The sequence below is a fragment of the Lissotriton helveticus genome, chromosome 2_1 (genome assembly GCF_964261635.1).
Source record: "Lissotriton helveticus chromosome 2_1, aLisHel1.1, whole genome shotgun sequence".
NCBI lineage: Eukaryota > Metazoa > Chordata > Amphibia > Caudata > Salamandridae > Lissotriton > Lissotriton helveticus.
In genome coordinates, this window is record NC_136059.1 from 259,049,489 (window position 1) to 259,193,667 (window position 144,179).

A 144,179-nucleotide genomic window follows, 5' to 3' on the forward strand; every position below is an offset into this window, starting at 1 on the left:
CTGGGATCTAAAGACCGATTTATATGATCTTATTTCAATATCATCTAAAAGTTTCGCATCTTTGCCCCGAAAAATAACTGAACCATAGTCCAATGAAGGAATTAACTTCACTTTCATGGCCTTCATCAAATGGTCATGATTTGGGCATAGTAACTTATCCCTCAATTTTCTAAAGGCAAATGTAAGAGATGAGCCTTTAGCTTCTAGGTTGTTAAAATGTTTCCTGAAAGATAAATTATGATCAAATGTAATATCCAAATATTTATAGGTTTTTACACAGTCAACAACCATACCGTTAATATTCCATTCTTTAACACCTAGTTTACCTTTTCCCATGGTCATTATTTTTGTTTTTTTTATATTTATTTTTAGACCATTCCTTTTAACATAAACGTTAAAAGAGTCTATTAATCTTTTAAGGCCAATAACTGTCTGACTTAATAAAATATTGTCGTCAGCGTATTGTAAATATTTAATTTCTTGGCCCATCACAAAAGGGGAATGAACATTAATATCTTTAAAATGGACAGGGAGATCAGACATAAAAAGATTAAAAAGGCAAGGGGCCAAAACACAACCTTGTTTCAAGCCGATGTTTGTTTCCAGGTGTCGGGTTGTATGTCTATCGTCGCCTACTTTAATCTGGACCCAAGTATCCGAATATAGCAGTTTAATCATTTTTAAAAGTGCGTCAGATATTCCCCAATCATTTCATTTTGACCATAATATGTCACGGGGCACAGAGTCCAAGGCTGCTTTTAAATCAATAAAACATATATACAGATTTTGTTTCCTAATTTTAGCTCTTTCGCCTAATAGTGTTAATAAAACTAAATTTGAGTAGGTTGATTCTCCCTTTCTGAAGCCAGTTTGTAAGTTTGGTATCAGTTTTTCTTTTGAGGCCCATAATTCCAATTCCTCTAACAGGCAGGTTGCGAATATTTTAGCATCAACATCAGTTAGGGCTATTAATCTATAGTTTGCTGGGTTATCTTGAGGGCCGCTTTTGTAAATTGGTTGAACGATACTACCCTGCCAAGAATCTGGAATTTTACTGGTTCTAAGTGCATCATTAAACAGGAGGGTAAGAACCTCTGGCCAATCCTTCAAGGTAGCTTTAAATATGGCATTTGGCATTCCGTTGGGCCCAGGCGCACCATTTGATCGAATCCTATGTACCACTTTTTTTACTTTGTCAACTGTCAATGGCTCAATAGCCGAGGTATTTGTCGGAACTTGCCCAGATATTTCGGTTATCTCTGGACATTTATTACGCATAAGAATAGTTTTGTCGTGGACAAACTGAGGGCCTAATTGAACCATTTTAGAATTATTTAGAAAAGACACCCAAGTTGATTCATCAATATTTGCACTGTTGCTTCTATTGTTGCCATTTTCTAAATTATTAATTAAACTCCAGAAGAGCCGAGGGTCTTTCGATTTGCAAGCATGATGTAATTTGGACCAAATTGTTTCATAATGAGCTTGTTTGGACTTCCAAATTTCATTCCTGTAAATCTTTTTTAATTGTCTAATTTGTTGAGCGACCACAGCACAAGTGGACCCATTCGCTTTCCTATATAGCGCTCTTATGGTTTTATTGAGTTTTCTTTTAAGATATTTTACGCGAGGGGAAAACCATCCTGGGTTCCTTTGAGTTAACGTCTTACCACCTGTAGAGTTTAAATGAGAAAAATTTGACAAAAGCGCAGTACATAAACAAGGCCAAAGATCTACCGGATTACATCAGAACTGATACCGTGCCGATTATTTAAAAACGGAGAAGAGAACATTATTCATTTGCCTTGTATATGCCCAAAATTGGAGGAAGAAGAACAATACTTAAGTGGGATTTTAAGACCCGCTGGATATGGCCTTGTAGACAAGCACTAATAAGATGTCTAAAATCAAATGACCTAGTTTTGAACTCTGCAATTGTGAAATTCATACTAATGATAAGAAAGAAATTAGACCCTGATGATTTTGATCAGAGAGAACATATAGGACTTATTTAACAGTTAATCTGTACAATAAGATTTGCACTATTCAGAGTTGCTACATTGTAAAACATGGATGACTTTGATTAATATAATAATGTATATTTTATCCTAAAGTATTATTTACTCTAAATATATTTGTTACAATATGAATTATTGCTTTTACATATTGTAAGATAAATAATCAAACAATAAAAATTATATATATATTATAAGTAATAGGTCTGCTTAACGGCTGCATTGACAAACCGCAGACCTACATAATAAACCCCTCATGTCTAATGCCACAGTGAACACCTGCCATTCACATTCTATCTTACATAAAGCACGCTACGCATGTATGACTAATGCTTATCTCTCCAATCAACTGAATCCAAAGTGAAATTGTGGGCAAAAGAGAGATGAAAGTAGTGGATAGGTTGAGAAGGACAAGGGCGGCTGAGCTGCTAGGTCCAGCATCATCATGACATTTCATGAGCGAATTTCCATGTGAAGAATGCACCCCTACTTGCAAACAATCTAGGATTTTGTTCTTGTCCAGATGGACCACTAATTCCTTGTTTACTGCTTTTTCAATAACTTTGCAACTGGAGCAGTGATACTAGTTGATAGTACTAACTATTGTCTGATCAGCATTAGGCTTCTTAGTCACAGATCATAAGCTTGATGGTTCCCTGGAGAGGAATGATCCTTCACAGCTTCATTGGTAGGGAGACACCGTGGCCCTTTTTTGTTGATATATCACTGTGACCATAAAGAGAAACCATATGACATGTTTGGCCCACCAACCTTCTATATGGGTGAGGCCACTATTGTAACACAACCTTAATTGGTCGCTGATGGCCCACCAGTTGTTAGGGACCCATGGCAACCCATTACGGAGCGTGCCTAAAAAAAAGGGTGTGACGGGTAGTTTAATTCAGGTACGCCACTTGCCCGCCAGCAACCCTCAGTGCTGATCTCCTGATTTAGGGAGTGATTCTGTTAATTATAGCTAGAGTCATATAAGTTTGGCTGATGGGATACAAGTCAGGGGACAGCTGGGGCTAAGGGTTGCACCATTTAAATAGGTGTTGACGTGTCAGCACTTGGGCTGTTTTCCCCAATGTCTTTTAGAAGCCATGGGAGCCACAGCTTTTGGAATGCGTGTTATAATTACCATACATGTCAGCGTGATGTTTAAAAAATATACAGAATATATAACAAAAGTAATCAATCTACATTTGAAGCAATACCATATGGTTAACTATGTATGACTAATTAAATGAACTTCCTGAACGAGGGAAGAAAGGAAAATTGAGCTGGAAAACTATTTTTCATAATGCTAACTATAAAGTTCCAGAAAATCGCCACAAATATGTTTTACATTTGGTAAAATCTCTCCCACAGTTATAAAAAAATACATGGTTGTTTAATGAACCACGCCATGTATCAAACATTGAATAATAAATACTGACCCGACTTTCCAAATGTGTAAAATGAGTCTTTTACCCTCCATCAATACCCTTGTGATCCATATTTTCTTGACGGGCTGTACAACATTAACCCATTACAGAAATTCATACATAAATTATTCCGAAAGTTACAGTTACAAACCAGGTTAATTCTGACAATAATGCCATCCTATCAAGATTGACCTACTCTTCTTGTCTGATGTTGGGTAACTTTTAAAAAACACACATAGCATTACCCAAAGGCTACATGGTGCTAGGGAGAAAACATCCTTACAGTTCCTATCATAAATGACTACAGATACTTCTAAAACAGAAGATGAAAAATAGTATGTGAAAGTAGCCCCTTAAGCTCAAGAGAAAGAGAGCATTTCCTATGGATCTGAGTGACCTGCATGGGATGTACTGTTTAGTTGTAGTATCAATACACATGAGAATCTTGCCGCAGGTATCTCTATGGGTGATGGTTGGTTTTTTAAATTCAACTCAGGCTTGAATTGGTAGCCAGTGTAATGTCTTAAGAAGAGGCTTTACATGAGCAAAGCCAGTAGAATGCAGAATCCTGCAGGCAGCAAGATCCAGCATCACCTGCAGCTTATGAGTAAAATACAGTGGTAAGCCTAGATAGTATGAATAGCCACATTTAGGCATAAGCATAATAAAGCAGAGTCTACATTTAATTTGTGATCCAGAGTCAAGAATGGCAGAAATCTTCTTAACTTTCAAAGTTGAAAGATGCAAGCCAAAACAAGCGATGGCATTTGAACATCAAGACCTAAATTAGCATTAGCATGCCGGCCCCTGCTTTTCACTTTGGGACAGAAGTGAATGAAGAACATGTTTTGTCAGACCCAAAAGGATTAATAATCTCAGAATAAGTGGAATCACTGAGGTACAATTTAAGTTAACTGCTGGTTCCCCAATAGCTAACTGACTCCTATAGACACAATGTAACAGTCCTTGTTGCAAAATTAAATGTAATTTAAGGTCTGGTCCAATTAATTATACATTTGAACCATACATGCACCTTGAGTTTGCCAGAAGATCTTCACTAATCTCTTGACTTCAATCATTATTATTTTTTTTTTTTTTACTATTTTAACCTCGGGTCTGGATTATTCAACAACAAGAAGCCTTTACATGATAGCCATTTTCAAACAGCCATATTTTGTAAGTTTTGTTCCAGACATTTACACTTGTCAGTGTCTGAATATCGTACGCCATTATCAATGGGAATATACATTCTGCCAAGTTATGCAAAATCCGATGCAAAATAACATACAGGGATTTCAGCCAAGTTTCAGATTTCAGCAAAAATACTCATGGCCCAATTCACAAACGTAAAGTTAGACCAGTGTGGAAACTAGCTGAAAAGGCTGTTAGCATCAGCTGAAGCCATTTTGTTTTTTGGCAGTCATTTTAGTTAGCCATGTGCTCGCCATGTGCTTTCTCCCTCTTCACTATTGCCTGCCCTTGTATTCTGCTTAAGTCATCAGTTGGAGTTAACTCCTTCGGTACTGAGCCAGAGCACTGCACATGCTCAGAAAGGCCTAGCTGGTAGAATGCACCTGCTCTTATTGTATAACTGTCAGGCTATTTTAACTGATGTTAGCAACTCTGTTACTCCTCCTACTTTGTTGACTAAGTATTTTCTGTTAGTCCTTATATGTGTAATAGTTATTTGTGTGCACACTTGTACTGCCTCTTTTTGAGTCTTCATGCTAACTCAGCAATAAACTGGCCATAAAAGGCCCTTGGTTTCAGTACTCCTTAGACTGTCTCATACAGTGGCATGAGGATACCGTATTGACGCAGTCTCCCTCATGTGAGGTTAATAAATGCATTCTTTTGATATTACAGCTTCCGTGCCAATCTCTTCTTTGTTGGTTTAAGGACCAAGTGCATCAGTGAACCCCTAAAGAGGTTTTTCCTTTCTACAAAAGGGTCTAACTTTAGACCAAAGGTCTAACTTTACGAATTTTCAGTATTCAGAAAGGGTCTTACGAGTAGTATATTTATGACAGTGGAGTTTCCGCACTTGGGTGGAGCTTCTGCACTTGGGGCAGAATCTCCGCACTCGGGAGGAAGTTCCAACCTCTGGGCGGAAACTCCAGACTCGGGCGGAGAAACTGTAATTTCATACACCTGCAGGCAATTACCAACACCTGCAACCCCTGCACTACAAAATACATGAAAGCAGCACATATTCAAAGCTCTGGTATTTCCACAACTGCAGTTCACCTGCCTGCTCTGTGCCTTGTCTTGCCATACGCATGCTACATACGAGGAGGACGAAGAACTCCACTGAGAAGGAGGTGAATATGATTGTAACATTGGTAGTGAGGAACTACAAAAACTGCATGGTCTACCTACACACCCCAGCAGTGCAAAACAGAAGGAAGGCCTATGGCAGGAGTTGGCAACTGCCATCAGTGCATTAAGGGAAGATGTCCATACCGTCAAAGATGTCAAAAAGAAGTGGCAGGATGAGAAGAGGCGGGTGAAGGAGAAGTTCACCAGGATAGAGGTGGCCAGAGCACTCCCTGGTAGACAAACAGGAGCCCTTCTACGTGTCAGCCCAATTGAGAAGGACGTCCTCTACACCATGCATACCCATCTGCTGCATGGTCTGCCTGTGAATGATTACTTTAATGTGGTGCTAGGTAATATGTGTTGATTTAAGTAATGACTTACAATGATGCATGTGTACAATACACCGTAAAAGTGACTATGGAAGCTACTTCAAGATTGTGCTAATATTCATGGTTAGAGTTAGCCTCTCAAGTGTCTCGTTTTGTCTATTGCACTACAAGTCTCAGAATCCATGGTGATGGAAATGATAACTTCCAATTTCTCATTCACAAACAGTGGCCCATCACTGCTAGTAATTTCATTTTACACTGGTATATGACACTAGAAAATGTGCCTGATTTAGTAACCATCACAGTCTTGTAAATGCAATTGAGTAAACATGTGAAAAGTTGCACATAATCATCATTTGTTGGTTTTGTCTGTTGACTTCTTCTTTTTATTGCCACGTACAGCCAGAGTAGATTCATCCACTGGAGCAGAGGTTCCTTCACTTGCAGCGAGGCAACCTCATGGAGCACATCAACCCACACCACCAGCACAAACTGGTGTTTAAATATACCCAAATGAGAGACCTATTTACTACATTGTGATCAGACAAGATAGATAATAGATAGATAATTTACATTGAATCCATCAATAGTCTCAAAAATGTGAACTGAACTAGGATATGTTATTCATTACATGTGTCAACTAGATTGTAAACTAAATACACTCATATCGTTTTAGGCTCAGTGACGCTGGCCAGAAAAACACAGACTACAGCAATCTCTGCTCCACATACAGGTATGACATACGGTCAGGCACCACACACTGCACAGATGGCATACCCTGGTAAGTACACTTATTAATTACTTAATAAAAGGCTTATAGTCTTATATATTGGATGATATGTCAGTAGCATGTGGTGTGTGTCTAATATCTCTGTTATCACTTATCTTCATATGCTCAGATATGGCTCATAAGAGTATACTACTTAATTTTCCTAATACGGGAACACAATGTGGAACTGCTATTTTAAAACCTGTTATTTAAATGCAATTCGCACATGTTTTTAGTTATTCATTTTTAACGGTTTTGCGCTCGCACTTTGAGACACTTGAAGACGCCATTTAGGTCAGCGCTCCAGTGTCTCAGAGCTATAAAGGAGACACGCTGTGCGGATGCACGGTTAGCGTTGCACAGTAGTATTGTGATTGTGCTTATACATTTTGCCTAATACGCGAACGAAAGGGGGAACTGCTATTTTAAAACCTGTGATTTAAATTGAATTTGCACATGTTTTTAGTTATTCATTTTTAACGGTTTTGCCCTCACATTTTAAGATGCCGGAAGATGCAATTTTGGTCAGCACTCTAGTGTCTCAGGCTATTGCTATAGATGAGACCCACTGTGCAGACGCATGCGCCAAAGGCGTTTCTAAGGCAAATCCGTCTGCACTTGTCCATGTCTAGCCAGGGCCAGGGACTCTGGCGCTCTCCAAGTAAGTATCCCCAGGTACTCTTCAGCATAACTTTTACCATGATGAGGGTGAAACCATGTGTAAACATTGTCTGTTCTCCCTCTCCTAGAATACTGATCCCAAGCCACTTATCAACTCGCAAACTAATTGTAAAATGTTTCTGATCAATTACAGATCACTATCAAAACATAACAAACATAAGCTAGAACTTTTCACTCATTTAGAAGAGGAAAAACTGTATGGCATATTTCTGACAGACACGTGGTTACTTGTAGAATCAGACATAGAAATTGTTCAAGCTCTTCCTCCTGGCTATAACATACAACATATGGATCATGCAATTAAGAGGGATGGTGGCTCACAAATATTCTGAAAGATGGTTTTAGCTGTCATATTGAGCTCACACAAGTTTTAGATTGAGAAACTATGACTTTTGCGATCTCTTTCACCCCTCCCAGCACATTTACTGGTATATTAGTTTATAGACGACCTGGATCAAGTAGCAAATGTCTTCAGTCCTTTCCTGAAATTGACTCAAATTTGAATAGTATGAAAGCTAATTTTACTATATTAGGAAATGTTCCCCTTCACCTGGACGAATCTGGAAATACTCAAGCCTCCAGTCTCCTCATAGGACCCACTCACGAAAAAGGACACTTACTCAACCCTGTTTTCTCTAATGACACAAGGCTAAAACTGCTAGGTTCAATTCCGTTAATTTGGTCAGATCATTTTATGGTCCCAGTAATTCTGCAAATGCCTCTGCCCCACATGAATTTCACGCCAACTAGTTATAAAGATCGAGCTTGGTCGACACTGTCTGTGGAACATTGGATACAAACTCTTACAGAATCTCAACTTAATTTAGACTCTGACTCAACTACAACTTGTGTTCAGTTCTCAGAGTGGATTCAATCCACTCTTAATCAGGTTATCCCATTAAAAACCTTCACTAGGCGAGCCAAAGGGAAATCCTCACCTGGGCACACAACCAATCTTCATAAACTAAAGCAAATATGTAAAAGGGTGGAAAGGTTCCAGAAGAAAGATTATGGGGTGACAAGCAAACAGAACTACAGAGAATATATAAAAATGTATCAAGTTGAAATTAAAAGAGCTCATGCAGCTTACTTCAAAGAAAAAATTGCTTATGCCACCAACTCTCCACAAGAAATTTTCGGCATTGCAAAATCTCTCCTTGAGCCTAGGGGCCTCATTACGATGTCAGTCTGCAAGCTTCCGACCGACAGTCGGATTCCCTTGGCTGTGTCGTAACCCATCTGCCCAACTCGGTCAGAAACAATTCTGATGCATGCGGTTGGAAGGGGAACCATTTGGTCATTCCAAATCGGTCCAAACCTTAAATCAGAGAGTCCGAGTAGGTCGTAGGCAATCCGTACAGCTCTACGGACAGCGTTCCCGACCGATTACGATGTCGAATTCTGACAGTCTTTGCAACTAAGTCCGTCTGACATGAAAAGGTTGTCAGAAACTGACTTTGGGGGTCACTAGCAGGCCCCTCCATCCTGAGACCTTGGGTTGGGGGCCATGGGGGTACCCTCTGTAAGACCATGCACTGTGTCCCAGGTACCATGAGGTGCTTGCCCCAGGGTGTAAGGTTTTCCTCAGACACCCCTTTTTCCCATAGGAGCCTGTGTTGTTGGTCGTAACACAGGCTCTCATAGAAGTCAACAGAAGTCCTTACAAACAGTGTTCGGAAGCATCATAATCGGTCCGGAGGAACCACCGACTCTAGGTCGGCGGTTCCTCCGGACCGATTATGATGCTTGGTCGGAACCAATTCCTATATTGTAATGAGGTCCTCAGTCTCCTCTCCCGTGATCATTACGGTGTCACAACTTAGCAAGGTTTTTTCACAACAAAATCCAAAATATCTATGAAAAGTTTAATCGCTTTTCCCCCACTTTTATTTCTACTCTTGATCACAATCAGGCACCTTATACTGAAAACAGACTCTCAGAACTCCCCAACCTTGCCCCTGACAAGCTCTCAGAGAGACAAGCTTACCACCCCGAAGAACCCTGCATTCTTCTGATGCCTATTTAACCAAAGTCCCCCAAGTTAGAAGGTAAAGATGTGGAGGGTGCTTCTTTTCATAAAAGTTTGCCAGGCTATGGAACATCCTCCCTCTCTCTCTGCATTCAGAAAAGCAGCTACTCCCTTTCCGAAAAATGCTTAATACTTGGCTTTTCTAGAACATCTTCTTTTAATAATGTATAATTCGAATTTCTTGGTGCTCCTGTGCTGCACAAGTAGCACTGGGATGCCTACGGATAGCTATGTGGTCTGTAAGTGCTTAATAATATTAATGATAAATATTAACATGTGGGCTAATGAAAGGATGACTCTACATTCATGTTAAATTAATACAGTAAGTACTAAATTGCTTATATAGTCTCATCTAAAGAGGAGTAGCCACAACTGGGTTGAAAGTCTATACCTATGACATATACATGTGAAATGATTCCCATCATCCTTTGTATTGAAATATGGATGTGTATGGCACATTACAGCTGTGGCAGGACATCCTCAGTGCTCCAAAGTACACTATACAGGGATTTGGGAGACACTCTGGCTTCAGAAGTCAGACCACTACCATCCGTCCGTCAGGTAAGAGTGTCATGTAGTGTTGTACACTATTGATTCCCAAATACTGTACAATAACTAAATCCTCTGGAAAGGATATTAGCAGATATTGCCACTTTATGTAGCATCTGAAGTTGGTGTGTGATATGTTCCAACATCATCAGTGATGTCTGTGTTATTTTTGAATGTTCACATATTATTCATGCTGAACATTAATTACAGTGTCACTTCCTTCTGAAGCCACTAGATCTAGGATCACATCTTTCGCCACACAGTCAAGGAGCCAAGTTCTGCAGCTGACATCAAGGGAGATCTCAATACCACACAGAGCTGGGGCTGGAGCTGGTGAGTTTGAATTTGCATTGCTCATCTGGCATGAACATCTCAATGCTACAGTGTGAGCAGTCACATGTCGTTTTAAACAAACCAGGTCCCATGTGGAACATCAGATACCTGCAAAGATTATTAGACCAAACATTTGTGTTGTTGCACTAGATATACTATGGCAAATACTTATTCTGTTGCAACTTCTGTCTTTCAGGTGCTGAACACGAGTCACTTGATGAAACTGAATCATCCACTAGTGGAGGATGGTGGACAATCCAAGGAGATAATTCAATCCTCCTCCAAGTAGCTATGTCAGCGGCCACCAAGAGGAGGTGAGAAGAAGATGAGGGTGAAGAGGATGATTAGGTGCTGATTGTGGAGGAGTACCTGGCAAGGAGCTAAAATTACATCATAATAATCTACAGGGAAAAGAGTGCAAGACACCATGCCCTGGCCATGAAGATGATGAAGTGCATGTTGAAACTCTTTTAAAGTCTTCCTTCACTGTCAACACATGGAAGGGACCTAACACATCTGTTTACACCCCACCCTACCCAGCCACTAGTACCACAACCTGCACAAGCAACCCACCCCACATACACAGGCACCACACCACCTGCACATGCCCCCCACACAGTCACGTACCTCCCCCCTTTGCCCAGTCGCATCCCCCACTTGTACAGGCACCATAATCTCCTATAGATATCTATTGAGAACAGGGTTTTTAGAGTGGGGGAAATACTGGGCGCACTGCCCTTATAAAAGCGCAAAAGTGTTATGTGCTGATGTTTGAAAACGAAGGTGCAGACAGGCAAGGGGAAGAGCCCTATGACCCCTCTTGAAGTGTGTGGTTGAGACCACCCGCTAAATCAAAGCAAACAAATGCCTATTGCACAACTCCAAGGAAAAAAGTACAGTGTTTTTGTGTCACAGTGGACACTTCAAAGTTCAGGTTGCCGCTGTCAGAGAGAACACCAAAGTTTGTACAGTTCAGTTCTTCTTTTATTGTATCTTGTTAGCCAGCCAACACGTGTTTCGTCGCGTCACAGAACAGTGATCCCGCGACTCATCAGGGCTGCAATTAAACAGTGGTGCACCGTTGGTCGCTTGGCCGGTGATAATTCCAACCCGGCCCCGCTCGAGACCAGGAGAGAAGAAATGGGTCCAAATCGCCGTCAGTGCAATTCTTGAACTATACAAATTGTCAGGTTGTATTATCGTGTGGTGATTGGACTCCCAACCATATGTGCCACGTGCGTTCTCTCCCAACTGTGTAGATGTCTTGAATCGGTGTAAGTTATCGGCGTCCACTTAAGAAATAAAGGGAGTATGTAGGCTCCCGGTAATTCAGATGCCCCGGTATGGGAAGAAGCCGGCAGGTCAAGTCTTCCTACGGCGTGGTTCCGGGTACGGACCATAATCTCCTATATAGGCACCCCTCCCCACACTCTCCCTCTGTTATAACACAAAAATGAGCGGCAAACAAAGTTCCAAAGTAATAACAGTCAAATCCTTTGCTAAGATGGGAGGAGAGAAACAAGAGGAGTTGGTGTTTGCTTGAATTTTTCTTTTTTATTCTTTCTTCTTCAAGCAGACACACTAGCACAGCCAACACATTTTGCCCAAACATGGTCTACTTCAGGGCTGCAAACATGCCAAAAATACATATAAGTAATTCATCTAAAACATACATGGTACCTATAAAAAAACACATGACATTAGAAAGTGCCACACCCAATACCGTGCATCCATATGAATGAGGAAAAAGGCCTAGAGATTGCAAACAAAATTATTAAATCCACACTATGAATTTGTCACATTGAAAAAACATATAATAAGAGAACAATGGGAAAACACATAAAACCAGAATAATTGTAACAGCATAACATACACAAAACCACTCAAACCAAAAAACAGTTCAGTCCCGACCAAACACAGAAAACATCACTGGACATTTTAGATTTCCCCATATGACCTTTCATGCCATATTTATACTGCATGAGGGATATTCAGCAAGAAACAGGGAAAGACAACATAAACAGGCCAGAAACATTGAGACCAACAGAAGGGAAGGTGAAAAGAGGGGAAACAAAAAAGGAATAAGAGGAAGGAAAAAGGAAATGATACACATACCCTAAATCACGTATAAATAGGGTGCACAGAGAAAGTTGCCTTAAAAGGGTGTCTAAATGATGCATGTGAACTGCTGACTTACTGGACCAAACCTTCTCAATCACACCTAAAATAAACAAATACCTACCAGTGCTCATACATTGAATTTGGTCACGTATTGAGTAAATAACCGCGTCACAATGAGACTGTGAACATCTGTTCCATGCTAATGGATAAAAGCATAAACATATTAAATATCAATTTGTCCATCCTTTAGCTCTGCTATTGATTGAGATGTGTAAAGGTAATTCATAACCACTGTATGTGATCCATGTCCCAAGCCAGCAATTATTTCACTTAGTGCACCTCTAGTGTCTATCGTCCCCATTGTTTGATGTACCACAAAACACATGCATTAAAAAGAGCAGCTCACACATCATTGGGTTGTCCCTAACCCCGTGTTCAAGAGGTTGGAGTCACCACATGTGAAGAGCAGCCTACCTAATGCTTGACTATAAAGGAGAGGTCCATAGACAACTCGATAATCTGACATGTTATAAGAAGTTACAACAAAACCCATGTATTCTTGCTAAACCACGATTAAATGAGAAATTGCCACACTGGAGAGAGGTTGACCTTTTACCAGATTCAGAGTTTGGATTTTTGAAATTTGACAATCCTAGGTTTCCCTGCTTATATTTTCTCCCCAAGGTCCATAGAAGGGATGATTCCCTCTAGGGAGCCACATCATCTCTGTAATTGGGTCTCTTATAGAATATTTATCTCAATTTGTTGACTCCTTCTTGAAACCCCTAGTGGTGAATTTACCATCATTTGTGAGGGACACTACAGACACTACAGGGATCTTGAATACGTTTGAAGACTTGGTATTGGATGCCTCCATGTGGCTTGTGAATGTAGATGTAGAGTCTCTATAAACTAGTATAAAGAGAGTGTTTGGATGCATAGCTGTTGATTTCTTCCTTTGAGCACAAAAAGAAAGTTACTTGGAAACTAACAGGATGCTACTTGAGATGGTTGAGTTAATTCTCACTAATAACTATTTTTTGTATGACTAAGACTGGTATCAACGGATTTAGGCAACGGCCATGGGTACGAAATTTGCACCGTCGTATGCAAACCTGTTCATGGGTTGGGTTGTGCACACTCATGCGTGGTCCCCAGAAGCAGCAGAAAGGGCAAGAAACATTCTCTATTGAGGATGCTACATAGATGATGTGATCATCATCTGGACCGAAACTGAAAACCAAATGAGAGCTTACTTTGAATTCCTCAATGATAATGCTTTCAATGTCCTCTTTACACTTAATATGTCACAAATACAAATCCAATTCCTAGATGTTGATTATATATCTAACAACACACTACAAAGTACACTATTTCGTAAAGTAACAGCTGTGAACAGCATTTTCACCACAAGAGAGCACATCCCCCTGCACCAAACAGGCTAGTCCATTTGGTGAGGTGATTAGAATGAGTAGGAATTGCAACAAAGAGGAACACCTAGAGCACAATGTCAGGCAAACAATCACTAGACTTGAAAGGAAGGGTTTCAAAAACTGTTATCTCCAACGTGCTGTGGCTAAAGTCAGGAACATCGGTTGTAGGACACTAAATACTAAACAAAGCATGGATTCGGAAGAGTGCTTGTCATTTATAACTACACACTCTAGGCTTAACCATAAGGTATTTAAAATTCTCAACAAACATTGGACTTTGCTAAATGGGGTTTCCAGAGTCAGTAATTTGATCTTGAACAAACCCTCCATTACCTATAAACGGATTAAGGCAGTAAGGGAGGTACTATGCCCTAGTTACAACTTACATTAAATGCAGGAACCAAATATTTGGCTTAAAAGACCAAGATGCTTTAAAAGACAAAGGTCCTTAGCTTATCAGAATCAAATTTACAGATGAAATATAGGCCATATTAGGGAGCTATATTTTTCCACTGTCCAGCCGGACAGGGTATTTATTTGAACAATTTGCACAAACGTTACATAGATAATCGCTGGCACAGTCCTGTACCACATTCGTGAGCAACAAACAACATATAAGGAAAAGAATTTCACAGGCAAAAAAAGAGCAAAACTGGCCACTTGGAATCGAATTTAAATTGAAGTGTTTGCCAGGGAACACTAAACACGACTAAAATACTACACATTGGTTAGGTCGTGAGTGTGCTAAAAAGTCGACGTTTCGATCCCCTTAAGCTCTAATTGAATGGGATCATCATCAGGACAGAAAAATTGAAAACATTTGCCTGCCTGTAAAGCAACCGCCTGTTAAGGACGAAAAAATGAGAGAAAAAAAGGGGGGAAAAAGTGAGAGAATATTATCAGTCACTGACTGAGTAAAAGCGATACTCCTACAACACAAAACATTCTAAATAAAATGTAAATTTTTCAATTTACTCGGAATCGACTTAGCGTGTTCTATTCAGTGTTTGGAACAGGGTGACATTTCAAAAAAGGGACTTTCAACGCCGAGTGCATGAGTGAAGGGTGATGGGACTTCCTTTGACCTTGAATGCTAAAGACGAGATGTCTATCAAGAAACCTTTTGGCGGCATAGAGTTTCTCGCGTCCACCGGTCATGCATTCATGTGCATTCATACGGTGAATGATTGGGGTAAACGAGGTGAGAGGTACCCAGATTTCCACGGGGGCTCGGGAAATCAGCTTACCCAAGTTTTGGCTCCCTCAGTCTGGGGCGTACGGCGTATCCTACTCAGGGGATGTGAGGAAGTCCCGCTATGGGGTTTTTCCTTAGTCTGGAGAGATAAGAGGTGCCATTTAGGTGGTGGTTTCTAGATCGTTTGTGTGCTCTGGGAGTGGGCACATAAGGTAATGTTACCTAAGTTTTAGGTCTTGGAGTCCACGCGGTTGGCAGTGAAATGTGACGACCCAATGTTCGTCAGCTGCGTATTCTGAAAACCGGGAGTAGAGGATTAGGTGTTGGGATTAACCGGAGCATTAATAAATCAATAAACAGAGGGCCGTTTACCTGGTGACCAATCCTTCGTCTGGATTGGATGGGCTGCCGATTCAAGATCGAGGCTAGCACAGTTTCTAGTAAAGGAGAGAGAGCGAGTGGCTCACTCCAGGGTAAAAATCTGACTCTTTGAAATTAATATTAATATTGAGGGAAGATAGCCCAGCGAGTCCGCAGGCTTGGGGGCGGTATGGCTCTTACCTTTGCGAGTACAATGACTCTGCTGTAGTTGGTGTTCTGGGAGCGGGGGAACGATGTCCTGTCCGTCACTGCTATGATGGCAGTTTGGCGTTCAGGTATCAACATTCTGCTTAAGGCGGCATGGGTGTCGAGGTAGAGAGAGGCCAATCGTTCGCGGCCATCTTGGAATGGTGTAGGTTTTGGCTGGGTTTAAAACTAGCGGCCATTGTGGAGTGGCTGACCGTGGCGGCCATCTTGGAAGAGGTAATAACCTCTTATTTGGGCTAGAAACGCTGGCAGCCATTATGGAGTGGCCTTATGGGCCCGAAAGGGTGTAATGAGTAACCCTTGAAAAGGTAACAACCTCTCAGTTGGGCTTGGGTCGCTGGCATCCATTAAGGGGTGGCCTAATGGGTCAATAAGGTTGTAATATAGGCACAAGGAGTGAACCTTATGAACATAATATTTACAGTGCAGGTGAGGGTGCAATTGTGCAGACGGCGGGAGTGCTTGTTGTATAAAAGTGCACTATTATGCAGAAAAGTGCACGGTGGTATGTGAAGGTGCATCATGTGACATACAGTTGATTTCAGGATTATATACAACTGGGAGTTATAAGTAGAAGCGGACTAGCATTGATATACACATAGAGTCTTTTGTCTGCCTGTTTCCAATCCTGGAAGAGCAGTGTGTAAGTTATAATAGAGCAGTCCAATCTTCTGCTCGGTTTAGACCATTCCTTATCGTGTTGAATAGAATCATTGTCTTTAACTCCTCTCTGTTGAGCATTTGGGCAATATCTCCACCTCGTGCTGGTAGTTTGACCACTTTCAAAATTGTCCATTTTATGTCATCTTCATTGTGTCCAGCATTGATGAAGTGGTCCACCAAAGGAGCGTTGGCTGTTTCACACCTTACACGGCTACTGTGTTGACAAATGCGTGTCTTGGCTTTTTGTGTGGTCTGGCCAATGTACAGTTTCTTGCAGGGACATTGTATGGCATAAATTACATTTGAAGAATTGCAATTTGACAAGGAGTTTCTTTCATACGTGGTGTCATTGTGAGTGAATTTTTTATTCTCCACCGTGTATTCACAGACATTGCAACAACCACATTTTACATGGCCTAGGAGTGGGGGTAAGCCCCAGGCTGCATCGAGTGTGGCTCCCTGTGTTGTTATAGGTAATGCTGCTCTGACAGGTGGTCTTTTAGATTTTTGCTCTTACGGAAGGCGAAGAGGGGTCTTTCAATGTTTATCGAGCCAGCATTTATTGTTGGCCAATGTTTCATTATAGACTTTCTAATTTTATTGGAAACAGGCGAGAATGTTGTCACGCAAGCAATTCTTTCTTTCAGATCTTTGTCTTTTGGTGTCAAGAGAACCTCGCGCGGACAATACCATGCGCGTTTCAGGGCCTGCTTGACTATTCTCCTCGGGTAGCCCCGATCCTTTAATTTATTAGAGAGAACTGCAGCTTCTCTAAAATAGTCAGTTTTGCAGGAACAGTTTCGTCTTATCCTGAGGAACTGTGAGTATGGTAGAGAGTCTCTCAATGCTCTGGGGTGGTTACTTTTATAGTACAGAAGCGTATTGCGCTCCGTGGGTTTCCTGAAAAGTCTCGTAAGGAGTTCACCTTCTGCATGGTAGATGGTGAGGTCCAAGAAAGGTATAGAGGACTTATCGTAATTCAGGGTGAATGTCAGTCCACAACAATTGTTATTAAGCCAATGTAGAAAATTGGTTAACGTTTCGTTGGTCTGGTTCCAAATGAGGAAAATGTCATCTATATACCGCCTCCAGATTTTAATACCTGAGAAGAAGGGATTAGATGAAGTCAGGATGGAGCCCATTTCCAGTTGGTCCATAAACAGTATAGCCAGGTTGGGGGCAAAAATAGCCCCCATGGATGTCCCCTTGATCTGCTGGAAGAAAGTGTTGTCAAAGAAAAAGAAATTTCTTGTCAAACAGAGTTCCAGTAATTGGAGAATAAAAATTGTTGGGACTCTGTGTGGACGTGGGCGAGTATCCAAGAGTTTTTGAATGACTAATAGTGCAGCCGTTTGTGGAATATTTGTGCACAGTGATTCCACGTCTAACGTGCACAGTGTCTCACGGAGGGGGTCAAATTCCAGATGTTCTACCAGGTTAATCATTGACATACTATCTCTCACATAGCATGCCGTGGTGGGGACAAACTCCTTGATGAAGAAGTCCACGTAGGCTCCTAGGGGTTCCAAGACTGAGCCACAGGCAGAAACGATAGGTCGCCCCGGTGGAGTTGTGAGGTTCTTGTGAATTTTTGGAAGAGTATATATAACCGGAAGTCTGGGGGATTTTACATTAAGAAAGTTGTATTCTTTCTTACTCAGAAAACCTTCAGAGCAAGCTTGAGATGTAAGTTTGACAATTATTTCTTGAATTTGTTTGGTAGGGTTACCGGGGAGTTTTTGGTAATGGTCAGTGTTATTTAGTTGGCGCATAATTTCCGCCTTATATGTTTCTGTTTCTTGAATAACAATCCCCCCGCCCTTGTCTGCACTTTTAATGACCACGTTCTTGTTATTTTTGAGTGTTTCAATGGCTTGCTTCTCTTGCAATGAGATGTTGTAAGGGATGAACAGTTTGCTATTCTGAATTGTTTCCAGGTCTCCAAGAACAAGTTTCTCGAATGTTATGATATCAGGTGGTACCATTGTAGAGGAGGGAGAGAAAGTGGATGGGGGTCGGAAGGGGGTGTTAGGTTCAGAAACAGTACTAGGATGTAGTTGAAAAAACGCTTTTAGACGTATTGTTCTGAAAAATCTTAACAGCTCAGTGTGCAGTTCCATAAAGTTGGGACGGATGGTTGGCACAAAAGATAACCCTTTCTTTAATATTTCAATTTCTGTTTCTAACAGTACATGCTGCGAGAGATTAAAAATGGGTATCGTTTCTGCTGGTTTATCAGCTACCATTGGTAAAAGTTGTTCCTGGTTTTTCTCTCTTGGGGGATTTTGCCATCTTTGAGGTTTCTTTACACGCCCTCGTTGGGGGGTGTTGGGTTGGCCTCTGGCTAAAAAATTACTATGGCCACCACCGCGCCTTGCGTTCGCGCTGGACCCCTCACCTGGGTCTGAACTGTCTGAAGACTCAGCCGAAGTGTCGGAAAAGCCTACCAGGTTTTGGCGACGGTTGTACCGTCCCCAGGGTTTATTAGTCTGTGAGTAGGAGTATGTTCTATTAATATAGAAATCTTTATGGAGGTACGGGTAAGTATTCTCCACGTTATAGTTCTTTATGTCCTTTTTTATTTTATTAGATTTTTTGTTTTGCACAGTTCCCAGAGTCAGTAATTTGATCTTGAACAAACCCTCCATTACCTATAAATGGATTAAGGCAGTAAGGGAGGTACTATGCCCTAGTTACAACTTACATTAAATGCAGGAACCAAATATTTGGCTTAAAAGACCAAGAGGCACCTATATACGTGTGGGGATTGCAATATATGCCACATGGTTGTGTATAAAATAAAAGAGGTGTGATATAATACGGAGATGGGACACAATATCCACCATTTCATCAGTTGCCAGTCTTGCTTCGTGGTTTATGTCATCATTTGTGTTCATAACAGAATATATATTGGCAGTACAACACTCCAGAATTCGTATACTAGAACAGAGCAGGGATTGTATAAACCAAGACATTGCTTACTCTTTGGTCTCACATGATTGTATTACTGGGGCAAACAGGGCTAACTTTAAGTTTCATGATATTGACCTAGCCCTACCAAATAGAATGGGTGGAGACAGGAAACAATATCTCAGACAACTGGAGGCTAAGTGGATATGTACTTTAAGATCTGTCAAGATGGGACTCAATTTAGATAATGAGTTACAATTTCTCCGTCATATCTTTAATTTTACTTTTACTATACTTCTCTAGGAACCTTTGGCACATCTACAGTGTGATATACCTGGAATTACATGATCTTTTTGCTTTCCTGCACTGCTTGTTTCTTCAATGGGGACCTTGCTAAGTACATTCATTCATCTATTTTGGAGAAACATGTAGACCAGTTTCCCATGACATAGGGAGGACACACACAAATCTGCTGTCATGTGCCGCAAGGATTTTGACCATCACAGGCGCCTTTTGTTGACTAACAACCACATATTGAGCATGCTTGAAGAATTTCAGAAGTGGCCTTGCCAATACATTTGAGTTATGATAAATCGATCTGATATGGCTAGGAAGGGCTGTGTTATAGAATTGTCTGTTTTACAATCTTTGGGATCATGAGACATTTCTGTTTGGTGAATTGGAAATATAACACTTATGCTTATTAAGAAACAGATGGGGCAACCACTATCTACCTGCACCCCGTCAGTGTGATTTGACCAGCTGATGATTTGTGAAGACTGTTTTGGAAGATGTGTTAACATCTTTACATACTGGCATTAGATGCTATTTATAGTGTTTACTTGTGTTCTTTGCCTTCCTCTCTTTGCTTAGTAAACCAAAATAAACATTACCAAAGGATTTCTGAGAGACTTGTGATTTTTGGACGCTCTTCAGTCTCTGACATTCTTTGCTCCAGGGTTTTACAATACAGAGACGCGTTAGGTATTTGATTTCGCTGCTCTTTACGTGTGGTGGCACCAAGCACTTGAACAATTGGTTAGGGTCAACCCAATGGGGTGGGACGTGCTCTTTCTAATGCATGTTTTTTGTGGTACATCGAACAATGGGGACGATGGACACTAGAGGTGCACTAGGTGAAATCATTTGTGGGTGAGACATGGATCACCATCGGTGGTTTTGAATTTCCTTTAGGCTCTCAATCGATAGGAGAGCTAAAGGATGGACACATTGATGTTTAATATATTTATGCTGTAATCCATTAGCATGGAGCAGATGTTTACAATCTCAGTGTGACAGTTATTTACTCAATATGTGACCAAATTAAATTTATAAGCACTGGTAAGAACTTGTTCATTTTAGGTGGGATTGCAAAATTTTGGTACAGTACGTCAGTAGTTCACATGCATCTTTTGGACACCCTTTCAGGCCAACTCTTTCCATTTACCCTATTCATGCATGATTCGGGGTATGTGTATAATTTCCTTTTTTCTTCCTATTTTTTTCGTTTCTGCTTCCCCTCTTTTTCCCATCACTTCTGTTGGCAGGCTCGATTTTTCAGGCCTGTTTTATTTTGTCTCTTCTAGGTTGTTGCTGAATCTTCCTCATGCAGTTTAAATATGGGGTGAAAGGCCAAATGGGGAAATCTAAAACATACAATGATGTTTTCTGTGTTTAGTCAGGATTCAAATGTTTTTTGGTTTAAGATGTTTTGTGCATGTTATCTTGCTACAGTTATTGTGGTGGTATGTGTTTTCCCATTGTTCTCTTATTCTATGTTTTTTCAATGTGAAAAATTGTGTAGATTCATTAATTTTGTTTACAATCTCTAGGTCTTTTTCCTTATTCATAAGAACGTCTGCTATTGGGTGTGGCACTTTCTGATGTCATTTTTTTTTTATTAGTACCATGTACGTTTCAGTCAGATTATTCATATGTATTTTTGGCATGTTTGCAGCCTTGAAGAAGCCTATGTTTAGGTGAAATACGTTGGCTCTGCCTGTTTATCTGTTTGAAGGAGAAAAGAATACAAAAAATCAATAAAAATACAACTTGTCTTGTTTCTCCCTACACATCTCAGTAAAGGATTTGGCTGTTATTACTTTGGAACTTTGGCTGCCCTTCATTTTTGTGTTATAATATGTCTAATGTGTGACCAATTGGTAGCTGGTCACTTGAGGTGGGCAACATTCGTTATGTGTAAATTTTGTGATTACTTTAGGTGGTGCAGTGACGAGGTTCCCTAGCTGGCAATATTTGTTCAGAACATGATCCCCTATACAGGCACCTCCCCTACCTGCACAGGCACCCTCGCCCACTGTACAGGTACCTTCCCCACCTGTACAGGCATCTTCCCCACCTCTGCAGGCACCCTCACCCCTGTATAGGCACCCTCAACCCCAGTACAGTCCCACTGTTGTAATAAAAAGATTTCCCTCTGGTAAGTAGGAGTCAGATAGCCAGTTTATGTAGAATAACAGATGTAGGTTTATTGAAGAGGTTAAATGTTCAAGTAAAGAACCCTACCAGGAGCAGCATCCTCTCTGCTCAGGCCACTCTATCTAACTGCTAACCAACCTCAAGTCGCACACCAACAATCCATGATATCATACACTGGCTGAGCAGAGCAGGGAACAATGGAGGTGTCACAGAATGCATCACAAGCATAGCAGATTATAACACATCTCCTTCCCTTAGAAATAATGAAATGCATACAGAAAACCTAAGAGACTCTAGCTTCGAAAAATCTTATAAATTATTGACACAGTGGTCGCATCAGATCTCATCAATACAAAACCAGAAGCTCACCTATATAGAGGTCCCACAGAACTGTACTACTCAACCAGGCCCAAACAATCAAGAATGGGCATCTTTAAATTCTCACTCAACCCAGAACAGGGCATCTTGTGCGTAACACAATGAGTGTCTTTCAAACAGCGCTCATCCCAAAACAGGATACCACATGAATTTTAGCAACGGGTCTCTTTCAATTCACACTCATCCCAAAACAACAGGGAATCTTGTAAATTTAGCAACAGGACTAGCACTACACGTTCACCCTCTACTGCATACTCTTGCAAGCTTAGGGATGTTCACCCTCTACTGCATACTCTTGCCGGCTTAGGGACTCACACCACAAGTTCACTACACTCACCCTCCAATTCATGTTTTTTATTTCCTGTTTGCCATTTCCTGTATGAAATCTTTGGGTTCTGGCACGACTGCGGAGTCTTCGCGACTAGAGCGGAGTTTACGCCCTCAAAGCAGGGACTCCGCACCCTGGGTGGAGAGTCCTCACCTGGGGTGGAGAGTACACCATTGAGCCGGAACCCATAGATTTCATTCAGAAAATGACAAACAGGAACTGAAAAGTAGGACGTTCAATACAGGAAGGTAAAGGCAGTCTTTTTATGGTCATTCAGAGCCATTCTCACCTCCAAGCAGGATTCTCTGCCATCCTGCTGCGCTGTTTAACTAACACACCACCAAGATGACTGAGAGACTTGAGGACAAAGATCCCCCTTTCAGTGAAACTACATTGAACATACTAACTGATGTGCCGTAAGTGCTGGGAGGATGTGTCAGTACATTAACAGCTCAGACAGTACCAGCCACTCGCTGACAAATATCTCACATGGTACATGAAAGTTTTCATGAGACAGTGACATATGATAATAGGCGGACATTAGGCCTTCATGTGTGATGCATTCTGCATTACACACAATTGAATTGGTCACGTGCATGGAGGTTCTTTGTGGATCAATTCCAAGATATTTTCAATACATCTACATTCATATGTCTCATGTTATGAATTCTACACACAACTCCACACAGATGCTTACCATTGTGCATTCAGTAATATTAGAGTACTTCACATATGCAATGTGGAGAATGAAGGAGTGTGTAGTAATGTTACTATGATATCTTGCTAGCCACATTATACAACATGGATGAACAATAGATCATGGGCAAGAAAGTGCTCTAAATTCCTGGCATCACTATGTCAGCATCACAACTACTGTGTCTCAGAGATCAATCGTAAATTCCTATTGTAATACTATCCAGGGAGGTCTCACACATACAGTGACATTTAATCCCCTAAGGCAATGAAGGCCTTTGAGATGTTGTCCACCCTATTCACTGACATGCGCATAAAATGTGTTGCACAGCCAATCTTTTGACTCTTGACAACAGCTATTGTTTACATACATACATATATAGCTTACAGAGTAGTCTCAGGATGAAATCTATGGATAGAGTATTAAATGTCCACCAATCATCATTGACAACATACTGTGAAACCACATAAAGTTAGTAACACAAGTGATTGCTCAACATAAAAAAAGTGTCAACCCTGCTCTCTGTTTTGTATAATAGTCTGGTTCCCTGGATTCAGACCTAGGTGAATGTTGAGAGGCATGAGTAAGCCATGATTTACTGCAATATTGTGCAAGACACAATATTGTGCAAGACACAACAGGCTACTATTATCTTGCACACAGCTTCAGGGGAGTACGGCAGCACCTCCTGTATGGTCAATACATCTGAAAAGCAACTTTAGGAGGCCAAAAGTGCACTCTTTGATGACTCACGTTAATTAGTGTGCCCTATTCTATCTACGCTGAGGTACAGTGGTTGCACGTCTGCATGGTGTGAGGAGATGAGGGGAGATGCATATACAGCATCACCTGAGGAAGAAAATATGGAAGTGTTTTTACATGTCCCTCTTGCATCAGTAAAGTTCATAATGTATGAAATGGTTCATGCAATATCTGTTGGGGTCATGTATGTGTCATAAGGATTTGTGACTTATAATGGTTATGTATATTAAAACAACAATTATTCATATCAGACTTGCCTGGGGCTTGAGTACTTACCCAGAAGCCACATGTTGGCAAATGCTCCCGCTGCCAGCTGCCGGGCAAGATGTCACCTACCAAATATGTAGTTGTCATGTGTACTTCCTGGGAACACTGCATGTACATCTGAGCAGTGTTTATGTCATTCAGCTTGTTGACTTATACTTAAACTTATTGCTTACTTTCACAAAGACAAACTCCACGTCAGTCTGTTTATACTCAGGGCCCGATTTAGAACTTGGTGGTCTTACTGCCGTCTCGATGAGGTCCCAAGTACTCTGCCAAGTCGAGGGTCTATCACCGCCGTATGTAGATGCATGAAGGCTGCCTCGGATGTCCATTGGCCAAATGAAAACAACTGCATACCACACTATAAATTACACTCCATTTCAGACCATGATCTCTTGCCATTCCACTGCACTACGACACTTGCCAGCAGAGCTTTTCCCTTTTAAGTTAGGTTTTGATGTTAATTTTAACTGTTACTTGTCCCTTCATCTTTTTTCATTTTTCACGTAGTGGTAATTTGTTTTTTATTCGATATTTGTTTGCATAATGCCAGGCCACAAAAATCCCTGTTTTACTGAGGTCGGGTTGTCGGTCATGGTGGATGAAATCATAAGAGTAGTGCCCCAATTCTTTGGAGCCCAAGCCCAGAATACAACCCTATCAGAGGAAAGGAAAATGTTGGCCAGAATAGTCTACAGAGTGAATGCTTTAGCTAACAACCTGAAAACACAAGAGGAAATTAGGAAGAGCTGCGGGGGAGAGTGCGTAACCTTGCCTTCAAGCTCCACATGAAGGCCATCAGGACTGGTGGTGGTTCTCCCAGGCCCCCCGTACAACTCATGCCCGGGGAGGTAAAGGTCTTGCAGATCCTACATCCTGACAGCTTGACAGGAATAAATAGTTGAGTGGAGTCTGGCAAGTTACACTTTGCAAACTCTCACTAAACCTCAATGTCCTGTTTGTTTTGAAGTTAGCTGTTCCTAATGTGTTCTGCACATATTTTAAAACATAGAAATCTCAAACTATCAGTTACAGATAATTTAGATTTATTAATTTAGATTGTTTGTGCTAATGTATTGTGTTGCATTTAAGATTATAGGTGTCAATCTCCATTACATGTCACATGATGGTATGGTGCCTGTAAGTGTTACAACACAAAATAACCCATTACCCATATGTGTGTCATTACAATCTATATAAAAAAATGTAAAGCGCTCTGATACCTGATTCGGTTCGGGTCTAGTTCGCGCTATATAAAACTCTGCAAAAAAAAAAAAAAGGAGCATGTGATTCATCAAAATAATGATAGCGTTTCCAAGCAGTATGCTCATATATCGTCCATTCACTGTGTTTCCAACCAAGAAAAATCCCACGGGAGTCTTGTTTAATTGGAAAGCCAATTTCGATTTTATTATTCAATCCAATTTCTCAACACAAAGATACAATATCCAATCAATCCAGCCAATGTGGTTCGTCCTACGCGGACATCATCAGGGCTGTAAAATGAAAACAAACCAGTCAATAATTATTTTTTTACATATATGTTCACACTTTACCACAATAAAAGTTTAAATCAATAACCTATAAATATAATTGTTTAGATTCCCTACCTATGTCCAATCTAAAGATCAATAGACGTGCTCAATTATGAGCTCAAAGCAATACAGTTATTGCTTCCAAAAGATAAAACTGAATGTCCCCAATTTGACATCATCATTGCTTCATCGATTCTACATTATATGCATAAAATGTATTTAGGCCTTCAAGATTACTACTTTTCTTCAATTCTGCACCATACAATGAATGATATTATATTACCTTCTAGTATCATGATAATCATATGACTTTCTATTTCATGTTGTGCACCCATCCTTCTTCTAATATCAATCTTTATTTATTGAAAACATCTAGAATATGAGAGAAAACACCAAGTTGCTTCAGTGTATGTAATGTTAGTCCAAGTCTACGTTGCAAGACAACCCTGGGGCCCCATTATCACCTATTCCCAAGTCCTTTTGCTGATGTGTCTCAATAACCACCATTCTGTCCACAACTAATACACTCACCATCCACTACCTATTTATAGTCCTCAAAGTCAGTAACACATTATTGAGTAACTTCTTCTTTTTGCACTATCCCTTGTCAATTCGGCATTTTTCGCTATATCCTGGGGGGTCTGCTTTATCATCAGCATTGGAGAGGCACAGCGGGATGGCAACACTCACACCTCCAGCCCTTGATGACCTGTTAAGAGGTGCTTCGAAGGTGACTGAGAGGGAGGGGCTGCAGGTTCAGGAGCAGTGACATCTATTCACATGCAAACAGCCCTGCCTGATGGTGGAATCCGCGACTGCCATTTCCCTCTTGTTACCCCGAGCCAACAATCAATTTGTCTCCAAGTTGATGCTAATTATCAGATAAAAGCACCTTTCAGTGGCTAGCCTGCGCCCCATTGATCCCAGCTCGCACGTGCTTGTTAAGGAGCAGACAGGTTCAGCTATCCAGCCACGGAGAGCCCGAGATGGGCCAGCCGCAGAGGTCACAGGGTCCCAGGAGGGCAGCACGCGCCAGCAGGTGGAAGAGGGGCTGGAGAGAGGTGAGGTTGGAGGGTTGTCTCTCGAGCTCTGGGGCGGCAAGCGCCCTGCGTCTGTGAATTCCTGAGGCAATGTGTCATGTCTCTGCTATTTAGAGGGGGGCTCACACATTCCATTTCTACCCAGGGCCCCAAACATCCGAGACTCGGCCAGATTACACCCCTGATTACACCGCGGCAGCACGTGGTTCTCTTCACAGAGCGTAATTACTGTCACTAAATTGTAAGCAAACCTCGGTTCTTCAAACATGCAGTCTATAATTTAAGAAAATAAAGAAATGGCACAATCGCACCCACACTGATTAACAAAGTATGGAGGACAATCAGTTCAATCAGTTCTCTTAGAGTATCTCCTGTAAGTACTGTACATCACAGTGGGGGATGGCATTTTGGACAGAGTGCCTGTCTTCTCGTTGTCTTGTGCAGGAGGGGGCGAGGAGCCCAAGATGATACTAGAATACTGCATGCCCACCCCTGTGCCTACCCTGGTGGATCCTGTTCCCTCTCCTGTGATGGCTCCTGCCCTCCCCTCAGTGATGGCTCCTGTCCCCCCATGTGGTGGCTCCAGTCCACCCCCCGCCTGTGATGGCTGCTGTCCCCCCATGTTGTGGCTCCAGTCCACCTACACCTGTGATGGCTCTTGTCCCCCCTGTGGTGGATCCTGTCTCCGCCCTGGGTGGCTTCTGTCCCAGTCCTGGAACGGCCCCTGCAGCGAGGGTGAAGTTCTTGATGGGCCTCTTCTCAAAAGGGCTCAGCTCAAAATTAATATGGAAAGGTCGGCGAGTAAATAAGTGAAGGGATGGGTGAATGGCTGGATGAATTATTGAAAGGGTGAATGGATGAATGAAAGATTGAATAAATGGATAATGAGAGAGGATGGATGGATTGATGAGAGGGGAAGATGGAGAGAAAATGTAAATAGCTGGATGTATGGGTGGAAGGGTAGCTGGATGATGGATGAGGGGAAATATGGATGAGGGGAAGGATGATGGATGAGGAGAAGGATGGATGGATGGATGGAGGGGAAGGATGGATGAGGGGAAGGATGGATGGATGGAGGGGAAAGATGGATGGATGAGGAGAAGGATGGATGGATGGATGGATGGATGGGTGAGGGGAAGGATGGATGATGGATGAAAGGAAGGATGGATGAGGGGAAGGATGGATGGATGAGGGGAAGGATGGATGAGAGGAAGGATGGATGGATGAGGGGAAGGAGGGATGAGAGGAAGGATGGATGGATGAGGGGATGGATAGAGGGGAAGGATGGATGATGGATGAAAGGATGGATGGATGGATGAAAGGATGGATGGATGAGGGGAAGGATGGATGAGAGGAGGATGGATGAGAGGAAGGATGGATGAGGGGATGGATAGAGGGGAAGGATGGATGGATGGGTGGGTGAAAGGATGGATGGATGATGAGGGGAAGGATGGATGGATGAGGGGAAGGATGGATGGATGAGGGGAAGGATGGATGAGAGGAAGGATGGATGAGAGGAAGGATGGATGAGGGGATGGATAGAGGGGAAGGATGGATGGATGGGTGGGTGAAAGGATGGATGGATGGATGATGAGGGGAAGGATGGATGATGAGGGGAAGGATGGATGGATGATGAGGGGATGGATGGATGGATGGTTGATGAGGGGGTGGGTGAAAGGATGGATGATGAGGGGAAGGGTGGATGGATGGATGATGAGGGAATGGATGGATGATGAGGGGGTGGGTGAAAGGATGGATGGATGATGAGGGGAAGGATGGATGGATGATGAGAGGAAGGAAGGTAGGATGAAGAGTGGGCGGGTAGATGGATGGATGGATGATGAGGGAAAAGGATGGATGGATGATGAGGGAAAAGGATGGATGGGTGATGAGGGGAAGGATGGATGATGAGGGGAAGGACAGATGGATGGATGGATGGATGGATGGATGGATGATGGGTGGGTGAAAGGATGGATGGAAGGAAGGATGGCTAAGTGAAAGGGTCGATGGTGAGAGAAAGGGAGGATGGATGGATGACTAAAATAGTGGATGGGTGGAAGGATTAGTAAGTGAAAGGATGGCTGGATTGGTGAAAGGGTAAATGGCTGAATGGATGAGTGAATGGATGGATGGGATGAAGAGTGGATGGATAAGTGTACAGATGGATAGGGTGAAAGGGTGGATGGATAATGGAGATGAGTGAAAGGATGGATGAAGGGATGGATGAGTGAAATGATAGATGGAAGGATACATGATAGATAGGGTTGCAAACGGTTGAATATGTTTGGAAATGGCTGGGCTTACTTATATACTATTGCGCGACCTCTGATGTGTCTGTAAAACGTACCTATTGTCCTGAAGTTTTGTCCTGAATTTTGAGCTCCTGTCCTGAATTTGTGTCCTGAATTTTGACCCTTTGTCCTGAATTTTTACACTCACCGTCCTGAATTTGCACCAATGCCAGTTGGTCACCCTATTCGCTGGCTTGGAGACGGAGCGCCGTGCAGAGATGTCTGTCCCTCAAGATAAACAGACAGAACCACTCAGCCGAGAGAGCTGAGGCGCACACGGGACGGGGTATCTGCAGAGGCGCGCTGGACAAGGGATGAAGTCAGAGGGTTGAGCTCACCTATTGCAGACCATTTCCCCCTGGGAGTGAGCCATGGGAAAAATCCTAGAGGCGAGAAATTTAACACGGGCGTCAAGTGGCCCCATGTCATGGGTGTCAACTTCAACCAGTCCCCGCTTTTAAATCGGAGACGATTTGCAGGCTGACATTTTGCAACGAAACTACAAGTACCAACATGCAGTTCGCTACTGTTTAACAAGTGACCACTTGGCGGTTTTGACTGCTCTTTCTCTAGTGTTTAGGTCTGTCGAATGGGCATCCGGTGGGATATCAGGTCGTGTTCAAAATACACTGTACTATTTAACGTGCTTACTAATAAAAAGGGCGATAGGTATAGCCATCATTAGTGCAGCAGGTACAGTGGCACCAAGCTCTAAGGATATTGCAAGACACAAACTGACCTGCAATGGTACGCCTCTTCTGGCGCAAGGCTTTGCAACGTGACGCATCTGGGAGATGCGTCACGTAGTAAATACCCTGCACCATGGTGCATCTTTTGCGCCGCCGCTGCGTCACAAAAATGACGCAACGGCGGCGGAAAAGCAGCGCAAGGGGCTTGTAAATCTGCCCCAAAGTGTCTACATTGTAAAGAAACCAAGTATACATAGCTTCATGTTGTTAAATAACTAAAAAAACTAAGATATCTGTGTTTGTTGTAGGAAAAATGGCCACATAAAATGCAGCAAAATTGCCGCTAAATTTCCATATTTGTGCCGCTAAATTTCCATTTTTGTGCCGCTAAATTTGCTAATCCATGCCGCTATATCCTGGGGTGTATGATTATGTCACTCTGAACTTAACGTAAATCTGTTGTGTCACCTCCTTATCTTCAACCTTCATTCATCCTATTTTAAGACAATACTTCTTGTTCCTCTTATCCTTCCTGTCCTAGCAGAAACAAACCAACATACAGATCTTCACTATTAAACTCAAAATGTATAACAGTCAATGATCAGAGTCATCTTGACCTACCCGCAGTAAAGCACTGTATCCATGGTTACTAGTAATCTTATATTTTAACTTCTATTTTCTTTTTTCAAACCACACTCAGTTTAAAAAATATATTAATTTGATTTAGTTTTAATTTTAACAACAGTTGACACTGTGTACATTGATATGCAGTGGCATCACTTTTGTTACATTACATATACATTAGAAATTACAGAGCTGCAGCTACACGCATAACAGGTGTAGGAACTTTACCTGATATATAACACCAGATCTCTGCATCAATGTATATGAGTCGCATCTGGACTACTGTATGCTGCTTTTACATAGTGAGTAGCCTGTGGTATCCAACACTGCTTAAGTGATAATAACTAACACTGCTGATAGCTTAGAAACAAAAAACGAGAATTATAGGCTATATTGGAGCAACCCACCCACCTCCCTGTTCAGACCTTTCATATTCTGCCTACGCCTGCTGCCTGGGTGTTCGGCCCACTACGGTATTGTATATGTGAGTACGTTACATATGACCGCTGACTAAGTGTCTCAAATTAGTCTGGTGCTACGACGTGTGCACGCATTGTCATTCTACCAGCTTAGTCACTTGAGAGGTAGTCTCTTACTCCTGTGCCTTGCTGCAGGGTCACTAGCATCGCATCCCAGTTTGTGGAGATAGGGGTCTTTCTTAAGCCCATGGTTTCTTCACCCTGGATTGCAATACTTTCCACCTTAGCCCATGCAAGCACAGAGTGGTGCCATGCCTGTATACATAGAGGCTCGGCGCCTTCCATTTCTTAGTGATTAACCTCTTGGCTGCCACTATGTCTAGGTATCTAGAAGTTACCTTGGTATTACAGGTTCTGCGTAATTTATGTAGTAGGTATGTTGGCCAGTCAAAGGGTACCTTGCGCTCAGTGCAGATATAGAGTGCATTTGCTGATTTTTAAATCACCCGTCGGGACTGACCTGCCATCGGACCTACTTCTTGCGGAACCCGCTCCGCGGGTCCCGCATCATTTGGAGTTCTTTTCTGCAGCCGCCTGAAGGGTTTGTGAAGTGAAAGCTGAGGGAAGTGCTTACACGGGGCTGCGAGCGAGTGCGTGGGCTCATCTGGGACTACAATTCCCAGGAGCGCCCGCCAGCCCGGATCAGTAACACCTGGGCCGCTCTCCCCGACCCCTCCTACCCTTCCACCGAGCACTTATAACCATCATCCTCTGAGACAGCGAGTGGGACACTTTGCTGATTTTTAAATCACCTGTCGGGACTGACCTGCCATCGGACCTACTTCTCGCGGAACCCGCTCCGCGGGTCCCGCATCGTTTGGAGTTCTTTTCTGCAGCCGCCTGAAGGGTTTGTGAAGTGAAAGCTGAGGGAAGTGCTTACACGGGGCTGCGAGCGAGTGCGTGTGCTCATCTGGGACTACAATTCCCAGGAGCGCCCGCCAGCCCGGATCAGTAACACCTGGGCCGCTCTCCCCGACCCCTCCTACCCTTCCACCGAGCACTTATAACCATCATCCTCTGAGACAGCGAGTGGGACGCTTTGCTGATTTTTAAATCACCCGTCGGGACTGACCTGCCATCGGACCTACTTCTCGCGGAACCCGCTCTGCGGGTCCCGCATCGTTTGGAGTTCTTTTCAGCAGCCGCCTGAAGGGTTTGTGAAGTGAAAGCTGAGGGAAGTGCTTACACGGGGCTGCGAGCAAGTGCGTGTGCTCATCTGGGACTACAATTCCCAGGAGCGCCCGCCAGCCCGGATCAGTAACACCTGGGCCGCTCTCCCCGACCCCTCCTACCCTTACACCGAGCACTTATAACCATCATCCTCTGAGACAGCGAGTGGGACGCTTTGCTGATTTTTAAATCACCCATCGGGACTGACCTGCCATCGGACCTACTTCTCGCGGAACCCGCTCCGCGGGTCCCGCATCGTTTGGAGTTCTTTTCTGCAGCCGCCTGAAGGGTTTGTGAAGTGAAAGCTGAGGGAAGTGCTTACACGGGGCTGCGAGCGAGTGCGTGTGCTCATCTGGGACTACAATTCCCAGGAGCGCCCGCCAGCCCGGATCAGTAACACCTGGGCCGCTCTCCCCGACCCCTCCTACCCTTCCACCGAGCACTTATAACCATCATCCTCTGAGACAGCGAGTGGGACGCTTTGCTGATTTTTAAATCACCCGTCGGGACTGACCTGCCATCGGACCTACTTCTCGCGGAACCCGCTCCGCGGGTCCCGCATTGTTTGGAGTTCTTTTCTGCAGCCGCCTGAAGGGTTTGTGAAGTGAAAGCTGAGGGAAGTGCTTACACGGGGCTGCGAGCGAGTGCGTGTGCTCATCTGGGACTACAATTCCCAGGAGCGCCCGCCAGCCCGGATCAGTAACACCTGGGCCGCTCTCCCCGACCCCTCCTACCTCTTCCACCTATTGTGTGCATACTCTATATTAGCCACCAGTACTCCCGCAGCGCGGGAGAGCGCGCGGGAGAAGCCCGGGACAAGGGCGGGACCGTCTGTGGCCGTCCGGGGCCGCAGGAGGCCGGGCTGGGCCACGGTATTGTCATTTGTATTTTAATATTGTATGTCATTTTAATTATTTATATTTTATAGTTGCCCACCGCCTTGCCGCTGCTAGTTTTGTACCAAGGTATCAAAAAAGGGGTAGTAATATATTCTTTTTCTACTCTTGTTTATTCCACCGTTCGATATGAGTCATTCAGCCCCCCCTGGTGTGGGTAGCTTTCCACTTGGCCCTCTCGACAAATTTTTTTAAAAAACATCTAAGGATGTAGATAGGGATCTCCTCCTTGCCGAAAGAAGAGCTGTGCGACGACGCTCAATAGAGCAACTGAAGAGAAGCCAATTGCCCTTCCCATCAAACTCAAATCTTACTCAGGCCACGGATGCCCGAGGGCTGAGCTCGATTGAGGATGATGGTACAGATATCAACCAAATTCCTAGCATATTTAGGTTTCCTATTATTTCGCCGCCATGTGCTAGTGCAACCTGTGGTGATCAGCTACTTTGTATTCCTATTGATCACTCGAGTTTTGTGGTGCAAATTTTTTAGATAGCCAACCTAAGGAACAGGGGCCCTGTCCCACGTTCCCCAACCCCTCACTGGTCTGTATTGAATCCAGTGAAAACCCACCACTGAAGTGTGTGGGCGACGCTGCTATTGGGCCTGATGATGCTAAGAGGGTGGTGTGTTCCCCACCGAGAAAAAGAAGGAGAAAGGGTGGGGTAAAAAGGATAGGCCAAAATCACCGAATTGTAATGACACCCCCACCAATTGTTATCCCAGAACAACTAATCCCTCATCATGTAGAGTTACCGACACCAGAAATACAAATCCTACCTATTCCGGACTTAGCTCTTGAGGGACTTAGTGAGGCGTCTTGTGCCATCATAGAGAGGCTCATTAAGTCCTACATGTTACCTTTGCTGGAGCGGGTTAGGGTTGTGAGTGAAAAATTGGATCGCCTATTGGTGTCCCCTGAGCAAACACAGCCTTCCACCTCTGTTAAGGGTAAGGGTGTTCCCATCAACATCCAAACTGCTAAACCCGTGACAGGTGCTTTAAATACTAATACCAGTAAACTCCCTAATAGTGTAACCAATGCAGTCACTAAACCAATTAAAGTGTCGGCTGTGGCTGCTAAACCCCCAAGACCAGCCAGCACGGCCAATGCGAACCCCAGGGCAGTTGTTAGTAAACTCCCGCCACAGGGAACTGTGAAACAGATAAAGAAAGGGGTGGGTACACTGGCTCCCTTTACTGGTAATTCCCACAAACCTCCATTAAAGAGGCATAATGTGGACTTGCCGCCGGACTCTATGAACTTTGTTATTGTAATGACGGGTGTGCCACCTGTCTCGGAAGGGGATCGGGAAAACAATGAAAGTTTAAAAAATAAAGTCATCTTTTGGCTAAAGACAAATAGACCCCTTCCTGCACATCTAAATGGGGACATTGTCACGGTCAGAAGATGTCAATGGGTGGGGGTTCGCCCAAAGGATATAGAGGGTGATATAGTTATTATCAACTTTAGGGACAACAGAGTAGTATCTTACATTTCTGATTGGTTTGTAGGGAAACATGAGGGAGGGGTTCCCACCAGGAACCTTAGTTACTTTTATCCTGAGACCCTGATTAATCCAACTGAACGACCCCATGTTTCAAATACCAAAAGCCTCCTCAAATGGTCCAATTTTACACCTAGCTTTCATGGACCACAAATTAACCCCGAGGAACGGTATCGTTCCTACACCCAATCTACCTACAACTGTCCCCCGCAAACACCGGGTTGGGCTAAAATTAAACTTCAACCCCCCGGCCCACCAGTTATATCAAATAACTCTGTCACAAATAATCCTCTGTACCCTATAGTTCCTTTCAACCATGTCTTTCCGCAGGTCCAACAACCCCCTAACTACTATCCAGTTTATCCAAATCTAACTAGCTTTAACCCAAAAGATCATTGGAACATACCGCTGAGGAACCTTTATGATCCCTTATCAGGGTTATCATCAAATGATTGACCAGTATTGTCGATAAGGGATGATGTATCTCATCCGGTTTACTTGGGAGGGGGGGCGGTTCTCTTTAATTCATCTAATAATCCTGGAAGTTCTGTTGCGCATCCATGTAACTATATGGAGGGGGACATGACTAACCGATTGGAGATGGGTACACTGGATTTGTCATTAACCCCTTTGCCTTCAATGAGTGTTATTATAGTGGGTGCAAACCAACCACCATGTCCTCAAGTTGGGTCTGCTGGGTTGACGATGTTGGGTACAAGCCTGGTTGCCCCTGGGCATGAAGAAATCCCCCCCCTGTCTAATGTTTCCCACGTGTCTGAGAATACCAACCTATGTGAACAAATGTACAACAAGGGTACTGTTATGGGTTGCTGGAATATTGCAGGGTTAGAACCTCGAACATGTATTCCTGATTGGGTAGAGTTTATCTCACTTGGAGATATTTGGTGTTTTCAGGAGACTTGGGCAATTCCTCCAGTGTATCTCCATGGCTTTTTGAATTTTTATAAACCCGCGACTAAAGGCCTAAGAGGTCGGGCTATGGGTGGCCTCACAACTTGGGTACGTCAAGCCGCAGGTGTAACTGTCAATGAAATTTTTATTGATTGTTTAGATTTATTGATAGTTAGCATCCGAACATGCAGTGGCCTGGATATACTGTTGATCAATGTTTATGCTAGGGGAATGACGGGTGGCAGAGTCGCAGACACCCTTGCTTGCTTAGATGAGTTTTTAAGTTCTAATGCAAATTCTGGTCATGTAGTGCTTATGGGTGACCTTAATACCTGCTTTGAACCATTAAGTAATGATGATGGTCTGTTAACAAATGCAGAGGACGAGATCTGGGGAATCCCACAACTTGAATTACCCCCGATAAACAAATGGTCTCAAGCAGCTGTATATATTAAAGGTCTTTGTCTGAACTGGGGGCTCCGAGCACTCAATGGCCGGACTAGCTCGGATAGGATGGGTAACTATACCTTTTTTAATGGTAGACACAGTAGTCGCATTGACTGCATTTTAGTTGACATAACAATGTGGCCGATGGTTTTGGATATGTCTGTTAAACCGCGCCAAGAAAGTGACCATGATCCTTTGGTGGCTGAACTAAAGGATATTAGTTTCCTCGGGTTGGTTGTACGACACCCTAATCCTGTTCAGGAGGCGGTTGTACTTTCAAATGATATGAGGAGGGTACGATGGCCAAAGGTTTTGGTAGACGTGGAAGCACGTAAAAAGATCAGAGCTCTGGTCTCAAACTCCCTGGCAGAAACTGCAAACTGTGGTGTACAGAATTTAGATATTGCAGCTATTCATGCCAGCTTATTTTTGTCCCTAAAATCTTTTTTTGTTAAATATGTTGCAAATAAAGGGAGAGGGAAGGGTAAGAAACCACTAAATTGGTTTAATGAAGCCTGCAAGAAGTCTCACGCAGATCTGTTCAAGGCTCTAAAATCAAAGAACCCCGCCCTAATTAAAGTAAGTAGGAAGGCCTTTAATGAAGCAAAGCGCCATGCTAAAGCTGATTGGGATAATGAGCGTTGGACATTGCTAACTGAGGCCTGTGGGAGTAGGAATTTACAGCAGTTCTGGCACCTCCTTAGGTGGGGTAATTCACAGGACGACCGTCCAAGCCCTGCTTCTGTTGAACCACAAAAATGGGTGTCCCATTTTGTGGAACAATTTAGATGTTGCAATACAGCGTATGTTTCCATTAGATGGCCATTATCTTTTGACACTCTTGTGTTTTCGGCTAAGGAAGTTGAAGCAGTTTTGAGAGCTATCCCTAGGGGCAAAGCGCCTGGTCCTGACTGTATCCCTGCGGATATTTTTTGGGAGGATCATGACCTTTGGGTTCCATATCTGGTGCGTTTGGTTAATGCATTGGCAGCGGACACCAGAGTACCCGATTCCTGGGCTGGTGCTGAAATACTGCCTATCTTTAAGAAGGGCGATCGGTCGGTTCCATCCAACTACCGGCCGATCAGCCTAATAGACGCGGTACAGAAGATTATCACCCGTCTTCTGCTCACTAGGATCCAGGCATGGATTGAGGAGTATGATATCCTCACCCCTCTTCAAGCAGGGTTTCGATCCCATGTGAGCACCTTGGATCAGGCATTCCGTTTTATGCTTCTGCATTGGAAGACAGTTACCTTGGGAAAAGGCAACCTGTACGCGGCCTTCGTGGATCTTAGGTCAGCATTTGACCTGGTCCCGAGGGCAGGTTTATGGAATTCCTTATTGGATATGGGTATGCCCCCTATATTGGTTCGACTCATAGTGAACCTTCACGCCCAGACCTTTGCGTATGTGCGCTGGGGAAAACCGGGAGAGGTGACGGAAAATTTTCCAGTGGATAAGGGCGTCAGGCAGGGCTGTGTTATGGCCCCTACCTTGTTTTCCCTATATATCAACGGGGTTACCAAATACTTTGATAACTTCTCCACGGATGCCCCAAGCCTGGCGGGCTTGCGAATCCCCCTGCTCATGTTCGCCGACGATACTCTCTTGATTTCACGAACCAGACAGGGTCTGCAAAAGGCACTGACAAGGTTCGAGAGTTTCTGCAGCGGACATGTGCTGGAGGTGAACGTGTCCAAAACCAAATTTATGGTTTTGAGGGGGCACAAGCAAATAAACGCCAGGGTTTCCATGGGGGATATCCCCCTGGAGCAAACCAAGCACTTCACCTACCTGGGAGTCACCTTCAGTGACACGTTGAGCTGGACCCATCAGATTGAGCTCATGACTTTGAAACACCAACAGTTGGGCGGGGCACTGATTAAGGAGCACAAAGGGTCATTTACGAGGCCAATGTCCCCGCTTATAAAGATCTATGGTGGGAAGGTACTATCAGCGGTCCTCTATGGTGCGGAATTATGGGGTGGCAGTAATCTGAACCCATTAATACATGCCCAAAATAAATTTTTAAGGATGTCTACAGGCTTGCCACAGTCGACCCCTTTAACCCCTCTTCTCTATGATCTTGGGTGCCATTCGGTGGTGGACCAAGCAAGACTTCGTCCACTAACATTCTGGCGTCGTCTGTGGACAACACCTGAACTCCACTATTATGCTGAAGCATGCCTGGAGGTTAAAAATAGTCCTGGTGCCACGAACATTGGTTGGTTCAGAGACCTTAAGGCTACTCTATTAGCTCTGGGTCTTGGCTCTTTGTGGTCCTCGCCTGAGTCAGCCATTTTTCCCTCTAAAAGGGACCTTAAAAAATGTTACTGGGACTGGGTGACTCTTAATATGTACCTGAAGTCGAGCCCTAGCAGCCTTACCGGTCTGTTTATTGTACATAAGGATGTGCCCAAGCTTGAATGGTATTGGGACACTATAACTAAACCCCTGGACCGCAAATTATTTTTTCAATTTAGATGCGGTTCGCTTCCCATTGGGGAGTTTACTAAAAAGTGGGGAACAGAAAGGACGGGGTTTTGTCCCAAGTGTTATGGCACAGGGGAGAGCCTGAATCACTTTTTGTATGTATGCCCCCTATATTCTGCCCCCAGAGCCAAATGGCTTAGACCGGTCTGCAGACATTTAGGTACCCGAATGGCTGTGGAAGCAACCAGATTGTTAAGAACTAACCTAGATTCCCTTATTGTTGTCGGGGTTGCTAAATTCTTAGGTTGGGCCTGGGTGCTTAGAAGTAGGCATATGAAAGGTACTCAAATGGTGACAGCCTAAGTTTTTGGTAACCGCCTGACTTATGGTTGCAATAGAGCCCTTAAGTAAAATTTAGCATATTTGTTCAAGAAATTGATTAGATTTAAATGATTTAAATACTTGTTTTAAATTGATCTATGGTTGTATTAAAGTCCCTCTATAAAATGTTTGTATACTTGTACAAGAAGCTGATTACTTATAAATGATTTAATACTTGTTTTTAACTGTTTCACATGTATGTATATATTGTTTTTTATGTCTTTTATGATGAACTAATCGAATAAAGACTTCTTGAAATTGAAAAAAAAAATTGAGTGCATTTGCCACCTACCCCCAGTATGTGTGGAGTTTAGCGCACCTCCAGAGCACGTGTATTAGGTTGGAATCAAGGGTGGCGCACCTAGGGCAGGCAGAGTCAGTGTGTTGAAATATCTATTGATGTTGGCAGGTGTGAAATACGCTCTCTGAGTAATATAGTATTGTGTTTGCTGGAATCTCATGTTTCTAGGAATGCGCACTGGACTAGCCAACACCTGCGTCCATTCCGCTTCCGAAAGTTGACGGTCCACATCGTGCTTCCACTTGGGTCGGAGTGGGTCCAGGTTAATCGCTACACGTTGCCTAAGCGAGGCTGCAAACCACAGCGCGAGGAGCCTGCCCTCTCCCATAACATGTATGTATTGCATGGTGAGGTGTGTCTATGGTTCAGTTGTGAGATCGCCCCACTTTGCCGTAAGTGTAGTCACTAGCGAGCGATGAAGGAGGAATGGGTCCTGGAAGAGCCCCTCTTCTTCTACCATTGCCACGTAAGGGATGAGTGACCCATCACTGTATAGGTCTCCATGGGATTGTATGCCTGCCTTGTACCAGTTCCGTAACTCAGCAGCTGTGAGTACTGACTGATCTCTGGGGGCTCCCTCTAAGGGGAGTGCGGGAGTGTAGGGTGTTATGTGTCAGGTTATGTAGAGGCTCCTAAGGAAGCATTTATATGCCATGTGAAGCTGCAGGGGCTCTGGAGGTCGTGTTTTCGCGCAGGGGTGAAAGAGCCTGATCAGCTGTGGTAATGGGTGTGGTGAATGCGTGGTTGCTGTGTTGTCGCGGTGCCGGTCCGCCATCTATCTGGCTATCCACTGCAGTTTGGCAGCCAAGTAATAATGCTCAAAGCACGGATTAGCTAAGCCTCCCTGGTCCGAGGGTAAGTATAGTTTCTTCATTGCCACTCTGTGCCGGCCAATATCCCATATAAAATCTCCGACCATCTTCTCCAGTGCGGTGAAGAAGGGAGTAGGCACATATATTGGCAGGTTGGTAAAATAGTAGAGGAATCTTGGTAGGGCCACCATTTTCATGAGTGCTACTCTGCCTGTCACGGCGAGCAGGAGTGTGCTCCAGAATTGCATCTGGGATCTGGTGGTTGTTAGTGCCCTACCCAGGTTTCCGATTCAAAAAGGGGGGTGGTGATGGACAGAGTATCTGAATTAAGCAGAACACTCCTACCTAGTCAAAAGATCAGGGCTTGATCCATCACCGTTTTTTAGCTCACTGCACCATCCCAGTTCAGAACCTGGCTACATGCAAATTAGTCTGTCCCTGGCCCAGTGCATCATGGGAACAGGGCAGACCAAACTACCAAGCCAATTCTTTACTGGAAAGGAAACAAGCTTCCGGGGACCGGTTTCTGGCATTACAGCCGTCTTTGGCCCGGCTTGCTTGAATCCTGAGTGTTCTGTTTAACTCAGATGCTCTGTCCATCACCACCCCCATTTCTGAATCGTTTTGGCCACTATAGGAGTGGCAGGGTATGCTCAGACATGAGTCCCTTGCTCACTGCACCATCAGGATTCAAGCAAGCCGGGCCGAAGACGGCTGCAATGCCAGAAACCGGTCCCCGGAAGCTTGTTTCCTTTCCAGTAAAGAATTGGCTTGGTAGTTTGGTCTGCCCTGTTCCCATGATGCACTGGCCCAGGGACAGACTAATTTGCATGTAGCCAGGTTCTGAACTGGGATGGTGCAGTGAGCTAAAAAACGGTGATGGATCAAGCCCTGATCTTTTGACTGGGTATGAGTGTTCTGTTTAACTCAGATGCTCTGTCCATCACCACCCCCATTTCTGAATCCTACCCAGGTTTCCATCAAATAGTTCCGAAGGCGGAAGATATATTTTAATGCTCAGGTATTGGAATGTGTTCGCTCTCCACTGCACCCTTCCGCCATTAAGGACAAGGCCCGGATCGAATTTCCCCTCTCCAAAGGCATGTATGCTGGATTTGTCAGCGTTTACCTTCAGGCCCGATTTTGACGCGAAGTTGCGCAGGATCTGGGCTAGCTGTCCAGGCACGTCTGCAATGTCTCTAAGGTAGACTAAGAGGTCGTACACATATAGCGACACCTTGTGTGTGCCATCGCCTTGAGGGATGCCATCATTCAGCTGTGTATGTATCATCTCTGCTAGAGACTCCATCGCCAGCTCAAAGACGAGGGGGGGGCAGTGGGCAGCCCTGCTGCATCCCTCGCCGCAGTGGAACTGCGCCCAATATATACGGACCCAGATTGACTCTGACAACCGGCTAGGTGTTGAGTAGACGGGTCAGCTGTAGAAAGGTGGGGCCTAGATTATATTTCTCGAGTGCTGCAAACATATCGTCCCATTCCAATACGTCAAAGGCCTTCTCAAGGTCTAGTATGAGACAGCCTGCCCTTGGCTAGGCGCCTGTGGAGTCAGACACGACCCAGAAGAAGCAGTGCAGGTTAATTGAAGTGCTGCAGGATGGTACAAAGCAATTCTGATCTGTGTGGCCCTGCATAGGAACCACCTGTTCAAGCCAGCCTGCCAGGACCTTTCCTAATATCTTATAATCAGTGTTGAGTAAGGCGAGAGGCCTATAGGAACCAACATCCATGGGGTCTTTATTGGGTTTTAGTACATCAGGTGCGCCTCTTGCAGGGATGGAGGGAGTTGCCCTCACTCTACAGCCGCTTCGTAGAGGGCCTGAAGGCTTTGTGCAAGTGACACCTGGTACGCCTTATAGTACTTCGCCGGAAGTCCATCCAGCCCTGGGGTCTTCCCTGTGGCCAGGGAAGATAATGCATCCTCGATCTCCTCTAATGAGATTGATTCATTCAGTATCTCGCTATGTGCTGGTGTCACCACAGGCAGTTGTATATGGCCTAAAAATGCTTCAAGGCGTTGCACATCACATTGTCCCTGGGATTGATACAGCTACGTGTAGTGCTGTTTCATGGCTGCATGGATGTCATTTTGCTTATAGAAGAGCCCTGTGTCTGTGCACAGCACACCTATCGACCTACGAGCGCGCTCTTGCCGTATTAGCCAGGCGAGCATCCGACCTGCCTGTTCTCCGGTGGCTTGCGTTCGGCCCGTGTGTGCGGCATAGTTGTGGCAACGGAGGCGTTCTATCAGTTCAGCATGCTCTGTGCGCAATATCTCTAGGCTTCGCATGTCCCTGCCCCGCTCTCCTGGTCTGTTTCATGCCATAGGAGTTGTGTTTCTATTCTGCTAAGGGAGTCGGACAGTTGCCTGCGTATGTTCCAGGTGGCTCCCAGGCAGTGTCCCCTTATTGCTACCATAATTGCTTCCCGTTCCACTGATGTATCCCCTGCTGTGCCTTCATTAAGTATTCGAGGATTGCCATTCCAAGGGTTGAGCGGAACGCTGGGTCTTCCAGCGCGGCGGTTTGGAGCCGGCATTTGGGGACTGAGGGCCAGTCCGCCTCCAAGATGAGTTTCAGCAGTTTGGGATTATGATCGGAGTGTGTCTGACCTAGGTATTCTGCGTGCCAAATTAGGGGAAGCAGAGCATGTGAACCCACTATGTGTTCCAAGCGCACCTGAAGTCCATGTACCGCGGAGTAATATGAATAGATCCATATCCAATACGTCTAGCAGTGCCCAGTGGGCGAGCCAGTCCACCAGGGTCTGCGCATTGGAGGCTGCCATGGTTCTGCTTAGGGGTGGGAATGACCTGTCTAGGTCAACACTAAGCACTGAGTTGAAGTCCCCCCAGGAGCCATGGAATTTCGCTCCACTTGGCCTGTACTCCAGTTAGGCTGTCTAAGAAGGAGGATTGATTTACGCTTGGGGCATAAATGGAGCCCATCAACATCACTTGACCATTCAGCCGCCCTCTCACTATTGTGTACCTGCCCTCAGTATGTATCATGACCTCTTCGCTTATAAATGGGATTCTAACCCTTATCCAAATAAGGATGCCTCGTGCATGAGCAGTACCGTAGACCTGGCCTCTCCATATCCTGCGCAAGCACTCCAGTTCTGTTCAGGACATGTGTGTTTTTTGCACTAGCGCGATGCCAGTGGACCTGCGCTGCAAATAAGCATATATTGAGCATCTGTGTGCTGGCGTGTGCATACCGCGCACTTTCCACGTAACTATGTCAACTTATGTCATGTTCAGCCATTGTGTTGTTCAGGGTGGCTTAAGGCGAGCAAGGCGTTGTGGTTCATGGGGTTCGTGGGTGTACTCCAAAATAATAATGTTAAAAGACAAAGCACAAGTGTAAATGGGAACATGCAGGACTATTAAGGGCGAACCCCAAAGGGATGCTCGTCCAAACTGGGATGCCCAACTACAGCAACAACTATGTCAGTGTGAAGTTTAGCATATGGATGTGTGGTGTGTGGCTAGGTGGGATTGTTGGGTCCCTCGGCTTTGTGATCTATCTATATATCTTCCCAGCCAGTCCATTATTTTAGGGGTTTGCACGAGATTTGCGCGCCGCCAGTCGTGGCACTATGTAGGTATTGGTCATGTCAATATACAGGGTGTCATTCTTTTATTGCAGGCATGTAAACAATCAGTCAGTTGTGTTAGGATAGTTTTCCAGATTGGCAGTTACTTGCGTGTTCAGTTCTCCCCACAGTTCGGCAGGCCTGCATACAGTTATATGATGTCATTTGCCGTCTGTGGCGTGACATCCGGCCGTTGGTAATCTTCAAGGTCGTCAAACCTGGAAGGTGTCAAGTCATTAGTGGCTGATGATCTAGTAGGACTCAAGTTCCGATCTACATGTTGCTTTGCGGTTCCGATTGTTGCAGCCACTTCTATTGCCTTCTGCCTCTCCACTCTCCTCTGCTCAGGATCAGGAGCCGTGGAAGTTGTGGCCGTATCTGTATGGAGTCTACGGCGCCCGCCACATCTTCTCATCCGACCTCAGTTGCCACCAGGGGACCAGGGAAAAATGTCCTCCACCCCAGAGACCGGAGACTCTCTGCAGGCAAGACAAAGGAGTTGCAGAAGTTCGCCCTCCTTGGTCCTAGATACAGCCAAGCGCTGCATAGCACCAGGGAGTGACTGCGTGCATGGAATCGAGCACAAGGACACCATCGCCGGTCTGGAGGGGTGGAGATGAGGACCAGGAACTATAACGAGATCAAAATGCACATTAAAAGACAGCTGAGAGGCGGCAACTGAGTTAGAGGCCAAAACGCAGAAAGAGCTCTGAAGCAGAAACAGAGTGAGTGGTGTCGAGCAAACGGTAAGAAGAAGTGAAGGAAATGTCACCAGCAGAATGGTGACACAGTGACATGGAAATTATCAGAGCTAGAAAAAAAAGAGAACAAAAAAAGGAATGAGGACGGCCAGTATAACAGCCAAGAAGTACTTCGGTAAACAACCAACGGAGATATACCCTAGACAGAGGCATACCGGCCAAAGAAGCACTGGCAGGGACGTGAGAAGAGGACCAAGAGAAAAGGAGATAGGAGAGTGCTTAAAATCTGGTAAAAACAGTGCTATACAAATGTGCTGAGCGAAACAGAGCAGGAACCAAAGCACTGACACAGACAACAAACTGTTAAGCACCGGTCATCCTCCAACAGCGGAGAGAGAGAAGACAAATTGAAATGTCGTCTCCTCAGGTCTCCGAGCTCCGAGGTGTCGGAGTCCAGCAACCGGTGGCCGTCGAAGCTGGTCAGATGTTTGGGGCTGCATTCTTCACCAAATGTAGAAGCTGAAAATAGAATTAATAAGGAATAATACAAATAACACAAGTCTCTCTCAGCACAACTGCTAGCAAGATTTATCGGGAAACAACAAATAATGCAAAAGTATGTGCAGCACGGAGGCAGACAATAAGTACTGAATGCCCAAAGATGTGACATTGGTGACAGCTTTTATAGGCCAAACCCACAAAGTATGTGGCATCATCACATACGTAGCACAAATTAAGCCCTAGTCATTTGACCAATTAGCAAGAGTTTAAGCCGTCGTATACCATGTAAGGTCCGAACTATACCTTTGCAGACCACGTTACCCAAGTGGGCAGCATCTGGGACTTTCCACTATAATATAAGATATAAGTCTGGTGCTTTTCCAGTTAATAATTGCAACATAATAGAAAGGACCACAAATATTGCAAAATGTGCTATGCTGAAATGTCTGGGCCTATGTGAGCATCTTCCCTGCCACATATTATTCTCGATCAAACCTCGTGTTACAAAGCTGTGTCTCTGAAGCAATTGGAAAAGTACAAGCATTTGTGCACTGCTTCTCATGTCAACTTAGCAGGCCCTAAAAGCTTACAGCATTTGGTATCATACAAGAAAGATGGCTTCAACACTACCAGGATTCCTCGGGGCATCTTCTGCTCGTGACCTCGGCCCTGTCCACAGCCCTGACACTTCCAGCCAGTCCCAGACCTCGGAAGGCGAGTCAAGGAAGCGTACCACGTCTTTTGCAACCGCTCTTAGCCTAGTGGGGAATAACAGGGAGTAACTGAGGTCAAGGTCACAGAACTGCCATTTCACTGCGGTGTAAGTGCTCCTGTGGCGCTGCACCTGTACTATGTAGTCAGGGAACACCATGACCTGGCTGCCATGAACTTTGATGTCTGTCAGCTTGCGGGTTTCACACAATAATACATCTCTGTCCCTGTAGTGAGCATTCTGAATAGGAATGGGCATGGACGGGCACCTGGGGGGGGCGTTTCTGGGTTGGCACCCGGTGTGCGCTCCCGGCCACGAACTGGGACGGCAGCATGCCGGTCGGCAGCAGTTTTCTGAGCCAGTGCTCGGCACACTCCTCCGGGTTGTGTCCCTCTTCCCCGTCCAGGAAGGCCCACCACACGAATATTATTGCGGCAGGTGCGCCCTTCTGCATCTTCCACTTTATCTTCCAGTGAGTCCATTCGATCTATTAGGTCTTGCAGGGCCACAGTATGACTGTGTGCTGGTTTAACTCTGAGAGGGATTGTTCTTGTAGGCGTACTTTTTTAACCAATTTGTGGTGCTCAGAGTGCAGTGTGGTGACATCCAAGGTGACTTTGTCATTCTTGAATTCCAGAGAGGACCGTGTCAGATTGAGTGTGGATCCGATCTTCTCCACCGCCACCAGTTCTGAGTCCAATTTGGCGGCGAGTGCTGTGTGTGGCACCTCTGCTATGTTTCCGCCCTCCACAGGTACCAGCTCCAAGCAGCCAGTGCGTGCATTGGATTGCTGCGCATTAGTGCATAAGTGGTTTATTACTAAATGGAGTGCTGACGGCATTCGCTGAAGTCTTAGCTGCGACAGCCAGTTGGGCTGTGTCGATCTGCCGGTGATAGTCACCCAATGGCATGGACAGGTGTAAGTGCCTCATGCTTGTCCCGTCTTGTAATCCCCTTGCACAGTGTGTGCAGTTTCGACAGGACTTATGGCGATTTCCAGCTCGGTGTCTTCCCACCGTATACAACCACAGGTTTTCAGTCACTGTTGGCCATCACTGTTGATTGCAATGTAGGCAAGTCCGACTGAGGGGGTGCCATATCAGTGGCGTTCTCCAAGTGCGGCCTACCATCACCTCCTGGTATATTCTGGCTTGATCACTGCACAGGAGTGTAGTGCACTGTGTCTGGGTCTTGCCAGGGGGAGCTGCGACCTCGGTACACACCCATGGTGCCTCTGAGGTTATTGTCCACACCCCACGGCCTTGACCTGGGCCCAATCTGAACCCCCAGGGATATTCTGGCCTGATCACTGCAAGGGAGTGAAGTTCGCTGCGTCTGACCCTCTCCAGGGGGAGCTGCGCCCTCGGTGCACACCTGCGGCACTGTTGTACCCCAGGGCCTCTGTCGCCCATCCGTGAGCCCGGCATCCCCAGCCTCCAGGCTCCGGTCAGAGACACCCCACTGGCCACTAAGTCACGGCCATCCAGCGAGCGGGAGGAGGGGGAAAAATACTGCTCACCTCAATGTCCGCGGTGCTGCGATGTCGTAACTTCAATGGGGGCAGGCAAGCTTCTGCATGGCGCCTCCCTCAGCTGCAGCTGCACGTGTCTTTGTGGACTTGGGGGCGTGGAGCTCTGTTCTGCTACTGGTGTGCTCTCCGGCTACACGCAGGCCGTGTGCCACTCTTTCACATCGGCCGCCAATTCAGGGCTGCAGGTGGGGCGGCATACCTGCATCGGTTACCACCTTATGCCGCACTCCTCACTGGGTCAATGCCGCGTTGTGGGCTCACACTGCCCAACCGCTTTTTCTGCCCCTGGTGCTCCATCTCCTCTTTTTGTGCCAAGGCCGGCGGCACACACTTCTTTGGTAATCTTCACCCTCACAGGAATTCTAAGCCACAGTCGGCGACTGCACCTACTTAGCGGCACATTTTCACATCATATGTGCTGTGATGGTGTGAGATGGCAGTATTTAACAGGATAATCGAGGGATCGATGACGGAGCTCAGAAGCTTGCGTCCGCCATGTTAGCCAACTAGCCACGCCCCCCTTTCATGCCGCACTCATTATCCACTTAAGATTCCATATCATCCAACTCCAATTCCCTCTCGCGTCTCAACACTGTATCCAATACCTCTACCCAGCATATACATCTATTTCCGGGTACAATCACCACCTCTCTATCCACCAACCTGGTCTCATTTGGTGCCAGATGGAAAGGAAACTCCGAGCGGACATCACCTACAACCCTACTCACCTCATATCATTGGTCAGCTCCATCTTATCGTTGGGGGAACAGTGATCGCTGCGGTCCATGTTGGATGTTGGAGGACACAATAATGAATATGTTCCATAATTCTCCATGATAGATTCTTGAAAACATTTTGATTCACTGGTAGCCATTAAGGGTCATGAGTGAATGGACCTCAGTGATAGTGATCACTGTTACTGGCATGAAGAAATTTGAAAATTCACTAAGGAGCTCAATGCGCCCTCTTCCGCCGGGAGTGGAAGATGCCACCGTAGCCTATAATCAATGGCTAGGCACAACCTGTAACCACCTAGCCACTGAAAAAAGTGGACTCCTAAACGAGCGCAACCATCAGCACCCTGGTACACTGATGAGCTTAGAGCCAACAAATTGGCCTGTAAGCAATTAGAGGTGGTATGGCGTAAAAGGTACGCAGAAGCGGACAAGGAAAGATATAAACACTGCTCAAAGGAACTCTTCAAAGCCATTAAAAAGCTGTCTACCCCTAATGCTCCCAAGAGCCAGGGCAACCCAGAATTCTGCGATAGAATTGCTGATTTTTTAAACTCAAAGTAGAAATCATTTTCTTTTCCTTCACCCAAGCCAACACAAAAGCACAGATGCGCTCTAATATGGATAGACTGGACATTCCCAGCCCTCCACTGATATTTGATCAATTCATATCCCTGGAGATATCAGAAACGATTAAAGTTTTGAATTTGATCTGCTCAGGAGCCCCCAACGACCCGTGCCCTGTGCGTGTTGTTAAAAAAATTCCAGAAATGATTGGAATGGCACCAGTGCTTAATTTGAGCAGGTGCTTTCAGGTGCTAGGCACCTGCACTTCTTTCACAAATTTCTGAACCTGCAGGTGGTGGTCTCAATATTAACGGTTCAATAAAAAAAAAAAGAACAACATACATTGCATGGTGACTGGCTGGTAAATGTTCATAGGCAGGCTGGCATATGTCTGTCCAGGCAGGCATGATTGTGAATCACCACGTTAGTGATGATGTTATCACGCTGATCACAAATCCAAGAAGTCATTGACAAACTATGGCTTGCATTCTATTCTCCTAGTCTGCTGCACCCTGCCACTGCCTGAGCCTAAACTTCCCATTGGATAATTGTAGTTGGGGGCTGGCTCATGATGGAGTTGAGGCAAGGACGCTGCAAGAGCGCATTTGGAACTTGGGAGTGAGGGCTCTTGAGGAAGAATAAATGAAAGTAAGTGTGGACTTTCCACTTGTTGCGCAGCCAGAGTAGCATATCCGGCAGCCCTGCATTGCTGCTATCAATATGCTCGATGCGGCTGTGGCCCAACACAACTTTTGTGCGCCATGGCGTCACCAGTAGAATCTGTGCGCTGCACCCCAGCATGGTAATTGCTGAGCGTGAGTGAGTCCAGTAGGCACCACAGCCATACTTACCGGCATTGCCAGCATTACTGCTGGGGACAATGCCTCTGCTGTAGCAGGCAGGATCACAGCAAGCTGAGCAGTGGATGCCGATGCCGTTGCCATCCCTGGACCTACTAATTACAGGAAGCACTAGCAGTGATATGACCTGCTGTGCTCAACCAGCCGCCTGTTCTGCAATAAACCCAGTCATACCACACTGATTAATATATGCAAAAAAGCATTTTCATTTGGTGTACATTTTGTTTTTGCACTCCGTGTAGGTAAGAAAGTAAAACACGTCATCTTTCTCTTCTTTAGGAATGACAACAGGAAAACACAGAGTTCAAAATAGCAGGGACATGTACAGGCTGACGACAGGGGTCACAGGCAGCAGCAGTGTTAGAGATGAGAGACAGCAAGAGTAAAGAGGAGAAGAAACAACAAGAGAGGAGAGAGATAAAATGGAGCAAAGTAGAAGAAAAGGAGGAGAGCAAATCAGATACAAAGAGAAAGCAGCCATGATGTGAAGAAGAGAGCATTAAGAAGAGAGAAGATAGAATGAAAGGATGTGGCGGACAGGACAGAGGAAAAAAAGCAGACAAATGATAAAATGGAGACGCAGCTAATCACTGCTAGAGAGTGATAGTAAAGAGCCAAGATCGAAGGGAGAGAGAGCAGAGCATGGATAAGAGTGAAGAGAAAAAAGGGCAGGGCTAAAATGAATAGAGGACAAATCTGAAATACAGGGTGTGGCAAAGGTGATAGAAAACAATTAGAGAGGTGAGAGGATAGACTCCTAGAGCAAAGACTTAGGGGACATACAACAGATCAAGGTTAGAAGATAGAGACTGAGGCAGTGAGAGTGTTGAAAGTGGGGCTCACCAGGGGAAGACGTGAGTGGTGGCCTCCTTGGCAAAATTTTCAGCACCTGCACTTCTTTTTTTACAAATTAAGCACTGAATGGCACTTACGCCTTTGCTGAATGCCGATTTTTACTTCGGGTATATTTCCTAAAATTTGGAAGAAGTCCTCTGTTCTTCCCCTGCCGAAGAAACAAACTCTGGACCCCAAAGATCCCAATAACTATAGGCCAATCTCCAGGCTCCCATTCCCTGCCAAAATTTTGGAAAAGGCAATGAACATCTAACTCAGTGCATTTCTTCAGTCTAACAACTCTCTGGACCCATCCCAATATGGGTTTAGAGCAGACCACAGCACCGAGTTGGCTCTATTGAAATCCAGGGAGGAGATTAGAGAGGCCGTACACAAGGGAGGAAATGCCATACTGTCCATCACAGAGTTGATGGATCGGTTGTCTGATATTAGAGTTGAAGGTCAAACATGGAAACTTCTACAGCCTTTTCTATCCGAAAGGTTACAAACCGTAGATTTGGATGGAAATACGTCCAAACCATTTTCACTTCCATGTGGGGGGCCACAGGGCTCATCACTCAGCCCAACGCTCTTTAATATATACGTGGCACCCCTGGGAGGAGTTATCAGGTCTTTTGGCTTCCAACTCACCTTCTACGCTGACGACACGCAAATAGTGTTGTCACTGACCAAGGGAGAGGAAGAGGAAACAGGGGAATGTTTCCATGACTGTATGAGTGCAATCTCGGGCTGGATGTCCTCCAATTATTTAAAACTGAAATCCAGCAAGACCGAGGTCATAAAGTTCGGGAATAATCCTCGTGTGTGTACACCTGAATGGTGGCCGGATGACCTTGGTTCTTGCCCCATACCCACAAGGAAAGCCAAAAACCTTGGGGTATTGGTGGACAATAAACTCTCCATAGGTGCCCAAATAAGCATGGTGATCTCAGCATGCTTTCTGGTCCTTAGAATCATAAGAAGACTAGTGTAATGGCCTATTTCTTAATGCCCAAAAGCAACATATCAATCTGCTCCAACTGGCCCAAAATGCAGCTGTCAGATTGCTGTTAGGAACGCCGAAATTTGTTTCCGTAAAAGAGGAACTCAAGAAATTGCATTGACTTCCGGTCAAACAAAGAACACGCTTTGCACCGTTTTCAAGGCCATTAATGGAGCTGGTCCTAAGTTCCTTAGGTGCAAATTCCAATGGTATGTCCCTGGAAGAACGCTACGGTCCACTGGCGCCAAACAAGTGCAACTCCCCGCATGTAAAAAGGTTAATTGGGGAGGCAGGAGTTTTATTACCTGTGCCTCCAGAGCTTGGAACGAACTTCCTTTTCATCTTAGGAATGCTTTGGGTCTCCTTTCTTTTAGGAAGGGGTTGAAGACATGGCTCTTCTCCGAGTAAGCATATACTCTAGTTTCCCCAGTAACCAGTGCTTAGCGCCAGGACATCCCAGGGTAACCGTACGCTCTATAAGCGCGACGGTTAGTTGAAACGGAAAGGCTCAAGAAATGTCAAATGATTGTTCGGGTTACGCCTTAAGTCAGGCAGGACAGGTGGAAGGCGATACCCCGAGCTGGTGTGAATTGAACGTCATTGGCTAGAGGACAGGAGGACCAGAGTGAAACCTGATTAGGAAAACGGAATGAATGCTGATTGGTAGGAGTAGATTTTTGAATCAGTAAAATGGAAATTAGGCTGAATTGAGTGATTGGTAAATGGAGCCTACTGAGTAATAGATTGGTTGAAGGAGGTGTGGACCAGGAAGGGGGCACATTGGAATGAACACTGATTGGTTTAAATAGAGTACAAAAGAGCAGGTGGAAATCGGTTTGAGTATGACAATGGATGAACGAAAGACAAATTTGGAAAATCACGCTAGAAGAAAGCGCTGAACAGAATTGGTGAGTGTACGTTTTTTTGTTGAGGAAATGTTTTATGGAGACAGCGGGCATAAATTGAATTGACATGGTATAGTGCGCAAAGAAGGAGTTATTTAATTTTGTGTTACTGACTTTGAGGACTATTAATAGATAGTGGATGGTGGGTGTATTAGTTGTGGACAGAATGGTGGTTATTGAGACACAGCAGCAAGGAAAGTTGGGAATAGGTGATAATGGGGCCTCAGGGTTATCTTGCAAAGTAGACTTGGCTAACATTACATACACTGAAGCAACTTGGTGTTTTCTCTCATATTCTGGATGTTTGCAATAAACAAAGATTGATATTAGAAGAAGGATGGGCGCACGACATAAAATAGAAAGTCTTATGATTATCATGACACTAGAAGGTAATATAATATCATTCATTGTATGGTGCAGAATTGAAGAAAAGTAGTAATCTAGATGGCCTAAATATATTTTTTGCATATAATGAAGAATCGATGAAGCAATGATGATTTCAAAAAGGGGACATTGGGTTCAATGTTTTGGAACCAGTAACTGTATTGCTTTGAGCTCATGATTGAGCATGTCTGTTGTTCTTTACATTGGATATAGGTAAGGAGTCTAAACAATTATATTCATAGTGATTGATTTAAACTTTTATCATGGTAAAGTGTGAACTCATATGAAAAAAACGATTATTGACTGGTTTGTTTTTAATTTACAGCCCTGATGATGTCCACGTAGGACGAAACGCGTTGGCTGGATTGATTGCATAGTGTATCTTTGTGTTGAGAAATTGGATTGAATAATAAAATCGGAATTGGCTTTCCAATTAAACAAGACTCCAGTGGGATTTTTCTTGGTTGGATACACAGAGAATGGATGATAAATGAGCGAACTGCTTGGAAATGCTACAATTTTTTTTATGAATCACACGCTTCTTTTATATGGATTGTAGATATTGTTGGTGGCCCAGTGGCGGTGGGACCACATAAAGTAGAGCTTGATCAGATCATTGAGAATAAGCATCCCAGAACAGACACCAGTGCACACTTTGTTTACTACCCTCACTGCCAGTTTGTGTTTAATTGATTGTTTATGGGTCAGTGCAGCATGGTGCATGGTTATTGGCACGTGAAATTTATTGGTCATTTAAAGAAGTATGGAGGACAATCGTGAGCAACGAGCAGTAGACTTGTTTCACCAAAGCAAAGCCAGGAATACATAGGGCAACACAAACGTGATGAATAATAGCTTAAGAAACAAGATTTTGAAATTGGAAAGACTGAAAAAAACAGAACTGTCTAAATGGTGGGATGGGGTAACATTAAGAAATTATGTAGAAAACAAACGCATACCAAGAGGGTTGAGAATTTAGATTTTTGATGGGAAGAGAATTTCCACTCCTCTTTATTTTGCATGATGCATATTCTGATTAAGAATGCGGAGAGGAAGGTAGAAACGTTGACATTACAAAGTGCAGAATTAGAGCAAGAAATCAAAGAAATGAAACTGCCAGAATTACAAAAAATAATTTTGCTATTTTGAAGGAAGTAATTAACAAACACCAGTTACAGATCAAAGACAAGAAACTGAGCAAAATTAGAAGGGATGAAAGGGATTATAACATAGGTAGGGTGTTCACTTTTTGCGAAAAGCTTTGATGATGTTAACAAACCCAACATTATTACAGGGGCAGAACCTCAGGGTGAGCTTAGTTCATTGAATTACAGTAGCTCTGATCTCTCTTCTAACGAAGATCAGGGCGGGATAAATGTGGCAGGTCCTAATCCCACCACTTGCTCTTCTTTTTCCGAAGAAATACAGAGAATGAGAAGGGGGAGGAAGAAAAATATAGCAGAACAAGGAGGGGCAAGCAGAAGCACAGGAAATACACAAATGGAGAAACATAGTCAGAACAGGAACAGGGTTTGAGTGAGGAAGAATCACAGAGGTATATTGATTCGGAAGATGATGTTAATTTACAGGTTATACATTTATCGGACAGGGAATTGAACCAGGATGAATTAAGTGTACTGAAGCGAGGGCTCTCTTTTTGCCCAGATGTTGCATGTAATTATACTGACCTTCAGATTGATTTGTTTAAGTTTTCCAGATGGCTTAAACTGAAAAGGTTTTTTGCAAATATGGAAAAATGCGTTGACTGGATTGATTGGATAATGTATCTTTGTGTTGAGAAATTGGATTGAATAATAACATTTAAATTGGCTTTCCAATCAAACAAGACTCCAGTGGGATTTTTCCTGGTTGGATACACAGGGAATGGATGATATATGAGCCTACTGCTTGGAAACGCTATCATTATTTTGATGAATTACACGCTCTTTTTGTATGGATTATAGTTATTGTTGGTGGAACAGTGGACGTTGGACCACATAAAGTAGAGCGTGCTCAGAATTTTTAGAATAAGCATCCCAGAACAGACACCAGTGCGCAATTTGCTTGCTACCCTCGCTGCCAGTTTGTGTTTAATTCATATGTGTGTCATATTGTAAGTGACTGACCCATTTCCAATTCATATTTTCTACATGTATGTTCCACTAACCGTTTTGCAACTGTTGGGAAGTTGTCTTTGAAATATCTACAACTACCATGACGCCCTGTTTCTGTTTTTTCAAAAGAATATTGCTATGTCATATTGCTCATTCTATCTTGTCTAATAGATTTTAACATGGTAAAGTGTCACGTAGTGCTCAGTCCCTATTCAGTTTTCTATTCTGAAAATGGTTTGTGTTGTTTTCTGCATGTTGTCCTGTTCTTCTCAACCAATTTAATTGATGTCATGAGTTTCACAAATCAAACTGTGTTGACACTAAAATTGTATGTAAATTATGATGCTGAATATAAGTGGAACTTGCAAAAATTGATTCTGCACTGTTCACATGATGACAAATTGTCAAACATCCATCCAACTTATGAAAATGTCTGTTATGTCTGTCAGCTAAGCCTCGTAATTGTCAATTACACATTTCACCTCTCCACTGTGTTGGGCTGAAAGGCTGGGATGTCAGGTATACTTCCTAATCACTTAATGAAAATTTCAGGACATCTTATTACTGTTTGAAATTTCTAAAAGTGAGGGTAATATGTGCAGTAGCACTGAGAGCTATAATCTCTACCTATTTAGTCTACTTGGTATTTATATTGTTTGTCTCAAAAGATTTGAATGTACACAGCACACATTTTTTCTAAAAAGACTGTTCTCAATTTTTCAACAGGTCCAACTGGCAGGAATCTGCCACTGAAGAGACCCCCACTTTAGCCCAGGATCAAGCCATTAGTGAGGACAGCACTCCTAGTAATCTGGAAAATGATGAGGAGATTGATCCATCTGGTCACCATGGGCAGACTGCTCCAGTGACACTCACAGTGCCTACACCGACACCTCACACCCCAGCTGTAACAGGGCTTTCCCAGGACCATCTACCCTGTTCTGTGGTCCTACAACATCTGGCCCCTCTACATCTGCCACAGCTACAGAAAGGGAAGCCCCGCCACTGGAAGGACCACCTGCAGCCACCCCAGGCACTGCAACTGTGGATCCCCCTTACCTGCAGGAGGGGACGTCCAACCAGATTACCAGGAGCTGAGGATGGCAAGACCTCTGCCACCACCAGCAAGAAATTCTGATACTAATTTCCTAATCTCAACTCTATCAATGCATTTGTTACCTTCCGTCATAGTTTGACAATGAGAAAAATCTAAAGATTGTGTAAACATGAACAATTTGCAAGTATTTAATGTTTGTCTCAGGTTCCCAAACATGACTCCCAAAAATGTCATACCATTCAATCATCGACTACTATGTTTATTCCATTTGACCAATACTTGTCTGCCAACATTTGCACACACATAACGACCCATACATTACACTAATACTCAGTGCCAGTTTGCAAGACCTTGCCAACATAGAAGAAGGGGAATAGGCAAGTTATCATTGACTCAAGTCCTCAGTTGGAGCAAGATCTTCTGGCTCACATAAGGAATCCCACATCACTAACATCAACAGACAAAAACTTGCCGCACTACGTTTTGTAGACAGAGGCTCATTCCAAACCACTGTACCAGTATCTGGAGGAATGTCACAACCAGGTTTTAGTGGTGTGCCAAAAGAAGTTTGTCCTACAATGATGAGACACGTCAACACCCACATAGACTTTACACACAATGAGTATGCTGTCAATGTGAATGGAAATTCGAATAATTTGGATCCACTACCACAAGTCTAATGTAATCTTCAAATCTTCCATTCAATCACAGTGCAAGTTGCCTTGCTACTAGATTTGTACACCCAAAGTCTGTGTCTGTCTTTCCCAGGATCAACCCAGGTTCTCTTTGTACTTGGAAACAGCACCATATACCTGCACATGGCACAACTCTTACATTATGACCAGGGCCAGAGTGGCCCTAGCGGGCACCGGGTGTTTCCCTGGTGGGCCGCTAGGGTGGCGGCCGGTTTTTGGCCCCTGGGGTGCCGTTTTTGTTATCGGGGTCGGCAATATCGGCCCCCTGTAACAAAATCAGCCGAAACTGACCCTCGCAAACTGCTCAGCTGCACTCCCCCTCGCCCCAGGGGGGCCGGCTGAGCAGTTTGCCAGGGCCAGTTTCTGTTCCCAGTCCGGCCCTGATGATGATATGGTGAAGGAACCTAAAACAGATTAGAAAAAACAGATTAGCAATCACACAGCACACAATAAACACATTACAAAGTCAACTTTTTGAGCGCACAGTATCACAAAACAATCAGAGATAAACAATGTAACTAAACACAGTAGTCAATGTGTCCAAACTTTGATCAACAAACATCTTTCGGCTGAATTTCACTAATCTTTCCCTTCCTAACAAATTACCATCACATACTTCTCACATTATCGGATCAATAGTTGGCAAAATGGTGAAAGAGATAACATGTAAAGATATTCTTACACTCATGAAAAGAAGCTGTCAATGACATCTCAATGTAACTCAGCTACTTCTTCTTCAACACTATCATCTTCATTTGGCATATCAGGATCTTCACCCGGTGGCTTTTCATGGTTCCAATTCATCCTCTGCGATGTGAGGGATGTTCAGTCGCAGGGCAATGTTGTGGTGCATGCAGCAGGCCACAATGATTTGGCACACCTTATTGCAGCTGCAGCTCCACCATTAAGGCGGAGGAGCGTCGCCAGCAGAGGGAAACCTGAAAAATAAAATATTATTAAAACCATTTTATCATCATTTTATTTTTCTTATGGCGCTACAGCAAGCCAAGTCTATGGCGGGGCGGCGCAATGATGACATCAGGGGGAGGAGCAGTAGTGCGCACTACAAATGCACATGGCGGTTTGGCCGGCTGTCTAAGGAGGGCCAAACGACATGCACACTTAGATCGCTCCGCCCGAGCTATGCTGCACAGCTGGGTGGAGAAGAGGCACAGGCTCTCAGGCCCTGAGAGAGATTTGAGACAGCCCGCTCACGCCAATCACTGCGCTGCTCCCATGCTGGTAAATAGTATTACCAGCATGAGAACAGCAGCTTTGATTGGTGTCTGGGAGCCTGCGCAGTGTGCACCAGCCTGTGGGGAGTCGGGAGCGGAGCAAAAGAAAACTGAAACGGCAGCCGGCAGCAGCAGGTAAGTACTTTTTTATTTTATTATTTTTTTATATACCCCAACATCCCACTACCCCCAACCCACCACTTGTCATTAATAGCATCCACCTCTGCATATCGGATAAGTAGAGGAGGGCTCCACCAGTTTTGTCCAGAGAACGAAATCTGACCTTTAGGAGCCCAAAAGCCCATATTAGTGTCCACCACATTCTTCCATGGACCTCATTGAAGCAGACTTCTCCTGGCATTGTTGAATCCTCAGAGGTGCAAATAACCATGGGCAGTTGTGATAAGCTAAGTCTCCCAGTTGGAAGTCGAAAAAGTGCGAAAAGAATGTAACAAAATTCCAGGTTATTCATCTAGAAATACATGAAACAATCTAATGAAAGATTGTACTGACCAACAAGCCAGGCCCACTCGGGTCCAAGTTGAGACATTTGCAGGGACATGGGGCTGTTCCATAGTACAAAGGAATCATGGTCAGAACCGGTGAAACACACACAGACGCTTGTGATGTGCAAATCATGTCAGCAGACAACTTGCATGTTGATTGAATGAAAGTGTTTCCGATTCTGGTAGACCTGTTCTCTGGCGTGTGGTGGCACTAAGGCAATGTGTGTGCCATCAATTGCTCCAACCATATGTGGTAGGCAACCAGCCCATAAAAGTCACCCTTCACATTGGTTAAATCCTGCTGCCATGAAAACAGGATGAAGCTGTTGATGTGTCTCAGAAATTCTTGTAGCACACCACTGAAAGTTGTTTGTGATATTCCACCCGATACTGCCAGAGTGTATTGGAAGGATCCTGTGGCCACAAAGTGAAGTACTGCGATGAGTTTCACAATTGGTGCAATACAAGCAGGATTTTTGTTTTGAGGCCGAAGTTCTGAACTTCTTGATTACATCCCTTTCTTTCATGGTGACAAGGTCTGGAAATGGATGGTACACCTATGTCTGTCATCTCCTCACTCTCCCAGGGTTCATAAGTAAGCGTGGGCGCAAAATCCGTTCCGTTCGTAGAATTTGCGGATTTTTTGCAATTTTGCGATCCGCGAATTTGCCCAAAAATCCGTAAATTCGCAAGCTGGCGGATTTTTTTGCTTGGTCGCACTTGAAAAATACAATATCGCGCGCGCGGCGTTGACTTACCGTGATTCTGTGTTCGCCAAGTTGTTTTTCTCCCGGTTTGCGCGTGCTGCGCCATTTTGGATCTTGCTGCGTGATCGCGCAAGAGTTTTTCGACCGCGATTACGTCATCGCGGCCCGCCATCTTGCACAGCGAGAGTTTGACATCGCGAGTACGTCATAAGGGCCCGCGATCACGCATCGGGGGAGCAAACAATGCCGAACACGTAGATGCGGCGCGCAGCTGACTTCCGGCGGGAGATTTGAACAGCTCGCTTTCCTGAACTTGCAAAAATTGCAATTCTGCACAAGAAATCCACCGCAGGCAGCATAAACCTTCTGAAAATGATGATTTTGATCAGAATAACTCCTCAGATTGACATTTGGTTGCACTTTTTGGTGCAAGGAGTCCATTTTTTGGGGGGTGGGAGGAAGGAAGTGCCCCAGAGTCTCCAACTTCCTGTTCCTGTCCAGCAGGCTCCTCCCAGTGCTTTGTCCATGTCCTGGTCACTTTTGATTTGGATCTGGAGCTGAAAGGATTACTTTTTGTGGCTGCTGCTGGATATTTGTATTTGAGGACTTTTTGGACTTTGGAGTTTGGATCACTTTTGGATTTGAGATTTTATAAGTAAGTTGGTGTTGTTTGTTTGGGGCATTTCAGTTGCTGCAACTACAGTTTTAAAACTTTTTTCACAACTTAAAAAAAATATATATTGTGGGTAGCCACAGTATCCAGTAGGCCCAGGGTTAGTCATGGGTGCATGATACAACTGATTCTGTGATTTTTTTTTAACTTAATTCTCATTTATGTCATGGAATTTTAGCTCACTGTTATATGTTGATTTTTTTTTTAATTTTGGGGTGCCTGTAAAGCCTCACTAGCCAGTAGGCCCAGGGGTAGTGAGTGGTGCATGGACCAAGTCTTTCTGTGGGGTGTCTTGAATTTAGACAGCATTGAGGGTATGGATGGCATTGGTATGTGGTGATTTTTGTGTGTTTTTTTACTTTTTGGGGTGTTGTTGGGGCCTGGCCATGTGGGTGGGGGCCATATTGAGGCCTGGTACAGGCATGGCCTGGCCATGTGGTGGGGGTCAAGGCTCAAGGGGCCATTTTGAAGCCAGGCAGTGTGCTCAGGCCTGCATCCAGTTTGCCTTGCTTTCATCCATTATGCCCAGGGGTACTCAGTGGTGCATGGACCAAGTCTTTCTGTGGGGTGTCTTGAATTTAAACATCATTGAGGGCATGGATGGCATTGGATTGTGGTGATTTTTGTGTGTTTTTCGACTTTTTGGGTGCTGTTGGGGCCTGACCATGTGGGTGGGGTCCATTTTAAGGCCTGGTCCAGGCAGGGCCTGCCCATGAGGTGGGGGTCAAGGGGCCATTTTGAAGCCAGGCAGTGTGCTTAGGCCTGCACCCAGTTTGCCTTGCTTTCAACCATTATGCCCAGGGGTACTCAGTGGTCCATGGACCTAGTCTTTCTGTGGGGTGTCCTGAATTTAAACATCATTGAGGGCATGGATGGCATTGGATTGTGGTGATTTTTGGGTGTTTTTTGACTTTTTGGGGTGTATAACAGATGTTCCTCTGGCTTCCTTTGCTTTTAGGTGCACAAGATAACCACCAGTGCCAGGAAGAAGTCCTGTAGCGGTCGGTGTGTGCAGCACAACGTCACGTGACATCACGTGTTGCTACAGACAACTATGCAACTCGTGCCACTGCGGCCTGCTGATCAACTTGTGACATCTGAAGAAGATGGGCCCAAAGAAAGGTGGCCGTAGCGCCTCTACGAAAAAAGTTGCCACTACCAGTAAGAAGGAGCGGATGAAGCAAGTGGCACCACCTACCAAGGAGACTGGTGTGCCGACACACACCTTTCTTGGGAAAAAAAACTACGCCTGCAGCAGCAGCCGTGTCCGCCGGGGACCAAGCTGGGAGCAGCACCTCCGCTTAATTGGGCTCAGTGCCACCACGCCGAGTTAGGTCCAAGCCCATGAGTGTTGCAGAGGCAGCAACTTTAATTGTTCAATCACCATCGACCAGTGATGTAGGCTCATCGCAAGAAAGTAGCACCCAATCAATGCAGGGTGTAACTCAGCTGCCGAGTGTTCAACAACCACAGGTGCAACGAAAACCACAGGTGCAACTAGTACAAGCGCAAGTACATGCGCAAGTAGGGGCGCAAGTAAAGGCGCAAGTAGAGGCGCAAGTAGAGGCGCAAGTAGAGGCGCAAGGAGAGGCACAAGGAGAGGCGCAAGGAGAGGCGCAAGGACAGGCGCAAGGAGAGGCGCATGGAGAGGCGCAACTAGAGGCGCATGGAGCGGCACAACTGCCCACAATGCTTGTTCCTCCAGAAATAGGGGCACATCGAGATTGAAGCGGAGGCATCATCCGAGGAAGCCACTCCTCCTGATGATGATCCATTGTCTTCCAGATCCCCAGCAAGAAAAAGGTCAAGGAGGGCTACTACTACAAGTTCTTCTTCAAGCCCCCTTCATTCTGATGACCTTGATGCTGATTGGAACCCACCAATGCAGTCTGAGAGTGAGGCACGCCATGAGCCGACAAAGGTAGCTAAGCCTAAAAGGAAGGTTCCCGCAAGGCTTTCACTTATGGCTGATGATGACGACGAGCAAGAAGTGGTGTATGCTGCTGATGAACAGTCTGACGATGACCCAGCCCCAGCGGGCATGCAGCAGACCGACATTTTCACCCTATCCCTAATTGCTGCTGAGCGGAATGTGGGCAGCGTGGCCCTGGCACCACCACCAACGCAGTTAACTACTACACCAACACAACCTACAGCTTCCATATTGTCTCTTCCTTCAGAAGGGCCGGCAGGGACCTCCATCCAGCTCGACCTCCATTACCTCAAGTAGTGGTGCTGTAAGTACACAACAGAGTCGAATTCAGCCACGCCCATCCTCCACTTCATCTGGCATTGAAACTGAAAGTAGCACCTCCACCACCAGCAGACATTTCCAGTCCCCACTTTGGGACTTCTTTAGTGTTAGCGAAAAGGCGGAAAACATGGTTGTTTGTTCGATTTGTAAAACTGTAGTTAGTCGGGGTAAGCTTGGTACCAACTATGGTACCGGAGGCCAGAGAGGTCATCTCCAAAAACACCACACTATCATTTTGGAGGCGCACCTAAGGAAGATCCAGGGAGCCAAAAGTACAACAAATCCAAATGTATCCATTCATATTGCATCTGATGATGACGAGGGGCTTATCATGCAGGGGGAAGTGAAGAAGCGACAGACATTTTTTCTCTGGTACACCCAGTACCCCTGGTAGCCCCCACACCCTCTACCCCTGCAACATGAATCATGCACACTAAGAGCCTGGGAGAGACACCAATGCGTAAAAGTACATCAATGAGCCTAACTGGTTTGAAGAAGTCTGCATCATCATCATCACGTAAAACGGTCCAGCCCACCATTAGAAGCATGTTTTGGTCGGATGAGCCATTTGAACGCAACCACCCAACGGCTCGTCTGTATAACGCAAAGCTGGCTAAAATGCTAGTGCTGGACCTTCTCCCTTTTTCTTTCGTGGAAGGGGTGGGTTTTCTAGAATTTGTGGCAACAGTCTGCCCTAAATGGAAGGTTCCTAGCCGGTCCTATTTTGCCAGAGTTGCTGTTCCAGCACTACATCAAGATGTGCTGGAGGTTATTGGTGCAGCTATTCAGAAGAGTGCTGTTCACACTATCCACCTGACAACAGACATGTGGACCAGTTGCCAAGCCCTTGATTACATGTGCATCACTGCACACTGGGTCTCTTTTGCAGGGGTTAAAGACAAGTTAAAAGCAGGTGTTGACACAGACACAGTTTTTCAAGCTACTCGGAAACATGCAACAGTAGCCATGTTTGCCATGGAGAAATCTCATACTGCACCTAACCTTTTGGAGGAGTTTGATAGGAAGGTCTATGAATGGCTGCATCCAAGAAATCGCATGATTGGTTATGTTTCCACGGATAATGGCAGTAATATAGTTAAGGCCATCATCAAGGTGGCTATTTCAGAGTGCCGTGTTTGGCGCACAGTATTAACATTGTTGTGCAAGATTTCTTGAAAAAAGAAATCACAGTCAGCAAGTTACTGACCACCTGCCGGAGAATCAGTACACATTTCAGCCATTCTTTTAAGGCCCGGAAGAAGCTGAGGAGCATGCAACATGAACATAGACTGCCAGTCAAAGGACTCATCCAGGAGGTGGCAACACGTTGGAACTCAACCTTCTACATGCTTGAGCGTCTGTCTGAGCAGTGGGGGGTAATCAATGAGTATGTCTATGAACTGGGTTCCACTATGAAAGACATGAGGCTAGAGTTGAAGGAATGGAAGCTAGTTGCAAGCCTGACAGACATGCTTCGTCCTTTTGAGGTCTTCACGCGTGAAGTCAGCAGGGAGGACTGTTCTTTGGGCAAAGCTATCCCATTGTTGCGCCTGCTAGAGCACCAACTGAAGGCGGTGTCTTCAACGTTCCGAGATGATGCTGAAAAGCAAGACGCATATCAGTTGGCGGAGAGGTTATTAAGCCACCTAGTTGCCAATGAAAGGCTTAAAAACATACATACAAAACAACATTACATTTGTGCCACTATTCTGGATCCACGGTACAAAAAGGCCGTGGCCAGCAAAGCATTCCTTCCTTTTGATGAAGCAGATGTTTCAAAGTACAAACATTGGCTAGCTCTGTCAGCCACTCGGTTCGAAAAAGAGCGGCAGAAAATTGAAGGAGCCGGCAGAAGTACTACTGAATCAGCAGGCCATCCGGCGTCAAGTTCCACTTCTGAATCTGTGGCTGAAGGGAGTCACTTTCCCTCACAGCCGTTAACAACACCAGCAACCGTATCATCATCCTCACCTGCACCAGGCCCAGCCATAATATTATCGGAAGCGGATTGGCTAACTCATCAAGGGTTTGCTCGTTCCAGTGAGGCAAAGGCCACAGATGGTACGTAAAGTGGAGCAACCCTGGAGAACCTTGAGTCGATGGTGCAGGCCTACCTGGATGACCCAACAGAGGTCTTTGTTAATCAGAACCCATTGCTGTATTGGTATAGGAAAAGGCCTCTATGGCGACTGATCACCAACCTGGCTCTAAATTATTTGTCTTGCCCACTCGCAAGCGTGTCATCCGAACGTGTTTTCAGTGCTGCTGGTGCCATTGTAACTTCAAAAAGGACCCGCCTCTCGCCCAAAAATGTGGAGAGGTTAACACTGATCAAGATGAATCAGCACTTCATACTACCAATTACAAAATACGTGAATGCACGCAGGAAGAAGAGGACACCGACTTAGGTGACGGAAGTTCTTCTCTGTTAGCTGACCTACTCCCGTCTCAATTCATAGAGTTTCAGGACGAGCTCTACTTCCCTGACACCAAGGCCTGAAAATGACTTCCTTTTTTTCGTCCTTATTCACTTTTATTCCTGTGTGTCTTTCTTTGTTTTGCAACTTTTACCACAACAAAACTCTAATCACCTAATCACAACAAGTCCATCAGCAGCACTGTCTTCATCTTATTTCCTTATTGATTTGAAGGTGCCGCAGTCTGCATTCCTGAGGTTCAAAAGTTCACAACTCAATCATGCTCCTCTATCCTCCTCCTCCAGACTCCCCCTATCCATTTCCCTCAAGGCAGATGGCTGGATTACGCAGAATAAAGAAACTTTGTCTTCGTAGACGAGTCCCCTCAAGTGAGACTGGAATTACTGACTACATGCTTACTGATTGCTGACAGTTACTTCTGAAATTGACAGGAGAGGCTGCCCTGTGGGCCCTCACTTTCAGAAGAAGATGCGGACAAAAAGTGGAACAGGTAATGAATAATGAGTAGAAGATGGCATGCAGTGGACAGCAATGGCTGTCTGGCTCTGATGAAAGCAATTGCTGTTTGTTTGTTGTGCATGGTTCCCTGGAATGGGCAAAAGATAGCCTCGCAAAGCCCTTAATAGATGCGGACATCAATCACTGGTCTCAGTTAATGATGGAGGGTGCACTGATATCTTGGGAAGAGATCTCTTGTGTCACTAATAACAACGTATCTAAGTTCAAATACCTTCAAATAAAGAGTTGGAGCCAGGCGATCGGATCGCAAGTAGGAACAACAAGCCCAGTTGAGGATTTACTTCAAGGAAAAACTAGGAAGATAAAGACAGCAACCGTGTATTGGGCTATTTTAGAATAGAAGCAGAAGACAGCGATTTCACTCTGCCATCTCATCTGTGGGGAGAACATATCTTGGGCGTCGATTTGGAGAAGTTATGGCAAGTATCTTTTGACATACTACATACCACAGTCTCTCCTGCCAATTTAAAACGCAATCATCTTTTCTCTCTTCACAGAGTTTATTGGTCTCCTGCTAAGCTTGCTAAATTCTCGAAGGAGACTGTTCCTTGTTGTCCTAAATGTAAGATGGAAAAAGCAGACGATCTCCATATGTTTTTAACATGTCCTGCCTTGCATAAGTATTGTTGTGCGGTATCTGAAGGTATGGAAAGTATATTGAAGTTAAATGTACAGGTCAGTACCTGACTTGTATTTTTCGGTATTGCTTTGGATTTTGAATCCCTTTGAATCATCCATGCAATTCTTTTTTCCCCATACTTATCTTCAGCATTGCTTAGTCTACTGTTCCTTCTAATACTCCTCTGAGGCCACTCAATGTCTCATTTTTTTAACTTTGTTTTTCATATGCTGCTACTGCTAGTGTGGTACCACTCCTACTAAAACCACAACAACGGAATTTCGGTCCGGGATGGCGTAATCGCCATTTGCCATGCAGCCAGCGCTGTGCCTAGCTCTATTCTCAAACACAAATCACAGGTAAGATAAGCATTTTGGGGAGGTAGAATAATGGGCTAGGACTCGGAGGAGAGACTGACAGTAGTACTAGTAAAGTACTAGTAGGCCAATTGAATTCACTAACTGTGTTAGTGGCTCTTTTGAACATTTTTGGACATTTTAGATAATTCATGCTGGTAAGTTTGAGGAAACCCCCGCCCACCACCCACAAAATAACATCAACGCATACACTATGTTGAAGTATGTAACATAAATATTTATATATTTACCCTAACAAAAATAAACTAGTCCCCCCCCTCCCTAACCCAAACAATTGTCCATTTCAAATAGTCCTCTGAAAAGTCCCAAATAATACCCAACTCCCGATTCCCACCCCCCCAACAGTCTTTAAAAAAGGGACAAGGGACACAGTCACTTCCGGTGGTGTGTGGACAGGCGGTCCCGCCGCTCCTTGCGGAGGTCCCGGAGCTGTTGCTCAAGATTGTCCACCTTGCGCTCCAGGTAGTCCACTCTGAGGCGTAGGCGGTGCAGGCGTGCCATCTAGGCTCTGGGGGGGCCAGCTGCTGGTGTTGTTGCAGCTGAGCGGCGGCGGGGGGCTGTCCGAGCACGGCGCCGTGTTGGAGGCTGCTGGCTGGTGGACACGGGGGCACTGGAGGAGGTTGTTGACACCCCCTCCTCCTGTTCCCGAGCCCACAGACGGCGATATTCCACACAAATGGCCTCCAGCTTCCGGGCCCTGGCCCGGACAGCCATCTCCTGTCTGGTGAGCTTTTTTGGAGCATCTGTATGAAGAAAGAAAGAAAAATAATGTAACAAATACTCTTTAACAATAACACAAAATTAAATAATTCAACAGAAAGTAGTCTCACAGTAACACTAGCAATTTGCAAGCACAGTATAACATTTTGGCATGTATCTTTCCGCTGTCTTTGTAGGCCTGTAACAGTGGGAGTTTCAGGAATTCTACTACCAGGCAGCACTATGGACTCAATACATAGTCAGAGAGTCAGAGAGTACACCAGTATTCTTCTTTTTTTCTCTAGTTTTACGAAAGAAATTACTTGTACGTGAACTTGTGGTAGCCGGCATAATGCCAGCTCAGTCAGCTTGCACCCAAGAAAAAGAGACACAAGCCATGATGACGCAGACTTGCATGCATTACTTTAAGCAGTGCATGCAGGTGTGGATAGGGAAGCGCTTACTTTTGTATAGGGGTGGCACTGGCCATATTCGGTTACATCAAGGGCTACTGCTCAATGTAATTTATATTTCGCACTGCCCCCCCCTGGGCCTTCAGTACTACAAAAGGAAAATGAAGATTTTTCATTTCTGATCATGTATCCAGCCGATCACATGATCTCTTTGCTTATATGATAGATGACTTTAGGTTCTATGTTGTCATAGATTGAGTGAACAACAGCGATAGTCCACCCATGATTAACACAGCAGAAAGAAAATTATGAACATAGGGAGTGAGTGTGGTAACCATAATTGTCGGAGGAAGGGACTTGACTTGATATAATTGTCAACTATACAATACATACACAATATATGCTGTGCTTGCAAAGTAAACTACTGTACTGTTACTTTAGGCAAGGGAGAGTTTCTGAACAATCACAACTTGTAGTATTTGGATTTCTGCTGCTTTGCTACTCTGGCACGGACATGCTGTTCGAACAAAGTAACACTCTTCATGCACTGAGCGTCTGCTCTACATACACCTCTGCTATGTATGAGGAAGAAGATACCATCCAGGCTTCCAAAGTAAACGTCTATCATTCTTCTTAATGTCTCAACTGTAACAACTTTACTTTTTCTCAACAACCAAATAACACCCTTTTCATTTTATTTGGTAAACCACCATCTTGACTTGCATTTGAGTTTCACCCAAATGATATATTGCATTGCACACCACACATGAATTTTCTGATTCACCCACACAGGCAGTCATTTTTTCTTTCTCCTCCAACCATCCTTGCTTCAAGCAGCCATGCATCTGATTCCTTCCTATCAGCCACCTCTGCCTGCATTCAAAAACACGTATCATTCTTTACAGTCATAAATGTTACGACTCGCTCGTCCTTCCATTGACCCTAAGTTCTTTCCCTTTTCGTTTATCACATCCCTCAAGTTCATCTGATATGACTTGGCTTCACGATAAAAGTTTCCCAGCTGATTTGAAGTCAAATAGAGGGGGCCACTGCTTACTCGAGAACTACCGCCGCTAATGCTATTGCTAAGTCAAGGGTGACTGTCTTCTCTGTGATTGGCTAAAATGTAGTTCTAAATCAGTAACTGTTCTTAACAGTACAGTGTACTTGTAGTAGTGTACTGTCTACTGTACAGTACATCATACACTCCTTTGCGAGCCTACTCTAAAGTGTCAATAAGTAAGGAGTATAATAATAACTTACCACCGTCCGCCGCTGCTGAGCCATCCCCCTCAGCTCCTCTGGTGGCACTTGTTGCGCTGCCGCATCCGCCCCTGGAGTGGACCCCTCCGCGCTGCTGGCCCCGGCACTGGTGGTGGGAAGTGCCGCATCCGATGTTGTGACGCCTAGAAAATACAAGTCATATTTTTAGATGCCAAACACCACACCCTATTTCTTCTCGTAATGGAAGAGAAAATGTTAAACAATTTTTAATTATTGGGACTGAAAAGAAGTCACGGTTTTAGGGAGGATGTTAACTTATATGCTTAGCCATAACATTCAACTCTTTTTAGCACCACTGATGAATGCTTGCTCTTTAACGTGCAACATTTTTATAATCACAGACAGAACCAACTACTCCTCATCACCACCAGGAGGACTTGAAGTTCCAACAAGGTGAGGGCTCCCGAGTCCTGCACAGTTACTTCTGACTGAGGTATGTGGAAAGTCGAACTGCACCTATCATCAACAATGTCCTACTTCTCTTGTCCATACTTCTGTATGTGCAGAATAGTCCCTGAAACACTAGCGGTATGGTATGTGCTACTATCAAATCAAAAAGCCAACTACTAGCTTATTCTTGGTGGACATTGACATTTTGTTGTTGGAAATTGTCAAAGCACTTTTAAGAAGACTGGAATAGACAGCAAGGCATCCCAGAGGACTGCACTGAGTGCCTCTAGAGCTATTGCTGGATCAGAGATTTGTTTAACACCGTTTGCCGACTGGGCAAGCTTAGCTACCTACACAGACCGGCTCATAATAATAGTAGTAGCACAGAGAGTGATGGTAGAGAGGAAGGATAAGAATGTAGAAACAGTCTACAAGAAGATCAAAGACTATTTTGTAAAAAGAGAATTAGGAAACAGTTTGGAATGGATAGGAGCTGTAAAAGTTAGGGAAGTATAATTATATTAACAACAGAACAACTTACTGGGGCCAGCAAGAGAGCCTGCAGAGGACCGTTCCTGCCCACTCTGTTCCGCCGGAGACTGGGGTGTTGCTGTCTTCTTGCCCCGGGGAGGTGCTGATGATCATGAAATAAACACAAACAAGGATGATTGTTTTTTTGAAATATTTGATTTCTTTGACCACAATCTAAAATTATCTCGGGGAAACAAATTAGCAACAATTGCACTACATGTATTGACCTATCTGATCTACTCAACTAGGAGGATACTAGTACAGTATTGCTGGATTCGCAGACAGTCTACTTGGAAAGTTATGTAAATCACTAACTAAACCAACAACAAAAAGGTTCTACTACGACTGCCAGCACTCAGCGACGTGACAGACACAGTCCGTCATCATGATTGCAGAACACTAAAAAATGTCCTACTACTAATAACAAGTTATAATATACTCAACCTATCAATCCATCACTATCTCTTCTTCTTAGTGGCAGCAGGAGTACAAAGGAAGGACTAGACTTGAGTCTCTAGTCTCTCTAGCATTACGCAGTTCTGTAAAAGTACTACACTCATACATATTCAGGCCAAATGAGCACAAAGTTGCAAACAAGTAAGCATAGTAGCAACGCCGCTGAGGAGGCAAGAACCTGCAATCACGGGAGCTATTTAAACATTATTTTACCTGCAATGTAATCGAATAGGCAGCATTCTTGCTCTTCGGGAAAAACATATATTAGCAATATAACACAGAGCAGAAGAAAACAAAGTAGTTATTAAATAGCTACTCACCAAGGCCAGGGATCTCCATGCCTAGCAGGTCGAGCAGGTCCTGCTCCCGGTCGAGGACGTCGGCCCACCGGTGCGTCACTTGGTCATAGGTGCGCCGGACCCCTGACTCCCTACGCATGGCCCGGCACACCTTATCCCACCGCTGGCGACGCTCCCGGAGGACATACCCTTGACCGGGCCTGCCCCCTGCTGCCACGGTCTTAGGGAGGTGGCGCAGAACAAAAAATATAAGAGCGGCCACCTCCACCGCGGTGAAAATCTCCCTGGCCACTACATCCTCCCCCTTCAATCGCCCGCATGGGAGCAGGATACGGGGTGCGGGACCCTTCCCCTTGCTCTTCCTGGCTCCCTTTGCCATGGTCCTGGACAGCTGAAAAAAATAGGAAAGAATAGGGAAAAAATAAAGAAAAGAAAAGAGTTTAAAAAAACGTAGCTTTAAAAGTAACCAAAAGTAGACAAAAACACAAAATATAGATGTAGAAAAAGAGAGGGATAGATATTGAGTAAAAAAGATCAAAAAAAAGTTCAAAGAAGAAAGGATTGGAAAGATTTGGGGAGGATTAAAAAAGCATGTGCAGAGCCGTAGCAATGAATGAACAACAAGATGGCCGCGTCCACTGAGGACCGCGTGGGTAAGTTTGCGCGATATTTCCCCCGTGAGCACGCAAAAATGCACGTGAACACGTAATCGCGCCCCGCGCATAATGTGAGCTTGCAAATTGCGCCCGGAAACGGAAATACTCAACGCGGACAAGATGGCCGCACCCATGTGCGACCGCATGGGTAACTTCGCGGTCGATGCACTGCAAGCGTTCTGCGAACATGCAAAAAGCCCAGCGAACACGCAAAAAGCCCCGCGAACACGCAAAAAAAAGAAAATGCGCAAATTCGCACAAATTCACGGATTTTGCAGGTCGCAATTTTGCGTACACACGAATTCGCATACCGCGAATTCGCGCATTTCGCCCATACTTTCTGCATTGAAAAATACATTTGAACATTTGACACCTTTTACACAGCAATATATTTGGTAATTGACATTGCAGTCATGTAGCTCTACAAAACTTAGGCTTCCAAAATTACATTTATAGCCTAATAGGAAATTTACCTTTACATAAATTGTAAATAATACATTTCAAATGTATTATATACACAATATTTAAGGAAATATATATTTTCCTCTTAAAATACAAGGCCATGGAGGAGTTTGCAGAGTTCCACAACCCAAAAACTCTGATGCGCTACGCGGAGTTCCGCAAGTGGCGGCGTGCGTTAGGTCGCGTCGTTCACGCTGATTTTTAGCACTGGGTTTTGGAGCATATGGCACCAATGGAAGCACAAGAGGGCACAGCTTCTACTCGAGTGGCAGCTTCCTCAACACGAACGGATGGTTTCTCAACACCCGCCAAAAATTAAGAGCAAAAAGCAGAGCGGAAATCTTTGGAACTGAGCGTGCTCCGCAAACTCTGCGAATGCAGCAGAGATCACCGTCCACGCCTAAAAAATATTGACAACAGCGGTGTAAATTTTCCAGCACAGTAATGCACTACATATAAATGTTTCTTTTTAAAAGAATGAGTGTCCATCAAAGTATGAATATGTAAACAAACAAGCCCCCATTTTGAGTGGTGTTGATGCACTTAACAGTCACAAACACACTATTTAAAACTTCTAAAATGGAGGGTGCCTGATCTCACAGATAGGACATTTGGAATCAAACGGGCGTGACGGAAGTTGACCGCATAGTGGGCAGTTAACTCCATGACAGACACAGCCATAGGCTAACTTTGGTGAAAGTAACATACAAAGACCAATAGCTGTGTCCGTCTACACTTATGATAGTGCACCTTGCGTACATGTACTTAGCGGTTGGAAAAAATCTTACTTGCCTCCTAACACTGCTGCCATTAAGACCTCCTCCATTTTTGCTGCCGTTTGTCGCCTCTGGGAGTAACAATGTCAGGTCGGGCAGATGAGAAGAGCGCTGCCTTCTCGCCAGAGGAGCTGAATTTGCTGGTACAGGAGATCCTTTCCCTGTATGGACAGCTCTATGGCTCACCAGAGGAACAGGTACATGTCTGAAATGTGAACAAGCAAGAAATGGTTAGATACACTAGACTTACAATTGTACTGCTATGAATCCTAACATCACCCATTGGAGCAATGGAACCTATCTAGAATTCTGATGACACATTTCTGGTGAACTATCTTGGTCGCCTGACCCTGGTGACGGTTACTTTAGAATAAATCTAAGAATATGCATCCTGATCTAACAAAATGTTTATGTTTTAGATGCATTGTCCTGATGAAGTCTGCTGTAACTGACACAGCTATAGACGAAACACCTGTTGGCATATGGGCATCTGTAAAGACAGTGGAATAAAAGACTTCTGAAACTGCGACCACAGCTTTGAAAATTCTGTGTGCTTGGAGCAGTTGTCGGAACATGTCCGAGCTGTATATAGGAATCTGTCCTTCTGTTTGTATCCCCATTAACACAGGATTCAATGTCCCTTTGAGTTCCTGAATGAAGTGTAGTTAATGATGTGAGCGGTCATATATTTTGTTCCTTATAGAGCACAATTATGGGGATTTCTAAGCATTTCACAATCTCAACAAACAAAAACATTAGTATGTGTTGTGTGTTTAAAGCCCTAGATCCTAAGTGGTGTGTATAGAGAGATGTATCATTGTATATGTTTGAATCACATTTGCTACATTGAAAACTAACATCATGGAAATTAAGAAACACATAATATATTCTTTACAACTGTACATAAAAATGTTTTCTATACAAACAAAATGGAAATGATGTTAGCTATGTGTATGCTCCCACAAATCACTCAGCCTATATCAGGGCTCTCCAAACAGTTGTATGGGAGCTACCAGTAGCTCCTAGACCCCTTCAGAGTAGGACACAGACTTGAGGTTGTTTATTATTTGGGCACAAGGTCATTTTGGCATGTAAACGTTAAGGGAAGGTTTTGTTCATGTGACATCAGGATTATCAAGCTGCAGAGAACAGGGCTTGGCAATGAGCAGTGCTCATTCAAGATAATGGGCCAGGCTGGGGCTGCATCACAGAGACAAACAACTGTAGTACTGAGATACATCTATCATAAATATATATACTTGCCAGGTCAAAATTGGTGGTGTGCTTTAAAATATGCCCCTGAATGCTTATAAATGGATGACAGTTGAAAGGGAGAGTTACCTAACTTATTGAGCTAACACTTCATTCGATTTGTCTCCCATTTCAAAGTGTGTCATGTCCAAACTGCAGGCCCCTTACTCATAGTGGCCACTATTCACAGTGCCATAGGTATACATGTTTAGGCTTCAGTGGTTCCCAATCTTTTGCAGTGATCAGAAGTAGATCACATCACAGAATATGTAGGAGCCTCCTGGGCTATATGATGTCACAGGCCTTGATTGGTGAGTTTAGACCATGACATGACACAAAGTGTGTATAAAGATATTGGTTTTGGTCAGCATGTGAGAATACATACGTTGTATGGTATGTTATGAGTTATGCTAGTGATAGATGTAAAACAAAATGTTGTTACGCCAATACAGACAAACAAAAAGTCACCAAACCATTTTTTTTTCATTTCTTGTATGCATACAGGTCAAATCCCTTCAGACATAGGCATATGGAAGACCATCACCAGGAAGGTGCTGACCCTGAAGGTCTAAAGCAGCACAGCGTTCATTGTTGCAAGAACATGGAGGAACTACGATGCTAAGTCTGAAAGTTAGCTCAAGTCCAGTGCGGCCAATCCTTCCAAAATGTCACGAGGGCTTACTGCACCCTGACCCCCCTAATGGCCTGCATTCTTGTGGTGGCCTATTCGACTCTTGATGATCAGTTGAGGGCCCAAGAGCAGCAACAAGGGGGTAAGTTCTTATCAGAGTTTCACATGTTACATGTCTAATTGTTTGTTACAGCTAGGATTTTTCCCATCAACATTAAGGGTGACCCATGTCCAACGCACAAGAAAAGTTTTTGAGGGTGTACATTTTGCACAATGTGTATGATGATGTGCTTTGTCTATTAATTTGTTGTGAAGGATCTCACCTGATTCCTGTTCATAACCAATGGACCGTTCTGAGCAGACACATGGCTGCCTAAACTCCACATATATATAATGTTGTCTGATGTCATGTCAGTACAAAAGTGTGTATTAAGATATTGGTTTTGGTCAGCATGTGAGAATACATATGTTGTATGGTATGTTATGAGTTATGCTAGTGATAGATGTAAAACAAAATGTTGTTACGCCAATACAAACAAAAAGTCACCAAACCATTTATTTTTTCTTTCATTTCTTGTATGCATACAGGTCAAATCCCTTCAGACATAGGCATATGGAAGACCATCACCAGGAAGGTGCTGACCCTGAGGGTCTAAAGTAGCACAGCGTTCATTGTTGCAAGAACATGGAAGACCTACGATGCTAAGTCCGGAAGTTATCTCAAGTCCAGTGCGGGCAATCCTTCCAAAATGTCATGAGGGCTTACTGCACCCTGACCCCCCTAATGGCCTGCATTCATGTGGTGGCCTATTCGTCTCTTGATGGTCAGTTGAGGGCCCAAGAGCAGCAACAAGGGGGTACGTTCTTATCAGAGTTTCACATGTTACATGTCTAATTGTTTGTTACACTCCTGATCCCCAACCGACCCCTGCCCCACCACGTCTTCAACAAGGCCGACTCCATCATCGCAACCCAACTCCGGGACATCATCAACATCTCCTTCAACACCACCACCTTCCCGGAGAGCTGGAAGCATGCCGAACTCAGCGCCCTCCTGAAGAAACCAATGGCGGACCCCACCGACCTCAGGAACTTCCGCCCCATCTCGCTCCTCCCTTTCCCTGCCAAAGTCATCGAGTAGACCATCAACAGACAGCTCGCCGCCTTCCTCGAGACGAACGGATCCCTCGACCCCTCGCAGTCCGGTTTCTGAGCCAACCACAGCACCGAGACCGCCCTGATCGCAGCCACCGATGACATCAGATCCCTGCTCGACAACGGGGAAACAGCGGCCATCATCCTCCTGGACCACTCTGCGGCATTCGACACCGTCTGCCACTGCACCCTAGTACAACGCCTCAGCAACATCGGAATCCAAGAGAAGGCACTGGAGTGGATCATCTCGTTCCTCGCCGGAAGAACCCAGAGAGTCCGCCTCCCCCCGTTCAGATCCAAGGCCACCGAAGTCATCTGCGGCGTACCCCAAGGATCATCACTCAGCCCAACCCTCTTCAACGTCTACGTGAGCCCTCTCGCAGCCATCGCACGCCAACACAACCTGAACATCATCTCCTACGCCGACGACACCCAGCTGATTCTCTCCCTCACCAACGACCCCGCCACTGCCAGAGCCAGCCTACACGAAGGGATGAAAGACGTCGCCGAGTGGATGAAGAACAGCCGACTGAAACGGAACTCAGACAAGACGGAAGCCCTCATCCTGGGATCATCGCCCTCCGCCTTGGACGACTCCTGGTGGCACCCTGCCCTGGGCACCACTCCCAAGCCAACGGACCATGCCCGTAACCTGGGCTTCATCCTGGACTCCTCCCTCTCGATGACCAGACAAGTCAACGCCATCTCATCATCTTGCTTCAACACCATGCGCATGCTCCGTAAGATCTTCCGATGGATCCCCACCGAAACCAGGAAAACGGTCACCTAGGCACTCGTCACGAGCTGTCTGGACTACGGAAACACCCTCTATGCCGGAAGCACAGCCAAACTTCAGAAAAGACTCCGGCGCATACAGAATGCCTCCGCACGACTCGTCCTGGACATCCCCCATCACAGCCACATCTCCGGCCACCTGAAAGACCTGCACTGGCTCCCCGTCAGCAAGAGGATCACGTTCAGACTCCTCACCCACGCTCACAAGGCTCTCTACGACCTGGGCCCCAAATACCTCAACAACAGCCTGACTTTCTACACGCCCACCCGCCAGCTACGATCGGCCAGCCTCGCCCTCGCCGCCGTACCACTCATTCGCAGAGCCACTGATCCAGCGGCCTATAGGAAATATGTCATAAGCTATGCTACCAACTCCACAATATACACTATAAGTTACTATTCAAACACAAGGCCCATTTAATCAGACATGACATATTTTGACCAACTGAATCATGTGGCCTAATCAACCTATTCACAAATTATATACATTTATATACAACCGCGGTAAATGAAAATCATTACACTTAACAAACCCCACTGACTATTAAGCCACTTATGGCGATAAATCTTGCTAATGGTAACCTAAACTCATGAAATAACAAGTCCAGCTTGTTTTCCAAAGTAAGATTTTTATTAGCTATTATTTAGAAAATTGCAATTGAAATCTTTATTGAAGCATTTTTATTAGAATCATCGCAAGTAATTATGATAATTTACGTAATTTAAATTTTATTATTGCAAATGAATTTATTAGTTAGGCATTTCCAAAACCTAAGTCCCTAACTATGCTAAATAATAGGAAATAAAAGAATAAAGTCTTTGAGGGCTCTTACGTGCTCCAAGGAAAGTTCAACTGCACGACACCCTCATCCAAAGGTCAGCAAAAAGCAGCAGCGCAACCCTTCCACGGGGAACGGGTTATTATACCTTTCTACGCTAAGCTGATCTAAGTAAAAGTAAATCTTTTCTGCAAAATTCGGAGTCCCATTGGCTTACAAGTGACGGACGACGTGTCACCACATTTTTCAGAATATCAGTTCCGTCACTTTCTTAGAGTCCATTGTTTCTTGCATTCGAACAACGAGGCTTCCTCAAGTTGCAACAATACTCGAAGAAAAAAATGTCATCATGTCATTTGCTTCCTCGGATGCAAAATTATCGCACGCTCTTTTGCCGGTTCTTGGCCTTGGCCTTGTCTGACTAGGAAACAGTCAGAGGCACATCACGCTCACCAAATGTTGTTACAGCAAAGGAAGCTTTTTCTCTGTAAGGACTCTCTCTTGCTCCGTGCAGAATTTTAGCAGACTCGAGTAAACTAGGCCCAAAGCAGCCATTTTATCGATAACTATTATATAAACAAACACAAAAGAATAATTAATGCGAGAAATATAGTTTGTTCTGTTGCCACCCACCATTGCTAATGATTAACCCATTAGTCTAAATTACCTAGCTGAAGCGAACAAATAAAGCAGCAATTATATCTACCATTCTTCATCAAAACCAACGAAATTCTTTAAGCACCTGTAAAGAATAGAGTGACGCCACATAGACAAGGAAAGCAAAATAAGCACATGTCACTTTTAAGATAGCCGCAATTAGTTATGACATGACAAATAGACAGATTTAATTTATTAATTTTTACAAACAGAAAGATGCAACAATAATGCACGTTTATGAGCACATATGTTAGTATCCCGCGTGTACTTTTCATGTAATGCAACTATAAACTAGGTTGAATTAATACACACAGCACAAAACGTTAGTAAAATTATTTCTTATTATGGAAGTGTGACTTTACGAGTTGAAATTAAAATTATTTCCAAATCTCGCTCCATCAACTCCCTCATCTGGTGATTACCAAATCACCACACCACACCCAAAATTTAGAAAATTTTGATTAAACGAAAATGGTTCGAATTCACTTGTATTAGTATTTCTAAAGACTTGTTTCAGCAAAATCTTTGCAACTGTCATATTGAGCTCTGCGTAACTCCTCTAGCTCTATTTCCCTCTCCTGTTCCTTTTTGATCTTATAGATTCTTTTCTTTTCCTTCATGTGTTTCTTTCTCTTGTGTAACATGCAACTGATTTTTGTCAAAACTATCACAAATATTATTACAAACAAAGGTGTTAGGATCTTGCCAAGAACTGAACCACCAATTTCTTGAAACCAGGTTTTGATAGCCTGAAATCTTTTTGAAAGTCGTTCTGAAAAATCATCCTCTTCTAAGGGAACTATTTCTGAATGCATTTCTGTGATGTTCTTGATATACATTTCAATATTCTTACTTTCATCAGGGATGTAGGTACAGCAGTGCTGGACATGTAAAATACCACAGACTCCTCCCTCTTTTGCCAGGAGTATGTCTAATGCAAGGCGATTTTGCATCACCATAGATCTAACTGCAATGACCTCAACATCCACTAATTGGAAACCACCTGCTGTATCAGTTGACAATCTGTCAACTATTGTGGATAATTTTCTGATTCTTCCTGCATTTAGAGTTATACCTACTAAAGGTATTACTGCCTCAAAAATATCTCCCAAAATTTCCGAAAAGCTTTCTCTTTTATATCTAATTGCATGGTTACTGATTTCAAATGATCCTTCTGTATTTCTGTCAACATAAAACATCTTTGGAAAAACAAGTCCAACAAAACATGTCCCGTACCAATGGTCAGGAAGATTATAATAAGCTTTGTCACCACAGATAAAGTAAATCCCAGGAAAAATTGGATCTTTGCCACCTTTGAATCCCCAACCCCCCATGATTTGATAAGTATCTTCACAATTGCTAGCACCTACAAAGAAATTATCAAATAAAGTATTATCTCTTCTAATGCAAAGTTTACCACTAATTGGTTTGTCTATGTGTATTGCAACCTTATGAAAAGTTTTGCCATTAAGCTTCTCATCCTCCTTCTGCCAGAATTTTGATTTGGTCTGTTTGACCATTTCAATTCTTTTATAAATCGCCCTTCTTTCCTCAACTAGGTTCAGGAAAGTCTTTTCCTCAGCTCTCAATTTGCAGGTTAAATTATTTCTGTAAGCATACTCATAGGTGAGTTCATTAGTAACTAAAAAGAATTCCCTCATCTGTTTAGCTCTTTTATGTTTATTCAAAGCACTCTCAATTTTCAGATTAGCAAAAATCTCATCAAAATTTGAATAGTAATATTCCAAGCGACCAGTCTGATAAAATAAACTAGCTATTACACTGCAAGTCATACCATATGTAAGAGGAAGCATATTGTACGTCACTCCCTCAGAAACAGAAGCTGGCAATTTCACACAAATGTAACAATCTTTGACATCCATTACTTTAACATATTCTCCTAAGAGCCTTGAAAATGTGTTGCTTGAAAAATCACTAACAGACTTATCCTGATGAGCCTCAGGTTTGTGATCAATAACTTTGTTAGCTTTGCCTGTTACACTATGTTTATCTTGACTAACTGAAGCTTTACTTGTCATGTTGACCTTGTACAACTCTTTATTGATCTCAAAAGGAACAACAACAGCTAAAATCAACCAAAGCAGAATTAATATGAGCACACACACCAGTGTCATCTTACAGCATTTCTTAAAAATGGAACATTTCGAAGTACTACGTTCCATAACATAAGGCATTCTAGCTAGTCTTATTTTCAAAAAAAGTAAAGAAAAAGAAAACAAAATTTTAAAATATGTAAAAATCTAAAATCTAAACTAACACCCCCCTTTTTTAATTTTTTTTTTTTCTAACAACTTTTCTTCGACCTTATGTCACAAGTTATTTTCCAACTAAACATAATCTCTTCGACCTTGTGTCACCTAACACAATTTCTTCAGCCTTTTGCCAAAAACAGAAACCAAAAATTTTATCAGATAAGTGTTTCAATCATTGTCACTGATTTCCTCAACTTCTTCTTGACTACTGCTGTTAATTTCAATAACAGGGGGTATAAGTAAATACGTCCATTCAGGAGATTTGTATTTCTGATTAGGTCTCAAAACCATCTTTGTCTTTCTAGTCACTACTTCTATTTTCCTTCCTTTTTCTGCTTTCTTTTCAGGATCTTCTTGACTAGTAATCTCATTCACCTGCTCCTTCGATCTTTTAATTAACCTGACTCTTAACCCTCCGTTTTCATTTGGCCATGTTTCTCCTTTTCTCAAAATCTTCCTTTTTGGTTCAGTCAAATTAGATTCTGTTTTCCAAGATCTCTTTCTCACACTTTCCCTTTGACAATCTTCATCGCTTTCTCCAGAATCGCTGTCAGAAATTTCAATTCTTGACTCAGGAACTTTTCTAATCGGCAGTCTCACTCCGTTAGGAACTATTCTCTGTCTTCCATTACTGGTACTTGGCAATTCGTTTTCATTCTCTTCTTCAATTACCTTCAACTTCCCAGTTTCTGGTGTTCTGTTCCTTCTTTCAGAGCTTGTTTTCTGCTTTTCGATACTCTCCTGGTCAGATATTTCTGTAATTTCAATTTCTTTTTCTTCAATTTTATCAGTTATCTTTATTCCATCTGCTTCATTGTCTTCTAGTGGATCTTCATCTTTTTCAGAGTCTATTTCAATAATTTCCAAGTCTTTTCCGATCTGATTTCCATTCACAGACACGTTTTCCAGATGTCGACCTCTCTGTCGATCTTCAGAATCTGGAACCTCTTCACCTTCTACCTCAGAATCTGAATCAGCTGTTGTATCACTCTCTTCATCAGAGTTTTCAGGTGTAGGTATCGGAATAGTGTGACTCGGATGAATCCACCTTTTTATCCCTCTACACTTCACTGCATTTGTTGTAACAAGAATCACCTGCCTAGGCTTCTGCCACCTCGGTACCAGACAATTTCTTCTTCGATTAACTTTTGTTCTGACCCAATCTCCAGGTCTCAGATCATGCGTTAACACTTTGTCTTTCGACTGTACTTCAGTTCCAACCTGATTAGACACAGAAGCCACGACGTCAGACAGTTGTTTACAATATTCTAAAATTGCACTGTCATTAATGCTTAACAGCTTTCCTACAGGTACAAATGCTTGTCTCATGACTCTGCCCATGATAATATCATGTGGACTCAAACCTGTCTTTTTATCAGGTGTACTTCTCAGAGACATCAGAACAAGTGGAAGAGCATCTGTCCACTTTATACCTATGTCTAGACACATTTTTCCAATTCTGTTTTTTATTGTCCCATTAATCTGTTCGACTATTCCAGAAGCCTCTGGTCTGTATGCACAATGTAACTTCTGCTCAATGTTTAATGCTTCACAGATCAAACTCAACAGTTTGTTATCAAAATGTCCTCCTCTATCACTCTCAATAGTCACAGGAAATCCATACCTAGGGATTATCTCTCGTAAGAGTAACTTTGCTACAGTGATTGAATCATTGTGACATGTGGGGAATGCTTCTACCCATCTAGAAAATAAACAGACAATCACTAAGACATATTTTAACCTGTTATGTCTAGGCATCTCTATGAAATCCATCTGTAATCTAGTGAAAGGACCACCCTCCCGACCTATGGTTCCCGTTCCCACAACTGATTTCCTGTTTGGGTTCATTTGTTGGCAGATCAAACACCTTTGACAAAGTGATTCAGCAATCGTTCTGAACTTGATATTAAACCAAGTTTCCTTAAAAAGTCTAATCATCGAGTCTCTTCCAATATGACCAGGACCATGATACATTCTAGCCATGTCAGCAATCATGCAATTTGGTAAAACTACTCTGCCATCTTTGTAAGTCCAAATTCCATCCTCATCTCGTTGTCTACATTCTGATTTTAACCATGAATTTTTTTCTTCATCATCAGCTTCATTTTGTAAATCTCTAATTTCTTGCCATGTTTCAACAATTGATGTTAGCATCAGTGAATTCGAATCACAATCTCTGTTTTTACTCCTATTAAATGCATAACCATTTCTTTAATTTCATCTGCGTAAGCATTGCCTTTGGTGATGAAATCCTCACCATTCCTGTGAGCTGCACACTTTACGACAGCAATTTCTTTTGGTAATTGTATGCCATCTATTAATCTTTTAATAAATACTGCATTTTTAATCGGTGATCCCGCTGATGTCAAGTAGCCTCTCTGAGACCACAGTTGTCCATAATCATGCACAACTCCATATCCGTATTGACTATCAGTAATTATGGTGATTCTCAAATCTTTTGCCAATTCACAAGCACGAATCAAAGCAATCAATTCAGCCACTTGTGCTGAACGAATTCCTTCAAGACATGATGCTTCTTCAACATCTGCCACTGTACAAACTGAGTATGCTGCTTTCAAAACACCTCCCTCTGATCTCAGACAGGAGCCATCTACAAAGTAGACAAAATCTGATTCAGGCAAAGGTTCGTCTTTAATGTCTTGCCTTGGCTTGGTACAGTATTCCATAACATCCAAGCACTCATGCTCCACATCATTTTCATTAGTAATTTCAGTATCAGGCAACAGTGTGGAAGGATTTAAATTCACACACCTTGCTATTGACACATTATCTGCTCCCAGAATAATTTTCTCATATTTCGTTAATCTGTTGCTTGTCAAATGTTGAGTTTTAGTCCTTGTTAAAAGAATCTCAACTGAATGGGGAACATAAACTTTTACAGGGAACCCCATTATGATTCCTTCGCTCTGTTCAAGACTAACACTTGTTGCTGCAACTGCTTTTAAGCAACCTGGTAAGGCCTTTGCAACTGGATCAAGAACTGCTGAGAAGTATGCAATAGGCTTTCTCAGATTCCCATGTCTCTGGATTAACACAGACAATGCACATCCTTCCCTTTCACTGCAGTACAGTTCAAACCCTTTTTCGTAATCTGGCATGCTCAGAGCTGGAGCTTCACACAGACTTCTTTTTAATTTTTCAAAAGCTTCCAACTCAGTCTCAGTAAGAATAATTTGATCTTTTACATCTGATTTTGTCAATTTCTGCAGTGGTTTTGCAATTACTGAAAATCCGCTTATCCATTGACGACAGTAACCAACCATTCCTAAAAACATTCTAACCTGTCTTTGTGTTCTTGGAGGTTGCATTGCTTGAATCATTTTGATTCTCCCAATTGTCACCTGTCTCATTCCCTTTGCAATTCTATGGCCAAGATATTTTACTTCTTGTTTACAAAACTGCAACTTTCCAGGAGACACTTTATGTCCTTCATCTGCCAGATGATTCAAAAGAGTAATTGTATCTGTCACACACTTGTCTCTGGTTTTTGCTGCAATTAACAGATCGTCAATATACTGTACCAATGTCGATCTGCCAGGTAGACTTAAATCCTCCAAAGATCTTTTTAACAGCTCATTAAAGATGGAAGGACTCTCTGTATACCCTTGAGGAATTCTGCACCATGCGAGGGTCCTATTCTGGAACCTGAAAGCAAAGATTTCCTGACTCTCTGGATGCAATGGAACAGTAAAGAACGCATTGCAAAGATCAATAACAGTATACCATTCTGCATCATGCGGAATCTGATAAAGGATAACTGCTGGGTTTGGAACAACTGGACAGCAAGGAACCACAATTTGATTAATCTTTCTCTAATCCTGAACAATTCTGTAAGTTCCATTTGACTTTTTGATTCCCATAATCGGCGAATTACAAGGACTGCTCCCAATCTCTTTTAAAACACCTTGTTTAATGAATAAGGAATAACACCCTCAATTGTTTCTGCTTTCATTTTATATTGAGGAATGTTTGGAAATTCTATTCCCTGTTTCACTGTAATTTTGACTGGATCGACATGTTTCATCAGACCCATCTCATTTCCTGTTAAATCCCAAATTTCAGTTTTAACTGTCTCCTTTAGTTCTTCTGGTAAATTTTCTTTTTCGAATGCAGGAAACAATTTTGTTTCTTCTGCCTCCACCAACAACATTGTCATTTTGTACAATCCATCTTCCTCCATTGTTTGTAATTCAATTCCCTCGGGAGAGCAATATATTCTACAATTCATTTTGCATAATATATCTCTCCCCAGTAAGTTTACTGGACTGTTGTTGCAAACTACAAATCTGTGTTTGTCTTTAAAACTGCCAATTTCATTACAAGAACGGAGGCTACATTATGCAATGACTTTTAATTGCAGATCCAAGCCAGTCGCATCACAATATAAAGGTTCCAATAAGAACACTGAGAAGAAGTAATAGGCAGAACATAGCAACAATCAGCCTCTTTTAAATGCGGCTCCAAGCAGATAAGTAGCTCATTTCATTCTCTCTCTAGTATTAACCTTTTATCTATTAACTGAATATTAGATATCGTTTGGGGAGGTTTTAGCTAAGGCAAGTTAATTACCCAACATTTCCCTGCCTTTTATTACTACTGTTTGTGTCCCTGCGACACTCTCTACCCTCCACCCTCCCCGGATCTGCAATTTACGGAGATCCACCCCCTCCTTGTACCCCTTCTACACCACTGTAGTTACAGGTAGGCTTACTCCCTGCGTTATTATCCCCTCGTATTGGGCTCCCCCGTGATTATGCCTCATTTCGCCATCCTCGTGATTTGTGTTTAGTATTTGTAGCTCGTATTGTCTGTTAGGGGCGCTCCCCTCGGTGTCGGAGGACTCAGCGCTCCCCTCGGTGTCGGAGGACGCAAGGCACTCAGCGCTCCCCTCGGTGTCGGAGGGCCGCGCGCCTGCCGTTGAAAGCGGAAGAGTCCGCGATGCCCCCGATGTGCGGACACAGCCTGAGGCGCTGCTGCGCGGACACAGCCTGAGGCGCTGCTGCGCGCCCTTCAGTCACGCTGGAACATATTAGGAGCACTCACCTGAGCGCCGCATACCCGTCCTGGCCGCCCGTCCCCTAACATCGCGCTTCCCAAAACAAAACATGACGCGTGACGCGCCTTAGAGGAAAGTACCTCGGCGACTCTCACGCTTCGTGAGTGTCTCGCCGAGGGACTTTCCTCAACCCTACCGAGCGACAGTTAGCTCGCAGCTGTTGGAGGCACCTCGGCATCGCGACCTAGAGCCTCTTACACATAGGATAATTTAAAAAAAGCGCTGGGACGCTAGAGCCTCATTATAGACAAGATCATCATTACAAACAAGATCATTTAAAAGCATACTCCTATCTATATAGCACTTTTACATAAAAAAAAAAAAAAAAAAGGGGTTATTACAATAAATAAGATGGATAATGCCTCTGACTCAGACTCTGAGGGCAATAATGCTACAACCCCTTCCTTTAATAGGGAGGATTTTCGATCCATGATCCAAAAAGAGATGAAGTCCTGTTTAAGGGAGACCTTTGCCAATCTCGCCCCCTATAAAAGACCCCTTAATTCCCAAGAACTACCTGATACGTTCAAAGCGGGAGCAAAACGCACAAAGAAAAATAATAACATCCCTACGGGAATGCAGGTGAGCACGGGAGGTCCTAGCACCTCTGATATTGTTGGTGGTCTTGGCACCACAAAATCCTTGGGAGGTCCTTACACCTCAAATAATAGAGATGTCTTCTATGACTCACTTTCTTCGGGTGCCCTTTGCGGCCCAAATACCTTGGACGCCCTTAGCGGCTCACTACCCCAAAGTGCTCAATACTACCGAGATGGCTCTGATGATGACGATGACATGGATCCAGACGAATACGTCCTGGACCTTGATGACGGGGATGTTGACCCTTTCGATGAGGAGGATGAACTCCCCTCTACATCTAAAGACTCTATCCTAAACCCCCTGGGAGAAGAGATGTTCTCCCCCCTAAACCTAAAGCATCCCCGCTCCACTCTATGGTCTCCACAGGAACACGTATCTAAATTTATCAAAAAATGGATCCGTTTCCCTCTCGAAAGAGGGACAAGAAATATCCTAAGAGCCGAGTGCTCTAGACCCTCAATCGAAGAAAAGGCATGCTATGCCCCTAACATGGATCCTGAGCTAATTAAATATCTCTTTAGACTAGGGCGCGACCCCAGGAAGGGTCTTGAGAAAGCCTTTAAAGGATGCCAGGATCGTCTGCTGGACGTACTGGGTCCACTAAGCAGGATTCTCGACTCCGCCGAGGAGTGTTACCTCAAAGGCACCCAACTTGATACAGACCTCATAAGGGGTTGGAGTCAAAGAGCCCTCATCCTCCTTGGTAATGCCAACTCCAGCATTAACGCTGAGAGACGTAGACTAATCCTCTTTAAACTAGATCCTAAACTTACGGACATGGCCGACAAAGAGCCATCCTCAAATCCAAAAGGCCTGCTCTTTGGCGAAGAGCTCATAAGATCTCTAGGGAAATACGTCTCGACCTTTACTGCACTTGACAAGGCACAAAAGAGCATCAAACGAGTCTTCAGCAATAATGTTTTCGGGAGGGCCGGAAGAAGGGGCCTTTCTTCCGGCCGATTCAAACAGAGGCCCTATCAGAGATCACGCCCTTATGGAAGAGGCGGACAACAAAATAATTACAACAACGGCTTCTACCGCGGAAGAGGAAACAGAGCCAGAGGTGCACGATCACGAGCTTCCTTCGCGTCAAACCCTCCAAGTAAGTCTCCAACTTTCACCTCCCCCTTCTACCCCTCCAAAGGTGGGAGGGAGACTCAGCCTTTTTTCAAAAAAATGGGGAGAAATAACTCAAGACCCTTGGGTCCTTTCCACAGTAACAGGCTTCATGATAGACTTCACTCAAACTCCTATTCAAACCTCTCTACCAAGAGATATTCCTATTTCATTAGAAAAAGAAAAAATAGTCGAGGAAGAGATCCACTCTATGCTGGAGAAAGGGGCTATAATAGAAGTCCCCTTAGATTCTCTAACCTTCGTAAGCTCCCTGTTCCTTGTGGAGAAAAAAGGAAAAGGTTGGAGACCAGTTATAAACTTGAAAGGTCTCAACAAATTCCTGGTCTACAGGCACTTCAAAATGGAAGGAATACATCTCCTAAGAGACCTCCTCCAAAAAGAAGACTGGCTAGTAAAACTAGACCTGAAGGATGCCTACTTCACTATCCCGATGGCGGAGATACATCAACCTTACCTACAGTTTCTCTGGAAGAATCATCTATATCAGTTCAAGGCCCTCCCCTTCGGACTTTCCTCCGCCCCTTGGTGCTTTACCAAGGTAATGAGAGCAGTAGCCTCCTTCCTAAGAGAACGAGGAATTCGACTTATCATCTACCTCGACGACATTCTGATTTTGTCTCAAGACCTATCCCAAATTCTTATAGACCTGGAAACGACTATGAACCTGTTAGAAAGTCTAGGCTTCATCGTCAACAAAGAGAAGTCTATTCTAACCCCCTTAAAATCTCTGGAGTTTTTGGGTTTCACCCTAGATACTTCCAAGTGTCTACTCCTTTTACCCCCTTCAAAAATCTCGAAGATCAAGAAGGAAATTCGTCATGTCCTAAGGCAGGAGAACATCCCTTTAAGGGAACTGGCGAGACTTCTAGGTCTCTTATCGTCCTCCATCCAAGCGATTTTCCCAGGTCCCCTGAACTATCGGGCCCTGCAAAGGATAAAAGGAAGGGCGTTGAGATCCGGTCTCTGGTACGAAGACCGAATCTCCTTAGATTTAGAGGCCAAAGTAGAACTGAACTGGTGGTTAGAGAACCTAGAAGCTTGGAATGGGAAGGCAATTTTCGGTTCAGAACCGGATTTTGTCCTGGAATCAGACGCTTCCCTCCATGGCTGGGGTGCTTGCTTCCTAGACCAGAATACGGGTGGTATCTGGTCTCAGGAGGAGTCATCTCACCACATCAATTTCCTAGAACTTACTGCCGGTCTATACGCCCTTATGAGTTTCAAGCACTCAATTCAAGGGAGTTCGGTTGTCCTGAAAATGGACAATATTTCAGCAGTGGCCTACATCAATCGCTTGGGAGGTACCAAGTCTGCCGACCTCTCGAACCTAGCAAGGAAACTCTGGATGTTCTGTTTAGAACACAAAATCGCTCTCAGAGCGGAATACTACCCAGGGAAGTCGAACGTTTCTGCCGACTGGAATTCCAGATTCCTTTCAGACTACAGCGATTGGAAACTGAACGTCGCTGTCTTCGACTCACTAAATTCCTACTGGGGTCCATTCGAGATAGACCTATTCGCGAGCCGTCTCACCTTTCAAATAGAACGTTACTTCAGTTGGATGCCGGATCCCGGCGCACAAGCAGTGAACGCTTTTCTCCAACCCTGGTCAGGGATCAATGCTTATGCCTTTCCCCCATTCGCAATGATCCAGAGAGTCCTACAGAAGGTGAGACAGGACAGAGGTTCCCTAGTCCTAGTAACTCCTTTCTGGCCATCACAGGCGTGGTTCCCCACTGTTCTGGAACTGACCTTCGAAATCCCATTTCTCATTCCTCCCCTGAAAGACCTCCTTACGGACGTCAACGGAGATCCTCACCTAATGACCCTGTCAGGGAGTTTGAACCTTCTTGCCTGGAGAGTGTCAGGAGATCTAACGAAGTCTCAGGACTTTCGTCATCAGCTTCTTCTCTCCTCAGAGAGTCATGGGCACCAGGGACTCACTACAGATACAACAATATCTGGAAATGCTGGTTTCGTTGGTGCTTGGAGAGGGACCTGGATCCCACTCAAGCACCTATTGTTGATATAGTGAATTTCCTCGCTGAACTCTTTGACAAAGGATTGAGTTATAGATCAATAAACTGTTATAGATCGGCGATCTCTGCTGGTCATGCCCTTATTAACGGCAAGTCTATCGGCAAAAATGTTATTGTTTGTAGGGTGATGAAGAGCATTCGCATTAAAAGACCCCCAAGACCAAAATATGACTCTCTCTGGGATGTAAATTTAATTCTAGACCTTTTCACTTCCTGGCCGGAAAATTCTCTTTTGAACAGAAAACTGCTTTCTTTTAAACTCGCAACTCTTCTTTGCCTCATCTCCTGCCGTAGAGTTTCAGATGTTAAGGCTCTAGAGATCTCTAATAGATCTTATAACTTATTTGGAGTTAAATTCGAAATCTTTAGAAGAACCAAGACCATGTCTGATTCAATTTTCTATCCCAGTTTTGACCCTTCCCCAAAACTTTGTGTTGTTGAATGTATGAAGGCTTATGATAGAACAATGTCTAACCTTCGTCCCCTTAATGAGAGTCAGCTCCTCATCTCCTTTATTAAACCTCATAAGGCTGTCTCTTCCACCTCGATTGCCAGATGGGTTAAATCTACTATGTCCCTAGCTGGTATTGATATATCTAAATTTCAGGCCCATTCCGTTAGAGGCGCCATGGCAAGTAAGTCCCTTTGGTCCGGAGGTAAGCTGGATGATATCCTTAAAGCTGCCGACTGGTCTAATGCTAATACCTTTGCAAGACACTATTGTAAACCTATTGATCACATGTCTAATGTAGTTTTACATGGCTACCAACATGCATAATGTAGCCTCCGTTCTTGTAATGAAATTGCGATTCTCCTATTAACATGCCTAGAGAATCTAGATTTCATTAAAGACACGGAGGCTCACATTATCCCACCCATCCCTTCCCTGTTTGGGTGTGGATATATAATTCTATTCTAAGTATGACTTAATATGATACGATGTATTTATGCTTATACTTAAATGTTGTTTATGACTATTCAATTCTCTTTCAGGATTTGTTTACTTAAGATTATCCCTTTAGGATACAATTTTCATTGTCTCCTTTCTTTCAGGTAATCCTTCCACCTAATTTACGTTGGATGTTTCATCACCAGGAGTCCGTCCGGTTGATTTCTTCGTTTATCTTCTACTTCGATGCTTCTGGATACTACTACATCTCCTTTCTTCGCCTGATTTAAAAGAGGCTGATTGTTGCTATGTTCTGCCTATTACTTCTTCTCAGTGTTCTTATTGGAACCTTTATATTGTGATGCGACTGGCTTGGATCTGCAATTAAAAGTCATTGCATAATGTGAGCCTCCGTGTCTTTAATGAAATCTAGATTCTCTAGGCATGTTAATAGGAGAATCGCAATTTCAACCTGCACTGGATCAGTTAGATCCGTTTTAATTTGTTGATTACTTACTCCGACTACTTGGATGGTATCTCCAGAGAGAGGTAGGTTTTCAATTTCCACTGATCTAACAGTAGAACGGGTAGCACCAGTGTCCACAAGAAAAGTAATATCTACATCATTTACTTTCCCATTTACAAATGGACCAGACTGGTCAACCTCAAGAGTGGCTCCAATTACACACTCTTCCCCCTCTCTCGGGCACCGTCAGAAGTAGTCATCAGAATCATTTCCTTGGTTTTCTGTTAACAAAAATTGACCTGAAACATTTTGCACATTTTGTCTTTGAGTCCTTATTACCTGGTCATCTCTTCCAAATCCCACACCTGGATTATATTTTTGGCCTCCCCCACAATTTGGAAATGGAGGTTGTGGAATCTGATTCTGCTGTTGTGTTAACTGATGCTGTAGCTGTCGCTGAAGACTCAGGTCATTCAGTTGACGCTGTAACTGTAGCTGCAGATCAACATCATTCTGCATCTATGGGTTTAACAATGAATTTTTAAAATTTCTGGGTGGGTTTTTACACTCACTCTTCCAATGACCGATTTCGCCGCAATTAAAACAAGGCAATTTCTGTTTTAATTCTTCAACTTGAGCATTATACCTCGGTTTATTAATATTATTTTTAAATTTTCCTTGACCCTGATTCTGATTCTGATTTTGAACAAAATTTGTATTTTTATTTTCAAGACTAGCTATTTGCTGTTCAGCCACCTTCACTTGTGCCCACATTGCCTTCTCCTTTAACTTTTTCTGTTTGACCTCTAACTCATCACTGCAGTATTTTGCTTTTCTCAAGATATCATCAACTGAAAGCGATTGCCACCCGACAATATTATTCCTGATCATTTCTCCAACCTCTGGTCTAAGACCATAAACAAATCTGTAGATAAAATGACTCATATCCTTTTCATCTAATTTTTCATAACCACTATATTGTTTGAAAACCAATAATAATCTTTCATAAAATGAATGAACTGATTCCTTTGGTTCCTGATTTGTTCTGTCTATTTTTACCCAATCAACTTCTTTTGGGGCAATTTTCTGTTTTAACCAGTAAATCACTTTTTCATAAAAGTCCATGACTATTGGAGCTGGAGCACCTGTTTCTTTAATTCGCTCCGGTTCCTCTTTTGGACAACCCACAGCAATTTCATTCTGTCCAAAGATCTGATGGGACAACAATGTCGAAAAATCCATCCAGATCAATCCACAAAACTTTCGAAACTTTGATGAATCTGTCTACCTGTCTATACCATTCCACAGGTTTCGCTCTCAATCGGGGAAAATTATTCGTGAAAAGTAAAATATCCTGTCTCGACCAAGGGACATGAACATAACCTCCACCTGCAATTTCTCTCATTGGAAATTGTTTAGACAATTTTTCCAACTTTTCATCTTCTTTCTTTTTAGTCCATTTTACTCTCCATTTACTCAATTCACCTAACTTTTTTATGTAAACAATCAAATCCTTTATGTGCATTATTCTTCCCATTGTGTTAAAGTTTTCAATGTCCTTCTCTGTAAAATCCAATCTGTAGTGTTTTCCCAAAATCTTTTGTTTGTTCAAATCGATATCTAATTCACCTGCCAGTTCTTCTAATTGATCAAATTTATTCTTTGTTTTCCATTGAATGCTTTTACAGATGAACAAGAGTTCATCATCACGATAAACTTTACACTGTCAGGACCAATTGTGCCAATTATTAATTCTTCCAAGTTTGCTTTTAATTTTGCAACATCAAGTTTTGAATTTGGCCCTCTTCTTTCAGAAGACTCAGCATCTGATTCTGCACCCATTGGTGATTTGTTAAAAGAACCTTCATTAAAAGTCAAATCAGGCATTCTCGTTTTCTCTCTATTAATTTCTGTTAAATCTGAATAAAATTTTTCAGCAACCTTTTGAATCTCTGCATTTAAAGGAATTGTCAAACCTGCCTTGTTATTTTCTCTCTGTTCAAAAACAGGCTGAACAGGACCAATCATTACTGGAACTGTCACTGCTTCCATGCCCTTTGTTATCTGCCTAATTAATTCTTCTTTTAATCGTAAATATTCTGAAGTATTTACATCTTCCTCATTTCTGGCAGTTCTCATTAAATTTCTAGGAGCCTCCCATTCCTTTGGAGTTATTGAAAATTGTCTGCTTTCATTATAAACACTAGAGCTTATTCCTGTTTCTAATCTTTCTGGAGTTTCAAAAGAGTTAGAATTATTTGGATATAATTTGGGTGATTCATTTATTATAGGTGCACTTGGTATGGTTCCAGTATAAACCATTGGAGTAGACCATGAATGAGGTTGTCTCAAAGGTTCATTCCTTTTATTAGAAGTAAAAATTTCTTCTAAAACTGCATTCTCAGATTCACTTTCTGTGACAACATTATTTTTCTTTTCAGCTCTTTTTTCACCTGGAGATCCTAAAACCATTTCCCTAATTAAATAGAGACCATCGCACATGTCTCCTTGTCTTCACATTCGCATTCTATCCTCATGCGTTTCTCTTCTGTAACTCGGTGTTTTCAAAGGCCTTTTAATCCCACTCGCTTCTCTTTGAAGTTGAACCATCTCATCTTCCCACTCAACTAAAGCTTCAAATTGTGTTGGTCTAGGCTTTGGTATAAGAGCTGACATCCTTTCTCTCAAATTTCTTAAAATTTTCATGTTAAATGAACCATCGTCAGGCCAAATCAAAACGCCGTTGTTCTTTGTATAATGTTTCCAAACATCAAACCACAGAACAGTATGATAACCATATTCACCTTCCATGTACGCTGCAGGTGTTTTGTATTTATGAAGTAATTTACCACCTCGCGTTTTTATTTTCTTGTCAGGTGAGATAAAATTTTTAAACTTTTGAAGCATTGTGGGCTTTTTCTCAACATGTTTAAAATAATAACTCATTTTCCGAATCAAATCCGCTTTAGTGAAAATGATCGTAAGTTATTTCCTGGATGTTCCGTTACACCAACCAATCCGTGCGCGAAACACACCAACAAGCCAATCACAGTTAAGCTACGTCACTATCTTGCTCAATCAATAGAAATAGTGTTTTCTCAAAGAACCACTCAACTTGCAGCCCGTCAATGTCACGAGAGCCTATCAGAACGCAGCCTGTGACGTATGCTACCTAATCACTGCGCAAACCGTGTGACGTACACAGCTGCTGCAGTTTCTCGTGTCTCACTCTCAGCGCTCACCCCTCCTTCACAAAAACTTTTCACAGCGCCATTTTAAGAACGCCTTTTTCACTGAAAATTAATTTAACAACGACAAGAAAGACTCATCTGTCTGTTTCTCTAATAAAGTGACAGAATTTCAATCGTACAAGAATTCTTTTGCGTGGAATAGACGGCGCTATTCTCACAGAATATACATTCACCGATAAAGTAATCCTTTTACTCTACCCTTCAAACAAGTAATAGCGAACGCGTTTCCCTCTGAATGCACATTTAAAGTAGCAATTCAAAGTTTGACTCGAACGGAATTACAGAATCAATTACGCACTCTCTAACGGATAATATCCCTAACCATACACACATGAAATCTTTGCAGGACTCTCACCTGCTTATAGATAACATGCACCATTAGTAAAATAAGTGGCGTTATCTTACCCTTCACTCAAGCTTGAATATATACTATTACTTTATCACAGTGAGTTTTAGAACGGGCTCATTGTCCCTATACTCAAAGTTTCAATTTCGTAGATAATCCTCACTATGCACACATTCACACCTATATCCCTAACATGTGTTGCACGGCGACAACACTTGTGATACACGTCGATACCACTATTCTGAAACAGATCAAATGTGCTGTGTGACTACCTTCTCATCACACTATTTTGTACCGGTACAGCTAGGATTTTTCACACTGCTGGAAAAACCCTTACATATAACACAAGAACTAACTCAACATATGTTAGACATCGATCCTATGTAACTACCATATAGTATGTTGGTTACCATAGCAACCATCAAATCTGCTACCAGGGAATTGATCCAGCGGCCTATAGGAAATATGTCATAAGCTATGCTACCAACTCCACAATATACACTATAAGTTACTATTCAAACACAAGGCCCATTTAATCAGACATGACATATTTTGACCAACTGAATCATGTGGCCTAATCAACCTATTCACAAATTATATACATTTATATACAACCGCGGTAAATGAAAATCATTATACTTAACAAACCCCACTGACTATTAAGCCACTTATGGCAATACATCTTGCTAATGGTAACCTAAACTCATGAAATAACAAGTCCAGCTTGTTTTCCAAAGTAAGATTTTTATTAGCTATTATTTAGAAAATTGCAATTGAAATCTTTATGGAAGCATTTTTATTAGAATCATCGCAAGTAATTATGATAATTTACGAAATTTAAATTTTATTATTGCAAATGAATTTATTAGTTAGGCATTTCCAAAACCTAAGTCCCTAACTATGCTAAATAATAGGAAATAAAACAATAAAGTCTTTGAGGGCTCTTACGTGCTCCAAGGAAAGTTCATCTGCACGACACCCTCATCCAAAGGTCAGCAAAAAGCAGCAGCGCAACCCTTCCACAGGGAATGGGTTTTTATACCTTTCTACGCTAAGCTAATCTAAGTAAAAGTAAATCTTTTCTGCAAAATTCGGAGTCCCATTGGCTTACAAGTGACGGACGACGTGTCACCACATTTTTCAGAATATCAGTTCCGTCACTTTCTTAGAGTCCATTGTTTCTTGCATTCGAACAACGAGGCTTCCTCAAGTTGCAACAATACTCGAAGAAAAAAATGGCATCATGTCATTTGCTTCCTCTGATGCAAAATGTTCGCACGCTCTTTTGCTGGTTCCTGGCCTTGGCCTTGTCTGACTAGGAAACAGTCAGAGGCACATCACGCTCACCAAATGTTGTTACAGCAAAGGAAGCTTTTTCTCTGTAAGGACTTGGTATGGTTCCAGGGTTGAATTAATACACACAGCACAAAACGTTAGTAAAATTATTTCTTATTATGGAAGTGTGACTTTACGAGTTGAAATTAAAATTATTTCCAAATCTTGCTCCATCACCACCACCGGAGGAAGATCCTTCTCCTACCTGGCAGCCAAGACATGGAACTCCCTCCCCATCCACCTTCGGCTGACCCAGGACCATCTCTCCTTCATGAAGCAACTCAAGACATGGCTTTTCGAGCAGTAAGGGACCCCTCCCCCCAGCGCCTCGAGACCCTACCGGGTGAGCAGTGCGCTATATAAATTATATGATTGATTGATTGGTTTACAGCTAGGATTTTTCCCATCAACATTAAGGGTGACCCATGTCCAACGCACAAGAAAAGTTCTTGAGGGTGTACATTTTGCACAATGTGTATGATGATGTGCTTTGTCTATTAATTTGTTGGAAAGGATCTCACCTGATTCCTGTTCACAACCAATGGACCGTTCTGAGCAGGCACATGGCTGCCTAAACTCCACATATATATAATGTTGTCTGATGTCATGTAAGTACAAAAGTGTGTATTAAGATATTGATTTTGGTCAGCATGTGAGAATACATATGTTGTATGGTATGTTATGAGTTATGCTAGTGATAGATGTAAAACAAAATGTTGTTACGCCAATACAAACAAAAAGTCACCAAACCATTTATTTTTGCTTTCATTTCTTGTATGCATACAGGTCAAATCCCTCAGACATAGGCATATGGAAGACCATCACCAGGAAGGTGCTGACCCTGAGGGTCTAAAGCAGCACACCGTTCATTGTTGCAAGAACATGGAGGACCTACGATGCTAAGTTTGAAAGTTAGCTCAAGTCCAGTGCGGGCAATCTTTCCAAAATGTCATGAGGGCTTACTGCACCCTGACCCCCCTAATGGCCTGCATTCTTGTGGTGGCCTATTCGACTTTTAATGGTCAGCTGAGGGTCCAAGAGCAGCGACAAGGGGGTAAGTTCTTATCAGAGTTTCGCATGTTACATGTCTAATTGTTTGTTACAGCTAGGATTTTTCCCATCAACATTAAGGGTGACCCAAGTCCAACGCACAAGAAAAGTTCTTGAGGGTGTACATTTTGCACAATGTGTATGATGATGTGCTTTGTCTATTAATTTGTTGGAAAGGATCTCACCTGATTCCTGTTCACAACCAATGGACCGTTCTGAGCAGACACATGGCTGCCTAAACTCCACATATATATAATGTTGTCTGATGTCATGAGGGACAATTATACCGAACAGGTCAGTAGTGTTTATTGTGTCATATGTGATGCTCCTTCAATTATGTGGATGATGTAATGGTAGCCCTATTACATGTGACAGAGCATACTTACGATAAGTGGATGTACCAAACATCACTTTGGTAAGATGGGACTCTGCACAAACAAGAGTGAGCATTTGATCCAAAATGGCTAGTAACATCAGTATTAATGGCTACCTTTTGGAATCCAAACATATCCAAATTGTGTTTTGCACCTGAAATACTGTTTCATACATGTTAAAAGTGACAGATTAGCATGATGTCTCACTCCTTCATAAATATATGTGTGAAAGCCAGTCTGTTTATTGACACATAATTGTGATAGGCATGCAATGTTTGTGCAAACACAGACAGGAATGACTACACACATGGTGACAAAGTGACACATACCCTAAAGAATTTGTCAATGTCCTTTGTCATGTCCAGATGATAAAGCACTGATGGAGATAAATGGCAAACTTAAAAGGATTTTGCAAGATGGAATGTGCCATACGTATATGTAGGAGTATCCCATCAGGAAAACACAAAATGAGGTCAAACCCATGACACATTAGGCAAATGTAAAAATGCATCATGGTGTATTATGTTGCATATTGTGATTTATATGTCAATGTTTGAAGTAAGTATTATATAGGAATTAGTGTATGTAAAAAGTACAATGATGTTCTAAAACATTTTGCACTATGGTGAAAGCCCGCATATTTAGTGAAACAATTTCACTAAGACGCAACAAACTTCAAATAACTATGCTATGTTAGAGGGGATTTGTAGAGCGCTTGGCTGACCAAAGCCTTCCAAGCGCTAGGCATAAAACACGGTAGAGGCAGGAGGAGCGGAGTTTAGCCAAACTCGTGGCAGAAGCAAGTCTTCAGTTTTTTCCTGAAGGTCGCTTCTGTAGCTATAAATCTGACTTCCATTGGAAGTGAATTCCATAGCTTGAGAGCAGGTGGGAAAAGGATCTTGCACCCCACCTGGCCCTTTTTTTTTTCAAAACTCTTTTTATTAATAGATCTGGTAGAAGACGCAGCACTCCGTACCCCGGAGGAGCTGCCACAAGTACATCTTAGCATAGTCAATGATCCATAAAACAAGTTAATACATAATCCCCAACCCCCCCCTTCTCCCACCCCCATAGCTCCTGTCCTCCCCCTCCCCCCCTGCACAGCGTCTCGACAATTCTCTGGAAAATCTGTAGTCTGTAGAAAACATAATGTGGATGATTTCGCCTCCATGACACCATCATTGTAACCCCCCATCCGCATCCGGTAGCACCGGGGGTTCCAACCAAATACCCCTGTAATCCGCCCACTGTTTCCATATTTTGTGATGTTTCTTAGGGCAGCCCCGGGCCTCAAATATCGGTTTCTCCAGCCCCATACAAAAGTCCAGGCCTTTCTGCCATGCGACCACTTTGGGGGCCCTGGGATCTTTCCAAGCCTGAGCTACGTCCCTCTTAGCTACTGTAAGACCCAGTAATAGTAAATGCCTCTTGTAGATGTTGCCACCCACGCCCTCAAGCACATGAAGCAATCCCAATTTGGGGGTACGAGGTAGGTCCCAGCCCAGCACCTCCGACAGACAGCCCCACACCCCAGTCCAGAATCCAGCCAAGCGTGCACAGCTCCACACAGTATGAATGAAGGTACCCTCCTCGTGTCCACACCTTAGGCACAGTGGAGACTCAATCAAACCCGCCCGCCACAATCGCTCCCTAGTGTAGTAGGCCCTTTGTAGGTACTTGAATTGTATAAAGCGCAGGCGCATGGCAATAGCCGCTCCTCTAGGAGCCTCGAGGGCTTCCCTCCAATTCCCCCACATCCTCCACCCAGTGGTCCCGTAGTGTTTGTAAGTTGGAGGAGCAGTGTGTAACTAGTGTTTGGTAAATTGGGGATATTTTCTTATCCTCTAGATCCCCCATGAATATCTTTGCCTCTATTGGACTGAATTCAGGCACGGAGTCAAGTCCCTCCAACGCGGGCGTGAGGGCGTGTCTGAGCTGTAGGTACTTAAAAAACTGCGTGCGGGGCACACTGTATTCTGCACTAAGTTCTTGAAAGGATTTGAGTACCGTGCCCTTCAGGACCTGCCCCAATGTGGAAATTCCTATCAAGTCCCAGCCTCGGAAACCCTGCAATGATGCCAATGCCGGCAGTTGTCCATTATTCCAGAGCGGGGTCTCCTCTGTCAGTCTCCCCCACCATCCCATACGGCGTAGCGACTGTCGCCAAATCTGAAACACCACCTGGGTTGCCCTGGGCAGCCCCCTTCTCAGCTTTGCGGAGTACAGAATAGTAGGGAGCATATCCGGATCCATCAGATATCGCTCGAGGGCATACGCCGGGTCCCTCCTGTCTCCGTACCACCATTCATTTAAAACTAGCAGGTGGGACGCTTGGTAGTAGGATAACATATCGGAGGTCGCTAGGCCTCCACAGTATGTGGACAAGAAGCAAGTGCGCAAGCCCACTCGCGCCGCCCCCCCGCCCACAGGAACTGACCCAGACCCGAGTTGACCTGCCGGAACCACTGCGGCGGGATCGCGTAGGGGTGATTTTGCTGCTGGTAGAGGAGGCGCGGGAGGGCAACCATTTTGAAAATAGCTGATCTGCCATAGAGGTTGACGGGCATACGGGACCAAGACTTCATCTCAGTCTGGACCTTGTCCCAGACCGGCATTATGTTCCTTCCCAAGCCACAGCTGGCGAGACCGTCAGAAACACTCCCAGCTATTTAAGGCCCCCCACTGCCACTTGCAGCATTGACGCCCATGCCCCAATCCCGGAACGGTCACCTAGCACCCAAAGGGTGGATTTACGCGGGTTCAGATACAGTCCCGAAACTTCACCAAAGACTTTCATTATCTCTAGGACCCTAGGTCCCGACCGATTCACATTCGTGAGGAAGAACAGGACATCATCTGCATAGAGTGCAATTCTGTCTCTCGGTCCCGCCTCTCATTCGAATCCCCGCAGCTGCGCGTCCATCCACACCCATGCGGCCAACGGCTCCATAGCCAGAGCGAACAGGTATGGCGAGAGGGGGCATCCCTGTCGGGTGCCACGCCCTATCTGGAAGGCCGCCGACGTTGCTCCCGCCACCCTCACCGAGGCCTTCAAACCGGTATACAGCAACTTTAGATATGACATGAAATGCGGCCCTAGATTAAGACGCGGGAGGAGGGCAAACAGGTAAACCCAGCTTAGAGAATCAAAGGCCCTGTCAATGTCGGCCAGTAGCAGTGCCGCTTGGGCCCCAGTTCTACCCATGGCCTCTACTGCCACATGAGCACGTCGGATGTTGTGTCTTGTCGCCCTACGCGGCATAAATCCGGCCTGATCCGGGTGGATCAGGTCTGCGATGTAGGGGAGGAGTCGATTTGCGAGCGCCTTAGCCAGTATCTTGGCCTCGATATTTAGGAGAGAAATAGGCCGATAGGACTCATGTCTGTCTGGGGGTCTTCCAGGTTTACAGAACACCACGATTTCTGCATGCCGCCAGTCTGCTGGCAGTGGACCATGATCCCTCGCCGCTTCTAAGGCCGCTTTATAATGGGATCCCAACTGGAGATGGTACCTTTTAAAGAACTCGGCCGGGAACCCGTTTGGCCCAGGGGCCTTACCAGCATTGAGCTCACCCAGGGCCGTGCCCAGAATCTCAAGACGGTCTCGCGCCTCCTGTGGGAGCCCACAGGGCGGAAGGTCCGTAATGAATTTGGCGACGTCCAGTTCCGAGAGACATTCCCGTGGGGCATATTGGGCCGCAAAGTATTGGGCGAAACTGTCCGCTAGCTTTCTCGGGGCTACGATTGGCGCCCCCGTGTCATCTCTAAGGCCCGGTAGCGCCTGCGCTTGAAACGTATTTTGGCAGAGCCTATGCAGCATTGTGCTCGATTTATCCCCCCATTGATAAATTCTGCTCCTCGTCGCCAGCCATACCTGTCGAGCCTCGTCCATCAGCATGGATGCGTAGGACTGCTGGGCCAGGAGTAGCTGTCCCACTTCCCCCCCCCGTCACGCGCAGCTCCGCACCGCGTCTCCAACCTCTCCACCTCCGCTGCGGCTCTCACCAGCTCCTCCTTATGTTTCCGTCTCGCCTCCGCGCACCAAGCAATATCTACCCCACGGAGCGTGGGTTTCAAGGCCTCCCATACCGTTCTCACGTCCGGCACCGTGCTTACATTCTCTTCCCAATAATGGGCTATAGCCTTTCCCATATGACACTGGTAGCCCTCCTGTTGCAAATTCCAAGTGGAGAGGCGCCACCGAAATGGCTGTCGCTCCCTATCTAATATAACGTCAGTTGTAACGGGGAGTGATCTGACAGTCCGCGGGGCAAGATGGTCGCCGAGTCGACCCTCCCTATCATGGCCCCCCGTCCCCATCCCCAAACCTTTTGAACCGATAACATTTCCCTCAGCTCCTCTGCATCCTCCCAACTCCCCCCCCATACCTCAGTAACGTTGAAGTACCTGTCGCGGCATAGGGTGCCGCCAACGTCCAACGGGAGGCTGGAGACCATCTATCCCAATGGATCCCCATAAACAGCCCCCCCAATCCCCAACTTACTCCCCCAAAGTACGAACTCCTCGAGGTCTGGGGAATGTGTCCGCTCTCCCTCTCACTCCCCCCCACCCACATCTGCATCCCTCGTGTGCAAAGTCATATGCCTCCACACCATGCTGTCTGTGAATGTTAATGTCTCGTGCCATCTTCAGCCTGGCCACTCACAGCCGCTCAAGGGTCTCTCGCAGCACCACATGTCACAAAGTCAAATCATACTTCACCAGCTGTCACGGGTTCAGCTTCTGGGCATCCGGAGCTTCAGCCTCTCCAGCCCCCTTCTCCTTTGAGGGCGATCTTTTCGACGTTCGGGATCTCCAGTTGCTCCTACTCCGCGAGCGTCTGGGGGTCCGCTGTGATGCCGTTGACGAGGATAAATCAGGATCCCGGGCAGGCGGAGTATGCGCTCTGATCCGAACCGTTTCGTCGGTCCAAGTGAACACCTCCTCGGGAGAATTAAAGAAGTGTGTGCGGGACTGATACACCACCCGCAGGCGGGCCGGGTAGAGAAGGGAATATTGTATCTTCAAGTCTCGAAGGCGAGCCTTGGGCGCTGTAAAGGATCGCCGTTGTTGTTGAACCAGTTTCATGTAGTCCGGGAATATCAGGATTCTCTGGTTATCGCACATGAGGGGCTCCTTCAGTCGCGCTTGCTGCAGAATAGTGTCTCGGTCGTGGTAGTTGAGGAGCCTGGCTATGACCGGCCGAGGGCGCTCACCTACTGGCGGTTTCTGTGTAAGCGCTCTGTATGCTCGCTCGAATACGAAACAGCGAGACCGAGAGTCCGGCGGGAGCCAGCCCTCCAGCCACCGGGTCAGGAAGGCCTCCATGTCCCCTTTCTCACAGTCTTCCGGAAATCCAACAAATCTCAAGTTGTTGCGTCGAGCCCGTCCTTCCGCGTCCTCCACCCGGGCCGCCAGGCCCCTTTGAGTCCCTTCCATATTGGCCACCTTCTTTTCCGGATCGCCACGTCGTCCTCCACTCCTGTTATTCTGGTCTCAGCTTCCGTTATGCGAGCCACGGCATTCCTTAAATCTTGTCGCAGTAGGGTAACGTCCGCCCCCACGGCACCTATCTTGGCATCCAACATGTCCCTAGATTGTGTAATCGCCGCCATAAGCGCTGCGTTGTCTGGTCCCGGTGCCGGGGGACCCCCCGAGGCTCCCGCAGTCCCACTCGGGCCGGTAAATTTGTCCAGTGTCCCCTGTTTCGAGGCGCCGCCGCCACTCCCACCTCTAGTCATGGTCTGAAACGGTTAGATTGGCTCCTCCGGAGACCGCTGCACTCAGCTCTCAACACCCAGTACTATTCCACCGGAGGGGGGCTCCTCGCCAGCGTCCCGCTCGTCTTCCAAGGCCCAGCCGGTCTCGTCAGCCACCCCTCTAGTAGATCGCAGGTCCCAGACGGTCACCCGGCCGCTGTCTCAGGCCACTCTCGGGAACTCAGAATGCCAAATGTCCGTTGCCAGGTGTCGTGCTGTCTGCTAGTGGGGCCCTGCAGCTCCTCCTCTGGTACCCGTGTTGAGGCGTCTCAAGGTCCCCGGACTCTGGACCCGTACTCACTGCCCCCGGGCCCTGTCTCAGCCCTGGTACGCTCGGCGAAAGTCGGTGCGCCGCTGTAACGCTCTATGTGGGTCACTTCGCCATGAGCCGGGCGTGTACTTTCGGCGCCGCGGTCCGATTCGGCAACCCTTCCCTCTCGGGAGGCCCACTCACCCCCTGGAATCTAGGGGGAGGTGGGGTCCCCGCAGCGCTCACTGCCACAGGCCTGTTCAACGTGGCCCGACACCACCACCGGGCCCCTGCTAGTCCCCCTTCTGCTGCCGCTTCTCCACTGGGCCACCACACCTTCCTCCCCGGATCAGCTCACCGTGTATTGGCCGTGTCGGGCCTCAGCCGCGCTTCAGCGACGCTGCCCCTGCCTCCGGCCGGCCGACTCCAAACTTTAGGGCCCGGCTGCACAGCGCCTCCTAGGTCTCTCCCCCGCCGTGTCTACTGGTGCTTCAGGCGATTCTCGCTGCTTTGGGCTCCTCTGTGCCCCGCTGTGTCCAGGAGTAGTTGGCGCCGCCGGGCAGCTGCCGCTGCCAGAGAAAGCACCTGCACGCCGACGGCCCACCACTGCGCGCCTCCGATCACCTGTCGTCACGAAACTCGAGGTCCCCGGCTCCTCGTCTCGGCAAAGGCCGCGCCTCCTCCGGACCCGATTCTTGGTCAGCCGCACCTCCGAATGAGCCCAGCTTCGCCCCAGGTCTGCCGGCCCCCTTCAGGTACACTGTGCTGCACCGGGATGTTCGTGGGTGATGAGAAGACAGGATAGTGCAACGGATATCGTAACGGCGGGACGGAGCTCACTCAAGCTGCGTCCGCCATGCTGGCTACCTTGGCCACGCCCCCACCTGGCCCTTTTTTAACAAGCGCTCAGTGCCGGACCTCAGGCAGTTGGGGAGGTGTAAGCCCACCAGATTTCTGATCTTGCTAGGTCCCTTATTATTTATGGCTCTGTGTGTTAGGCAGAGTGCTTTAAATTTGAGTGCTCAATCGGGAGACAATGTAAATTTCTACAATACTTTCTCACTGGTTCCTGAATTGGGGTCCGACACAGAAGTCTGACCGCAGCGTTCTGGACGACCTGTAACTTCTTGATGACATATTTAGGTGTGCCCAGAAAGAGTGAGCTGCCATAATCCAAACGTGATGTGACTAGAGCATGTATAACCGTTTTTCATAGCTGTAGGGGAATCAGCTCAAGGATCTTGCGGAGCATTCTGAGCAACCCGAGCAAGTACCTGCTACTTTATTGCACAAAAGGTGACCCCGCACAATTTGAAAAGAGTTCTTTATTCACAACGATGGTTCGAACTAGATGACCACATGCCTGACTAGATGCCGATACTTTTCTGAGGCTTTTACTCTCCGTCCTGAATGATCAATATTGGATTCATTCATGTCATAGGACCATGACTACTGTCGTTCCGTGAAGTTACCTGAACTTCTATGTGTGAAGATTTACGAGAAGCTTTGTTCTATAAAGAAACTTGGTAAGCCCTGAAGAAGTCCGGTAACTGACGAAATGCGTTGGCTATTGATTTTAATCATCGTTGTGAATAAAGAACTCTTTTCAAATTGAAGAATTTGACTCTGAAATTCTTGGGAGAACATTCAAAAGGATTACTGAATTATATAGCAAACATTGTTGAAATGGAATAAACATTGTAATAATAATTGAAGTGTGCGGGGTCACCGTTTGTGCAGCTTATTTTGAAAGTTAAGTTTCTTAGCTTTTGATTATTGGGACCAAGGGGATTGTGTCCTAGACCATCTGCACCTTCAGGATACTAACTTAGTATTATTATTAGGATACGAATTTAGTGCGGGCAGAGTAGCCTTGATCCCCTTTCTGTTGCGATTACCTGCTACTTTATTTGCTTGGGTCTCCATGGTCAGCTCCTTACTCATCCAGAAGGCGAGATTTTTTATAGCAGTACTCAGGACTGGAGAGATGCCTAAGCAGCTTGGCAAACTGGATAGAAGCCTGGGGACTCCTGAATTTCTGAGGACCATCAGTTCAGTTTTGTCCCTGTTTAGTTTCAGACAGCTCCCTGTCATCCATTTTACTACGTTTTCAAGTCAAGGCGCCAGCTGACCCGATTCACCATTGATCATAGCATCAAGTGAAACCACCAACTATTATAGGTATTTAGAAGTGAAATGTGAAAATGTTTTTGCTCTGTACTAAAATGTATTAGAAATGTGTCAAGGGTTATGTCCTTACTTATGCTGTAGAAGTCATTTCTCAAATACCCCCAAATCTTTGTCTCTGACTGCCTTTAACAGCCTAAGTATCTACATTGTATGTGATACATTGCTAAACTATTTGAATACAGGATTCATGTATAATTTCTGACAATTTACATATACTTTAGTGACTTTGGAGTAAGTGTTATTATTGTGAAATGAATGCCCGAACAAAGGTAAACTGCTTTCAGTTTATGCTGATATTGGTGCAACAATGCAGTATTTGTTGACACACATTTATTCATATTTTACTTTTTGAGAATGAACAGTATGCAGATTTTAAGACCTTGTTAACACACTGTATGAAGGAATTTTGGGTTGATATCCTTTTTGGTGACATCAGTTCACTATTCTAAACTACAAACGCCAACCGTTCAGAGGTGTGAAACAGTTCTTGGAGATACATATTGATGGATAAGAGACAAGATCTTTCATGATATAGGAGCTATCATGGGGAATGACATAACTGTGATGAAATGTTTTCTGATAATGTTACGTACATGCATGAGCTAATGCTAATGTTGAAGCAAAGTTTGAGAGCCTTGAAGTAGGTGAAATCTGAAATCTTGGAAACTGTTTTGTGATCAAAGTCCATGGTCTGTTCTGTTAACACAGATTCAACAAAACTATTGTATATGTAATTTCAGCATCATCATGGGAAGGTGAAGGAGAAGGTGCCAACATCGATGGGGATGCAGCTGGCCACTGTGGTTCCGGTGGTGAGACCACTGACACCGAGGGGCCCAGTGGCCCAGAGGGTGAGGGGAGTGAGGGCAGTGCAATGAAAGCCACCAGTGACTCTACATCTGCTTCAGAGGCCTCCTCCAGCGAGCACTCCCTTGTGTTGGTGTACCCTACTGTACCTGTTACACCTGCATCCTTGTCCACCACCCAGAGTACCATCTCCACCCTCCATTTTCCTCCCTCCCAAGTTGGCCAAACCCACCCCCCTAAAATGGGTGGTGTCCCCTTCACTCCAGGCACCACACTCCTGCCCCTGTCACTCCGGCTGTGCTGAGTGAGGAGGCTAGAGACCTCCCCCAGAACATCTCTGTAGACCAGACTGCACTACTGAATGCCATCCAGGGACTTGGCTGCCAATTGCAACAAATGCCAGCCTACCTGGGAGGCAGTCACACTGCTATCTGGCCTACAAAGGTCTTTTCAAGGACTAGCCTCCTCACTGATCACAGTCTCCCAACCATCCCATCCTTGTGCCCCACCTGCCGCACCATCCCCATCCACATTCCCTATTCCCAGACATGTCTCAGGCCTTTGCATGTACCCACTCACACAGACACAAGCAGCATAACCACACACAAACACAAACAATACAAAAATCACAGGCACACATCCAAACAGACAAACATTAACCACACCACAGACACTGCACACAACACCACATACACATCCTTCACCACCAGCACACCCCAGACACTGCACCCACCACCAAAGACACATCCACCACCACAACACAGCCCCAAACACCACACCCACCACTACAAGCACAGCCACCACCACATGCATGCCCCTAGACACCGCACCCACCACCCCAGTCTCATTAACCACAACCATCCCGGCACCTCCATAGCACACACACTCACAAAATAGAAACACCCACACTCACCCATACAACACACACCAACAAAGCAGGACACACCCCAACATTCACAACATACACCAGAACCACAAACACCTGCACCCTTAACAGACACTTGTACAACAGACACTTCCACTCCATCTACATCTCAACCCCAACTCTCTTCTGACCATCCTACCCATTTTCCCCTTGAGAGATTTCTGTTTGCCCTTGCCCTGAGCCCTGCCACACCCACCCCTCACAAACGCATACCTACCCCTTCTATCCCATAACCCATCCCTTCTATACATCCTAACCCCCCCTCTCAAAAGACAGGACCCACCCCTACTATCCCCCAAGGTACACCTAAAAATGGCAAAGGCCCCCCTCCCAAACCCAAAACCACCCCTCTCAAAACTACCCCCTCCTCCCCCAAACCCAAGACCACCTTACCAAACCCAAGACCAAAACCACACCTTCCCCGTCTCAAACTCAAGGGCAAACCTCCCAAACACCCCCTCCCAAGAAACATCTTTCAGGTGCCTTCTCTGCCCACTAGATGACCCTACCCGGGGAGGTTACCCAGTAGTGCAAATGTGCACAGGACTTTGTGGACACCTTTTGGACTGACATTTGCCTTATTATTTGCCTTATTTAAAAATAGTTGAGAGAGTTATCTCATTGTGAATATGCCCTGGCATTAATTTCCTTTGCAATTGTTTGAATCTGAGCAATAATTTAGTGTAAAATGTGTAGTACATATTTTTCGTTAGCATGATGGCAGGACCTACTACATAGTTTTTAAATGTCTTCTATGTCAAGTGCATACATGGTTCATATGGTATGTGATGGTCATTTGAATTTAGGTGCAGCCATTCAACATGGTAGTGGACACTGCACCAACAAATAGATGTTGAGATATTATTTAAGGATATTTTATGACAAGTGTGTTTGTTTCACCTTGACTACTGATAAGTATGTACACATATGCATTGCACTTTGCAATACTGTGTGCAAATTGAAACCATATACAATACAGGACTTGCACTACACAAGGGGAAATGTTACATGGATGAATGTGTAGTGTGCTTCAAGTTTGGGACTGCCATTGATTTTCCAGGCAATCTATAAGGTGAGGGTTACAGCCTGTCTAGTGCAATTTCTACATGAGGTTACATTGCACTTAGCCCAATGATGTGTGATGCATATGTTTTTATTGTGACAATATTCGTACTTAAACACCTGTATGGTGAGTTTTTGATTTCTGATTTGATATCTCTTTTTAGGTCTCGTCCTCGAGACCTATTGTCGCCCGGTTGGCTCTCAAGGGAGACAGAGCTGTGCACGAGCCTACCAGGGTCTGTGGACGCGCTTACGCAGGCCGGCCGAAGGCACGCACACACACACACGTAGACCCACACACGCGCAGACACACACACACTCACACACGCGCAGACACACACACACACACACACACACACACGTGCCAAGCCCCACTTACCGCATCAGCGGCCTCAGCCGCCACTCCTGACATCTGCTGCCACCGGTCCTCTGGGCCATCCACTCCGTGGGCTTCTCGCAAAGACGGAAGTCCCGCCCCACGACAGCCGTGAGCGTGCACATCCCGAAACCGGAAGTTCGGGAGCGTGCACGCTCACGGCTTGTTTTGGGATTGACAACAAGTGGAAACAGGTAGTGCCTGCTCTGATGTTCCTTACCTCAGGGTCTGTATTTTGTTGATCTACTGTAAATAGCTGTTAAGAAGTAATCGAATGAAAGGGGATTCTGCTAAAGGAGACTTTTTTCCTCAGTCGTTTTGTTTTCCCCGTAGATTGGTGAACTCGCTGCCGATTTCCTGTCTTGAGGCTTTGTCTGAAGTTGACGCCTGAGTCACCCCGGCTAACAGGGGAAGGTAGAAGGGAGACACACCTCAATTGTTGGCTTACATCTTCCTTTGAGCTATCGCACGGCTCCTTCGCCGCTTCGTGACGCATTAGCTGATGAGCAACTTCCTGTCCTGTGGAGAGTTTCCGAGGCAAGCAGGTCTGATGCCCACCTAGACGAACCATGGGCAGATTTCTAGGCAGCAGGAAGCCCTTTACCCCTTCCTTGTGAGTCTCGGCCTCTCTCACGGATTTGCCTCCGGGGAAGGAACCGGGCAGTGTAAGAATAACCAAGGTTTACACTCCAGTGTCGGCGCATTTTTCGGATAGCGCGCTGCCTCTCTCACCGCCTCCGCCGCACCTTTTCAGCGTCTAAATAAAGAACTGCAACACGGCGCGAGCTGTCACTCCCGTGGCGTCGTTTTGCTTTTTGTTTCCAGGTCTAATGTTCAACTTGTCCCATCCGACAGCTCGGTGATCATTTCAGAATCATATTTAGAGCTGTGAGTGGTAACGCAGTGTTTCCCAGATGCGAAGCAAGTGTCAACGCTGTCGGTTTTCTTAGAAGCCCACCCCACGCTGAATGCCAAGGCTGCTTGGTTTTATTTCCACTCCGTGCCTCTCTTCCTTTCACCACCCTGCACTGCCCGTCGCCTTGTCGCACGCCTGCACATTCTTTTTCACCCGTGCGTTCCTCTGCCGAGCGTTTCCTGTCTCCATCTCCCTGTTTCTCATCTTCTGACCTTTTCTCTGGGCTGCAGAAGGAGGACGCAAAATAAGTCTGACTCCAAAAACAAGTTCCAGTGCCCGCCACTGGCACAAACGAAGCACTGGCCGTTGGAATGATTACTTTCTTATGCTCATTGCACTGAGAATAATATTACATTCAAAAGGTTTGCGCAAAATCGTATTACTGGTATGAGAATCATTTTTTGAAACTGTACTTGTTTGCATTGATATATTAAGTTCACACATTGATTCCTGGAGCAGATTGTTATCTTTTAATATTCTCTTAGAAACGTGCGGAACTGCGGATCTGCTGAAACTTGACATCTAGTTATCTAGCTAGCTGGATCACAAACATATTTCTTAGGAGGTTGAGCGTTGAAATTGTTGCATTTGTCGGATGGAATGGCCCTACTCGACCACCTGCGCTTGGTCGGATGCATGGTCTCGTCACCAGAGTGGGCTGTGTCATTCAGGCAGTGATGACGCGCTAGCAGTGGGGGGCGTTTGTGGTAGTTAGGCGTCGTGGTTTTCGACGTGGGGCCCTCTAGGAACCTGCTGACAGGTGTCATGTAAAGGAAGATTAGATACATTCGCAAGAAGGAACTGTTTCATATGAGACCTAGGACACCAGTGTCTTTTTGTGGCAAGTTGGGACACGGGTTTGGAGCAGCACACAACCCGGACATACCACAGGCCCCTTCTGATGCATCGCTGGAATGTATATATTCCTCGAGAAGGCCCTGAAGCCCTTTCCTCGGAATGAACAAAAACTCCTGGTGGCTTCAGTCCTCCGAACACCTCCTGAATGTTCCTTACAAATTACTCCAGTGTGGCCCTTTTTTAGGGTTACCAGAGCGGAAACGCCAGTATTTTAAATATTTCGTAAGGCTTCCTTAAAATCTAAACTACTGCAGTCTCTTTACTTGGTTTATGATTCACAGGTGATCCTGTGCAATTGGTGTTTATTTTCTAGGTTTTAATTATTCCTGCAGTACTTTAAAGTGATCTATTGCAATCTGAATCTGTGTCTATTTTGTATGATTATTCCTGTAATCTTACGTTTTAGTGATGATAGCTTTGGGTTCAGTTATTCCATAAATCTTTAGTAAATATCTGTTAAATCCTTGCAACTTTGTTCTGTATTCGTAAAACGCTTCAAAGCCCCCGAGTTGTCTGCATTATAGAAAACTACAAAAATAAAATAAAAACTAAAGATTGAGGTTCTCTACATTAGCAGAGGAACCATCAGGCCCAATCCAGGTGTGTCTCAACAATATGAATTGATATGGTTTTCCCTCAACTGGTCATCCCCTGGTAAGTTCCAAAGCTTTGTCACTGACCCTTATCTATCAATCAAGCTCAATAGCAAGGGGGGAAAAACACAAACAGGAGGGGTTCAGCTTGCATTATTTTGCAAAGTCAGCCCCCCCTTCCTGTGAACCTACTGCATGCATTAAAGAAGGCAACATTCTACCCACTGGTGTGTCCCAAAGTGCTTGTTGACATCATTCACAGCTGTTCTTCTGCAGTGGCCTAAATAATCAGCAGTCAAAGAAAGTTCAAGCTCATCACCCCTACATTGAAGGGACTACATCATCTCACTCTGGCTTTATAGCAAAATCTACTCCAAAGCGTTTAGTGTGTTCTGTAAGTCTTTTCACCTGATTAAACATAGTTTCTGGTGCACATGATTACTGTGTTTCTCATTTGAAGATCTAGATTTAAAGTGTTACTAGGGCCTTGTGTTTCATTTGCATCTTACATTATTTTCTTCCTCTCTTTCAATCGTATTCAATTTAGATTGAAATTCTTTTGCGAGTCCCTGAATGTATTCTTTTAAGAAGTCAATACTATTAAGTATTAACCCGTTGTCTCTTTGTCTATACTCTCTTCAATTAAAGATTCTAAATATAAAGTGAAATCTTTCCTCTGTAATAGGAGTCTAGGAAATGCCCATTTCAATAGTAAATTGTTCTGTCTGGCCAATGAGCGCTAAGCTGCACAGTTGCATGATCTAGACCTAGATCATGACTATAGGATATATTGAGGTTTAAGGAGCCTGGCAGTTTCATAAGATGCTAGAACCATTTCTATCCAAGAGTATTGTTTTTGAGGACTAAAGAAGAATGTGTATTGCCTTTCCTGCAAGTACCGCCTCTCCCACCTATCTACCATCCTTTATATAGTCATTGTATCCCTAATATTTGCCTTTTCATTTCTCATCCTTCCCGTATGAGCGGGGTTTGAAGTGCCCATAACAGTTTCTAATATGCTGTAAAACCCATGCACAAATAGTAGAGATCCACAATTTGCTAGTTCTGTTGCAATCTCTTAGAAAAATCTTGCATTGTCAATGTTAGCTTCATAGATGAAGCAGATGGTTACCGATTTAGGCCCTACTTTGATTTAAGTTACTGCTCATATGGCTTGGATTTTACGGTCTATCAATCTTGATTAAGAACTGCTATTACTACCCTTTCACACCCATTCTTCTCCCCCAGTCTGAAGCCTTGCAGCAAGAGCAAATGTAATGTTTGACAATCAAAGAGCCCTGCATCTTTGCTCATTTTTCTTTAGAAAGATGGATCTTCTGCAGACTAAGGATTATAGGATGAAAATACTTGGAGTTACTTCATCACACTGTGCCATTTGCTTTTCTTATTTCAAGTCAATATCTAATTTAATTGAATTACGCTTGTCATTACACAGTAGATATATATTATCAAACACATAATTTTTTGCTGATTTTGTGCCCATTTCTCTACTCCTCCACCCTCGTGCTCTCTGAAAGCTAACTCACTGCCCTCCCATATCCTGTTTACCTTCTTCTAAGCATGTGGCCCGTCACTGGAGCTCCTGCTCATTTGGTTACCCATACCCCTGCAGCCACTGAGGCCCATCTATATCCTCCTATGTTCAATATAACAACTTCTCATTACTACTCTCTCATTCTGCCCCCTGTATTTAAATTGCCCTGTAAATTCACTTTATCGAAGACTTCCATCTAAATCTAAAGATGTAGTTCTGATAGGTATTTTGTACTTGCAGGAGATACATTTAGGGCTGCAACTATAGAAGCATGTTGGGTTTGTCTTGACAGAAGGCTAACTCTCTTTGTCAATACTTTATCTTTTCTGTCGCTCCACACCTGGACTGCTCTGTTTAGCCTTTTTTCTATCCGTTTCGGTTGTTGCTATCTCAGATTAAGAAAAAGTTACTTGGCCTTTATAAATCAATTTTAGTCTAGTTGCGCCTGTACAAATACCTCTACATGGTTAGCTTTAAACGTTTCAATCATCCCTTTCCCATGCCAGCATATATCTATTGTGGCATGTGAAGTTTTGTCGTCTACTACTATTGGATTGTGTGAGCCGGCTTTCGTGCACAGAAGGTTCGAGCAGGCCATAGTCCTGGAAATTGATAGTAAACGGGTGAGTTGTAGAAGTGTCTTTGAATGATTGCAGTGGGATGCTATGTGCTTTCAAAATTTATTTTGTGAAGTTATACTCTTTTAAAACCCAAACAGCTTTAGTTAACAATTCTGCCATAAAGCCCTTAATGGTCTCCTTTGTAACTTCCTCCTTTTATGGCAAAGACTTGCAAATCATTCCTCCTTTGCCAGTTTTAAAGATCTCTTTTACTTTGAAACCGAATTTGGACTGAAAGAACTTCTGTGTATCTGGCTGTCTGTGATGCAATGTGTTCAGTTTCATAAAGTCTGTCCTCAGTCTCTCAAACATTCAGCACTACATTTTCAAATATAACTACGTGTTTTCTTTTGATGTCGATGCATGAATGTCTTGATTAGTTTAAGCATCTCTTATATGGTCGATGAATTGTCCATGCTCTTGAGATTTTCCGGAGATCCATCTCTGAATAGCTGCTGGTGAAGTTTTAGCCCCGGTGCTGCAGGGTCCCAAGTCAGTGGAGTAGTCAGTAAAATTCACAATGATGCTTCTTGTAGATTTCTGCCTCAGAACCACCCTCAGAGAAGGTTTCTCTCTCCGACATTAAAAGGAAGTTTTCATCTGTGAATTCTCCTGGAGGGTTTTGCAACAGTTGTTTTGATTTTATAATTTCTCTTGCTACCTACGGTGTGGTAGAGATTTTGGTTATAATTGTATTCTCCCTATTGAGGTTTTATAGTGGTTTTAAAGCACCTTTAGCTCCTCTTCTTTGAACAATGAACCATTTTGATTAAAAGTATTAATTGTAGTGTTTGGTGCTATGTAGATGTTCGAAGTCTGCTTGTCATTTTAAACTTGAGGGCCACTATTAACATCCACATCCAGTAGTTGCCCCTGATCCCTGTGCTGCATAGACTGTTTTAGATCGAATTGGTTTGTAGCAAGGATGGAGTCAACAGTTTGTTTAATGCTGTGTCTTCTATCTAATGCTTCTACGAAGCTCTTGTCCGGCCTGGCCCACTAGTTGTCTTACAAGCAAAATGTCTTTGGGTTTGAGTAAGGGCCTGATTTCTGACAGGACACTTTTTTATGGTAAAATACATTTCCAATTGTTCCGAAGTGCTAATTTTCCTTTTTGTTGAGTTTGTGTAGAGTGAGTTGATGTATCTACATTTTCCTGGTAGGCATATCTCTTATGCATGGATATTGAGGGAATTATGTTGATGAAAACTGCTTATTTTTTTGATAATACATCTCAACATTCTTGATTGTTCAAGTTATCTTGATTATCTTATCCGAGTATTTCTCTCACAGACTGTACTCTCTGTTTTGTCTCAGTTGAGATGACACCTATGTTTCATTGATTATTGGCAGTAGGGCTCTTACTCTCTTCTTGTGAATCCCCTTTATTTGAATCTTGCAAACTACCAAGCAACCGATTCTCTGGGATGGATGGGATGTGTATAAGGTTCATGGACAGGAGTACTCGAAACATCTCGGGCAGTGCTTAATTTGTAAAAGAATGAGTGCCAGTGCCAAGCCTCTGCTCAAAAGCCCGTGTCCAGTGCAATTATATGTCTGTGCACCAGATACGAAGGCTAGTAGTCTCAAATCCAACCTACTACCAGACACTCCTTGTCCCTTCACCTCACTCTTGCAGGTTCATGTTTTTTTTCTTTGTGGCAGATTGTCTGCTTTACTCTTCCTCAGTCTTTATGCTTTGTGTGTTTTTCCCTCTTCTGCTCTCATGAAATGTCTGATGCGGGAAAATAAAAGCTGTTTCCCAAAAATAAGTGCTGTTGGCCCCACTGGCAACCACAGGCTCAAATTAAGCACTGAATTATGGATCATTTGAAACATCTTGCTATTTGTAGCTGAATTTCGTTGGGGTTCACAATTGTAAGCAACTATTTAAGAAGCTGGAGGGTCATGGGATTTAGTAAAGATGATCTTTGGTTCTGACCGGATCTTGTTTGCTAGTGGTAGTCAGACCTAATGGAGATGGTGAGGGGATAGAAGTTGTTGGCTTTTGTTAGTAGTGATGATTGTAGCTTAAAAATCATGGCAGTGCTCAATAGTTTGTGTCCAGACTCACAAACATTTCCCTTTTTAGCTGCTTGGTAGTCCCTTGAGACTTTCATTTGCGAGTTACTGGAGGCATTTTCGGAGTCTGGTTAGCCACTTTAGGCGATATTCGAAAGTTCTTGGATTTATGCCTCACTCACTTTAATCTTTTTCCAGCCCCCGTTCACTTGCTTTCCCCCCACCTCAGTCTGCCTCCACAGTTCAGTCTCTCTTGCCCATGCAAGAAAAAAAGAGAAAACCTGACCGGTTTAGTGTGAAAGGTGTGTAGGCTGGGTGACCTAAACGAGTTAATTGTGTTGATATCTCGATCTACTATTCAGTGCTACGGAGACACACAGGGGCTAAATGTCCAGTAACAGGAAGACAACGAAGGGAGAGAATGATCAGTGGCAGGGCCAGTAAAGGTCTATTTGGAATTTCCAGCACAGAAACCATGTTTGCATCCCAGCCACGAGCAAGCCTCTTCTGGACCACTCCCGCAGACCGCATACCCGCGGCAGCTGCTCGGCTCAGCAGTCTGGCCCAGCCCTTGATTGTCCACTTTCTTAGAACCACCAGCCCTCAGTTCAGGCCCGTCGTCAGGAGACAGCGTCTTCACATCCAGTCCCCTGCCTAAGCACAAAGAAAGGCTCTGGAGCGCTGGGAGTAGTCTACCCTCCAAGCACTGCTGGCGGGAGACAAGCGCACAGTGCAGCAGCCAATCTGATGCATAGCATCTAAAAGCTGCAAGTAGGCAGTCCTTAGATAAAGCACCGTTGAGGTTCCAAAAGCAGTAATTTAAATGCATGTTATGCTGCTTTACAAACTCCAACTTTCGTATGTTAACAGAAGGTCCAGCTTCGTCCCGGTTGGAGACCGGCATCAGTGCATCAAGTAGCGTAGGCTCTGCCGCCATCTTGCTCCCCCTTTATTCCTTGTACTTCAATAACTTACGTGAAGCTATAGATAAATGCATGGGAAATATGATGTGCCCTACTTTCTTTCTCCATGCAGGAGCCCTGCCCTATCGACCTACCAGAGCACCAGGGTTCGCCTACTTCTGTAAGCAGTAGGACCTGGAGTCAGGAAAGCTAGAGCAGGTGTCTGAGATCTTCCTGTCCAGGCAGGTATAGCTTGGAACGCTCTTCACCTGTGGCTGGGACAGATTAAGACTTTATTATCTTCAAGGAATATCATTTAAAAACCGTTATCTTAGGTACAAATTAATACATCCTACCTGGTAACATCTAAGAGTAGTCATCGTTTTAAACATTACAGTACGTCTTTTCACCGGCGTGTGAGACCGTATTACCAAAATAATTACATTAAATAACACAAAAACACGTACAGTCGAGGAATCGATTGGAGCCAAATATCATGAAAGATGCCAAGACCTTACGATTCAACTAAATAAACCGCTTGTGCTTTTTCTACTGTTTGTTGTTACCTGTTGTCCCCGTTTCCTACCAGTTAAATACAGCTCTTGGCAGTGAGCACTCAACTCATCGAGCTAACTTACATCTATGAGGAAAGACCCCCCTTGCACTATGAGAAACTTGTTGACGCAACCGCCCAAGGCCAACTCTGGCATACCTTGTGCATTTTAAAATGAATGTCTTTTGATAAACACATATTTACACTTTCCAGTTGTATGTTTTTGCCTTGCATTGGTAAGTCTAACCATGGTTGCAGCCTGTTATTTATAGTGCACTGAAAATGTCTTCTATTATTGATATCAATAGCGGAGAGTGGAGTGATTGTTTCGAAAAGGCATACATGAAGCCGTGCCTTTCCATAAAGGTCCAGAGAGTTTAAGGGCCAGGTAATACAGGGACATAGAACTCCCAATGAGGGATCCTTCCTACAGAGAATAACAAATGGCCAGACTACATAGTGGCGACGAAGTGACCTGTGTATATAAGCTGCCTCTGTTCGATCTCAGCCAGTAGAACATTTGCTGCTAAACTATGTTACAGTACTCCAAAACGGCAATACTGTGAAAAGAAGCAAAATGCAAATCTAATTTGTTTTATAATGTTTACATATTGTAAGAAAAATTAGAGTAAAATGAGTGTCTGCCTCCAAATTTGGTCTGCTTCACTGTTGTTAGGTTAAGTGTACTTATAAGCTATCGCGGGTTTTCAGGTAGGTGGGACCTAAATTGTGTTGTACTTTGTATGTGTGTGGGAGTAATTTGAAAATATCATATTTGTGAATGGGGAGAACGTGGAGGTCTCTAAGGTGGGAGAGCTGTGGGTGTATGGAGGGAGGTTGAGTGTGAGTCTAGCTGCTACATTCTGAACGGTCATAGCAGCTTGGTGATTTGGGCGGGTATTGTGACATAAACAGCATTTCCATAGTCTTGCTAGCTGGTGATAAGTGCTTGGGTGATTGTTCAGCGGGTGCGGAATGAAATGGGATTTGTAAAGCGCTACAGTTGCCCTCAGGCGTCCAGGCGAATCTCAACTGACCCTCATTTGGCGAGCCTGCTCATCATTTTACCTTGACTTTAGCTATGCCTTTACGCCTTGATTTGACTAAGAATTTGTTCGCCATTAGGAAATTGCTAAAAACCTATTTACTCTTTCAAACCTTCCAATATGATATGGTTTGTATAGACCCAAAAAGCGCTAGGATGCTTTTTTTTGTTAGCAGTGTGCTGCATACCTTTTTAGGTTGATTCTACCAAACAACTCAAGCTATCTAGTTGCGAAAATCCTATTGTGGGCTTACAAACAAATTACACTCACTTACAGCTCATCCGTTGCTTACCATAGGTTGATTGTATTGGCAGTCTCATTTGCTTGCTTTGTCAGTCTCATTTGCTTGCTTCTTATTTGAGGGCTTTTCTGGTCATTCTTTTGTTTCTTCCGCCCTTGGGTGTATATCCTCTGTACGGGGCTCTTGGCTAGTTGACATGTGTCTTTCCACTGCTCAGTTTTAGTGAACTACTGTTTTCTTTTTGGGTAAGCACCCCATCAGAGTTCATGTGTTTTCCAGCTCTCTCCCTCTTGTATTTCTCTCCATTCCACTCAAAAATACCGATCCCCACAATATGCTTTTGACGGTCTCTCATGGCTGCTCGCTCTTTCTCCCGTTTACTTCTTCCCACTTTCCCTGTTGCTGTCTCCCTCTTGTGCTTCTCTCCAAGTCCAATGCATTGCTTTTGTGCCCCCTTCCCACTCATCGTTACTCTTCGCAAACCCACTGCCCCCTATCTGCTCATCCGTTTTCTTAATGCCTCTTCTGCTCTTTTTTCAATATATTTTTTGAAAAGCCAATACATTTCCGCTGGCTCTCCACAAAATCTTTTTAAATTGACTTATCTGAGGGACACCAACCATTTTAGATCAATGAACACAAAATTTTAAAAAATGGTGCTCACACCATTCTGTAGGCACACACATAAGTGATGATGCAGCGCACACCCAGAAAATGACACAGCAATCAACAGCGGCTGCTTTTTGCCTTTTTTTTGGGTGATGCCCAACAGCATCAGCAAAAAGCATTGCTTTTTGCCAATGCTGTTCAGAATTGCTAATAAGTTCCAAAGGTGAGACCAATAAGCTATGCCAATACTTATTCAGCAAGTCAATAAACCTAATTATTGCATTGAAAAGTTCAAGTAGGACCAGTTTTTTAGTGTGGGGGAAAAGAAGAGTCACCAGCTCTTTATAAGCTGCTCAGTGCACAGTGGCGTGTGGAAGGTTAATGAGATGAGGTGCGCTTACAGTGGGCGTGGTCCCTAACCTGGCGCCATGCTTCTTGTTTAGCAGTCGGACAGCACGTGCCCTGTAGGCTTTTACTGGCTCATGGTAGACTTATGCTGTCTGATGTTGTGATTGCATTTCCCTGTCGAATAATCTGGGCCAGCTGACTGGTTACTTCCTAATGCATTACTTGTTTATGCTTTCTAGGACATGAATGGCACTTCCACGGCCACCAATACATAACAAGCTCCGCCTTAAGGATCTCCTTGGTGACCGTATGGCGCTATTTCACTTTCTATGCATGCAAGCCTTTGGAGAACTATGGAAATCATGGAAACTCTCACAAGAAGAATTGGGGTTTGAGTGTGAAGCGTAGGAGCCCTGTGAACTGATGGTGTTGTGAATGTTAGCAGGATCCTTCGTGACTGGAAGGGCTGAACGTTGCATCAATTATGTGCTTTGATCAGTTTATTCTTTTGATAGCAACAAAAGCTGAAAGTACAATGGACTTCGAGTTTGTGGCTTTCTAGTTGTCCAAAGTAATGTCTGCAAGTGTATTTCTTTTTGTCCATTACCAGTTCCGCAAATATGGTCTGTACTACACACTTATTTTCACTGAATTGTATTCAGTAGCACATTAAGGACAGGGAGGCGCATGCTGCAAGAAACTTTTTATTGAAATTTTATTTGAACTGTATGCTACAAGGCAGATTGCTTTCAAGTGTATATTGTGCATTCTGCTTTTTCCTTTTTGGGGGGTTTCATTCTAAAGACCATAAACTTTGAGAAATTGTAAGCAAAATCTTCAGTTGTATTTTCCATGGGAATAGTGAGAAGTGCTCTTGATGGTTTTTAAGGGCGTGGGCTTTCATTTTTAGGTCGAACATTCGAGACCTCTTGTATATAGTTTAGTATAAACTTATATGTGAATGTACTTATAGGATCTGAAGATTAGCCCTAGGACTTGTTTGCTTCTGCTTAGGGACTTTTTTTTCTGTTCAAGTGCCTCTATTTAACTGTCTTGATAGAAAACGACCCGTAGAGGTCAGTAAAATACCAGAATTGCTTTCGGCTGAGGGACTTTCTTTTTTTTCTTTTTCTGACAACTGCCTCTATTTAACGTTCTTGATAGAAACGACCAAAGAGGTCAGTAAAATACCAGAATCGCTTTAGCATTCTCTAGATTCAGTCCATAGAAATTGTCTTCCACGAGCACCGTAGACAATATTATTTTTTTCAAATCTTGTATTTTCAGTGATATGATCACCGAAGGCCCTGAATTTATATTAAAAACAGCTTTGAGGAGGAGGAGCTTGGCGGGCATCCGAGATGGCCGCTTGAGCACAGCGCTCTCCGGACCCTCGCCGCTCCCGGCATTTTATCCTGGCTGAATCCTGATTTCTTGCAAGAATTCGTGTGGGGGACGTTTGGCTGATTACCCTGGCACTTTTCAGAAATTGATTTGGATCTCGTATTCCTGAGATATGGTGCTCTGAACTTTTGGGCTCCGCCCTTGCGGTGCGCCCGGGACGGGGTGCGGTTCTGTAGCCGTCCTGCAATTGAACAAAAACGGCAGGAGATCTGGCCTTGTGGGTCCCCCCTTCCTAAGTTTCGGTTTCGATTCCGTTCCGACTTGGGCCACGGGTGTGGATGTCGTGTTGCGACTGAGACTTGGAGGCAGATCGGCTGTTGGGCTTTCATGTGACCTATTTGCTGGCTTGGCGACCTCTACCCGGGTTGTGCCCCCTTTTTAGTGTACTTTTGATCCTGTACTTTGGGTGTCGGGCCCGTCGAACCTGGTGGCTTGTCCTGTGACGCATCTCCAAAATGGCGGGCAGAGGGGACAGAGAGACGCGCAAGACGAAAACACCTCTGCGCGGAGCTCCAGTTCAATCAAATGTCATGGACCGTTATACCCATTCTAAGGGGTCCCCCGGAGCTGCCCTGCCTGGTTCCAGTATAGCGTCCGAACGAGTTTTGGAAGAGTCGGCGGAGCCCTCCCTACAGGATATCATGGGCGCCATCTCGGGTGTGAGGGAATCCATCGGCCTACAGTACGAGGCCTTGGCCCATAAACTTGACACCGTGGCTATTGAGGTGAATCTGATTCGTGCTGATCTCGGCAAGACGAATGAGAGGGTACAATCATTGGATATTAAATCGTCTAGCCTTACGAAGGACGTCTCGGAGCTCCAGACAGAGATCGGAAATCTCCGTTGGGGGAACGACTTCATGACCCGTCGCCTGGAGGATTTTGAAAATAGGGCGCGTCGCTGCAATGTTCGCCTGGTTGGTGTACCGGAGAACCCTGAACCCCACTCGGTGGATCTCCTGGTTGAGGATCTGGTCTTGAACCATCTGGCCCCTTCTGGTCTCACAAAATTTTTCACGGTGGAACGCGCACATCGTGTTCCAGGGGGCAAAGTCAAGCCGGGAGCCCCGCCGAGACCCATTGTAGCGAAGCTTTTTCATTATAGAGACCGGGACGCTATCCTGCAGGCCTCGCGGGTGAAGGGCCCGGTGGCCTTTGAGAATGCTACGGTGAACTTTTACCCGGACTTTTCCCAACAGGTTCAGAGACAACGTATGGAGTTTCGTGGTGCCAAGAAACGTCTTCGGGATCGGGGCCTACGTTACGCCATGCTCTTTCCCACCAGACTTCGGGTCGAATACAATGAGCGTACCCTTTTCTTTGATCGGCCAGATGCTGTTAATGACTGGCTGGACTCATTGCCTGACCGTCCTCCTGAGACTGACTCCGCCGCTCACCCTGGTGGTGCCGAAGGTGGTGTGGAGATCTAACTGTTCGGCTCTTATGTCTTATTTTGAATACGTTATCAGGAGTGTTGGCCGGCGTCCCTCTACATTGTGATCATTCTGTCTTTCGTTTGTTATTTTTGTTCTTGCTGAGGTCGGGGGGAGGGTGGAACGGAGACCTTTCCTCCTCCGGGGTCTTTGTGTAGAATAGGGGTTCTTGGGCGACAGGCACACTGCAGGTTGGGGTGGCTCTTTAGCTTTTTGCAGGGGTGCAGGGTGGGGGGTGTTTCTCTTCAGTTTGGGGGAGGGGGGTTGGGAAGTTTTTTCTTTTCTGTGTGTTGTTTTCAAGGCGAGTTGCTCCTGTGTTTGCTGCTGTTTCTGATGTCTAGCTCATGGACGAGGGGTCTTGGCTCGGGCGGCTGGGATGGGGGGTAGAGGGTTGAAATTTCTTTCCTGGAACGTTAATGGCCTGGGAGATCGTATTAAGCGCAGTGTGGTCTTAAAATGTATACGACGTTTGTCACCGGACATTGTTTTCATGCAAGAAACCCATTTGATTGGTAATGTTTGTTATGCAATGAATAGATGGGGCTACCGCCTTGTGGCGCACTCGGGGTTTACCTCCGGATCTAGGGGTGTGGGTATTCTTGTTCGAACCTCCCTCCCCCTGGCGATCGATGAGGTGATTCATGATGACCGTGGGAGATATACTGTCCTGGTGGGTAGGTATGAAGGCCGCACCCTATCTCTCTTCAATGTTTATGTTCCCCCGGGTTTGCAGGCCTCTACTTTTACTGATTTGGGCCGTGTTTTGTTAGATCTCCCTGATAGTACTCTCTTTCTGGCCGGTGATTTTAATTCGGTGCTTTCCGGCCTTCACGATCGCCATCCCCCTAGAGATACCCCGCAGGCTCAGCAGTGGTTGGGTGGGTTTTTAGATACCTTTGGCCTTGTGGACTGCTGGCGACTGTTGCATCCTACTCAGCTCCAATACACCTTCCATTCTGGGGCTCATGGCAGTCTGTCTCGGCTGGATTATTTCCTGATGCCCGCAGCCCAATCGTCGGCGGTTCGTGAGATTTTACATTTGCCAAGGGGTATTTCTGATCACTCGCCGCTCTGGCTTGGTTTCGAGGTTGGGGTAGAGGCGGCGGGCCGAGTGGCTCCCATTAACCCTTGGTATCTTTCCTCCCCTGAGACTCGTACCCTCTTGCTCAAGTCCATGGATGCATATTTCCTGGAAAACGAGGGGTCGGTCTCTTCGGCTGTGTCCCTGTGGGAAGCCTTTAAAACTGTGATTCGTGGACAGGCCCTTTCCTTGATTGTTGAAGCTAAGAGGGCTGGGAGGAGGGAGGTGGTGGACCTTGAGGGGGAGATCTCTGCTTTGGAGGACGAGTTGGAATCTGGTGTCACACCTGAGAAACTCCATGCCCTGGGTCTAAAACAGTTTGCATATAAATCTCTGGTCACTGACGCTGCAAAGGTGATGTTTCGTGAGCAACAGGGCAGATTGTACGATGTGGGTGACAAGGCGGGCAAACTCCTAGCGTGGTTGGACAAGAGAGAAAGAGTTAATCGTGTGGTGCCCGTGATTCAGTCTGCGAGTGGTGAGAATGTGATGGATCCGACCGCCATTGTTGATCGTTTTGCGGAATATTTCCGTGTGGTATATGCTCCCGTGTCTGTGAGGGATGTTACCGACTCCCGCCTTCTTCTGCGTGATATCACTTTGCCCTGTGTCACCGACTTGGACCGTATTGCTTTGGACTCCCCTTTTACGGATGATGAGATAGCCAATGCAGTTCGTTCGCTCCGTTCGGGCAAAGCATTGGGCCCGAACGGTTTGCCTATTGAGTTGTACAAGTTACGCCCCGATAAGGTGGCGCCGTATCTTCGCGCCATGTTTCTAGAATCTCGTGAGCGGAACATACTTCCTTATGATCAGCGTCTGGCGACAATCGTCGTCATTCCCAAAGAGGGTAAACCGCGTGACCTCTGTTCCTCGTATAGGCCCATATCCCTATTAAATGTTGAACCTAAGGTATTGGCTAAACTTTTGGCGACCCGTCTCCTTTCGGTTCTCGGGGATTTGGTCCATCCGGATCAATCTGGCTTTATCCCGCATCGCAACACTGCTCTGAATTTACGTCGCCTCCACGGCGCGCTGGCGAGGGCGGGGCTTTTGACTGAACCGGCCATTTTGGCGTCCCTGGATGCCTCCATGGCCTTTGACACTGTCGAGTGGCCCTATTTATCGGCGACTCTTGAGAAATTCGGATTCGGGTGCGAGTTTATTAGCTGGGTTAGACTGTTGTACGCGGAACCTCTGGCGCAAGTTGTAGTGAACGGTAGAGTGTCGGCTCCCTTCTCCTTGGGCAGGGGTACCCGTCAGGGTTGCCCCTTGTCCCCTCTGTTGTTTGCGCTCGCTCTTGAACCGTTGGCGGCCTGGCTCCGTTGGGAACCGTCCCTTAAAGGGATTCGTTGGGCCCCGGATTTCGAAGACCGCGTCTCGCTTTATGCGGACGACATCCTCTTGTATCTTACTTCCCCTCGCAAGTCTTTATCTGTTTTATTTGACGTTCTTGCGTCCTTTGGCGCTAACTCAGGCCTCGTCATCAACTGGTCTAAGTCCTGTGTATACGTTTTATCTGGTATCTTGCCTCCGTTGCCGAGTAGACTTCCTCTTCAGGTGGTCCGGGATGGCTTCAAATACTTGGGGGTTTTTGTTACCTTGGACCCGTCCCTTCGTTTTGATCGTAATCTCCTTCCCCCGTTGCTTAGGCTCCGTTTGGACGTTGCCCGTTGGCGCAAACTTCCCTTGTCTCCACTGGGTCTGGCGGCCCTGTTTAAGATGATGTCACTACCGCGGTTTCTCTACGCTCTCCAGAATTATTATGATCCTATCCCTAAGACCTATTTTCGGGAGATTGAGAGCCTTCAGAGGCAACTTATTTGGGATGGGCGACCGCGCATTGCTCTCGCGAAACTTTCCATCCCGTGGTATGATGGGGGCATGGCGCTCCCCGATATTAAGAGATACTACTGGGCTTCCCATCTGTCCGCTATTAATCACGCTATGTTCTCGCCAGGTCGTAATCCGGCGTTTGAGATGGATAAACTTCAGCTTCCGGGAGGTGACTTTAACAGAGTGCTCTATTCTCGCTCCGCTGGGCGCCATCTTGTGGGACCTACTTTGACTGCTTTGACGGTGTGGCGTGCCGCGAATGTGAGCCTGGGTTGGGAGGATCGCTTGACGTTGGCGACGCCGCTTTATGCTTCAGAACGTCTGGGCGGTCTTTGGTCTTCCAAGGGTTTTGACCGTTGGGACTTGATTGGGATCTCTAAAGTGGGGGATGTATACTCTAAGGGTTCTGTGCGCCCGTTTCAGGCCCTCCAGGCTGACTACGGCCTGAGTAGTCGGGAATTCTTTCGTTATTTACAGGTCAGGCACGCTTTGGTTTCGGTATTTGCTCCTGGTGAGATTCCGCCTGACTCTTCCCCACTTGAAGACCGTATCCTTGACGGACATCTTCCTGATAGCACTATCTCCCTGATCTATAAAAAGTTGATTAACAATCGGACTGACTTATTGGCCCGACTTCGGGAACAGTGGGTGGGAGATGGGTTGGAACTTGATGATGAGGATTGGCAATCGGCCCTCTCCTCTCCGAAGGAGGTGGCTATACCGGCTCGACTCCGTCTGGTCCAATTGAAGATCCTTCATCGGGTGTACGTGACGGGACCGCGACTGATGGTGATGGGATTTTCCTCCGATGGATTGTGTAAGCGTGGATGTGGTTTGCGTGCTACTTTCCTGCATATTCTTTGGGAGTGCCCGATGGTGGCTGCTTATTGGGTGGCTGTGCTTGATCTGATGACTGTGGTGACAGGGATGTCCTTGCGTCCGGAACCTCGTCGCTGTCTTTTGAATGTTTGGGAGCCCACTGACTATTCGGTGGCACAGACTAGATGGGCCACCCTGGGCTATATGATTGCGAAGCGAGATATTGCGCAACTCTGGGGGGCCTCCAGGCCCCCTGCCCTCTCGCAATGGGAGGATAACATGGATTGGTCCATGTTCCGTGAGAAAACTGTCTATGTGGCCAGGGGCAGACCCAGGGCATGGGTGAAGGTGTGGGGTCAATGGAATGAATACCGTGGCGACATTTGTATTTGTACTCCTCCCCTTGTGGACACTATCGAGATTACCCTGTCTCCTTAGGCTAGCGTTCCCGGAATCTTCATATAGGGACTGAGCTGGTATTTCCGGCTCTCCCCCCCCCCTTCTTCCTGATCTCTGCGCCCCTCCCCCCCCCCCCTCCGAACTCCTTAGTGCTTAGAATTTTGCTACTGCACTTCCGTTGCTGTCCCCCCCTTGCGTCCCTTGGGCTGACCTTCAGTGATACACCTTCAGTGATACACTCTCGCCTTTTTGTATGTTTGTTCTTTTATATATATGAAACCTGTTTTAGTCCTGTATATAATGTGGAGTATTGCATTGTTGATTGACTGTTACCTCTGCGGGCATATATGATATGTGTCTACTCCTTTTTAGCGGCTAAAAGAAAAAAAAACAAAAAAAAAAAAAAACAGCTTTGAACTATACCATTTCCCGCTGAAAGGCAATATTTCTCTCCATGTGTTCCCATACCTGGTGTGTTGTGCAGTTTGGTGCTTACTTTCCCTCCATTTTAAAGAACAGTAGATGTTTCAGCACCCAAGCTAATGTGGCTAATAGCTAAATGCAGATAAGGTCCCAAAGGCGAGACCGATTGCATTGCAAATGCTTGTTATGCAAGTGTTCATTTTTTGGAAAGCAGCTAGCACCAAATATATGAACACAATGTGGTTATACAGGAGTGTTACTTTAAGTTTTTTAAACATCAACATTAGAGACATTTGCATTGCACATTGGTATGCTATTGCTTGCGTGAGCAATTTAATAATGCAAGAGTCCTGTCCATATGTGAAAAGCCAAATATAAAAAAGGAAGCAAGTAAATGTGGAGGTTATCTTTGGTTCCCGGCATGACTGTTGATTTGCATTGTGATCAGGCAGTAGCAGAGGCAGGACGTGTAGGACCAGGTCCGTGGCGGTACAGGAAGTGGGAAGGCGAGTAAAGGTGAGTTTCTGCCTTATATGCATTCCATTCCTTCAACTCAGGAGTGGAGGTTTCCCTGCCACAGTTGCATCGTGGGAAGGCACATCATGACTGGCCCGGTGGAGAAACTGGTCCTCCTTCCGACAGTTGCTTTTGCCTACCCCGCAATCAATGCAGTCATGATTTCATGGTGTGAATGGCGGGACCGCAGCGGTCTTTCGTCTATGTAATAGCCAACATCTAAATAGGGCATGTGGATCGACAAGTGGGAGGGCGGAAAGACCGCCAAAAAAGCAACAGTGGGACCTTATCTGCCAAGATCTAAATCGTACCCTTAAACTTTTCTTTCTTTACGAACTGTGCAGACTCTGCACTAGTCTGTCTATTAACTTAATTCTTAAACTATTTGAGCATCATTTTTGTTAGTCCCGTTGCTGAACTATATATTTGGTTTAGCTGTTTTCCTACTTTGGAAGTTTGCCTTATTTTGATCCTCTCGCATTTGAATTATTTGATAAATTATTGATGTTGATTTTAATTTGACCAACTAATTACTTTTTGCCTTATGTATTGGTTCTTAAATTTCAATAAACCTTTATGGGTTGACTTTGAATTTTGTCTTGTGAAGGTTTCTTTTAGTTGCAGAAGGACCATCATCTTCTGAAACTCATACCGTCTGGTCCGATGTCTCAACTCCTTTGATTTATTGATTACAAGCGTTGATATAGCTTTCTTAAATAGGTAATGATACAAAAGAGCTCTTCAGACTGGCAAGAGACGTACAGCAGGCTCTTTCAGGTTTCTGGATCACTTACAATAAGCATAAGTACTAGTTATTGTAGTTCACCCTACTACTCGTAATTATTTTATTTTTACCATGTACACTCTAGGGTCTTGTTGGCGGCTTTATGTTGGCTAGATATGTGACCCATTTCACTCATTTAGAAAAACAAGAGTTGGTGCACTTTTAAGTGGACCTATATGCACAGATTCAAACTCAAACAGCGAACTTTGTCTGGTGCTGCAATTTCGCCATGGAAGGTCATCGCCAAATTCCAAGTACAGTTTTATGTTATTTTATGCACATTTGTATGCTCAATTCTACTATTTGTATGGTATTGTAGTTTGCCAGGGAATGGGAGTCCACTTGTTGTTGTTTGTCCCATTGACCTGCATTTTTGTGGTCAATCAACATTGCTTTTGTAAGTGAAGAGAACATAGGACTGTTTAATATATTGTTTAGTGATAGTAAGGTAAGTTCACATGTGTGTGTACCTTACTGTGAAGATATAACATAAGGTTCAGTGCTAGTCTATTGTCTGACCAAGTGTTAGTGTTTTTGAATGACATCATTTACGAGGTATCCTTCTACAAACCTGTGTTGCATGTGTGGGGGTGGCACCTTCCAGCTGGTGTTTTTTGACGTTTAGTTGTAGGGTACTGTTGTCTGCGGAGGGTGTGCTGTTGAGGCAGATACACTAAAGGCAATTATATATCTTTGGTGTTTGCAGTGCCCATGAAGGTGTTTTTTTAAAACATACTTTTTATTGATTTCCAAATACGTTGTATATCACCATCAATTCTTTCACATTATGAGCCGTACTTAAAAGCAGGATTAGGTAAAAACATATAGAAATACATTTATTCCCTAACCCCCCCCACTGCCCTGGCTGCTCATGTGATAATGCAATAAACGTTTAGTACTATCAATAATCACGAATCAAGAATCATGTGATACAGGTTACAATCCCCTCGCTGTAGTCCCAATTATTCGGTCTCGCATCCGCCGTTTTATTCTCCCACTGGAACACAACGTAACCATTCCCGAGCTACTTAGAACTAATAATCACCCACACACCACGCATTTTTTTATATCCCGTTACCGGACCAATCCACATCAGCCCCATCACTCTGAAGGTCCAACAGCATCTGTCTCCATGCTGCCAGGTCATCCTTCAAGTGGGTATCACATCTCACGTGCTTCATACTAACCTTCTCAGACACTGCTAATTCAGACATATCCTGCAACCTCTCGGTATATCTGGGAGTGATATGCACCCATTCATTTGATAGCAATCCGCTGTTTAGCCAACATCAATCTCAGCATCAGGAATGTGCGGCTAAGTTACTTCTTTGACGGGGCAGGGATTAAACTCAACAGTATCTTGCTTGAGTTAGACTGGACTTTCCTCCTGTTGCCCCATTTTAACTTTGCAAGACCTCACTCCAGTAAGACACTATGAGAGAGCAACTCTACACCAAATGTGCAAAGTCTGCCTCTGAAGTTCCAAAACATGAGCATCTGTCAGATCAAGTGCGGATACATGACGTGAAGAGTACTGGGAGAAAGGTACGGCTGGTGTATATAGTTATGTTGTGTGACCTTAAAGTGTGCATTAGAGCTTAAAGTAGGCGCCCTCATGTGCACTTTTTTCCAATCTCGCAAAGATTAGACCTCACCAAGGGCCTCCTCCCATCTGCCATGTATCCCAGGGAGAATTCCATTTAGATCCTCTCAGAGTGCCCAATATATGTGTTATGAGTCTGTGAACTCCTGTCAGGTCCAACAGACTAGTCAGCGACTGTGAGGGTAACGGTTCGTCCGGAAAACAGGGCCAGATCTCACAGCCAGTTGCCGATATCTTGGCACACTCTAGGTACTGCATGATACCCAACGCAAATGAAGGCGTTGTTGTTTGACAACTATGTTCTGTCTTATCTGTGAAGGAAGAATGTGATGTCGTCTGGCCTATAATTTATTTTGGATATGCGAAGTGTGTATTAATAAGGGATGGGCCATTGAGCTGCTGTTACGTGTGGTGCTTGAGAGCACGCTCTCTGGATTTTAGAGCAGTGTTGAAAAGGGAAGGATTCTAAAATATGACAGCCAGTCATTGAAACCAAAAATTGTAATCACTGCTTCCAGATACCACCAGTATAAAGGGAGGCTGTACCGCGACGAGTCGGTTCCTTTCATAACCTACTTTTATGGGGTTAGTTGAATGTGGGAGGACATTTCTGGTCTCTTGTCTGTAGCCTTGCTTCCTGTGTGCAGTGTATGTCACCATCTGCCATGCCTTTGCCACTCTAATAGTCTTACCAATCTCCTACCAGAGGCATCAGAAGGTGATGTAACTTTCCCTGATGGCTCATGCGGGCCTAGAATTATTATGCATGGTAGCTGTTCCAGGTAGGTGGGTAAGGTATATGGATATTTAAAAAATCTGTTTATTAAAGGTCTGATATTCGTGTCCATTGTACAACTTACAATTATACGGTAGCATGAAATCACTAAAAGGCACCTGTGTGTGCTAGAAATTACTGTTTATGCATCTTTAAATGTATAAAAGATATATAAGGTTTAAAAGGCAAATTTCCATGTCTGGAAAAAATGCATTTAGTCTTGGTCTGAAAACAGGTTGTTAACATCTTAGCCAGTATTAATATGTGGGTGTCAGAACAAACAGATGAAAGTATAATAGAATGATCTAAGTAAAAGACACAACACAAACTTCCCTGTTGAGTCAGGGCATTATAAAAGATAGCAAACTTTTAAGATACAAATCAAAAGCATACATACTAAATCATCAGAGACCCTTAATTCTGCTAAGTAATCGTTGTTAGCTTGTGCCACACCATTTGCAAGAGTGTCAGGGTTTTTAAAGATAAACAAAACCTCATCCCACAGTCCACCCATGGATGCCTAGGGCATATTTTTCTTTACAGTGAATGCACCCAAAGTTTAACACTTTTTCTCTATTTGTATAGGGCGGGAGGAGATTGATCCCTCCAATGTATCACAATCCACCGCTTTGCGAAGATCAGCCACAAAACAAGATAACTATTTTCAACTTTTTCATGCCATGGTCTCTTAAATTCTACCAATAAGCAGACCTCAGGTGTGTGAAGCTCAGTCCTGTTGAGTTGATCACTAGGACAATTTGTCACAACTTTAAGAATGATTGAAATATCAGACATAATCGCACCATACGGAAAATGTTAGTGCCCTCTGTATCCGATGTATGACTGAAAAACGTATGTCATTACCACGCATGCTTTTACAACGCGGCTGTTACAATGCAGGTACCATTACCATGCATTACCTTTACTACGCAGGATTTTACCACGCATATGCCTTTACGAAGCATGCCTTTACAATGTATTTGTTGCAAAAGCATGATTAGTAAAGCCATATGCGTGGTAGAGGTTGTACAAGTAAATGTAAGTATTTTACAGGTGTGTACACTTTTAATGTATATATAAATGGTTTATATTTTCCTGTACAGTACATACATTTCCTTGGTAGAGGAATGCATGCTAAAGGCATATGGTTAAAGAAATGTGTGGGTAGGTACAAAATATATATATATATATATATATATATATAGGTATGACTCTCTTTAAGGTACTTTCTAGAAGATCCACATCATATCCCCTGGCTAAAAATCGATCTATACTACCACTTACTGCCTTTTCAAAGTCACATTCCCTTGAACAGTTTCTCTTTAATCTTAAATATTCGCCGATTGGAATGCTGTTGTTTAGCTTCTTGGGATGAGCGCTTGTGGCGTGAAGTGTGCTATTCCCAGCAGTGGGCTTTCTGAAAAGGGAAGTAGTAATTTTACAAACCAGAATCTCCACTTTTAAATCTAGATAATTGACTTTTACCGGACTAATCTCCCCCGTAAAGTGGAGATTAACTTCATTTTTGTTCAGCACATTTATGTATTCCACTGCCTCATTTTCAGGGCCATCCCACACTAAAAACAGGTCATCAATATACCTATGCCACGCCACCACTCTGATGGTCCATTTCTCATTGTCCAGGGACCAGGCCACCTGCTCCTCCCACCAGCCTACGAACAAGTTCGCATAGCTGGGGGCGAAGCAGGTGCCCATCGCGGTCCCCGATGTCTGTCTATACAGGTCTCCCTGAAAAGTAAAGCTGTTATTATACAGACAGAATTCAATGAGTTCCAGTAGCATGGTGTTATGTGGGGAAAACTTCAATGGTCTCTTATTTAGAAAATAATTGACAGCCTTGAGGCCCTGTGTATGATTGATGCAGGTATATCAACTTGTAATATCAAGAACCATCAAACAGAACAAAGGCTTCCACTCCAATGTTTCTATGTGTTCTATAAAGTTAGTGGTATCCTTGATATAAGATTTCAATTCTAAAACTGCACTGAATAAAAAGTGGTCTAGAAATTTAGAAAGATTTTCAGTCAAACTCCCCAAAGAGGAGACTATTGGTCTACCAGGTGGTTTGGTTTCGTTTTTGTGGACCATAGGTAGGTGGTAGAACGTAGGTAGGGTAGGGCTCGCATTTCTCAAAAACAGATGTTCATCAATGTCCGACATTTGCTTGTCATGCCACTTTTTTATTAGGGCATGAAATTCTCGTATGCTATCCTGATAAGCCATTGTAGTGGTCAATTCATAGCATTCTTGATTTTTCAACTGTCTGAACGCTTCCTCCACATAGTATTCACGGGACATCACAACTACATTTCCTCCCTTGTCCGAAGGTTTATAGATGACAGTAGTGTCATCTTCCAGGTTTCTTAGTGCAGTTCTTTGTGCCTTAGTCAGATTCCCATGATTTTTAGTTGGTTTTTGACTTTCTCTTAATTTCAATAAATCTTTAGTTACTGCTTCTGAAAAAATGTCGATGGCATCAAGAGGCATCTGTGGAAGGAATTGTGAGGGAGACCTTAAACCACTTGATGGTGCATCTTGTTCTATATCAACGGACCTCATCCGTTGACTTAACGTAGATCCTTCCTGGTTTTCCCTTCTCAATTCACCTTGTCGTAAGTCTTCCAAAATTTCTAAAGCAGTTAGATTGTTAATAGTCAAGAGATCTGTGTCCCTACTTTGAGATTTCAAAACTCTAGCTTCTTTTACACTAGGTCTTAATTTAAAGAATTTGTGGAGTTTCAATTTTCTTATGAACATGAACAAGTGAAACCTCGTCTGGGTATACTCCATACGAGTCTCTGGGCAAAAGGTTAATCGAAATTCTTAGCTGTTGTCGCCTCTTTGATGTTTAGCATTTCACTTAGGAATGTTTAGATCACATGCACCTATGAGGTTGTATTTAAGTTCAATTTGAACTTTATTTCACTGACATTGAGAACTGCGTTTTACGCCGAAACGCATCTGTTAGTGCGGGGGGGGAAGACCGCACAATAAAGAACTTTGCCGGAATTGACCCTTGAGTGCGTCTTTGCTATATTTATTAATACCGCAGTGAACTCGAAGTTCCAGTATGCTTTTCCAGTATGCACCTGAGCAAGCCCACCAGGGGGCAGGAAAAAGTAATCATTATGACTTACTGCTCCAGCTCGTAATCACTGCCTCATTCGCATGCCAGCCCGTGAACAAGAAGCAAGTTAGCTTCGAAACACGTCGGGCGTTTTTAATGGCAATTCAGAAATGCTGACCTGCTGGAATAAAGGATACTTTCAAAACATACAGGAGTCCGGCTTGTCATTGTGTGTGTTCCAAGCAAGTGGCACACCTTTTTTTTGAAGTTTTATGGCCAGTCCATGGTCGTGGAATTGCACCGTCACAGGAATAATGTGAGCTGCCTTGAGATACTAGAACCTCATACTGGCAGAATGACAAGAAAGAACAGCTGAATTGGGTCCGTCTTTCTCCCAATACCCACTGGAGGGTGAGAAGCAAAAGTAATGAAATGGATGCAAAAAAGCAGGCAGACCCCACCAGAGGGAGAAAACACACGAGTAGGAACTCGAAGTTCCAGAATGCTTTTCCACAATGCACCTGAGCAAGCCCACCAGGGGGCGGGAAAAAGCAATTATAATGACTGACGGCTCCAGCTCGTAATCACTGCCTCATTTGCATACCAGCCCGTGAACAAGAAGCATGTTAGCTTCGAAACGCGTCAGGCGTTTTTAATGGGAATTCAGGAATACTGACCTTCTGGAATAAAGGACGCTTTTAAAATACAGAGGAGTCCGGCTTGTCATTGTGTGCGTTCCAAGCAAATGGCACACCCTTTTTGGAAGTATTACGGCCAGTCCATGGTCGTGGAATTGCACCGTCACAGGAAGAATGTGAGCTGCCTTGAGATACCCAAACCTCCAACTGGCAGAATGACAAGACAGAACAGCTGAATTGGGTCCGTCTTACTCCCAATACCCACTGGAGGGTGAGAAGCAAAATCAATTAAATGGATGCAAAAAAGCAGGCAGACCCCACCAGAGGGAGAAAACACACGAGTAGGAACTCGAAGTTCCAGAATGCTTTTCCACAATGCACCTGAGCAAGCCCACCATGGGGTGGGAAAAAGCAATTATAATGACTGACGGCTCCAGCTCGTAATCACTGCCTCATTTGCATACCAGCCCGTGAACAAGAAGCATGTTAGCTTCGAAACGCGTCAGGCATTTTTAATGGGGATTCAGGAATACTGACCTGCTGGAATAAAGGTCGCTTTTAAAATACAGAGGAGTCCGGCTTGTCATTGTGTGCGTTCCAAGCAAATGGCACACCCTTTTTGGAAGTATTACGGCCAGTCCATGGTCGTGGAATTGCACCGTCACAGGAAGAATGTGAGCTGCCTTGAGATACCCAAACCTCAAACTGGCAGTATGACAAGAGAGAATAGCTGAATTGGGTCTGTCTTACTCCCAATACCCACTGGAGAGTGAGAAGCAAAATCAATGAAATGGATGCAAAAAAGCAGGCAGACCCCACCAGAGGGAGAAAACACACGAGTAGGAACTCGAAGTTCCAGAATGCTTTTCCACAATGCACCTGAGCAAGCCCACCAGGGGGCGGGAAGAAGCTATTATAATGACTGACGGCTCCAGTTCATAATCACTGCCTCATTTGCATACCAGCCCGTGAACAAGAAGCATGTTAGCTTCGAAACGCGTCGGGCGTTTTTAATGGGAATTCAGGAATACTGACCTGTTGGAATAAAGGACGCTTTTAAAAAACAGAGGAGTCCGGCTTGTCAATGTGTGCGTTCCAAGCAAGTGGCACACCCTTTTTTGAAGTATTACGGCCATTCCATGGTCGTGGAATTGCACCGTCACAGGAAGAATGTGAGCTGCCTTGAGATACCCGAACCTCAAACTGGTAGAATGACAAGACACAGGCAGACCCCACCAGAGGGAGAAAACACACAAGTAGGAACTCGAAGTTCCAGAATGCTTTTCCACAATGCACCTGAGCAAGCCCACCAGGGGGCGGGAAAAAGCAATTATAATGACTGACGGCTCCAGCTCGTAATCACTGCCTCATTTGCATACCAGCCCGTGAACAAGAAGCATGTTAGCTTCGAAACGCGTCAGGCGTTTGTAATGGGAATTCAGGAATACTGACCTGCTGGAATAAAGGTCGCTTTTAAAATACAGAGGAGTCCGGCTTGTCATTGTGTGCGTTCCAAGCAAGTGGCACACCCTTTTTGGAAGTATTACGGCCAGTCCATGGTCGTGGAATTGCACCGTCACAGGAAGAATGTGAGCTGCCTTGAGATACCCGAACCTCAAATTGGCAGAATGACAAGACAGAACAGCTGAATTGGGTCCGTCTTTCTCCCAATATCCACTGGAGGGTGAGAAGCAAAATCAATGAAATGGATGCAAAAAAGCAGGCAGACCCCACCAGAGGGAGAAAACACACGAGTAGGAACTCGAAGTTCCAGAATGCTTTTCCACAATGCACCTGAGAAAGCCCACCAGGGGGCGGGAAAAAACAATTATAATGACTGACGGCTCCAGCTCGTAATCACTGCCTCATTTGCATACCAGCCCGTGAACAAGAAGCATGTTAGCTTCGAAACGCGTCGGGCGATTTTAATGGGAATTCAGGAATACTGACCTGCTGGAATAAAGGACGCTTTTAAAATACAGAGGAGTCCGGCTTGTCATTGTGTGCGTTCCAAGCAAGTGGCACACCCTTTTTTGATATATGTATGTATATATATATATATATATATATATATATATATATATATATATATATATATATATATATATATATATATATATATATATATATATATATATATATATATATATATATATATATATATATATATATATATATATATATTACCTACTGGCGGTCGCCAGTAGGTATATATAGTTAGGATTTTTTCCCTATGGGATTTTTGAAAATTCTATGTCTAATAACTTTGGCGTTTGTAGACGGAATTGGCTGAAATTTTCAGGAAAATGGAACATTTTGTTTCTGAGCAGCCCCTGAAAATTTGGGGGGGTTTCGTCAAGGGGGGGCCGAGAAAAAAGGGGGGTCCCAAAACGTGTTTTTAACATTGAGTTTTCCATAGGGCGGTTGGCCTCACTTTTAGCCCGAACGGCTGAATGGATTTGCACGAAACTTGCCAAAATTGTAGGGACTGGTAGCCCGATGTGCCTTTTGTAGGTCTCAATATATGTGCTACAGTGGATTTTGAGAAATTAACGTTCAAAAAAAGATATATATCTAGAGCCACGCCTGGAGCGCTCCTCGGTACGCGTACCGGGGAGCGTTCCAGGCGCGCAACGCGACTTGCGCACGGCAAGCTGATTGGTTCTCGGGTGTCTGTAAACATTCGAAACAGTCCGCAGCGGCCGCCATCTTGTGTCTCGGTGGGATTGAGACACAAGAGGTGGCAAAAATCAAAGGGGGAAATGAGCAAGAGGGGGCAGGGTACACACCCCCTGACCCCCTAGGTTTCATGTGGGGGCCATAAAAGGCTCCCGCGGGTGAAAAAAAAAATCAAAAAAAAAATCGATTTTCGCGGGGGTGAGCGCCCGGTACGCGCACCGGGGAGCGTACGGGGGAGCGTACCATGGAGATTAAAAATGACAGACTTTTAAAAAAATAAAGCTTCTTTTTAAAAATTGGAGGTAGTTCTGAAAATAACTTTTTTTTTGATTTTGTTGTTTTATATATATTTTTTTGTTTTTGTTGTTTTATATTTTTTTAGACTTTTTAAAACAATTTTATATTTTTTTTGGATTTTGTTCAAGGGAAAAACAAAAACAAGGATTCCAAAACTGCTCAACAGGAGCAAAAACATTTGAACATTTAGGGACTGGAAGAGCAGCGGTGTTGCTGTTTCTTTAGGGCAATCAGTTCAACACTCTGCTCCCCATAGCAGAGCAGTTCGTCACACTCTGTGCACGAAAATTTGATGCCCGCAAACACCGGCTGAATGTTAGGGACCATTCTTCCACGGGGTGGTCCCGAAGGTGTTGCTCCACCAGTGGAGGTGCTGCCGCCATCTGTGGGTACATTCCGTGCCAGCTCTCTGACACTCTCCCTGGCAAAGTTGTTAGGGTGTCTTCTTTTCACATGCCGGATCAAATTAGCATTCCCAAAACTATATTTTTTCAGAGGATTGCCTCTGGATAAACTACTCCCACATATTTTGCATGTTACTTTGGGAGCGTTGACTTTTTTCTGTCCTTCTGGGATTTCGTAAAATTTCCAGATGAAATGGGTTTTTTTCTTTTGCTGAGGAGGGTCCTCATCTAAAAATCCCTCTGAATCACTGCTGGATGACTCTCTTGCAGCCATTGCTGGAGATCAGAAAAGTAGGAGATAGAGTAGACACAACAGCTCTTGCTCTCTCCAAGTACAAAGCAATAGTGAGAGAAATGGGTGGGTTTCACACAATTTGGAAAAAAGAAAGTTCTGAACCAATGAAAAGTGTTATTTTAAAGTCACATGGTTTGACGCGCTTACGCTACGCGCCCCGGGGCGCGTCCCGGGCGTGTATCGTAAGCGCATCGGGGCGCTTACGTTGCGCGATCGTATGCGCTTCCGGGTGCGCTTACGCGGTGCGTCATAAGACGCATCTCGCGGCTACGCGATACGTGTCTTATGACGCAAGGCGTGGCGGCTACGCGATACGTCACAATGTTGTTTTTGTTCTCGGCAATAGCGCTTCCGGGACGCGCATTAGTACGCGCCCTGGGGCGCGCCGCAAGATTGCGCTTACCCGTGCGTTCACCTGTCCGCGCCCCGGGAGCGCACTAAAAATAATATTAAAAAAAAATAAAAAAATTATAAAATATAAAATTAGATTTAAAATGTATTATTTTTATAAAGATTTGCTATTAAAAAACCTATGAAATTCACTGAAAAAACCATAGGTTATAGACCATATATAGTTAGGAATTAGCATTTACAAAACCTTGAAAATTCACTGAAAAAACCATAGGTTATAGACCATATATAGTTAGGAATTAGCATTTAAAAAACCTTATTTTACTCACACAAAACCATTGAAATTCCATATATAGTTAGTTGTACTAACTATATATCGCGCACCCGCAATCCACTGCTGATGATGTCACATATCCCTCATCTATGAGAAGGAACTGGAAACTTCTAGATGTGAAGGAACTTAATCGTACTCTAGAAAGCCAGCTTCCAGGTCCAGGCACGGACATGGAAAATATTGCTCTGGCCACCCACTCCTGGCTAGAAAACGCCGCCGAAAGATGTCTTCCCCTATTCCAAGAAAAAAGCAATATCCACCGCCCCCCGGCTCCTTGGTTTAATGATTCCCTAAAAACCATGAAATCAAAATGCAAAACCCTTGAAAGAAATTGGCGGAAAGATTACGCTCATGATAAAAAAATCACGTACCACAAAGCCAGGAATGATTACCATTCAGCCTGCAACAAAGCCCGAGCCCTTCATGTGGCTAAAACCATCAATACTGCGACAAACAAAGCAAAAATGCTATTCAACACGGTAAAAAACCTCGCAGGGGAAAAAACGGCAGCTTCAGCTCGACCCTTGGACAAAAAACAATGCCAAGATCTTGCCTCCTTTTTTAAAGAGAAAATCGAGAATATCATCTCTGGTATTAGGAGTAACCTCCCCACCCATGACCTTGGTGAATCAATTCCCTTCTGGCCAAACGACATCAACATAATTGAATCCTGGCCTCCTTTTACCATAGAGTCATTAGTCTCCACCCTCAAAACTGTTAAATCAGGTTCCCCTTGTGATCCGGTACCCACTTCTATTCTTAAAATCCTGGACGTCCCTGCTCTGTCCACTATTGCTGAAACTCTAAATTCTTCTCTTCAACTCGCAGTAGTGCCCTCAATGTGGAAACACGCTATGGTCAGTCCACTGTTAAAAAAACCCACTGCAAACCCGGAGCTCCCCTCAAACTACCGGCCGATCTCCCTCCTCCCTATTTTTTCAAAATTGTTGGAGAGACATATTCACTCTGCCCTCACCTTCTTCACCGAAGAAAACGGTCTTCTCCATCCCTCGCAATCTGGGTTTAGGGCCGGCTTCTCTACTGAAACCGCCCTACTAGGAGTTACCGAAAACATCAGGAGACTCCTGGACGAAGGCCAGACAGTCGCACTCATTTTACTAGACTTGAGTGCGGCTTTCGACACCATCTCCCACGCCAAACTGCTGGCCACTCTGGGGAGAAATGGCATCAGGGGCAAGGCACTAAAATGGATTGAGTCCTTCTTGTCACAGAGAACCTTCCAAATCACATCCCCAATAGCCTGCTCGGATAAAATGAGCGCCCCCCATGGAGTACCACAGGGCTCTATCCTAAGCCCTCTGTTTTTTAATCTCTACCTCCGGCCCTTGGCTGATCTAGCGGATGAATCTGGCCTCACCCTCATGACATACGCTGATGATTCCCAAATCATCTTCTCCCTGTCAGAAGCAAACCCACTTCTTCCATCTCGCCTTAATCAAGGTCTCCAAAACATCTTCAGCTGGATGTCCGCACACCAGCTGAAACTCAATGGAGACAAGACCGAGGTCCTCCTTTTGGGGAAAAACAAAGACCTCTGGAACGCTTCTCACTGGCCCTCTGAGCTCGGTTCCATCCCTACTCCCGCCACTCAAGTTAGAAATCTGGGAGTCATCATCGATAACACCTTGTCCATGAAGCAGCAGGCAAACAGAGTGGTAGGCCTCTGCTTCACCATCCTAAAATGGCTAAGGAAGATCCTTTGGATGTTGCCCCTCGACACCCAAAAGTCCGTAGTCAATGCACTTATTACATCAAGGATTGACTACGGCAACATTCTCTACTTGGGCTCAAACAAAGCTGTCATTAACCGATTACAAGTGGTCCAGAATTCAGCGGCTAGGCTACTCTGTAATATCCCAAAAACCTCCAGTGTATCCAGCCACCTAAAAGACCTACATTGGCTCAGGGTTGAAAGCCGTATTAGGTTCAAAGCCCTGAGCTATATGTTTAGGATCAAATCTGGTACCGCCCCTAAATATCTCCAAACCCTCGCCACTCCCTACACTCCGGCGAGAGCACTACGCTCGCAAAATGCTGCAAACTTTTCCATCCCAAAGTTCAAATTTGCAAGAATGGGAGGTAGATCCTTTGCTGTCATAGGGCCCACACTTTGGAACAAACTCCCCCCCCATATCCGGAAAGAAGACAGGTATAACATCTTCAGAAAACAGCTAAAGACCTGGCTCTTCCAGAAATAATCCACCATCACTTACCTTCCTTCATAAACTTGCTTAATTTCTGTCACCGGCGCCGGGAAACCCTTGTTGGGTAGCTGCGCGCCATACAAATGCAAAAAATAAATAAAATAAATAAATAAATAATATTACATCATTCATGACATGGTCAGTGACATCACTGATGACATCACTGATGACATCTCAAATGACATCACTCATGACATCACTGATGACATCTCATTTGACATTACTCATGACATCATTCATGTGATGATACGATGAACCTCTTCAGACTCTAATATAACCGTAGATACACTCAGTGTAAACAGACACTCACAGACTGTCACTCATCCATGGAGTTACTCACACACCTAATCAGTCTTGCAAAGAATCAATCACACCTCCATTTGCTCAACTATATCGTTAAACACACCTTACTTATTGAAACATATAATAACACATATTTACTCTGTTATACAATCCCTGATACAAGTTCACAATAATCCATACAGCCACTCACACATTCACTGGCTCTTATGCACAGTTATTTATATATGTCAACTACCACATGTACTGTGTTTTACATATGTACTTACTTTGACATGTAGCACTGAGATATCCATTCACTCACCAATACACTCATGCACACAGTAAACCGCCCATACAGCTGTTTCCACATGCACTTTTGAACCCATACATCTAGTGAATCAACTGCTCACACATCTATGCACAGAGTCATACACCTCCCAGCCACCCACACACACACTCAGTCTCCCATACAAATACTTGGCCAACTAATCAATAACCCATATAGTTAGTCATATAGCTAATGATCAACACATGCATCAGATTACAAAACAACAGACACAATGGTGCACAATTTAAAACAGTTTAGTCACTAACCCATGCACTCAGTGAGACACATTTAATCACTCACTTATACAGTCAGTCATGCACCTACTAAATACATCATCCAGACACTTATACATCCACTCATTCTTCAATATATAAGACATATTTTAACTTTACAGAAACATACAGTCACTGGATGTTGTCATCAGTGATGTCATCAGTGATGTCATTTGAGATGTCATCAGTGATGTCATCAGTGATGTCACTGACCATGTCATGAATGATGTAATATGTGACATCATCAGCAGTGGATTGCGGGTGCGCGATATATAGTTAGTACAACCAACTATATATGGAATTTCAATGGTTTTGTGTGAGTAAAATAAGGTTTTTTAAATGCTAATTCCTAACTATATATGGTCTATAACCTATGGTTTTTTCAGTGTGCTAATTCCTAACTATATATGGTCTATAACCTATGGTTTTTTCAGTGAATATATATATATATATATATATATATATATATATATATATATATATATATATATATACATGTCCACGGCTGCTTTCTGATCTGGGTAACAGCCTTACACACACCAGATACTCCCTGTCTCCCATATTCGTAAACATGCTATCAGTGGTCTGTTTTCAAATGAGGTCTATTAACCAAGATGACATAAACAAATGTAGATGTAAAGCACGATTTACGTATTTTGTTTTATAATGTACCACAATGACTTCGCAGAAATGCTTATAATTTTGTACCTTCCATGTTTATTACTGAGTCACATGTCAGTTTTGTCGTTTGCCAGGAAACCAATGGATTATCTTGTATCACTATAAATGTACTACATGCACTTGGTGAAACCAGATGTAGTGAGCAAGGCGGACTTGTCCGCCGAAACGCGTCTGGTCGTCTTTCTTGTGAATAAAGACCCTTGATTTGAATCCCACGGAGTCGGTGCCTGTCTTTCGGAAGTTTGTGAACACAGGATTGGGTTCATATATATATATATGTGTATATATATATATATACACATATATAGTGCATTTATACATACATGTATATAACCTTAATAAGTCACAACCCCTCAACCAATATGCACCCTAAAATTACCCTTGCTACCCAAAAACCCATACCCACCCTAAACCATAAAATTACCCATGCCACCCCAAAACCCACTCACCCTATATATACTGTGTGTTATGGGAGTTTTAAAGGATTAAATTACATCTGGCTGAACAATGATTAACATTTATAACAGTGGCAGCTTTACAACAGCATTTGCTTGAAGAAAATTAGTCTTTTCTTGCTGGCTACAAAGTAGCCTCCAATTAAAGGGAACAGTAGAATCTTTAATCCATTATTTGATTTAATTTAACATAGGTAGGCTCTTGCGGAAATTGCAAGAAGAACAAGGAGAACAACAAAATCACAAACAAGAATATCATACTTCAAAAACTCTCATTCTGAAAATCCCAAGTGCAACTCAAGGTGTTCCAGTTGCAAGTCGTCGAATCAAGAAACAAGCAAAGATGAAAATGAGGCAAGATAAGCAAATGTGATTGAAGATGAAAGCTTGATACAAGCTGATTGGTCTGAAGATGTGAGAGGACGAAGGAGAGCTTTGGAAAGATTTGGAAGTCTGAAGATAATTGATGTGAATTAAACTGAAACAGTGAAAGACTTGAATGACAACGACCGTAAAAAACTTGAGGTGAGAAGATCAACAAGAACAAGAGTGCCAAAGAAGAAGTATGCAGCTCCTGGAGGGCATATCTGAAGATTGAACCAGAAGAGAGATTGATCCAAGAGATTCTCAATTACTCTTTAAAGAACTTCCATGAATTGACAAGAACTGAGCATAAAGGTGACCAAATATGAATTGTTTCCTGATGGAGTTATCAAACTGAATTTTTTAGTTTTTAAGAAGAGAAATGTTTTATTTTTGAAATGTTCATAAGTGTGCCTGCATAATTCTCTTAGAATATAATTATAATTGTTGTTTTTGTATGTGCCCCCATGTAAAAATTCTGGACGTAACTAAATGCCCCCGAAGAAGATAGATTTTGTACTTATTAAGTATACATTTGAAGATAGATTTGTGGGTGCCCAATTTTTATGTGGGTGCCCAATTTTTATGAACATGTGATTTCAACTGAAGTGCTATTTGAACTATTTTTCTAACGCTCATTTAATAAGAAGAGCATTTGAACTGTTTAAAACATTGTGCCTTCATTATTTCTGTGCTGCTTGCATCAACATTTTTGAAGGACTATTTTATTAACTGCCTGCAAACTAACATTTTAGAGAATTTGTAAAGATTTTGCACCTTGTCTTTGAGATCAAGATTTTATTAAAAGTCAGTTTTTAAAAAAAAAGAAGATGGCTAAAAGTAAAGAAAGATTTTGCTTGGCTTTTGAAATAGTTTTTATGAATTTTATTTTATTAGTATTAATTGGTCTTTAGTAAGACCCCCAAGATATCAGGATCTCCCAATTTGCAAAATAATTGCAAAATTGGCACTTTAGTAAAAATACAGGGGCATATTACCAACAACTAGTGATAATTATCGCTATGTTGGCTTAGCGGCAATATTTTTATCGCCGTGCTGCGGCGATTTTTATCGCTTAGGAACCTTGCTATTATCAAGGTTTATCTCCAAAGCGATAAAAGTCGGCCGAAATGCATGAATATCGCTGAAAAGTCAGCGATATTCATGCATTACCGAGCTAATGCTCTTTGCCATGTTATCCACCTACCATTGGATAACATGGCTAAGAACTGCTCAGGGGCAGGTGTTAGCTTTTGGAGATATTTGCGCTTAGCGCGAATATCTCCAAAAGTTGGTAATAGGAGATAGCGATGTTAGCGACTGTTTCCAGTCGCTAACATCTTGGCACGCCCACTTTGCATGTCATTAGTGATAAATTTCACTGACATGCAAAGCGGGGCCCAAGATGGTCGCTATCTCCTACTAGCTGTCGCTAACTGGTGTTAGCGACAGCTAGGTAATAGGGAGATAATTTTATCTCTGCTTTCTTGGCTGTTAAAGCCAAAAAAGCGGAGATAAACCCCCTTGATAATATGCCCCACAATTTTTACAAAAGTGCCCGCAAAATTAGAGTTAACAAATGAAAATGGGGTTGATCCTCTCTTTAATGGCTCTGTGCTGTTGCTAAGCCAGCAAAAGGAGGGTTACCAACAGACAAGCAGCAAGCAGAGGTGTTAACTTCCTCTGTCACCTGCCTTTGAAATCAGATATCCTGGGGAGTTTGATTTATTCTCCTGCTTAGGAGCAGGAACAAAAAAGCAGACACTTTACATATATAATCACGTGCCCTCAGGCTTTGGCAAAAATTGAACAAGTCTCTGAAATAATGTAATTGGCCTATTACTTTTGTTTTTAATTTATTGCCTTTCTGAGCAAGACACATGGATGCAGGAATACACAAGCACCCATTCAGAATTACTGTCTAGTCTTTTGTTGTACGTGAGGTAGGCCAGAGCACCGCGCCTTCTTCCAGGAAAAGCCATTTTCCTCTTTGCTTTTTGAAACATGTTCATTATTTGCCATGTGTGAACAACACAGAACTGAGATTCATGGGGCTAAGAAAATGTTATCCTGTTGATACAGTGGAATTTATGAAGCGCAATGTGCCCTTGTAATGCAGAAAATCCATCAATGGTGTCGATTTTAGGGGGAAGGAACCTGTGGCTAGCGTGGGTAAGGGGAGGTAGAACAAGGAGAGAGCCACAAGTTGTAGAGGGGGTGGGCAAAAAGTTAAAAAATGAAGTCCTTGACAAAAATCTGTTTTTTCTCTTTTATTTCTGTTTTCCTTTGCAACCTCTGGAGATTCCTGGAGATTAAAAAATGTATATGGTTTTCCGGATGATACAGATTATGGCGATTTCTGTTTAAAGAAATGCTATCTGATTTAGGTAAATGTGTAAATGTCTGTTAGATCAGGATTGAAAATTATTTCTTTTAATGTGAATGGTCTAAATAATAATAAGAAAATGCGGGCTATAGAAACATGGATTCTGACTAAGAATCCTGCAGTCATACTTTTACAAGAAATTCATATTCCTGTTTCAAAAATGGATAATTTCTTGATGTTTAAAGCCTGGGCTTCCTATCGTGGCTTCTCCCTCTTTACTGAGTCTCATAGAGGAACCGCACTTTTTCTAAATAGGAAAATGGACCCTTGAATGACAACCCTACGATATATGAGCAGTTATTTCAGTCTCTATTGTTGGTAGGTGGAGATATTGTCATCGGGGGAGATTTTAATATCCTCATGAATCCTAAACTAGACTCCACCACGGGTGGGAAAAAACAGCTGAAACCCAAATCGCTTAGATCAATTATCAATAATGTAAACATTCTTGATCTGGTTGATCCTTGGCGTTTCTCGAATCCTTCCAAAAGGGAATTTACTTGCTGGTCGGGAAGGTTTAAGTCATTTTCTCGAATTGATTTTTTCCTTGCTTCTTCAAAACTTAAAAGTCGGTATCATCGGATCTTGCATAATGGCTTTTCCGACCATGCGATGTTAATAACTGAGTTTGTGTTGGAGGACAGTAAGAAAACGTTAAAGCAACGGGGATTTAATAAAACTTATCTGTCCGACAGAGTTTGGGTAACATCACTTAAAAATGAGATAAGCAAATATATCAGACGTAATATGGGGACGGCTCTTCTCCATGTTGTATGGGATTCACTGAAGGCGTTTATTCGTTTGGTTGTCATAGGAAGGGACGCAAGGGAATCAGCTGTCGTAAGGGACACGAAGAACTTATTACAGCTAAAAATACAGGCTCTAATAGATGAAAAGTATCATAATCCCTCCGTGAGTATACAGAATCAATTAAATGCTGCAAAGCGGGAACTAAGCGCATACTATTTTGCAAGAAGTGAAGAAATGTTTTGTAGACAGTCCCAAAAAATATATGAACATAGTAATTTTACTGG

At 44.2% G+C, this 144,179-nt stretch overlaps 1 long non-coding RNA gene across 1 annotated transcript; it reads left to right on the forward strand.

Moving 5' to 3' along the window:
- The first annotated feature begins 17,970 nt into the window (after positions 1-17,970).
- LOC144817889 (uncharacterized) lies at positions 17,971-118,328 on the forward strand. The gene is made up of 6 exons (XR_013606994.1): positions 17,971-18,137; positions 73,013-73,281; positions 73,728-73,996; positions 94,725-94,992; positions 104,302-104,412; positions 117,234-118,328. It is a non-coding gene; the product is annotated as an uncharacterized LOC144817889 (long non-coding RNA).
- Positions 118,329-144,179: the final 25,851 nt, after the last annotated feature.